Source organism: Entelurus aequoreus, linkage group LG03 (assembly GCF_033978785.1).
Source record: "Entelurus aequoreus isolate RoL-2023_Sb linkage group LG03, RoL_Eaeq_v1.1, whole genome shotgun sequence".
NCBI classification, from domain to species: Eukaryota; Metazoa; Chordata; class Actinopteri; order Syngnathiformes; family Syngnathidae; genus Entelurus; species Entelurus aequoreus.
Genome location: NC_084733.1, coordinates 37802465 through 37946643, shown reverse-complemented (window position 1 = coordinate 37946643; position 144179 = coordinate 37802465). Strand labels below are relative to the sequence as shown.

General features: G+C 38.6%; 7 protein-coding genes and 1 long non-coding RNA gene across 18 annotated transcripts in view; 3 read left to right on the top strand and 5 right to left on the bottom strand.

Moving 5' to 3' along the window:
* LOC133646430 (disheveled-associated activator of morphogenesis 2-like) overlaps positions 1–31568 on the top strand; it is a 178961-nt gene extending 147393 nt beyond the window's left edge. For 6 of the 7 annotated variants that reach the window (XM_062041765.1, XM_062041770.1, XM_062041766.1 and 3 more), the window contains 9 exons: positions 2297–2381; positions 2762–2868; positions 5286–5374; positions 6690–6858; positions 13833–13940; positions 14063–14123; positions 15857–15991; positions 27965–28135; positions 28208–31567. In XM_062041765.1, coding sequence (XP_061897749.1) covers positions 2297–2381; positions 2762–2868; positions 5286–5374; positions 6690–6858; positions 13833–13940; positions 14063–14123; positions 15857–15991; positions 27965–28135; positions 28208–28420 — 1138 coding nt within the window. In that variant the 3' untranslated portion in view covers positions 28421–31567. Of the gene's footprint in view, positions 1–2296; positions 2382–2761; positions 2869–5285; positions 5375–6689; positions 6859–13832; positions 13941–14062; positions 14124–15856; positions 15992–27964; positions 28136–28207 lie in introns of all 7 variants that reach the window. The other variant, XM_062041772.1, reaches the window with a different exon arrangement.
* A 2950-nt stretch (positions 31569–34518) lies between these two features.
* Positions 34519–38149, bottom strand: LOC133646429 (tubulin beta chain-like). 2 transcript variants are annotated; one of them, XM_062041763.1, is made up of 5 exons: positions 37793–38149; positions 35914–36022; positions 35732–35842; positions 35421–35665; positions 34519–35362 (listed from the first exon to the last, which is right to left on the bottom strand). In XM_062041763.1, the coding sequence occupies exons 1-5, from the start codon at positions 37847–37849 to the stop codon at positions 34553–34555; spliced, it is 1332 nt and encodes a 443-aa protein (XP_061897747.1). In that variant the 5' UTR covers positions 37850–38149; the 3' UTR covers positions 34519–34552. The 2 variants fall into 2 exon arrangements, with proteins under 2 accessions (XP_061897747.1, XP_061897748.1); XM_062041764.1 differs by lacking the exon at positions 37793–38149 and adding an exon at positions 36766–36882.
* Positions 38150–53215: 15066 nt separating this feature from the next.
* Positions 53216–54499, bottom strand: LOC133645913 (potassium voltage-gated channel subfamily S member 3-like). Its single transcript, XM_062040842.1, has one exon. The coding sequence runs from the start codon at positions 54497–54499 to the stop codon at positions 53216–53218; it is 1284 nt and encodes a 427-aa protein (XP_061896826.1).
* Positions 54500–61293: 6794 nt separating this feature from the next.
* On the bottom strand, positions 61294–82328 carry wdr35 (WD repeat domain 35). Its single transcript, XM_062041762.1, has 29 exons — positions 82198–82328; positions 81761–81790; positions 81574–81691; positions 78223–78291; positions 76801–76893; positions 76590–76718; positions 76297–76430; positions 75498–75663; positions 75264–75409; positions 73137–73262; positions 72830–73015; positions 72672–72707; positions 72514–72574; positions 71833–71977; positions 71434–71503; positions 71202–71255; positions 71006–71112; positions 70683–70902; positions 70411–70491; positions 70093–70229; positions 69788–69991; positions 69568–69714; positions 68979–69111; positions 68747–68857; positions 68275–68439; positions 64211–64351; positions 63962–64118; positions 62304–62544; positions 61294–62107 (listed from the first exon to the last, which is right to left on the bottom strand). The coding sequence occupies exons 2-29, from the start codon at positions 81782–81784 to the stop codon at positions 61957–61959; spliced, it is 3552 nt and encodes a 1183-aa protein (XP_061897746.1). The 5' UTR covers positions 81785–81790; positions 82198–82328; the 3' UTR covers positions 61294–61956.
* A 3269-nt stretch (positions 82329–85597) lies between these two features.
* Positions 85598–101880, top strand: LOC133646427 (uncharacterized). The gene is made up of 3 exons (XR_009825283.1): positions 85598–85836; positions 94368–94491; positions 101708–101880. It is a non-coding gene; the product is annotated as an uncharacterized LOC133646427 (long non-coding RNA).
* Positions 87367–103372, bottom strand: LOC133646426 (matrilin-3-like). 3 transcript variants are annotated; one of them, XM_062041759.1, is made up of 12 exons: positions 103053–103372; positions 97225–97800; positions 96358–96477; positions 95948–96067; positions 94130–94249; positions 93917–94042; positions 93688–93807; positions 93439–93558; positions 93185–93304; positions 92943–93062; positions 89393–89492; positions 87367–87983 (listed from the first exon to the last, which is right to left on the bottom strand). In XM_062041759.1, the coding sequence occupies exons 1-12, from the start codon at positions 103342–103344 to the stop codon at positions 87929–87931; spliced, it is 1989 nt and encodes a 662-aa protein (XP_061897743.1). In that variant the 5' UTR covers positions 103345–103372; the 3' UTR covers positions 87367–87928. The 3 variants fall into 3 exon arrangements, with proteins under 3 accessions (XP_061897743.1, XP_061897744.1, XP_061897745.1); XM_062041760.1 differs by lacking the exon at positions 93185–93304; XM_062041761.1 differs by lacking the exon at positions 93439–93558.
* A 3729-nt stretch (positions 103373–107101) lies between these two features.
* LOC133645912 (G-protein coupled receptor family C group 6 member A-like) lies at positions 107102–125122 on the top strand. Its single transcript, XM_062040841.1, has 6 exons — positions 107102–107235; positions 107302–107608; positions 116013–116816; positions 120785–120997; positions 121059–121182; positions 124183–125122. The coding sequence occupies exons 1-6, from the start codon at positions 107102–107104 to the stop codon at positions 125103–125105; spliced, it is 2505 nt and encodes an 834-aa protein (XP_061896825.1). The 3' UTR covers positions 125106–125122.
* Positions 125123–130582: 5460 nt separating this feature from the next.
* On the bottom strand, positions 130583–135004 carry odc1 (ornithine decarboxylase 1). Of its 2 annotated transcripts, none has more exons than XM_062041756.1 (11): positions 134850–135004; positions 133891–134041; positions 133662–133798; positions 133414–133587; positions 133155–133327; positions 132850–133066; positions 132112–132195; positions 131879–132044; positions 131683–131798; positions 131404–131618; positions 130583–131332 (listed from the first exon to the last, which is right to left on the bottom strand). In XM_062041756.1, the coding sequence occupies exons 3-11, from the start codon at positions 133761–133763 to the stop codon at positions 131197–131199; spliced, it is 1383 nt and encodes a 460-aa protein (XP_061897740.1). In that variant the 5' UTR covers positions 133764–133798; positions 133891–134041; positions 134850–135004; the 3' UTR covers positions 130583–131196. The 2 variants fall into 2 exon arrangements, with proteins under 2 accessions (XP_061897740.1, XP_061897741.1); XM_062041757.1 differs by having other exon boundaries at positions 131683–131795.
* Between the last annotated feature and the right edge of the window lie 9175 nt (positions 135005–144179).

Here is a 144179-nt window from a genome sequence, read left to right as displayed (position 1 = left end):
TACAGAGCTGTTATTGATCACAACCTTGGACACCTATAACTGCTCAGGGGCACTGGGATCACGTGGCAATGGTCCCAGGACTGACACAACAAGTACAGATATGCAAGTACAGAAACACTGGGGAAATCAGTTAAGAGGGTAAATGTAAGCGCAAAACCTTTGACCTTAGCTACATTAAATATCTTAAGTCAGGTGTTATTCAAAAATCAATACAACTATACAACAATGTTGTCAAACAACTGTAATACAAATTTGGATCTTGAAATAACGATCTTAATGCTCAGTGTTGATTCGCTGTGTTTCCCCTATCCTAAAAAAAATGTTAAAGTCACAGTATGTTTATTGTTGCGGTCTAGGCCAGCTTTTTGCATAAACAATCTGTGTGGGTTTTTTGGGGCACAACCCCTAGGAGGCTACATGATCGTGGCATGAATTTAATTATTTATTTTTATTTTGTCAGTCATATAGTACAATGTTGTACAAGTTCAGATAAAATCCATTTGGCTGTCAAACTTCAAATATAAGGTTGTTAGAATCAAATTAGGAATGTGTAACACTACCTACACCCCCTTGCAAAAATCTAAATGCTTTCTTCCTTTTGGTAGCAACAAATCCAGCATGGAACACTTCATAAATTCATCAAAGCTCACTCAAATGCATTCACACAAAGCACCAATATTTGGGAACCAGAATGAGGTGATAGCAAAGAGATACAAATATGATCAATCTATTTGAGGCAGCATTGCACAAAGTTATCTTTAAATTTAACTTTTGCATGATAGCATATAACTGTGGTGTGTTCAAGAAACCTTGACAAAAGTTAGAAACAGAGGCGTCATTAGCTTTTAAAGACAGGGGAGCATCCTGTTATTCATACCTAGTACAAAACCCAAAACCAGTGAAGTTGGCGCGTTGTGTAAATCATAAATAAAAACAGAATACAATGATTTGCAAATCCTTTTCAACTTATATTAAATTGAATGGACTGCAAAGACAAGATTCTTAACGTTCGAACTGAGAAAATTATTCATTTTTTTGCAAATAATCATTAACTTAGAATTTAATGGCGGCAGCACATTGCAAAAAAAAGTGGGACAGGGGCATTTTTACCACTGTGTTACATCGTCTTTCCTTTCCTAAATTCCTTGCAATAGCTCGTTGAGAAATGTTGTTCTTAAACTGTTTGACAATTTGCTCACGCATTTATTCACAAAGAGGTGCCCCTCGCCCCATCCTTGTTTGTGAATGACTGAACATTTCATGGAAGCGGCTTTTATACCCAATCATGGCACCCACCTGTTCCCAATTAGCCTGTTCATCTGTGGGATGTTCCAAATAAGTGTTTGATGAGCATTCCTCAACTTTCTCAGTTTTTCTTGCCACTTGTGCCAGCTTTTTTGAAACATGTTGCAGGCATCAAATTCCAAGTTTACCAGTTTGAATGTTAAGTATCTTGTCTTTGCAGTGTATTCAATTTAATATAGGTTGAAAAGGATTTGCAAATAAATCATTGTATTCTGTTTTCATTTACGATTTACACAACGTGCCAACTTCACTGGTTTTGGGTTTTGTATATGCACTAATTATTATGGATAAAATATTGAATTATTATTTTGATAAATATTATCCACTAATGATAGTTCTACATTAATCATTAATCTGCGTGGCGCAGTTGGGAGAGTGGCTGTGCCAGCAACCTGAGGGTTCCTGGTTCAATCCCCACCTTCTACCATCCTAGTCAGGTCTGTTGTGTCCTTGAGCAAGACACTTCACCCTTGCTCCCGATGGGTCCTGGTTAGCGCCTTGCATGGCAGCTCCCTCCATCAGTGTGTGAATGTGTGTGTGAATGGGTGAATGTGGAAATAGTGTCAAAGCGCTTTGAGTTCCTTAAAAAGGTAGAAAAGCGCTATACAAGTATAACCCATTTACCATTTACCAATCAGATAATCAGAAAAAAAACATACTAAAGTTGTTTCCATGCAAAATCTTGGATACATTACAAGCTGCATTCTGCATGTAAAAAAATTGTATTCAAGATTTTTTTTTTTTTTTTAAAAGTCTTTCAACCAAATTACAATAATTTTTCAGTATGTAAACATACTGTTTGTGTGTATGTGGGGTGATGACGTTAGGTTTAGGGTAGGGTACCTTCAGGAGTCCAATAATGATGATAATAAGGATAATGATAATAATAAGTAATATTAAATACCAAAATGAAGCCACAAACAAAATCTTGTAAAATCTGAATGTGGTGTGGTTTCATACTCAAATATATATGTTTCCTCCTCTTTTGAAGATTAAAAATGAGCAATGAAGAGATCAAGAGGGCGATCCTAGAGATGGATGAGCGAGAAGAGTTGGCCAAAGATATGCTGGAGCAGGTAAGCATTTGTACTTTAGACTGAAGAAACATAATTATTGTGATTTCATTGATAGAGTAGAAATTAGTCGTTTTAATATATACTAATATAATATATATTTGATGTATGCTGTAACGCACATTTGTATTTCTTTTTTCCATATGTAATTCATTGAACTGGTGGTGTTTTCTAAGAGCCCAATGTCATACATCAGTATTATTTTTTCCCTGTCACAAATCCACAAAGGAGTTCTTATCATAACAGTTACACACAAACAAATTAATCAGGTAGATAAGAGGTTTGGATGGGTTCTACATTAAATGTGTACATTATAACTGGTAAATATTTTCGTTGGCCCTACATAGTGCATTGAAGTCACTGTTACCTGTGTGTATTTTTAGTTGCTGAAGTTTGTCCCAGAGAAGAGCGACATTGATCTACTAGAGGAGCACAAACACGAACTGGAGCGCATGGCCAGAGCAGATCGATTCCTTTTTGAAATGAGCAGGTACACTACCACTGTTTTATCCGCCCGGTACACACGCCTTCATAAAGAATGTTTACGAGCAATAAGAGGAGATTCCAAACATAGCAAGCCCACAATTTTAAAGTTATAAGTAACATAGCAAGGGTAAATTAGACGTCAACTTCCCTTTACCACACGCTGGGGGGTTTCAAAAAGCTGACTAAAACATTGTTTCTTGTTGTGCACTGTTATCCTGTCCATTGTATTGCTTGCAGTCCATGAAATACATGTCCGGTATTTGTTTTAACATTTAATAAAATAGTACTTCAACTTATGATTCTAACTGGTTCTGTGACAGAGCTCTTAACTCAAAACACATGTATCTCAAATCAGTGCCTCCAAAACAGCCCAATTGTAACATGTAACATACCTTTAAAAAAAAAAAATCAAACTTCTCGATAATACATATTGCATGAAAAACAATACGTACGTAGGTAGCTCCAACTGGTTTGCCAAGTTAGCTAGCTACACGCTCAGTCATGTTTTTGTCATTGACATTGACTTTCTTCCTTCTCATTGTTGAAAAAACAAATGTATACATCTAGCTATAAGCTAATGCTAGCGAGTAAGACCAGATGTTTGGGCGGATTTTACAGGGTTCTAATGACGATTGATATGCCAACTAATGGCGGAGATTCTTTTAACTCAAATGTTTGCTTGCAACTTAAAGGGGTCACATTATGATTTTTTTTTCTACATTTAAAACACTTCATTGTGGTCCACCGAACATGTAATGGGTGTTCTTTGTTCAAAATTTTATGTTTTACAGATCGTTTTCGTGAGACTTTCTGACTGCCTCTTCAGCATGCATCATTTTGTGGGTGGTCTTATTTACGTGCCTCCTTTTCGATAGAGTCTTCTCCTTGCCCACTTTGTTGTAGTTTTCAGCACTTCCATAGCGAGCCTACTAACAGATATAAGTGAGAACTATATGCTACTTTGTTAGAAATGGCAAAAATAAAGGATGAATGTGCATGTGCGACAGTCTGCCCCACAACAAGAGAATAGCCAAAAAAGGAGCTTATTGACCACGGCATGGACTACAATGGCGGATGCGCGCAAAGGCACTGATTTATACCATTTACTGATAATCCCCTGACAGTTTTCTCAGTTTGTGACATCACCAATTGTGCATATTGCAAACAGCTCGTTTGGTGGAAGTAGGAAGGAAGGCAAGATTATTGTATAAATATCTCCGCAATGCCTCCACGGTTTAATTTCAAATTGTCGGGACTTAAGCAGATCCCAGATACAAAACAGTAGGTACCAATAAGTAAGAAAGGTAGGTTTTGCATGATGGGGCCCCTTTGGAGCATAACATTTAGCCGACAGACAACGCTTATCCCAAAACACTTTTAAGTTGGGGCACTCTTAAATGAGAACTGCACTTTTTTGGAATTTTACCTATCGCTTACAATTATTAAAGACATGACGACGATTGGATTTTTTTTAATGCATTCTAACTGGTAAAGATAGATAAAAGTTTGCTTACAGCTGAGGCAATGGGAAGTGCTTCATGATTTGAATATTACACAGTATTAACGATATTGTCATTATAAACGGTAACACAGACAAACTATTATAGCGGCGCCATGATCACAAGCCTGTGTGCCAATGTTGACATCGTCGAATGGTCTGCTGCTTTATCACTTCCCTCCTCCCTGGAAGTTTATTGTAGATTATAAATCATGCCTCTCACCAGGATAGAAGAAGGCTAAGAACGTATTCCGAAAAGTTAGTACAAAAAGAGACTCCAAGAAAAGACGCTTGGGTCCATCCCCCTTTTCTTTGCGACGATTATGAGTTATTCTCCATCTAAACGGGAATATATGAATGTCCCAGCAGTCAACATCCTAATTAAGGCAGACCTTGCACAGTAAGTGATGTTTTATTATGTTTTTTGTCTCACATTAAGTCTGCAGTAAATAATATTCAGTGATGCTGTTAAAAAAAAAAGCAAATGTTGTGATACATTTTTGATGATGCTTAAAATGATCAAAATACATTAAAATTAAATGTTAAATAAATGTGCCTGTTATTACATTACATACTGTATATACTTACAGCATGTATATGGAACCTTAATGGAGGTGTTTGGATGTTTTTAAGGGCTTTATAGGCAGAATAGAGTGGCTCCAATAGGCTCCATTGTAAGCAGACTTTTGATTGCATTTATTTAATATTTAGAATGCATTAAAAAAAATACGTCTTCGTCATGTCTATTATAATGATTGTGAACAATAAGGAACTGTACTTTTTTGTGCCTATTAAGTTGAGTTACACTGTTTAAAATCCCAACCCCGTCCCTATATATTCCAAGCATATTTATCAATATCTTTGGTTGATTTCAAGCCAACTTCAAGTTGATCTCAATTATTTTCTCCTCTTCTTTTCATTAGAATTGACCACTACCAACAGAGACTACAGGCTTTGTTCTTTAAGAAGAAGTTTGCAGAGCGCCTTGCTGAAACCAAGCCAAAAGTGGAAGGTAAGGAGACCACTCTATTGGACAGTATTAACTCATTATTTTATATTTATGGAATAGGCAAACTGTGATAAAAGTATGCTTTAAACAGATTACATTTATATAAGGATTAAAGATTTCACTTTGGTTGAAAGGTTTGTTCTGCAGTTTTAGCACAGATGGAGCCAAGATGTTCATTATGACAAGCTAATAATGTAATGTTGTAGGATAGTCAAATGCATAAACTGTGTCTAAAAGTGCCTTGTCAAAGCTCCAACGTGGGTTCAGGTCCCTTGTGTGCATGTGTGCAAAAGAGTGTGTGTGGGTTAGAGAGCGTGTTCTCTACAAACGGGCTTCCAGGTTACCAAGGAGGATGTTTTGGAAAATTGGCTGATGTTGAGACGGAAAAGCCTTTGCTCGTAAACACGCAGCTCAACTCAAAGACCTGAAGGGAACAAAAAGACTTTAAATTAATCCCATGGTCATGTGAGCGCGCATGTTTGTTGTTTTTTTCTGCGATAGTTTGTGTGTGTGCTGCAGCATTTTTTTTAGCCCGAGAGATCAAATACAATATATCTTGTGACTTTACTGGCCATCAGGATTGGAAAGAAAACAGAAGCCTAATCCTGCAAGGATTGGGTTGGGATCCAAGCTTCTTGAAATCTTTGTTGTTCGGTCCAAATGTTCTCAAACCACACATACTAAGTTCTCAATCATATTGCGTTGTTTTACCCAAGATGACACTGTAATTTCCTGGACCACCCAAAGTGTTTAATAGAAGAATTTTCAAAAGATGGAGCAGAGTTCAGCCAGGCTGTTCTGTGTGTCAAGCAGAACACTGTAACTGATAATGATTCTAATGCTTTATCATGGCACAGTGAGCTGGAACAATAACTGTATGGATTATAATGGTTTGAGCATTCACACTGAAGTTTCCTCTGTGGGGAGAGGGAAGCACCTGCACTTTGCCAGAGAGGCCTGTTCTCTGGGGGAAGGAAACTGACAGCACAGAGTTGGGAATATTCTTTCTTCCTACTGCTGTTATGTAAGTGGATGGAAGGACTTGATGGGCTTCCCTACTGATCTGCCCACTTACTGAAAGCTTTATTAATCAATCATTGTGAAGGACATTGGAAATAAGGAAACTGTACAGCTAAAACCTGAATGAGTGTCTTGGAAAAAAGCTCCAGATGTATTGTATTAGATCACTGTAGATTGTTGAGTAGACCTCATGAAGTGTGCCTTTGAAAAGCTGAGTGACATACTTACCAAATGTACTATCAATCACCACAACAAGGATTCTCTCCATTCACTTCTCTCACTCCATATTCTCCCACAGCCATCTTGAACGCTTCCAGGGAGATTGTCCGGAGCAAGAGGCTCGCTCAGATCCTGGAGGTTGTGCTTGCCTTTGGTAACTTCATGAACAAGGGCCAGAGAGGAAATGCGTTCGGGTTCAAGGTCTCCAGCCTCAATAAAATCGCTGATACCAAGTCAAGCATAGACAGGTAAGAAGATGCAGACTTTGACTGAGGACAGAGACATTGGCTATGTTCACATTACATGTCAATTCATTTATTTTTGCTCGTATGTTACCTGTATGCGATTTTTTTCCACATAAGTGTGAACAAGGGTTGTACGGTATGCGGTACTAATGAATTAAAAACGGTACTTTACTTCTTCTGAAAAATACCGGTACTTAATTATTTTCCGGACAGGGCGGCGTTTACATGACATTGCTGGTAAAACGAGCAGAGGTGCATGTTAGGCATCGCACACAGAAACAGCATGGAGATAGAAAAGGAAGAGTGGACGCATTTTGGCTTAAAAACTAATAATGAAGTTGAAGCTATAAAGACTGAAGCGCCGCTCTGCAAAAAGTGCTTAGCTCTTGCGCTTGTTAGCCGTTAGCTAGCTAGCTAGCGGCTAACGTTCATCCAAAGTCTGCAGTGTTTCGGCTACTTCTAAATCAGAAATCCTCGCCTCCATGGCTACAAATAAACTATGTTTATTACAAATATCATCCCTACAGGATGAGGAGTAGCAGAACATGCTTTACCACATACTGTAGGAGGATACTTTAGCTAACCGCTAAAAGCAAGTTAGCGCTCCTGAATGTAAACAAATACCATGGGTGGGTCACCATACATAGACATTGACTATAACGCTACCAAGTACAAGAGCCGTACATAGTCAATATTACAATGATTACGTCAATATTTTTTTATAACAAAATCTTTTGTCTTTTTTATTGTTAATAAACCCAGGAAATACATGCCTGGGCACAGGAGAACTTTAATTATGACCAATGTATGATACTGTAAATACTTGGTATTATATTAACACCAACATTTGTAGTATCACCCAAAACTTATGTAAAGTATCAAACAACAGAGGAATAATTGACTATTACATTTTAAAATAAGTGTAGATAGAACATGTTAAAAGAGAAAGTAAGCAGATATTAACAGTAAATGAACAAGTAGATTATTAATCCATGTTCTACCGCTTGTCCCTCATAATTTTGACAAAATAAAACAACCAGAAATGACACTATATGATACTGCATATGTCAGCAGCCAATTAAGACTCGTTGTCTCCTTACTTACTACTGAAAGAGAAGTTGTCTAATATGTTTACGATCTTATTTTCTTATTTAATGCCAAAACTTGTTGTCACCTGCGTTCGCTCTCCGAGCCACAACGTTGACGGCTGTCCACTTTACTGCTAATCTTATTTGGATAATTACAATCCGAACACTGATAGTTCCAAACCAGTTGTCGTTCTAGAGCAGGGGTCACCAACGTGGTGCCCGCGGGCACCAGGTCGCCCGTAAGGACCAGATGAGTCGCCCGCGGGCCTGTTCTAAAAATAATAAAAAATTTAAAAAAAATTAAAAAAAAAAAAAAATATATATATTTTTTTTTTTTTTTTTTTTTTTTAATTAAATCTACATAGAAAAAAACACAAGATACACTTTCAATCAGTGCATCAACCCAAACAACCTCCCCCATGCACACTCATCCACACCCACTCACACAAAAGGGGTTATTTCTTTCTGCTACCAATATTCTGGTTCCCACAACATAGACAACACATCTGCAAGGGACACATGATTGTATAGGCTGCTGGTCCACTAACATTTTCATTAATTACTATTTTTTATGTAATTATTTTTATATTGTTTTACTTTCTTTTTTATCCAAAAAAATGTTTTTTATTTATTTATTTTATTTTATTTTATTTTTTAAAAAACGGCCTTATCTTCAACAGACCAGGTTGTCAATGAAATTAGATTTGTTTAAAGGGTTTTTTAAATCAGGCCAAGTCCAGATAATGTCCAAGTCGGACTCAGCAACACACACCTTCATTCATGTACACAGAAACAAATTAGGGAACACAACAGATTGCATATAATTTATAAACAAAATTACATTGTCAAAATAAGCATTTATGTACAGTCCAGATTATGTCCAGGTCACTCAAATTAGGGAACACAACAACAGATATCATATAATCTATAAACATAATTATACTTTCAAAATAAGCCTTTGAGGACTTCTCATCTTTTTTTTAAATGTTTTTTGGCATCATTATCGTTTTCAACCATGTAACTTTCTAAAGTTAGAAAATACTGAATAAATGTTTTAAAGAAAGTAATACTAAGTGAATATCTGTTTTTGGCCTTAAAAATAAACATTTTACCGAGTACTATAATTAAATGGACTAAATCATGATTGTCAATGAACTCTCCTAAAATAACAGAAGCCACATTAAGCTTCATAAACAAACCAATCCTTAAACACATTTTTTCAACTTCCACCCAAAACAAAGACACAATATGACAATACCAAAACAAATGCAGGGTGGATTCAGGCTCCTGACAACAAAATCGGCAATCATCTGACTCTGTCATTTTCCATAATTTTAACATTTTCCCTGTGGGTAAGAAGTTATAAATAATTTTAATTTGAAAATAACGATTTTGCACATCGATAGTAGTTTTATAGATTAGTTTGAATATGGCATCCCATGGCAACGGGCAGTCAAAAAAGTCCTCCCATTTTCCATTTGTGTTGTATGAGGCAGCCTTCAAAGATTTCTTCATTAAATAAAAATTATATATTTTTCTATTTATTTTAGTTCCTTTTTGCCAACTAGAATTTCTTATTAGAGGTTTACAAACTAATAATTTAGTAGTTCCATAATTAATTATTTGTTTCCATCTTTTCCCAATTACTCCAGTTAGTTGATAAAATGAAAAGCTTGAGCAAGCATCACCATACATAGCTCTAAATTCATCATACTTCATAATTTTACCATTCTCATTGATAATATCATTGACAAAAATGATTCCTCTTTCAAACATATTTTTCCAAAAGAAAGGCTTTCCATCTATTACAATATTAGAATTCATCCATGTTAACTGCTGCAAAATATCGTCTCTTTTTTCTGGCACATAAAATTGAAAACACCACTATGGGTGGATTGTTTCCTTTATGAACCCCGCCATGTTTCCCAGCAGACTCTCTGGGAAGGGATCACTTGTAAAAAAGGATACAATTTCTTTTGATACAGTACATGTTTTTTGTCCAACAGGACATTTGTGTACCACTCAATGTTTAAATACATCTTTGGAACAATTGATGCTTTTAAAGACAGACACATAGCTTCAAGGTTGAGAAGTTTCAGGCCCCCATATTCATACTCTTTGTACAAAACGTTTCTTTTAATCTTTTCTGGTTTGCCGTTCCAGACAAAATCGAAGACCCTCCGCTCATAAATCTTAAAAAAGTTTTGTGATGGAGCTGGTAATGACAAAAACAAATAAATAAATTGAGGAATAATTAACGAGTTGGCAATAGACATTTTACCATACAAGGTTAGGGATTTCCCTTTCCATAATTGCATAATTTTGTCCAGCTTTCTTAGTCGATTATCATAATTTACTGAGCCTAGATCTTCCAGATTTTCTGGGACAACAACACCAGGTATGTTAACTGGTCCATCTGTCCACAAAACAGGCACTTTGCATTCCATTCGAAAGGACGTTCCCTTTAGATTTCCGATCCTTAACATTTTAAATTTATCATAATTAAGCTTAAGGCCAGATTGCTGTGAAAATATGTCCAAAAGATTAAGAAGGTTCCGCAAACAATGAGGAAAAATCTTATCTTTGTGAATCAGCCTTTTCTGACATGAACTTCATCAAGAACAAACACAGAACACGCCTCACTGATGCACATCTGCAAGGCTCACTCAGAGTTGCAGTGTCAAGTTACACACCAGAGTACAACACACTAGTTAACAGCATGCAATGCCAGGCTTCCCACTAACTGACAAAGAAACAGATAACAGATTTGGTGTCCAGTTCAAAGTGTGACATGATTTAAAAATTTGAGAGTTTACTTTTGTATTTTACATGAGTTATTATTTGTACAAACATGGTGCAAAGTAATTCATGATTTGTTAAAAAATGTTAGTGGCTAGCTAGTTAAAATGGGATATTGTGATTTCACAAGACTGTCTTAGAAGTGATCATTTGAAAATGTTCAATTTGAAAAATGTGCACTTAGAGAAAATATAAAAATAAAGTGTTGCATATTGATATTTATCTGTTTCTATATATATTTATTGTGAGAAATCATTAAGATGATCAGTGTTTCCACAAAGATAAATATCATTAATTATTAATAATAACAGAGTTAAAGGTAAATTGAGCAAATTGGCTACTTCTGGCAATTTATTTAAGTGTGTATCTAACTGGTAGCCCTTCGCATTAATCAGTACCCAAGAAGTAGCCCTTGGTTTCAAAAAGGTTGGTGACCCCTGTTCTAGAGCATTTATTAGTAACCAGCTAGAAGGTATGTTTTTGACTTGACGGATGTAAACAGAGGCGACAACACCGGAAGTATATCACCTGAGGGGGTGTGGCTTTAAGATAGAGTTACCAAATGGGAAAGGTTTTCAAAATTATTTGTATACATATTATATAATTTTACATTAAATTTCAATTGCATTACATTTGCTTTGACAGTTAGGATGCATTTAAACAGTTGTTTTTCTCACTACGACAGGGTGAAACCATCATTGCCCAGGCACACCCTCCTGGTTTTTGGAGTATAAATACTAGGGGTTTTGGCACCAGCTGCTGGACTCGATCTGACCAATCTAATTTTTTAGATTATTATTATGAGCACGAACTGATGAAGCCTACTCGGATGGGCGCTGACACATCTTTTCGTGGCGAAGTTGGTAGAGTGGCCGTGCCAGCAATCGGAGGGTTGCTGGTTACTGGGGTTCAATCCCCACCTTCTATCATCCTAGTCACGTCCGTTGTGTCATTGGGCAAGACACTTCACCCTTGCTCTGGATGGGTGCTGGTTAGCGCCTTGCATGGCAGCTCCCGCCATCAGTGTGTGAATGGGTGAATGTGGAAATACTGTCAAAGCGCTTTGAGTACCTTGAAGGTAGTAAAGCGCTATACAAGTATAACCCATTTATCATTTATTTTAAGACAAACCAAACAGTCCAGTTAAGATATGCTTAAAGACCTTGCAAATGCCAGCAAATGTTGTGGATTGAAAATGAATATGAAAAAAACAAAAGTTATGGCAAATTCCATGGTACCCCATGGACCTGTGACTGTTAATGGAAATGAAATTGATGAATTTAATGAATATATCTATCTGGGGCAGAGATTTAGCCTGAAAGAAAAGAGTCAAGAACAGGAGATAGGGAGGAGAATCAGATTGGGCTGGTGCCAATATGGAAAACTGAGCAACATCATGAGAGGAGAAATACCGTTAAGCCTAAAAAGAAAGGTCTTTAATCAATGCGTGTTACCAACCATGACATATGGAGCTGAAACCTGGGCATTGTCAAATAAAATGGAAAAGAAAATAGCAGCAGCACAACACAACATGGAAAGAAATATGCTCGGAATCACATATAAAGACAGAAAAACAAATGAATGGGTGAGAAAACAAACGCAAGTCCAAGACATTATGAGAACTATCAAATTCAGTAAGTGGAAGTGGGCTGGACATATCAGTAAAACAGATAATAGATGGACTTCCCTAATGACATCATGGAGACCCATGGATGGGAGCAGAAATAGAGGAAGACCAAGAGTGAGATGGCGAGATGAGATAGACAAATATTGGGGAACAGTGCAGTGGCAGGGAGCAGCTAGAGATCGTTCACTATGGCAGAAACATGCTGAGGCTTTCGTCCAGCAGTGGACTGACAATGGCTGATGATGATGATGAAACAGTCCAGTTGTGATCGATTGAATGCCCTGAGATGACAATGAACTGGATGAATGGGAACATTCATAGACATTTTCGATGATAATAATGTTAGTAAATTATCTACTAAAAAAGCTAAACATTCTGTGATATATTTCTTACATGGGACATGTAAGTGTCAAAAAGACAACCAAAAGAGGTTGGTAGATGAGAATAAATCTAAAGAAAAAATATAGTCCAGGAAATGAAGTCTTAATTTTCAAAATTTTCTTTCGGCGCTTGCGTGGCAGCACTAAAAATTGTCCTCTTCTTTTTGTCAGTTTTCCTCTTTTTTTTCTCAAAGGGTGCTAACTTGAGTGTAAAAGTTTTATCCAGTTTAGTAGCATCGCTGAGTGTGATTAGAGAGTATAGCCCTAACAGTTCACAATTCGTCTTGCTACTTATGTCAGCATTCACATCCTCAATAAACAGTGGGCACTTTTGCTTACCAGTCCATTCATCCATTTTCTACCGCTTGTCCCTTTCGAGGGCGCGGGGGGTGCTGGAGCCTATCTCAGCTGCATCCGGGCGGAAGGCGGGGTACACCCTGGACAAGTCACTACCTCATCGCAGGGCCAACACAGATAGACAGACAGCATTCACACTCATATTCAAACACCAGTCATTCATGCGAAAGCCATATCACTCCTCCACCATAGCCGATCCCCTTACTCTGATATGATAATTTAGCTTTTTTTAAATCTGTCAAAATAATCTGTTTCCAGACCACAGAAGGCTTTTTTGAAGTACTTTATGGTCAAATTGAATCAGGATAGCTTGTCTGTGTGTCCATTCATAAAGACAATTGTATTTTAAGATAAAGTTAGCATGAGCCTTGATTAACAGTTCTGTATTTAGGGGCGGCGTGGCGAAGTTGGTAGAGTGGCCGGGTCAGCAATCGGAGTGTTGCTGGTTACTGGGGTTCAATCCCCACCTTCTACCTTCCTAGTCACGTCCGTTGTGTCCTTGGGCAAGACACTTCACCCTTGCTCCTGATGGCTGCTGGTTAGCGCCTTGCATGGCAGCGCCTTGCATGGCAGCTCCCGCCATCAGTGTGTGAATGTGTGTGTGAATGGATGAATGTGGAAATACTGTCAAAGCGCTTTGAGTACCTTGAAGGTAGAAAAGCGCTATACAAGTATAACCCATTTATCATTTATTTATTTATTTATTTTTCCCTCAAATTTGACCAGGAGCATCACAATGCTGCACTACCTGATCATGATCTTTGAGAAGAACTACCCTGACACGCTACACATCCAGCTGGACCTCAGCACCGTACCAGAGGCTGCAAAAGTCAAGTAAGTACAGTACACTCTTTTAGCAGCATCTATGTAAACTAAAACATCACCAACCCCAAATGTGACCTTAACTTGCAAGAATTTAATGTTGTTATGTGTTTTTGTTTTGTTTTTGTTCCTAGTTTGGCAGAATTAGAAAAAGAGGTGTACAGTATAAAAAGTGGACTGAAGGCTCTTGAGGCGGTGAGTTTGTGTTGTTTGCTTCCACTGGTTCTTCTCATCCCTGTAATTATGATTTTGGGAAGGGTACACATTAATTACTAGGGTGAGGTTTTTAATGCAATTGGAGTTTCGGAGAAACATGGTCAGAATTTTTTATACACACCCTGACAGTCACCCAAATCTTATAATAAGCGTTGCTGAAGCTACCAGAATATCTTAATTTCACAAAGTTAGGCCCAATTAGCGTCTTGTTAGTGATCATGATTGACGCAGCTCATAGTTTCTCTTTGGCAGCATAAAATAATTTGTTTGACTGCAATAATTGGATCAACCAATACTCATTACTTGCATTTGTAGCCTTTTCTAAACGACAGCGGATTCCAAAATCAACAAACGATACAGTACAGAATGTAAGTACAAGTTAATTAGATGTGTCCCCACTTCGCCACATGCTGTCACGCTCAGATGAGAGGAAATTGGTGAGCATGTTTAGGAACAACTTAGGAACTTTCAAGGCTCACGAACTACAACGGGCTGGAACACCAGTGTGACTACCCACAGCAAACGCCAGTTTTACAGGCAATGGAGGAAACCTGCTCCGAAATCTAGTAATCTAGTAATTTGCAACTGTACACATTGAGAAACCAAATGGCATCTGGACAAAGGTATGATGCATAGACGAGACCCATAATTGAGTTATCAAACCATAATGACAAGAAGTATGTTTAGAGGAGTCATTACGGCAGGGCCGCTCCTCCCTATGCACAGATCATAAATAACAGGGCCCCTCATATGAATATTTACCGCAAACTTACTACTAGCCTCTTCCTGCTGTGTCACTGATAAGAATATTTATGGCAAATTCAACCAAATATTGTCATTGTCTTGAGTGGCACGCAGTGTTATTAATAGGCATGTTAATAGTTGTACTCGGAACAAAGTGTCAGGAACATTTACAAATGTATGTTAAATGTGTTATTTTGCCATAACAAAATATTTACCTATGTATATCCCTTGAATTTGTTACAAATACACATAAAATTGAGTTCAAGTTTGATTTAAAAAGTATAACAAATGTTTACATAAATATGCAATGTGAAAATATATTGTAATGGGTGGGATGGCTTCAAAATAAAATGCTGCTTAGGGCCCCAATTTAGCCAGGGGTGGCCCTGCATTTAAGTAGTGCTTACAAACATAGATAAGGTGATGTAAAAGCCTCCTCACCTGAAATGCAGCTAGATTGCTCAAACTTGGACATGATTAGGTGTTCCAACGAGAGAGTTATTCCAAATACACATCAAAAAGTTTTTTTAGAATGGATAAAGCAGGCTAAAGTTACACTCATTGAATGACATGCCTAAACAAAGCCCCATTAAACTCTGTAGGACATTTGTGAACTACCTGTATGCTTAAAAACTGTAAACCCAACCAATTTAATTCTGCTAAGAAGAGTGGTCAAATATCCAGCCAGAATAATAATACAGTAATATAATTCTGATTTTCTGTTAATTATTACAAATAAAAAATTGACTTAAATAGACTATAACACTTGTGCACCCAAAATAATTTAAATACTTTGTATAGCATTCCACCCAAAATAAGAGAAGTTCAAGTAAAGACCTAAATTGATAAAACATTCATTCCCTTGGTGAGTTCATGTAAACTTATGACCATAACTGTACACTACATATAGCCAATAAGCCAAAGTTCAGCTCAGAAGTGAAACATTTCTTGTCTTGTTTTTGCACCAGGAGCTGCACTACCAGCAGCACAGCAGGACGAGGGAACGCGGAGATAAGTTTGTGGCCGTAATTGGCGACTTCATCACCGTGGCTGGCTTCAGCTTCTCTGAACTGGAGGATCAGTTGAGCGAGGCCAAAGACAAGGTAACGGCTTAACAAGCCAACTGTACAGTGAAAGTGTCTTAAGAGTCAAAGTGGTGGCTTAAATGTGAATGTTTAGCCAGTTGTTCTCACGACCTACCCTTCATGCTAGACTGAAAAAAGAGAAGATAAAAGACTCAACTCTCAAGAGAAAAGTGATAATACTTTCTTTTGTCTAGTGTGATCGCTTTAACAGTGATGGGGAAACCCAGCACTGAAATATTAGATTTAACCATTGTCTTCTCTTTGGCACTCTGATTTTTGTTTTCACCGCTCCTCTTTCCGTCTTAATACAACTGGGACCCATGCATTTAAAGGGAACATTCCCTTTTTTTGGAAATTTTACTATCGTCTACAATCATTATGAAAGACATAATGACAGATGTTTTTTTAATGCATTCTAACTCGTAAAGAAAAGTCTGCTTACAACTGAGCTAATGGGACGTCCTTCATTTCTCCCATAAAACCCAATAAATAACCATCCAAAAACTGCCAACAATACTCCATTTACATTTCGTGACTTGAATATCAACCCAAGAATTAGTGATATTATTATAAACCCTAACGCAGACAAACTATTTATAGCAGCGCCATGATCACAAGCTTGTGTGCCAATATTGACATGATCGACAAGTGAGCTGCTTCCTTGCTTTTTTTCTCGTGGAAGTTTATTTTAGATCAGTGGTCACCAACCTTTTCGAGCTCAAGATTCCTGGTCTTAGCCAAAAACCAAAGTCAACTATGGTTTATTTGTGTGTATTGTGTGTGTGTGTGTGTGTGTGTGTGTGTGTGTGTGTGTGTGTGTGTGTGTGTGTGTGTGTGTGTGTGTGTGTGTGTGTGTGTGTGTGTGTGTGTGTGTGTGTGTGTGTGTGTGTGTGTGTGTGTGTGTGTGTGTGTGTGTGTGTGTGTGTGTGTGTGTGTGCGTGCGTGCGTGCGTGCGTGCGTGCGTGCGTGCGTGCGTGCGTGCGTGCGTGCGTGCGTGCGTGCGTGCGTGCGTGCGTGCGTGCGTGCGTGTATATACATACATACATACAGTACATACATACAGTACATACATACATACATATTTATGTATGTATATATATGTATGTATGTATGTACAGTGTATGTATGTATGTATGTATGTATGTATGTACGTATGTACGTTAGTACATACATACGTATATATATATATATATATATATATATATATATATATATATATATATATATATATATATATATATATATATATATATATATATATATATATATATATATATATATATATATATATATATATTAGGGCTGTGAATCTTTGGGTGTCCCACGATTCGATTCAATGTCGATTCTTGGGGTCACGATTCGATTCAAAATCGATTTTTGTTTTTAAATTCAACACGATTCTCGATTCAAAAACGATTTTTTTCCCGATTCAAAACGATTTTCTATTCATTCAATACATAGGATTTCAGCAGGATCTACCGCAGTCTGCTGACATGCAAGCAGAGTAGTAGATTTTTGTAAAAAGCTTTTATAATTGTAAAGGACAATGTTTTATCAACTGATTGCAATAATGTAAATTTGTTTTAACTATTAAATGAACCAAAAATATGACTTATTTTATCTTTGTGAAAATATTGGACACAGTGTGTTGTCAAGCTTATGAGATGCGATGCAAGTGTAAGCGACTGTGACAATATTGTTAATTTATTTATTTTTTTGTAAATGTCTAATGATAATGTCAATGAGGGATTTTTAATCACTGCTATGTTGAAATTGTAACTAATTTTGATACTGTTGTTGATAATATTCCTTTTTGTTTCACTACTTTTGGTTTGTTCTGTGTCGTGTTTGTGTCTCCTCTCAATTGCTCTGTTTATTGCAGTTCTGAGTGTTGCTGAGTCGGGTGTGGTTTTGGAATTGGATTGCATTGTTATGGTATTGCTGTGTATTGTTTTGTTGGATTGATTAATTTAAAAAAAAATAATAATAATAATAAAAATAAATAAATAAATAAAATACAAATTTTTTAAATGAGAATCTATTCTGAATCGCACAACGTGAGAATCGCTATTCGAATTCGAATCGATTTTTTCCCACACCCCTAATATATATATATATATACATATATATATATGTCATAACTCAATATTTAGTTTTGTAATCAAATCAACACAAAATCCGTATTTTGAAGCAATGTTCACAGACTCTAGTAGTTGGCTTGTTAGTTCCCGTCGCAGGCGAGCGATGATGGTCATGGACTTGTGGTTGAGGGAAGAGTTGTTTGATGTTGGATGCTAGAAAATGTCCTATGCATTGCAACAATCAGCCGTAATGCATTGTTGCAGCTCGGTGATTTTTGAGCACGTCATGAAAGGTGCGTTTGTGAGACGAGCAGGTGTCGTGCGGCTGTGCTCGGGGGATGGGGCCGCAGAGCCGAGAGCCGCGGGATGAGAGGCTGAAGAGAGAGAGGAGAGGCGAGGCGTGCAGGTATGTTCAGGTATTAAAATGCTTGCCTGATTGCAGGTCTGTTGGTCACTCCCTGGGTGAGGTTATCACGCACTGATGTCATATTAATAATTTTGTTTCGTAATATTTTCGCAATCGACCAGTAAGTTCCCAAAGATCAACTTGCTTATCGCGATCGACGAGTTGGCGACCCCTGTTCTACATCATAAATCCTGCCTCTCACCTAGAGCGTAAATAGATGAGGACATATTCCGAAGAGTTGGTCAACTTAGGCATCCAATTTATGGCGAGAACGACATAAAAAGACGCTTGGTTCCACCCCCCTTTTCTTCGCAAGTGTTATGAGTTATTCATCATCTAAATAGTGCTATAACAACATTCTATCAGTCGGGATGCTAATGGCAGCAGACATTGTACAGTAAGTTATGTTTTATTATGTTTGTTGGCTCTTATTAAGTCTGCAAAGAGTAATAATCAGTGATGTTGGAAAAGAAAAAGTGCACGTCTTGATGCGTTTTTTTAAATGAATGTGCCGCGTATGCTTAAGATGAGCAAAATATGTAAATATTAAATGTTATTATAAATATGCCTGTTACTACATTACATATATACTTACATCATGTACATAAAACCTTAATGGAGGTGTTTGGATGTTTTTTTATGGGCGTTATAGGCAGAATAGAGTGGCTACTTTCAAAGCTCCATTGTAAGGATACTTTTGATTGCATTTATTTAATATTTTGAATGCATAAAAAAGAAAAACATTTGTTCTTGTCTTACATAATAAGTGTGAATGATAGGCAAAATTCCCCCAAAAAAGTGCAGTTCCCTGTGAAAGTCTCCTGGCTGTCCTATTGATGTATCGTGGGACAAATGTGAAGATATTAGGGGAAAAAAAGAAAAGTGTAAAAAAGATTTGCAGTGTCCTATTGAACATTTTATTGCTGACACTAGTAAGCAATTCTTATCAGTTATTTTATCAGTTGTTTTACAAACTTAGATTCCCCTCCCCCACATGTTGAAATGTACGACATTTTGTATGATAGATGGGGAGGAAGAGAGGTGTAAGGCCTGTCAAGTAGTTTCCCTTCCACTTTTTTATTCGCCTAAGGAGGATTTAGTGGTAAAACGAGCCTAATGGGATTTCAGTTGGAGAGAAGTAGGGGAGCAGGACACCGACTTTAGGTGGAAAACAAAAGAATCTGTGTTCACCGGGCCAGACTTTTAACAGGCACAACTGTGTGTGGTGTGTGTGGGTGTGTGTGTGCGTCTGACGCAAAGTTTGTCAAAGCTACTCTATGCTTCGCTTCATTTCCAGTGGAAAAAAATACATCAACTCAATGTTTCGGTCTCAGAGCAAAAATAAACTTGAACAGTTTTAGGATATGGACAGCAAGTAGTGGAAATAAACTTGAACAGTTTTAGGATATGGACAGCAAGTAGTGGACATAGAGAGAGAGAGAGGGAGGGAGAGGGAGAGAGAGAGAGAGAGAGAGAGAGAGAGAGAGAGAGAGAGAGAGAGAGAGAGAGAGAGAGAGAGAGAGAGAGAGAGAGAGAGAGAGAGAGAGAGAGAGATCAGAAGGCATAAGAAAAAGTATCTGCATTTGATTGTTTACATTTGATTATTAGCAATCCGGGGAGGGTGTTAGTTTAGGGTTGTAGCTGCCTGGAGGTGAACTTTTATTGCGGTTTTGAAGGAGGATATAGATGCCCTTTCTTTTATACCTGTTGGGAGCGCATTCCACATTGATGTGGCATAGAAAGAGAATGAGTTAAGACCTTTGTTAGTTCGGAATCTGGGTTTAAATAATAAGTAATAATAATAATAATAATAAGTGATAATAATAATAATAATAATAGTAATAAGTAATAATAATAAGTAATAATAAGTAATCTATAGCCTGGAGAGCTTTTCATGTTGCGTTACTATTAGCATTGGCACTAACATTATTTTTCAGAGAATGGGTATGAATTATCAATAGGTGAACCGTCAAAACCTTTGTTTGGCCCGCCAAACATCACCCAAATAAACCATACCATTTTAGAGAAAGCTGCTCATTAATGGAGGAGACTCGGGCTGCAGGCATTGATTATTTTAGTAATTGTGTGATCTATCAATTAGTTTGTTTGATTATCGAGTGATTGGACATAACACACTTTATAGCCTCAATGCATATCTTAAATTGTTTTATTGTCAAATTTTAAGGTGGTATCCTTAAATAAATGCAGAAGTCTAGCAGACCGATAATCAACATTTCCGTTTTCTTAGCATTAAGACGGAAAAAGTTGCTGCACATCCATTGTTTAATTTCATTTAGACACGCCTCCAGGTGACTACAATCTGGCGTGTTGGTCAGCTTTAGGGGCATCTAGAGTTGGGTGTCATCAGCATAACAGTGAAAGCTAAAACTGTATTTGCGTATGATATCGCCTAGTGGCAGCATGTAGATGCTGAAGAGTGCAGGGCCAAGAACCGAACCCTGTGGAACTCCAAACGTTACTTTAACATACTCCGAGGTCACATTGTTATGGGAGACGCACTGCATCCTGTCAGTAAGATAGGAGTTACACTAAGAAAAGGCTAATTCTATTATACAGATACGGTTTTGATACGTTAGAATGTTGTGATTGACAGTATCGAAAGCATCGCTAAGATCAAGTAACAGCAACATGGATGATGCATCGGAGTTCATAGTTAGCAATAGGTCATTTGTCACTTTTGAGAGGGCTGTCTCCGTAGAGGGATTTGCCTGAAACCAGACAAAAAGGGTTCACAGAGATTGTTAGATGCTAAGTGTTCATTTAGCTGCTGTGCGACAATTATTTTGAGAATTTTAGCGATAAAGAGGAAGTGCGACACCAGCCGGTAGTTTACCAGTAGGTGAGAATCGAGGTTAGGTTCATGAGCAGAAGATGAATATCCGCTGTTTTGAATGCTAGGAGAACAGTACCAGAGGAATGAGATAGGTTAATAATATTTAACATTGATGGTCCTAAAATTACAAACAGCTCATTGATAAGTTTCCCAGGAAGTGGGTCAAGTAAACATGTTGTTTGTTTTCTCCCATTTACAAGTCGCAGGAGTTCCTCTTATTTTATTTCGTCAAAATGAGGAAGATTATTTTGGAGAGCAGTTGCTGTTGTACATACATTCGTATCTGCGTTTATAAAACCCAGATCAAAATGATCCCCCACATTGCAACGTTTCCTTTTTCATCGCACCATTAGATCGTTGATGGCAAATCGATGTCAAACGGCATGCTTCTCCCCCGACTTCCTTTAGTACGATCTGTTACTTCTGACCCGAAAGAAGCGCTTACTGATAAACATGGTTTAGCGCTTCACAGTCAAATGACTCAGTAGCTGTATCGGACAAATTTTCTTCTCTTAATACTGCGTCCCTCGGTGTGTCTTTGTGTTTCATAATGCATCAGTGCTTCAGTATTGTTTGACCCATTACTAGTAAACAATAAAAAATGACTTTAGAACTGTAGGGTGAGCCTATGAGCAAAAATGTCAAACAAATTATTACTTACAGTGGCTTTAAATAGGTTTAGGAGACTGACGGAAGAGATAAGGCAGGGATTTTTAAAGCTTCACATATGTGTGTGGGTGTGTGCGTGTTAGAGATACACACAGAGCCTCACAAACCAGCATTAGACATTACCACATACATTACAAAGGATTACACTGGTCTCGGGTCATAAGGGTTAGTGGGACGGAGGTTTCTAGAGGACAGAAGGGATTTTCCCTCTCATCAAGAGGAGATTTGTTTTGTTTAGCCTTATTCAACATGTGCACACTCCTCCCACTTACATGTTCACAGAGACATGGATGAAACTGAAACTATATTGTATGTTTGTCATCCATCCATAATAATAAAATAATAATTATGAGTATTGGTGGTAATTAGCGGCGTACAAATGTCAGGCTCACGGTGTTAGTTGTAACATCATCATTAATTCATCTGTTGAAGTGCTTGAATGCTTTTATCATTCAAACGCATCAATTAATATAAATTATACATTCCATGTTTAAGTGTGAGTTTAAGCGCCGGAATGTTCTCTTAGAAGCTTACTTGTGTTTATGACGTATCACAGAATTGCATGTTTGTGTTGTTAGTCTTGTTTTTGTTGTGTTAGCGTACTCTTGCATCTTACTTGAGTCATTAACACACATGCGACCATAGTTGTAGACAATACAACCATTACAGTGTGTGCAATCCTCTTAACATAATATTCTATGCTCATGTAATCTATATCACCTTTTGCAATCATAGTATGTACTGTTGTGTGTCATGTGATTGCTAAGAATGGTATGCGTGAATTTTTTTGAGAATTTTTACTAGATTTGATTACAGCATGTTTGAATCAGATGATTTAAGGTTATAATTTTACATATTAGGGAACTAAATTGCAGCATTTAGTTCTATAATTGATTAAATTGTGGGTTTGTGTGTGTGTGCGCACAAGTGTGCGTGGGTGAATGTCCTGATTGAAGACACACCCATGGTGACTAGAGGAAACAGATTTGACCAGAAACTTAATTAAAGGAGGCATATTGATGTTTTGGTTGCTATGGTGACCTGCCCATAATTACAGGCTAGATCTGCATTATTGGAAAATGTTGTCATATCACAACTGTATGGCCACATGGAGTTCATGAGTTGTTGTTTTTTGTAAAAAAAAAATGTTTTCATTATTTATATTTTTGCATCCTATAAATGCATACATAAAGAAAAGAAAAAAGAGAGCATAGGGCACCAACTTTTTATCCTGCCATTTTTACCTTTTACTTCGTAGCTTAATGCTTAAACATATTTTGGACTAGGGTTGTACGGTATACCGCTACTAATAAAGTACCGCAGTACTAACGAATTAAAAACGATACAATACTGCCTTTGAAAAATTCCGGTACTTTTTTTTCATCCGCATGCCGCGTGCGTCTGGGACGTGCAGAGCCTAGGCGCATGATGTTGAAGGTGACAGCATATAGGAGAAACAGTGTGGAGAGGAAGAATGGCAAAAACTGCAATTCTACTGGTTAATAATATGGAGGTATTTGGGCTTCAAAACTGTCGATAAAGGTGACGCTTTAAACACGGAAGCGCCGCGCTGCTTTAGACCATGCCTCGCCAAAGGTGGCACGATTACAGTATTACAATCTGTGCTTCAAACTTAGCTAAACAATGAAATAACAAGCAGTCAGATCGACAGGTAATGTAGTTAATCGGCTTAATGCTGTGCACTATATACTGTAGATAAGTAGATTGTTGACAATTATTAGCAAAAAATTCCTACAATTTTGTGTTTTATCTTTGACAATGTGTGTTTTACCTGCTACATGTCTTATCCGTGTACTTTTAGCCATAGTATTCTTTTTGGTATATCTAATTACTGTATTTTACCCCGCCTTCCACCCAAATGCAGCTGAGATAGGCTCCAGCACCCCCCCGCCCCCCCGCGACCCCGTAAGGGACAAGCGGTAGAACATGGATGGATGGAATAACTGTATTTGTCTTAAAGCCAGACCAGGAGTGGCAAACATAAATCATGAAGCATTTCATACATTCATCCATCCATTTTCTACCGCTCGTCTCTTTTGGGGTCGCGGGGGGTGCTGGAGCCTATCTCAGTGTCAATTAAGCTTCTTATTCTATTCTAACCTAATCCTAGATTATGGCAGGTTATATGTAATATATACAATTGTAAATGTTTCTTTTAGTGCAATAAGAAAAGCCCAGTGTGTTTGATGATTTTTAATTTTAATTTTAACCCTCTAAAATTGTTCTTTAAGTGCAATAGGAAACATATGTTTAACGTATTGTAAACATTTTTTGTTCAAATGAAGCCAACATGACTTTTTTTTGTGGTGCCCTTTTTTTGAAAAGTATCGAAATACATTTTGGTATCTGGACAACCCTATTTATACATTAATGTATTGCTTCCTTCTTTGTGCTTAGGTGTTTAGCCCAGCCACTCATTACTTAATAATTAGTTATTCCAAGATTCTGTGGGCTTTTTGCGTTCGTGTGCTATTTAGGGAAAAGTTCAATTGGCCAAAATGTGCGAGGAAGTTACGGGCATTGAACAAGGTTAAACTGTATAATGATACTATCTAATTAAATAAGTAATACAGTCATATACCAGAATGCTAATAGTTTCCATGCTGCTGTTGCCCTGAAATTTTTTTTTTTTTTTTTTTTTTTTTTATATAAAATACTGTCTGTTCTTTTAATTTTTTTTATCTTTGTTTGTTTGATATTCATTGTAAAGTTCAGCTGTTTTTTCAGTGGGGCCCTGGCTCCACTGCAAGCATGAATTAATAAAGTCAAGTCAAGGTAGCGGGGAGCGCATAATTTGTGGGGATTGGTGGAATTTGGACTAATTGCAACATCAGTTTCTTGGGGGTCCGTGACGGGGTTGATTTGGGGGCCATATTTCCGGAAAAGCTAGGGACGGGAGGGGAGGTTGTATTTATCTCGTCACTATTTTCTTATTTTGAGAACCACCTTCCTTTACAGTGGACTTTTTGTTTGGTCTTTTGTCAGAATTACTCATTTTGGGAAGAAATTAGCTCTGTTGTGCAAAACACAAATTTCCACTCCACTGCATTACAATGACTCTCAAGAGGTTTAAATGTCAATGCAATGATCTGCCATACCTTAAAGTAATATGTTTATGCTGGTCCAAGATCCTCTGTACAACAATATTATCATCAATCATGCGTAAAGACATATTAATCACACAATTTATTTTGACCGCACATGCTCCTTTATATTAACCGCGCAAATTTCTAAATTTCTGTTAGTGATTAGGTCAATGCATACGTCAGTGCAAAGATGAGTTGGGATACTCCGACTGTTGTGCTCGCTGGCAAATTTCACTTCAAAATACACCCGGATGGGACTTTGGATAAAACTGTTAGCAAGTTCTGAGCAACAAATGACGTGCATTCAAGTGAAACATTTTAAAAATGTTCCTGTATGACATTCTGACAATACAATTGAATTTGTGTCTAACTACTGGGTGTTTTGTAAGTTAATTTGAATTAGGCTAGCAAGTAATAATTGAAAATTAATCAAAACTTAAATGTGTGATTAATTTGACTGAAAAAATTCAATCGTTTGACAGCACTAATCAAAACGTGTACTGATGCATTTGCATATTATGGGCCCGTTCCACAAAGATCCAAATAACAAGTGCCAGATAGTGTGTGCAAACTATAACACAAACTATAACAACACGCCCACTAATAGTGGGTGTGTTGTTATAGTTTGTTGCAGGTGAAGACTGAGTGTATAATTGATAATAAGTACAAAAGTGGTGCACACCACCCTTTATAAATGAGGTTTTTGTGTGTACCACACATTTCCCTCTATATTCATGTTCACATGCTTCTCCTACATGTGAGGTTTTCCTATGGTTTGAAACATGCAGCAGACAACTATAATCTGTACCACTTTTTTGGGGCATTTTAAAAACTGTCCTGCAATGTGATTTACAACGGGAACCCGGTAATTAGTGCGCTGAATTAACGTGTGCCCTGGGACATGTTGGCAAGAACTGCAAGCGTGCAAAAAAAAAATTCCTGTATGAAAAAACAAACGACATTAAAAAAATATATATTTTAAATCTGCTTTTAAGTAAGTCATCAGCTCAAAGATGGAGTCGCTGGACAGATGTATCTAATATTATTATTTATCATATATTGCACTGTATATATATTGTGTACATATATATGTGTATATATATATATGTATATATATATATATGTATGTATGTATGTATGTATGTATGTATATATATATATATATATATATATATATATATATATATATATATATATATATATATATATATATATATACATATATATATATATATATATATATATATATATATATATATATATATATATATATATATATATATATATATATATATATATATATACAGTATATATATATATATATGTATATATACAGTATATATATGTATGTACAGTATATATATGTATATGTATGTATGTATATATATATATATATATATATATATATATATATATATATATATATGTATATATATATATATATATATATATGTATATATATATATATATATATATATGTATATATATATATATATATATATATATATATACAGTCGCGATCAAAAGTTTACATACACTTGTAAAGAACATAATGTCATGGCTGTCTTGAGTTTCCAATAATTTATACAACTCTTATTTTTTTGTGATAGAGTTATTGGAGCACATACTTGTTGGTCACAAAAAACATTCATGAAGTTCGGTTCTTTTATGAATTTATTATGGGTCTACTGAAAATGTGACCAAATCTGCTGAGTCAAAAGTATACAGTACATACAGCAATGTTAATATTTGGTTACATGTCCCTTGGCAAGTTTCACTGCAATAAGGCGCTTTTGGTAGCCATCCACAAGCTTCTGGTTGAATTTTTGACCACTTCTCTTGACAAAATTGGTGCAGTTCAGCTAAATTTGTTGGTTTTCTGACATGGACTTGTTTCCTCAGCATTGTCCACACGTTTAAGTCAGGACTTTGGGAAAGCCATTCTGAAACCTTAATTCTAGCCTGATTTAGCCATTCCTTTACCACTTTTGACGTGTGTTTGGGGTCATTGTCCTGTTGGAACACCCAACTGATGATTTTAGGTTGTCCTGAAGAATTTGGAGGTAATCCTCCTTTTTCATTGTCCCATTTACTCTCTGTAAAGCACCAGTTCCATTGGCAGCAAAACAGGCCCACCAGAGCATAATACTACCACCACCATGCTTGACGGTAGGAGTGGTGTTCCTGGGATTAAAGGCCTCACCTTTTCTCCTCCAAATATATTGCTGGGTATTGTGGCCAAACAGCTCAATTTTTGTTTCATCTGACCACAGAACTTTCCTCCAGAAGGTCTTATCTTTGTCCATGTGATTAAGACCGCTCACAAAATGACCCTCCTGAAGAAACGGTCAAAAAGTGGCTTGAAGATGGTCTGTAAAATAAAATCTATGCACAATTTGGACCAAAGGACCACCATTACATGTTATGTAGACCATAAGGAAGTGTTGTAAATGTAGAAAAAAATCATAAAATGACCCCTTTAACTCTAAACACTTGTATCTCAAATAAACGTCGCCCTCACACTCACTTTCTTCCTTCTCATGCTTGGAAAACCAAGTTATGTGGATGTCTAGCTATAAACTGATGCTTGCAAGTAAGACCAGATATTTTGATCGGATCTCACGAGTTCACTGTGATCTTCGCTACGTCAACTAATGGCAGAGATGCTTGCAACTCCAATGTTGCTCGTGACTTAGAGCATAACAATTATGTGAGAGACAGCTGTTATCTCAAAACACTCCTAAATTGTGGCACTATCAAGTGGCGGTACCACTGTAATCCAAAATGTCTGACAAAATCCCAGTGTTTGACTGTCCTTCCTTACATTTTGCTGGTCTTAAGACGGAGGAATGACATGCTTGCTTTTCTTTGCAGTTTACCAAATCTCTAAAGCACTTTGGGGAGGAGGAGGGGAGGATGCAACCCGACGAGTTCTTTGGGATTTTCGACACCTTCTTGGGGTCGTTCAGCGAAGCTCGTCAAGACCTAGAAAACATGCAGCGACGCAAAGACGAGGAGGAGAGGCGGGCACGCATGGAGGCCATGGTAAGACACTTTGCTCACAGTGTCCAAGGTGCCACTGTTTGTGTTACTAAACAATCGCCTTTCCGTCGCCAGCTGAAGGAGCAGCGGGAGCGGGAGCGGCAGGCTAAGAAGAGCGGGGCCACGGAGGAGGTCGGAGGGGAATTTGACGACCTGGTGTCGGCCCTGCGTTCCGGCGAGGTTTTCGACAAAGACCTGAACAAATTCAAAAGGAACCGCAAGCGTTCTGTCAACCAGCTGGTGGAGGGCGGCGGGCGCGAACGGGCCGTCACAAAGGTCAACTACTAAGGGGATGAAAGACGCCTGCTGAGCTCAGCCCCGATGGTGTGACCATACGGCATGTGCCACTTGTCACCCTTGGACGTTATGTGATCACATGATCCGGACGCAGGGCAGGTGGGATACTGAGCACAGACCCCTGTGACTTTTGACCTCTGTGCTTCACGCCATCTGTCACTTCTTCCTGACAAAACCCCTCAAGTTTGTCACAGTCAGTCCCTCTGCACCAACGAAAAGCAAGGATTGTAAGCTCCTCCACATCTGGAAAGCATCTGGAGAAAATCGACAAAAAAAAAGCAACCTAGCTGACGGTCATGTGACCTTTCGCGTTGTGCTGCCATCCAGCAGTGCCAAAACGTGTGCAAGTGTTCTGAAAGCAAACCAGCAAACTGCAAAGGTTGGAATTTTGTACACAAAATATTTCCTGTTGGTGCTCCACTCCTTCATCGCTACACATTCTGCGCTTTAAGTTTTATGTTGTTTGCACTGCAGCTCTTAATGAATGCTCATACTGTGTGTGTGCGTGTGTGTGTGCGCCTGTGTGTGTGTGTGTGTCTGTGTGTGTGTGTGTGTGCTCTCTTTCTACACGCCAACAAACATGAAGGAAACTGCTTTCCATGTTTACAACGCTCGCTGCTCAGCTGTCCAAACCTTTTATTATGGCTAACCTACAGTGATTGTTACACTTGCCCTAAATTTAGCCAGAAATCCAGTTTTTGGCGCCATAACCGAGATCCTGACTACTTTATTCGCTTCAGTATCTATTGAGGCTCCTGTTGTGTACGTCAACACACATTTTCAAGATGGCCAAATGCTGCAAAAAAGGTTGAAGACAAGCAATGACAAAGATATTTTAATACATGCATTTCTACAAAAAACTAAAAATCTTAGTAAATGTGGCAAATGCTGCAATGTGAGTAGTGGGCTCAGTGCAAAATGGTTTGCATGTTAACACTAGAGGGCAGCACAGTGCAGATTAGAGATGAACAAGAGCAGTGGTTCTCAAACTTTTTTCACCAACACTTGGCTCTCCAAGTACCACCACAGTGACCAACATTAAAATACAGTAGCATAGCAGGCCTAAGTATTCATTAACAACAATGCAGAGGTTTTATTTAACAGGTATATTTATTTATTTGCCACTGTAAGATTACACAAGAGTTTGAACAGTAACACTGTGTTTGAATATTTAGTTAAGTGTACCACAGTTTGAGAATCCCTGAACTGGTGCACACAATGCAAGATGTTGTCATCCTCTTATGGTAATACGTATTTTCTGCTCCCAGCAATATCAAGAGCTGCAGGGCGGTGTATAAAATATTTAGATTTGCACAGGTTGTAATAACGTAAAAGTACTGCAACACTGCCTGCTACACCTCCCAAAGCACTTGATTGAACAAGCACTCGGTGTAAAATCCTCATTTACTTTAGACAAGAGTATAGACGAAGACACCAGTAGTAGACTTAAAACGTTGTTGATGTGTATGTTGTAATGTTTGTCCGTCGTCGTGACCACTTACTCACCTGGAAGTGCCTCCTGAAGTAGCATTCCTCTTTCCGCGTGGTGCTGCTAATGTATGTACAGTACTGGCTGGTATTTAAAAGTTTGGAAAGTAATAAAGCCAGCAAACTTTGAATCATTTTGGTGCCCTGAAGGGGAACTTGTGAGTGTGTCCCACAGCCGTCTCATCCATAGTTTTGTTACGAAGAAATATGGCAGCACAGTGAGGATCTTGGGATTCGATTAACCTTCCTTAATGTTGAGAAATGTTCCTTTAAAAAAAAACACCACTTTAACCAGCAATGTCTGTATATTTCAGCTGGTCTTTTTTTTCCTACCCTCCTTTATCTCTCCAGTTAATCAGTTAGTATATCAAACTTTGGCAAAACCTTTAATCCAGAGCTTTAACCAATATTCTAGTACAAACTATTTACTGAGGGGTTTTGCAACATTGTCAGTATTATTATTATTATGTTTGTGTGTTCCATGTTTGGATGTTTATTATTAGGCCATTGACTGGCTGATTTTTGGAGTGTAAAGATGGAAATCAAATTAGTATCTTTTTCAATGCACTTTTAATATGGGACATTTCCATTTGCAAACAATGTTTTGAGGTATTAGACTTTTTTGAACTGAGAAGGGTGCAGCAAAATAGTGTCAAATGTAGAAAAAAAGAAGAAAAGGAGTAAGTGAGGTTTTGGAATCCGGCTGGGCCGCTGGAGAAAAAAAGATTGAATGGAAGTAAGGAGACGGTGGAGGACACTGACTTTACATGTCTGTGTTGAATGATGGAATGTGTAGTTTTCTGTCCAAACGTGCACTTGGCATCAGCCTGCATGCCCAAAGAAGCGTGCACACTGTGTGATGTTATGACTTAACCTTGCTTGTGGTATTAAAAACAAACAAACAAAAACATCACTTTGTACTGCCTGAGAAACATTACACACGTTTTTTAGGCTGGATCTGTATGAAGAGTCAGTATTTTTATGGTTGGAAAAAGAAAACGTACCCTTCACAAAAACATGTACAGTTAGAAAAACAAGTATTTTGTACACCATTCTTGATGTTTGAGATCGAATTAAAACACAATTAAAACATTGAGGAATGTTGCATTTTCCTGTGAATTGTACCTCCTATTTATTTGCCTTATTTAGTTTCATATATTTTGTGTGTACACACAGCATTATGGAAAAAATGATATATGAATAATAAAGTATGGTCTGTTGTCACGGTTGATATAGTTGTGAGACCTGTTTGAGAATGAGCTTTGTTTTTAATTTCTAAAAATGTATTTTTCTTTTGTATTTTGCTCACCCGGTGTCCTTTTTGTAGGATTACAATAAATGTGTGTCCATTCCGGAGTAAAGTAAAAAGTTAAATAAACTGCTCAAAAAATAAATAGAACACTTAAAAACCACAATGTAACTCCAAGTCAATCACACTTCTGTGAAATCAAACTCTCCACTTAAGCAACACTGATTGACAATCAATTTCACATGCTGTTGTGCAAATGGAATAGACAGCCTGTAGTATTTTTCCACTTTACTGTTGAGTGTGACTCCAAATCCAGACCTCTATGGGTTAATACATTAGATTTCCATTGATACTTTTTGTGTGATTTTTGTTGTCAGCGCAATCAACTCTGTAAAAAACAAAGTGTTTAATAAGAATATTTCATTCATTCAGATGGAGGATGTGTTATTGTAGTGTTCCCTTTATTTTTTAGCAGTTTATGTAGAATGCAAGCACTATATAGTAGTGTATTCATGATTAACAACACTTGCATATATTGTACACTTTGAAATTGCTTGTAACTGTGGTTTAAAGGCCTACTGAAATGACATTTTTTTTATTTAAACGGGGATAGCAGATCCATTCTATGTGTCATACTTGATCATTTCGCGATATTGCCATATTTTTGCTGAAAGGATTTAGTAGAGAACAACGACGATAAAGTTTGCAACTTTTGGTCGCTGATAAAAAAAAGCCTTGCCCCTACCGGAAGTAGCGTGACGTCACAAGCTGGAGTGCTGCTCACATTTCCCCATTGTTTACACCAGCAGCGAGAGAGATTCGGACGGAGAAAGCGACGATTACCCCATTAATTTGAGCGAGGATGAAAGATTTGTGGATGAGGAACGTGAGAGTGAAGGACTAGAGTGCAGTGCAGGATGTATCTTTTTTCGCTCTGACCGTAACTTAGGTAAAAGGGCTCATTGGATTCCACACTTTCTCCTTTTTCTATGGTGGATCACGGATTTGTATTTTAAACCACCTCGGATACTATATCCTCTTGAAAATGAGAGTCGAGAACGCGAAATGGACATTCACAGTGACTTTTATCTCCACGACGATACATCGGCGAAACACTTTAGCTACGGAGCTAACGTGATAGCATCGGGCTCAAATGCAGATATAAACAAAATAAATAAACCCCTGACTGGAAGGATAGACAGAAAATCAACAATACTATTAAACCCTGGACATGTAAATACACGGTTAATGCTTTCCAGCTTGGCGAAGATTAACAATGTTGTTGCTAACGACGCCATTGAAGCTAACTTAGCAACGGGACCTCACAGAGCTAGGATAAAAACATTAGTGCTCCACCTACGCCAGCCAGCCCTCATCTGCTCATCAACACCCATGCTCACCTGCGTTCCAGCGATCGACGGAAGGACGAAGGACTTCACCCGATCATCCGTGCGGTCGGCGGCTAGCGTCGGCTAGCGCGCCTGCTATCCAAGTCAAAGTCCTCTTGGTTGTGTTGCTACAGCCAGCCGCTAATACACCGATCCCACCTACAACTTTCTTCTTTTCAGTCTTCATTGTTCATTAAACAAATTGCAAAAGATTCACCAACACAGATGTCCAGAATACTGTGGAATTTTGAGATGAAAATAGAGCTTTTTTGTATTGGATTCAAAGGTGTACCAATACTTCCGTTTACCTAGTGACGTCACACGCATACGTCATCATACAAAGACGTTTTCAACCGGAAGTTTAGCGGGAAATTTAAAATTGCACTTTATAAATTAACCCGGCCATATTGGCATGTGTTGCAATGTTAAGATTTCATCATTGATATATAAACTACCGGACTGCGTGGTCGGTAGTATTGTGTTTCAGTAGGCCTTTAAATACGTAGGCAGTTGTACTGTCTTACTATGTCCACTAGATGGCTCTGTGTGACAGCAGGAGGACCTTACATGTTTATTTTACATAACAAGAATTAAACCAATCTTTGTTGACAGAAATGTTGAAATATAATATTTATTCTACACATTTTTACAACTTTGGAAAACATTAGTAAAGCTTCTCAGAGGGTACGATAACTTCTGGAAATGACTGTATTAGAATGACCTAAGGTATAGATGTGTGTGTCCAAGTTAAAGAAAACAACAGGCTGTCTTGTTATAATGGATTTATCACAATCTTTGCAAGCTGGATAGTTTGCTGTGGTCTGGAACAAGATGGCATGTATAAAAACTATCAGACATGCAGCCAATATTACATTCAGATAATGTGTCATGAAACATGGAAAAATAAAACTAAATACAGAGAGGACATAAGTAAAGGAAATTAAAATACCTACAAACGAGGCATAATGATGCAATATGTACATACAGCAAGCCTAAATAGCATGTTAGCATCGATTAGCTTGCAGTCATGCAGTGACCAAATATGCCTGATTAGCACCACAACAAGTCAATAACATCAACAAAGCTCACCTTAGTGCATTCACGCACAGTATAAAACGTTTGGTGGACAAAATGAGACAAAGTGGCATAAAACATGTCTTTCTGTGGCGGCGGCGGTAAAGTTATACATGTAAACAAACTGTTGAGTTACAGTCCACACAATGGTGAATTCATGGGCCGCTGAAACTAGTAGGACAAAACGGCACTCGTCAAATACTCTCATCAGTGAAGCATAAACACAAACCTATTCAGTGGGCTTTCTAACTATTAGGAAGGTGTGTGTCGTGTTTGTCCTCCTACAGAAACTATATTAAAACAAAAAACATATTTTTCACCCCTTTTTTTTTTTTTTAATTTCCATACATTTTCGAAAAAGCTCTATGGAGCCACCAGTGCGTCGCTAAAGATAGAGATAGATTTACATGACAAGAACTAAACATCATTTTGACGTAGATAATTACTGACACCCAGTCGCGGTATGATGTTACTACATTTAGTTATTAGGCACTTCCGTGTTTTTTCAGTAAGTCATAATTAGTACGCTTGAGAAGCAGTTAATTACTTTTATGTCTACGCAACATGGTGAGGTTAAAACACGTACCCTTGTAATGACTTACTATGTCCATTAGGTGGCGATGGGATATGTACATGACTAAAAAAAATGTGTCCATTTAATGTAGACATTTACTGACACTTTGTGGCTTTATGTGGCTGCATTTAGTTACTACACACCCGTGTTTATTTCAAGTCACAAGGTGGCTCTTTATATGAGGGAAGGAAAAAACTTGATACATGTTTTGTTTTTTTAATTTAAAGACAAAAATACTGAGGCACTTATTCATTCAAAATGTTTTCATTTATTAAATCATACTCAAAAGGTAAAGATTGAATTCCAGGAGATTCAAAAGAATCCGAATGAGACCTTGACATGGTCAAGCTTTAATCTTCTTCAGGCTCCTCCTCGCCTTCCCCTTCATCCTCCGCGGTGGCGTCCTGGTACTGCTGGTACTCGGACACCAGGTCATTCATGTTACTTTCGGCTTCGGTGAACTCCATCTCGTCCATGCCTTCGCCCGTGTACCAGTGCAGGAAGGCCTTCCGCCGCAGCATGGCCGTGAACTGCTCGGAGATACGCTTGAACATCTCCTGGATGGCCGTGGTGTTGCCGATGAAGGTGACGGACATCTTGAGGCCGCGGGGCGGAATGTCGCAGACGGCGGTCTTGACGTTGTTGGGGATCCACTCGACGAAGTAGCTGCTGTTCTTGTTCTGCACGTTGAGCATCTGCTCGTCCACCTCCTTCATGGACATGCGCCCCCGGAACATGGTGGCCACGGTCAGGTAGCGGCCTTGACGTGGGTCGCACGCCGCCATCATGTTCTTGGCGTCGAACGCTTGCTGGGTAAGTTCGGGAACGGTTAGGGCTCGGTACTGCTGGCTCCCCCTGCTGGTCAGGGGGGCAAAGCCCGGCATGAAAAAGTGCAAACGAGGGAAGGGCACCATGTTGACGGCCAGTTTACGCAGGTCGGCGTTGAGCTGACCCGGGAAGCGTAGGCAAGTGGTGACTCCGCTCATGGTGGAGGACACCAGGTGGTTCAGGTCACCGTAAGTGGGCGTGGTCAGCTTGAGCGTGCGGAAACAGATGTCGTAGAGAGCCTCGTTGTCGATGCAGTAGGTTTCATCCGTGTTCTCAACCAGCTGGTGGATGGACAGCGTGGCGTTGTACGGCTCCACCACCGTGTCGGACACCTGGTGAAGACACACAACCTCAATCATCGCACTCACGCTGTATGACAAAGACGCTCACCTTGGGGGAAGGCACCACGCTGAACGTATTCATGATCCTATCGGGGTATTCCTCACGGATCTTGCTGATGAGCAAGGTTCCCATGCCAGATCCTGTTCCACCGCCGAGAGCATGTGTGAGCTGGTAACCTTGCAGGCAGTCGCAGTTTTCCGACTCTTTGCGCACAACATCCAGGACCGAGTCCACCACCTCAGCTCCCTCTGTGTAATGACCTTTGGCCCAGTTGTTACCAGCACCGCTCTGACCTGCGCAGGGAGCATGAATACTTAGCCAATCTGAACTTAATGAATACACACATTTAATTAACCCACCAAACACAAAATTGTCAGGTCGAAATATCTGCCCGAAGGCTCCGGATCTCACAGAGTCCATGGTGCCTGGTTCCAAGTCCACAAGAACAGCGCGGGGCACATATTTACCGCCTTAATGCAAAAAAATAACAATGTAAGTCAGAAATTGAGAGGAAGCCACAAAACCTTAAGGTAACGGCAACCTGTGGCTTCATTGTAGTAAACGTTGATCCTGTCCAGCTGCAGGTCACTGTCTCCGTGATACGTCCCAGTGGGGTCAATGCCATGCTCGTCACTAATTACTTCCCAGAACTGCAAACAGAAAAGAACATTATCACAATTGAATGCAAGTAACGGGCAAACGCAGATCACGCGATGTGTGTGCGGACCCCGTTTTGCATGAAGAAGCGCATGTAAAATGGCCATTCATGAATGACACGCTTCATGAAATGTTACCACAAATGTATTGCTAGCTGCTGCCTGCTCCATCACTGATCAGAATATAATGGCATATTTCCCCGTGCAATCACAATACAATCAATGCAAGTTTGATTGAAAATAATACAAATTGTTATCATTTAAAAAGTGTGAAAAAAAATTAAAAATTAACTGGGCAGCCCTGAGTTGGTTAGGAGATTATATGGAAAATAAAAAATATATTTCTTTGTTTGTTCATCATAAACAATTAAATATATAAAGGCCAGAAATAAACTATTGTTAGGTTGTAGGTTTACATAAAATCTACATATACAAAGTGTGGTTAGTAGGATTACCAAAATGTTCCTTGTAGAACTACACAAAAACAATCATTTGTTTCAATGTACGGTATGTTTGCCAATTGGAATTACACCAAACGTACATTAATCATTGCAATTATTAGCATGTAAAGTTTACAGTACTTGCTAAAGGGCCAAACAAGTGGGTCAAATGGGGAGTATTTGGATTTAGCCTTAAAGCTATTTATTTATTTGTTTTACATACTGGTACTGAGCCAGTACCCGGATGTTAGTAATAGCAAGTTAGCTGTGCGAGTGCAACATCCGAGTACTGCGTACTGGAGTCGACACGTCCTAAATGGCGAGTGGGTAATCGTCACTTCGTCATGTTGGCCACGGAGAAGATGATACTCGAGTGGATAAAATCCATAGTAAATAAGGCGACAAGACGACTGAGCATCACTTCCGGTAAGTGCGCAACGTCACTAGCCAATATGGGACCACACGGACGTCGAAATTCGCGCCCTGACGTGACGTGTACATAACATAGGTACTAATTTACATAAGCGTACTAATTGTACATAACATAAGTGTACTAATTGTACATAACATAAGTGTACTAATTGCACGTGACATAACATAGGTGTACTAATTAAAACGTGACGTGTACATAACATAAGTATACTAATTGACATGTACATTGTACTAATTAAAACGTGACGTGTACATAACATAAGTGTACTTATTAAAATGTGACGTGACAATAGTGTACTAATTAAAACGTGACGTGTACATAACATACGTGTACTAATTGAAACGCCGCCTTTGGTTGGTATTTAGTAGAGTTGGAAAGTGGTTAAAGGAAAAATATTGTACTTTTAAAATGATAAAATCATGTTTAAGGAGAGTGACGACACGAACTAGCACCCTACCAAGTTTCCTCTAAGGTTGAGTTTACAACCCCCTGGCCCTGCTTTGTACTTGTTTTGGTTATTATAATTTATTTGCTTGTATCTAAATGTTGATTATAAATAAAGGTTTATAAAAATAAAAATAAAAATAAAAAAAGTTTCCTGTAAGGGTAGGGGGAGCAGGTAAGTTCCCATACCTAAAAGGGACCTGCGGGCAACTACTACTGCAAACATTAGTTCCGCTCTTTACATTAACGTGGATGCAATTAACGTCTGCTTCACACCTTTTATGAATAAAAAGTGATGAAATGTAATAACACATCACATGTGCATGTTAATTAGCACAATGCCGCCGCCTAGTGGTAAGTAGTGGTAGGTCTTTTTTTCTTTTTTTTTTTAAATAAAGGTGTTTACTGTTTAGTAATTGTATGCAAAATGATAAATCGATGACTTACCTTGGCACCGATCTGGTTACCACACTGGCCGGCTTGGATGTGCACGATTTCCCTCATTGTCGATGTAGAAGTTGTGAAGAAGATCAAACGTCGAAAGGTTTTCCAAGGATTCAGCTGTTCTTTTCTTTATTTTCTTCGTCTTCTTTCTCGTCTCCCTCTGTCTTTCTGGCAATAGAGTCTCCTCCACTACGGCGGGCTCCTGTACGCCAAATCGTGGCCCCCGTGCACAAACACACTCCCCTCTGTCACAGAGGTGCACGGTCACCGCACGCGGGCACATGGAAGCGTGCACGCAGGTGACGCCCGCACGTCGACTTCCGAGTTACCTTGAACGATGACTCATGGTTTGTCACTGCAAGAGTGACATACGGTGACATACTCACTCATGCATCACGTCATCACAACACGTTATGTACGCCTCATTTGCAGCGCGACGTCACACAACAGAACGCGCACCTGCGTTTCTATGGAAACACTGTGCAAAACTACTTGAAATATGTCATTTTACAAATGAGTAAACATTTTTGTGGCAATTATATTACATCTAAAAAGATAAATGATTATAAAAGCGTTGCAACGTGCAGACAACTAACAGTTATGCGACATCTCTATAAACACGTGTATTTAAAAAAAATTGTTTCAGTGATTCAATTAAAAAAGTGAAACTCATATTCTACAGAGTCACTGCACTCAGGGTGAAATATTTCAAGAATGTATTAAAAAATGTGATTGTGAATATTGTAAACTATTGCTGTAGCTTCTTGAGCACATAATTGGTCTCTCTTTCTGAATTAAAAGCTTGAACTCAAATCATTTTGGCATTTTATGCAAATTTGCCAAGATGCACCTTCTAATCAGTCTGGATAGTGCGAAAAGGAAATGAGATGAGAATACTTTTTCTATATTTTAGTGATTCCCAGAGCCAAAAAAAAGTCTGCGGGCTATAGAGCGTTTTCTATTCGGGCTCCAGTACTCTGGAATGCCCTCCCGGTAACAGTTAGAGATGCTACCTCAGTAGAAGCATTTAAGTCCCATCTTAAAACTCATTTGTATAATCTAGCCTTTAAATAGACCCCCCCTTTTTAGACCAGTTGATCTGCCGTTTCTTTTCTTCTCTCCTCTTCTCCCCTGTCCCTTGCGAGGGGGAGTTGCATAGGTCCGGTGGCCATGGATGAAGTGCTGGCTGTCCAGAGCCGGGACCCCGGGTGGACCACTAGCCTGTGCATCGGTTGGGGACATCTCTGCGCTGCTGACCCGTCTCCGCTCGGGATGGTTTCCTGTTGGCCCCGCTGTGGACTGGACTCCCGCTGATGTGTTGGATCCACTATGGACTGGACTTTCACAATGTTATGTCAGACCCACTCGACATCCGTTGCTTTCGGTCTCCCCTAGAGGGGGGGGGTTACCCACATATGCGGTCCTCTCCAAGGTTTCTCATAGTCATTCACCGACGTCCCACTGGGGTGAGTTTTTCCTTGCCCGTATGTGGGCTCTGTACCGAGGATGTCGTTGTGGCTTGTACAGCCCTTTGAGACACTTGTGATTTAGGGCTATATAAATAAACATTGATTGATTGATTGATATGAATAAAAACAGTACTTGATGAGTTACAAAAGACACAATTCCTTCATCTTTTTATTTAAACAATTATATAAGCTATATATGCAGGTCACACGTGAAGTAAAAATATTTAGTAATTAACAGAAACAGTGCCTTTAATAATTAAAAGTATATATGACCAGCTCACATTGGAATTATTTACCATTTGAATGTAAAGCTTATACATTGCATCATTTAGGTTGCAACATTTATCTTTGAACATATGTAACAGCTGAATGGCTGGTCCTAATCATATACATTAAACGCAGTTTTACTTTTTACAGTCCAACAGAAAAAAAACTTCTGCGACATTGCCAGATGTAAGCTACGATAATTATATATTTATACAAAAATGTTAACCTGTTTAATCAGTAGTCGCACAAATCCTATAATGTCGCAGCACGCACACGACATTGATACAATGTTGATTACACATAAATTTACTTTAAAACGGATTTGGAAGCAATGTTGCAAAATAGTTGAATTTGTAAATTGAGACAATGTTGATGTCTAGCACTAGATCCACGTTGTTGGTTGGGAAATGACCAAATTTCAGTGGTCAAATCAACGTCACAATCTGACATTAAATAAACGTCAAAAAGCATGTTGTTTCAACGTTGTATTTGTGTTGTAAAATATTGGTTGGGAACTTACCAAGACTTATTGGTCAAATCAATGTCAGAAGCCAACATTGATTAAATGTCGTCAAAAAGCATGTTGTTCCAACGTTAGGTTTGAGTTGCTCAACATCAGGACCTAATTCAACACGTTCTCAACATTGTTTTAATGTCTTGTGCCTGCTGGGGTATGATGAACAGGATACCGCCTATTCTGCGCTTGAAAGAATGTCATTTTTAATTCAGAGGTGGGAGAGGGGTTGTACAGGTAATTACCATACACACGAGGACATGTACACAGAATGAATTGAAATGTTTCTGTAAATGAAACTTTTGATATCCAAATCGGTTTTAGTTGACTTTTGAACCTGCAGGCAGTACTAACGGTTAACATAATGTTAACAATTTAGAGTCCTGGCCACAACCAGGTGGAGTGACAGTGGGAACGACCAATCGCGCGTTAGCAAGAAACGTCAATGTCAACGGATGAGTTTGTGGGCTTTCTTAACAGAAACATGTTTCAGTTTAACAATCAATTTCCACTTGGTCCCCTTGAAAAAGTGCAAGATTTTGTCCACACAATAATTTAATCTGGTAATGCACTTATTGATCAAAATGTTTTCTGGATTTACTGATGAAAAGGTCCCAAAGATCTATTGGCCCATTTCGATTGATAGGTTGCGGACCCTTGCTCTACATTTTCCGTAAGTGTGAATGTGATACTGTAGTGTAAGGTTGTTCGTCTAGCTTGTCCTGTGATTTGGCTGGGGACTGGTCCAGGGTATACCCCACCTTTCACCCAAAGTCACACTGTGAGTGTCCTGATCATGATCTACTGTACTGATGCCATCTCAGCATGCTCAGCAAATAACTACTGTACCTGGCAGTCCTTGAACAACATCAAGATGACCACAGGTTTTGCTGACTGTGCACTTTACACCTAAATGCAGACAATGAACAATGAAGGGCAATGGCGGAAGCAGCAAATAATAAAAGGTGCTGATGATACAGTCCTTTGATCTTCATACAGTACATTTATACATAAATATATGTATGTACCTGTATGTATATGAAGAAACTGATTTGGAGATCGTTGCTCATTCTAATACTAAAATAATTTAAACGACACAAGGATCAATAAGCCATGCGGACTGCAACAGGAATGGAAAAAGGTTGAGAAAAGGATCAAGATAAGATAATCTAAAAGGTATTCATGAAACAAGGGTAACAACATTAACATATTAAAGCATATAGTTTAGCCTTTAAATAGACTCCCTGTTTAGACCAGTTGATCTGCCGTTTCTTTTCTTTTCTTTTCTACTCTGCTCCAAACCCGGGGTGGACCGCTAGCCTGTTCATCAGATGGGGACATCTCATCGCTGCTGACCCGTCTCCACTCGGGATGGTTCCTGCTGGCCCCACTATGGACTGGACTCTCGCTGATGTGTTGGACTTTCACAATATTATGTCAGACCCACTCGACATCCATTGCTTTCGGTCTCCCCTAGAGGGGGGGGTTACCCACATATGCGGTCCTCTCCAAGGTTTCTCATAGTCATTCACATTGACGTCCCACTGGGGTGAGTTTTCCTTGCCCGTATGTGGGTTCTGTACCGAGGATGTCGTTGTGGCTTGTGCAGCCCTTTGAGACACTTGTGATTTAGGGCTATATGAATAAACATTGATTGATTGATTGATTGATTGATATTTCTTTCCTGGTGGCAATCAAGTTGTCTCAGTCAGCTGAGCACTAAACATAATATTTCCTTATTTGAGTGACTAAACTAAACTATTGTTTTCTTTTTAACTAAACTGCAGAGAGTGCTAGGCGTGCACGTGGGGTAAAGTGAGATGTAATATGACAAAGTTACAGTACATTTGAACAATATCAAATTACATGCTAAATATATAGAATATTTTTTTTACCAAAAATAAATAGCGATATATGAAATGACCCTGTATATGACAATTGAATGTATATTATTTTAGACGTTTCACAACCTGTGTTACTCAGTGAAGGGCGGATTGATGAGCATTTCAATCCAACAATGATTTTGTCTTTTCTCATCCCTAATTCTTTGTGTGAATGCTTTACAGATGCTGTATGTGCACTGTCGGTGGCGTGTTGTGGAGAAAACACACTAAGCAGCACTATGCTAGGCGAAGTACATGTAAGTTAACTCTGTCGTCACAACCTTGTATCTGCCCAGCATGATGACGCAGCCCTTCACACACTATGACTCAACTCGTAAGCAAAGACTTCAAATCGGTAAAACTAGTTATGATCATAACATTCACCATGATGTTCTATTTGTGTCATATCATTGTTGCTCATTCGCTAGCCAAAGTAAAAAGGCAATGAAACAAGACGCCACCTTCCTATTGGTAAGAATCAATCAATGAAAGGTAAGCCAACACTGCCGTCAATTGGTCAACTGACTGACACGGAGAATGGTTTGAAATTTCTACACAGGTCTGACCATTTGATAATCTTATTTTAACTTTCTTGAGGTGAACAAAAACATTTTTCGGAACACATTAAAACAGTACTTCTCGTACACCCAGATCTCGTACACCCCACTTTTGGTGTGATTAGGTTTCAGCCAAAAATGTTATACTGCAAAATACGTCAGCATAGAGCCAAACAATGTTGTAGCATTAACAAAGTTATTGAGAGTGTTAAAGTGTGTCACTGAATGCACCACTTTGCTAGCCAAACAGTCAAGGGTAACAAGGACCTTACCTGTTGTCCTTGGTAGTTTTGTAGAGAGCCTGCATTGACATATTGATGGTGGAGATGGAATTTTCTCATAAAGTCACGTTGAGAACACAGTAATTAATAACACGACAAGACTGAGTCACCAATGTGTCGGATTCTTTGGTTGGACACTGCAGTCCGCGGAAAGATAAGCGGGTAAATGAGCAGGTCTGCTAGTTGCAATATTTGGTCATAATATGACAAATATGGTGTACGCAAACCGGGGCACACCTTTGCCAAAGATTTCATCGACAACCGTGGTATTCAAACTTTGATTTATAAACTTTTCGATTTACCAACCATAGAATAAAAATATGCTTTGGTGTACAAACCTTGTGTCACTGTACGAACGTTTCATCCACCCATTGTGTGCCTCTTAGCGCAGCCATTTTGTGTCTTGCAACACATTCATTGTAGGCGGGCTGATCGATCTCTGGTGCTCGTTGTTAGCTCAGCAAAGCTGTTTTTATCTCCTGTGTTAAGTTTATTTTTATTTATTTTTTTAAGTGTTTTTTAGCCTTTTTACATAATGTTTCTAGTTTTTCTAGCTCAATAGGAGTCCAAAGAAAGCAACGGACAAGTGATGTCTGGTTTGAAACATTCAGGAAGTATCCACAGCATTGTCAACATTACCTCCCCCCCTACAACTCCCTCCCTCCCTCCATCAAAGAGTATTAACCTAAAAGAGGATTTTATTTGTATTCTTAATTGAGGGACAAGCGGTAGAAAAATGGATTGATGGATGTTGTAGCGATTTAGCTGTTAAAGTGAAGGAGTTTTGTTATATCAAACTGAGTGCGCCACAGTGCTAGTAACAATGTGTGTTACTACAGATGCAAATGAGGACAGTTCAACAAGTTGTTGTTTTGACTGTTCACCCACCCCATCATACTTAGAGCAATGCTTGTAGATCTTAAATCTTAACAGTTTGTCTTGTTTTTTTTCAAATATATTTTCTTTTTCTTTCACCGTGACTGATCATTGTTTTGTGCCTCCACAAAATGTAAACAATTTACGATCTACTTCTGTTGAACCTGAAACTCTATTAAGAACGACACTGTAGATCCTTTTTATAACTTTTATAATGATAGGATATTCAATCTTATCGAAATTGATTCTAGTAATAAATACAACACATGCATTGACCCTGACCGGAATTGTCTAAAATATTCAAATGAAACCATCACTAGTGGATACTATAATGCTGAAACATTTAATAGATTACATAAGAGTATCAACTCCAACTCACAAGTGTTCTCTACTTTTCACTTGAATCTGCATAGCCTTAATAATCCTAATAAATATGGCTATCTTGTAAAATTATCTATCTTCCCTGAATCATGAATGTTCAGTCATTGCTCTCTCTGAAACATGGCTCTCAGAATCAACAAAAACGCTTCATGATATGTCTCTATATAATGTTGTTCACTCCTGTAGATCAGAAAGAGTAGGAGGTGGTGTGACAATTTACGTCCATAACAGGTTTACATTTTATGCTAGGGATAATCTTGCTTTTGAGTGTCATTCAACTGATTTTGAATCTCTGTTTGTTGAAATTCCTTCATGTTAATTTTTTAATGGCAAGAACATTATAGTAGAATGTATTTATCGACCCCCCGATACAGATATAACACCCTTCAATGCTATTCTTGCATTAACACTAGATGGAATTAATGAAGAAAATAAGGTATGTTTCCTTCCAGGGGATTATAACATTGATCTATTTAAAAAAAGATAATTTATGAACTGCTGACTTTCTGAATACAATGTACTCCAACTGTCTCTATGCTGTGATTTACAGGCCAACAAGTGTTACAAGTTCTTCTGCAACTCTTATTGATAATATCTTTACATATTCGCTAAATAATGTAGCTCAATCAGGTATTTTGGTAACTGATATATCAGATCACTTCCATGTATTCCATCTTCCCTTGCAAAATAAGACTGAACATGTGGGAGCAACAAACAGCCTTAAATTTAGAATTTTTAACACTAGGAATACTGAACGGTTCAAGAGGTTGATTGGCAATATTTCCTGGGATGATGTTTATGAACATTCTGATGTACATAAATGCTTACCAGGAATTCAAGTATTTTCATTTTGCCTTTCATTGCTGCTTTTCTTAGGTTAAACCCAGGAAGAAAGTGGCTGAAGGCTTTTGGAAACCCTGTTTAACAACAGGTCTAAAAATAAATTGTATAAAAAATTCCTCATAAATCCCACTCCACTTAATTCTGCGATTTATAAAAAATATAAAAATAAATGTAATCATTTGCTAAGGCTAACTAAGAAAAAGTACTTTTCCAATAAATTCATAGTCTCATCAGACTCTAAATCAGTGGTTCTTAACCTGGGTTCGATCGAACCCTAGGGCAGGGGTCCTCAAGTACAAATCTTGAAGGTCCACAAATGTTATTTTGAAACAGGCTGGGTCCGTTTATTATCGGTCAAGCTTATATAGTAGCAGGAGGTAGGTAGTAGTTTAACATTTTCTTAAAATGAACAAATATAAAATAAATATCCAATAAAATAAATGAAAGATTTTCTTTGAAACAAAAAACAAATAAGAACTTAAATAAAACTTTCAGTTTTAACAAAAAATAAATACTTTTAAACACAACCCTCCTATCCCTATCTGATATTGCTTTATAGATGTCTTCTCCCCTTGTTTGTCCACTGAGGTTTGCCAGGCCCAAAACATCTTCAATAAACTCCCCCTTTTCTTCATCATAATACCTCACAAACACCAACAACTGAGCATTGTCAGTGGTGTCAGTGGACTCATCCACTGCTAGGGATATGCACTCTGCGTTTTTTATTCCATCACAAAGCTGCTTGGACAAATCACCAGCCAGTATTTCATTACGTCTGGTAGCTGTGGCATCAGAAAGTGGGATTTGATTTATTTTAGCTGTCATTTCCTCCTTTTCTTTGCCTTCAAACATGGCACCCATCACTTCAGTCAAGCATTCTTTAATTATTTCTGCATCAGAGAATGGCTTCTTGTGTTTACCCGAAACCCATGCCACTCTGAGTGAGCACTATTTGTTGTTGTGTCATAGATTTAACAAAAATCTTGCTTGATGTTTCATATGACTTTTTCAGCCTCGTGATTTCTTTTTTTCTTAGCTCTGAATCATGAGGAAATGTCTCTTCAAATTTGCGGTGCTCTTTCAGATAGTGACGTTTCAGATTTTCACTTTTCACCAGAGCAACAGTACTGTTGCATATTAGACACATTGGTCTGGTATTTGCAGTAGGTAGGATGAAAACATATTGCTCTGTCCATTCTTCCTTGAAACGTCGGTTTCCCCTGTCCACCTTTCTTCTACCAGCCTGAGCCAACTTGGAGCATGCCATTGTGATTTGATTCACATTCAGTGACTGACGAGTGAACAGTTAGCGAAGTAGCGATACGAGACAACTGTGTGCCTGCAGCGAAAGGTTCCATGCACTGTGCCTGTGGCATGAGCTCTGTATGACCCAGGTGGTAACAGCCTATCAGCGCGTCGTTGTGATAGAGATGACAACCCATACCCCGGAATCAGCCAATCAGAGTGGCGTTCTCTCGCTCCGTCTCTCTCGATTATTAGAGAGAGACGGAGTGAGTGAGACACGGAGAAGTGTAAACAAAACGTGGAGATATTTGACTAAAAACAACAAAGAACGTTGACTTGCGCTAGCGATAACTCAAAGATAAATACAATTATTATATTTTTTTATAATAATTATAATTATAATTATATATATATAATTTTATTTTTTATTTTTTTTACTATAATTCGCGCTGGGTCCGGACGGACACGTCGCTGCGTCCGGACATGGACTGCGGTCCGCCTGTTGAGGATCAATGCCCTAGGGGTTCGGTGAGTCAGCCTCAGAGGTTCGACAGAGCCTCCGCCACGGAGGTCAAGACAGACCCAACTCATCGTGTAAATAAAAACTTCTCCCTATCGGCGTATTATGGATACCCCCAAACAATGTTCCCTCTAATTTTCCATCTGATTTGCAGGTGTGTAATGTGTTGTGGTTTATGCACAGTTCATTTTGTGCAACATTGTCTGGAATTTGAAAAAACATATTTTTATTTTTTACTAAAGAAGGGTTCGGTGAATGCGTATATGAAACTGGCGGGGTTCCGTACCTCCAACAAGGTTAAGAACCACTGCTCTAAATGCACTTGGAAAGTTGTCAATGACCTTATCAACAAAAGAAAATCGAATGCACCCCTACCATCTCAGTTCAAGGATGGTGACAAGGTGTATAATGACCCTGTTCCATCCATCCATTTTCTACCGCTTGTCCCGTTTGGGGTCACGGGGGGTCGCTGGAGCCTATCTCAGCTGCATTCGGGCGGAAGGCGGGTAGACACTGGACAAGTCGCCACCTCATCACAGGATAATGACCCTGTTGTTATAGTAAATTAATTTAACAATTTCTTTACAAATGTGGGTTTGGCACTGTCAAAGGTTATGGGGAAACCAAATAGCAATCATCTAGATTACATTAAGGGAAATGTACTTACTCTCTTACAGTTTGAAAATACTAATGAAACAGAGGTATTGGAATTAATTTCTATCTTGAAGATATCAGCAGCTGGTCATGATGATATAGGTGCTTCATTAATTAAATCAGTTTCCTCCTATATTATTAAACCCCTTACACACATATTTACCCCATCCCTACAATCTGGGGAGGTTCCATCAGATTTTAAAAAAATAGCCAAAGTTACACCTGTGCATAAATCTGGAGATCCAAGACTTTTTAATGATTATCGGCCAATATCAGTGTTACCCTGTTTCTCTAAAATATTGGAAAAACTGGTTTGTAAAAGAATGATGCACCACTTGAATGAACACAATATCCTCTATGAACACCAGTATGGTTTTAGGAAAGATCACTCCACCAATATGGCTCCTGTTCAGTCAGTTGAGAATATCTATACTGCCATTAATAAAAATATTCCTTGATCTTTCTAAAGCTTTTGATACTTTCGATTATACTATTTTACTTGATAAATTACATATTTATGGTTTTGAAAATATTACTTTTACATGGTTGTCTATAGTTATCAGTGTTGGGTTAGTTACTGAAAACCAGTAACTAGTTACAGTTACTAGTTACTTTATTTCAAAAGTAACTCAGTTACTAACTCAGTTACTTACACCAAAAAGTAATGTGTTACTGTGAAAAGTAACTATTTAGTTACTTATTTTTTTCTTCTTTTTTTTTTTTTAAATCTCCCATTAATACCCTTTTAGCCTTCATTTCAGTACTGTCATTGCACTGGAGAATAATACAATCTGTTGATCAACTTGACATGTATTTGCATCACTGAACTCTGCTAAGCAATGTGGTCTACATACAACACACAAAGACAAAGATATGTTTCAAAGGGCCAATTTATTTCAGGCCAGAACAAATTGACAAAACTATTTTAAATAGCTGCAACATAACATACATAAGTAACAAACAGTGTAATAACAACATAGCTGTAAACCAAGGAAGTACTTTTACTTTAACTTTACATACACAAAGCCTAACCAGGCGTTTTTTATCTCAAGGAATTCTGAAATAAAATCATGTCTGAAGCCCAGAACACTACGCATTTCCCCAGTTTTAGTTTAGAGATAAGGAAATATTGGCCTGGCCCACTAGGATCCCTCTTTATGTTTGTGAACTTTATAGTCTATACATTTAGAGTGATGTGATAATCAAACACTCTAGAAGTCTAGAATGAAAGAGTATATAAGAGAATTGACAGAGTGTGTGTACCTTCAGTGCTGAATGATGAGCAGAGGCAGAGTTTGGAGTGTCTTCTTTAGCTTGCTTTCCATGTTTATGTACTCACTGTCCACTGTGTCCAGGAGCTTGGAAAATGTTTTCGTGCCATTTGCTGTTTGATGCCGGTATCATGCTAATTAGCTGCCTGAAAGCAGGTGACTCCACTGTATAAATAGCCTGCATGTCTTCTAGCAAATACGCTGCAATGGCTCTATTAATGTTGTCCTGGCTAGCAGTACCTCGTTAAAATCCAGCCGCTGTTGCTTAGGAGGTGAAGTGTGTCTCTTTTTACTAGCTTCGTTGAAGCATGTTGCTTTTGTACCTGTTTCAGCAGATTTGATTTGCTGTTTTGGGCAGTAGATTGGATCTTTGATCCAAGACACAACTTACATTTAACTAAAATGTTCCTTTCTTTGTGCTCGACAAAAGAAAAGTGATAATATCTAGGCTGGCCATATTCTGAAATCCCAAAAAGAGGACACATATATGCGTGCCAAGGCGGGCAGCACGGTGAAAATTTGCCAATGATACTTGAACTTTCTTTATAAATAATATATTTATTTAAATAAAGCATTTTTTCTCCTCTGTTGACAGCAGTGTTGGCGCTAGGAATTTTCAAAATAGGATCCCAGGGACCCCATCAAGTCATAAAAATGGGGTCCCACAGTAAATTTTTGGGGTCCCACTTTTTTGTAAGCGTTTTGAAAACAAATGACAAATGTATGCATTATCCTGTTATATCTCACATTCTATATTGTGTTTTGGAAAAAGGTTGTCATAAACGTTACTTAATTCATTTAAAAAAAAATTATTAAAAAAAAAAAAAAAATTGTATACATATGTAAATGTATTCAGTTGTAAACATTCATTGACATTCTTCTTTCCTTCATGGATCTAAACTTTACCGCTGCTGGTAGTTTTTTCTATATTTTATTTAATAAGTTGTAGGTGTATTTATTTCAGTATAAAAGTGTAAAAAGTGTTTTGCTTCGGTCATGAAATGATGATAATGGTGTGCCAGGGCATACATACATTTTATATTTAACGCTTAAATCTCTGGAGTCTACATCAACTTCAGATCTATCCCTCATTTCAAAATGTTTTAGTTTTTTTTATGTTGTGTTTTTGTTTGTTTGTTTTCCACCCTTTTTTTTGTCAAACAAAACTATGTTTTTAATGGCAAACAAAATCTTCCACCAAAAATATTTTTCAAAGTGGAATATTTGATGTGAAATAATGGGAACCTTGGATAGGTCAATAATTCATAATAACATTGATTTTGATTCAATATTATGTTTTGAGCAATGACAGTTTGAAAGAAAAAAAAACAGCTTTGTTTTATTAGTCAACATTGCAACTTTTTCTAAATTGCATTTCACCTTTAAGCTTTTTTATCTAACTTTTGTTATGTTTTTTTTTTATTTTAATAGTCTTTTTAGAATGTGCTGTGGGCCTTTAAAACATTAGCTGTGGGCCACAAACGGCCTCCGGGGCACACTTTTGACACCCCTGCTATAGATAATAAAAAATTAAATCTGATAAATCTATCGATAAAAAGCAGAGCCTGGCGACGCATGCGCGTTTATCATAACTCTCTCGCTCTCTCTATCTCCGCCCCTCCCTCACGAATGCTGCTGCACGCACCCCTCCCCTCCCTCCCCACACCCAGACACACACCCAGTGCCTCTTCCTTGTGACACAAGAGATTCAGAAGGACGACACCGCAGCGCTCCAATTAAACACACTCAGATCTTCTGTTTCTAGCCGATACTACATAAAAAATAACATAAAATAACGCAGTAACGCATCATGTAGTAACGGTAACTGAGTTACTGAATATAAAAAATAACGCGTTAGATTACTAGTTACCGCCGAAACTAACGGCGTTGCAGTAACGCGTTACAAAGTAACACGTTACAAAGTAACACGTTAGTCCCAACACTGATAGTTATTTGTATAACCGTAAGCAATATGTTTATGTCAATGGTTGTTTTTCCTCCAAACTTAAGATGTCATGTGGAGTTCCTCAGGGTCTATACTTGGGCCCCTACTATTTGTCATTTACATCAATGACCTGGCTACTGTATCTTCATTCTTTACGCCGATTCTGTTTGCTGATGATACAAATTTGATACTAACTCACAATAAATTTCAAAACCTCATTAGGGAAGCTAATTCTGGTAAAGCTCTGCTATCTGAATGGTTTCTTGTTAATAGGCTATCACTAAATGTAAAAAATCCAACTTTATTGTATTTGCAAGCAAAAACAAAACATACTGTAAACAGAGTGGTAAGATTTCTATTGGAGGAATCAACATTAGTCAAGTTTCATCTACCAAATTTCTAGGTATCCTAGTGGACGAAAAATGGTTATGGACGGAACACATAGGTTCAGTAACCAACAAAGTGTCAAGATCTCTTGGTATCATCAGAAGAATCAGGGCTTTGGTTCATCAGGCATGCCTCTTAACTCTTTATTACAGTTTAATGTATCCATATCTTATCTATTGCAATATTGTCTGGGCTAGTACATATCCATCAAATGTACACAAATTACTCCTTATGCAAAATAAATTTGTAAGAATACCTACCTCCTCTAACTATTTTGCTCCATCTGCGCCCCTGTTTAGGAAACTAAATGTACAATCTATTTATGATATCAACACAGTTTAGTCCTCTTCTTTTATCTATAAATGTACTTACCTCCCTAATACGCTTCCTACACCTTTCAAAGATTATTTTAAGACCAATTGGCAAGTTCATTATCATAATACTAGACAAACTGATAATCTCCGTCCTATCTTTGGCCTTATCACTCAGTTTTCCATCAAACACAGAGGTTCTTTACTCTGGAATAGTCACCTATGTATTGCAAACTCCTCATCTTCACTCAGTAAATTTAAACATAGAATAAGGGCCAGCCTGATGAATCATCATTCTCCATTTGTTCCTACCTTATACCGTAATGTAGCCTTATATTTCCTCCCATAGACACACACACATACACACACACACACACATTCAAACACACACACCCAGACTCAATCCACACAAGGTAGACTACTTGTTATCTTATTTTTTCTATATACTATGTTTAATTTAGTTTGTTAATTTACTGCTTTAGGTGAGAACCTTGCATAAGCCCTTTTTGGGTTTCTTTTCTCACCTGCACTTGTTTCTTATTACTTATTACGTATTTCTCATTACTCATTTCTTGTCTCTGTTTTTTGTTTTTTTTACAATGTTACCTTTTGTACTGTTTATATTGTGCGAATAAATAAATACCATATTTTTCGGACGATAGGGCGCACCGTAATATAAGGCGCACTGCTGATGAGCGGGTCCATTCAGGTCTATTTTCACGCAAAAGGTTATTATAAGGTGCATTAAAGGGGGCATATTATGATTTTTTTCTACATTTAAAACACTTCCTTGTGGTCTACATAGCATGTAATGCTGGTTCTTTGGTCAACAGTTTGCAAGCATTATGTTTTACAGACCATCTTAAAGTCGCATTCTGACCGTCTCTTCGGAATGTGCCGTTTTGTGTGGCTCCACTCCAATTGCATCTTCTCCCCGTCATCTTTGTTGAACCGGTAGTTTTTAGCGCTTCCATAGCGAGTCTACTAACAGATATAAGTTGGAACTGGACGCTACTTTATATTAGAAATGGCAATACTGGAGGATGAATGCCCCACAACAAGAGGATGGAGAAAAAGGAGCATTTTTGACTATAAAGGCGGACGGGCGCGCATTTTCGGGACTTATGCAGATCTTAAATACACATCAGCAGGTAACAATAGGCAAGGAACGTTGGTTTTGGGTAATATTGTGAAACAAAAGGCCAGATAATATGTCTCCAACTAGGTGCATTTTGAGGTCCTTATACAAACCATAATAACACCCGTATGCTGAAGCACAGTACGTCTGACTACGGTAACCGTAATCCTACGACAATCCATTTTACTGGAGCTTACCAAAATCGTACTAAAACATTTTGACAAATTATTGAGCGCCATGTGTAATGTTCCATATTCTCAATGAAGCATCAAAGTTTTGGTGTTGTTTGTGACGAGTACTCGCTAGGGTAATTTATTGAACAGGCGCCAACTTGCAGTCCACATGTATCTCTTATATGTGACTGCCACCTACTGGTCACACTTATCATTACTCCATGTACCAAATAAAATTGCTTCGAGGTCGGTAAGCACAACCTTGTAAGTGTGCCATATCCATCCATCCATCCATCCATTTTCTACCGCTTATTCCCTTCGGGGTCGCGGGGGGTGCTGGAGCCTATCTCAGCCATAAAGTCAGAAAATTACAGTAAATAGAAAGTTGCTCCATCACCCCCATGTCATGTTTGTTTGATGTACAGTACTGTACAGCGCTTTATATTACGTTGAAAAAACACAAACTTTTTCTTAAATATGGACTTTTGTTGAGGCTGGAACCCATTATTTATGTTTACATTGTTTATTATGTATACATTTGCTTTCATACACAAACGTTTGTATTTATGAACCATGTTCAAGAACCAATTAGGTTCGTAAATCGAGGTTCCACTGTTCTAAAATCCATCTTCATCCCTGCTCATGTTCAATAATCACCTGCTAATTGTGTGATAACTAAAATGTCCGTCCAGCAGGATAGGGAACATTCTTTCACTCACTGGATAATGTTTGTGCTTTCATCTGCTCCATTTTATTGTGTTTCTGGTAGAAGTTGGTGAACTTATTGAAGATGTTGGTGATGGGCAAAGCCACCATAAGCAGCCCAGAGAGAATACACAAAGTTCCTACCAGCTTTCCAGCGAGAGTAACGGGAAAAGTGTCCCCGTAGCCCACGGTGGTCATGCTAATGGTGGCCCACCACCAGCCAATAGGGATCGTCTGCAGCTCTGACTCCAGGGACTCCTTCTCAACAAAGTACATGAGTGCAGAGAACATGGAGATGCCCACAAACAAGAAAAGCACCAGGAGACCGACTTCCCGACTGCTGTGTCTCAGCGTGGCCCCCAGAGAGCGCAGGCCAGCCGAGTGGCGAGCCAGCTTTAAGATGCGGAAGACTCGCATCAACTTTAGGATCTGCATCACTTTGCCCACCTTCTCCAACTCTGAGTCCTCACCTTTATCCACCAGACCAACATCACAAGCCAAAGTCACGTAGAACGGCATGATTGACATCAAGTCGATGACATTGAGAGGGCTGCGTAAAAAGTTCCTGGCTGATGGAGCGACGACTAGACGAAGAATAAATTCTACAGAAAACAGGAGGACGCAGAGGCTTTCAAAGAAATTCAGCACTGGGTCTTCAAGCTGTTTGTTGTTGTGGTCCACCTGCTGGAAGTCTGGCATGCTATGGACACACATGGCCACGATGGACACCAGGACCACACTCATGGATGCAACGGCCATGGCTTTGGCTGAAGTCGAGTACGACGGATTCTCAAGGCGGATCCAAACATTCCGACGCACATTTGCACAGCAGGTGCCGTCAAACAGATCGACTTCCTGGTCCACAGCAGACAGATCTTCTGTGAGTGTGTCCTCGCCCAGGTCATCGGCTTCACCCAGGAGGTCTTGGAATGAACCACTACAGCACAAGTCTAGGTGGCACTCCTTGATACCCCAATACTCGATCTCTTGGGAGAAGGACACCACGCACAAACCATCCACCAGGTGCATTTTACCTGTCAGGTAGAAGTTCAGAATGTAACCGAAAAAAAGTGGATTACGGTCAAAATAATACTCCATTTCTGCGGGGATGAAGTCATCGCAAAGCTCCAGGACGGCTTCTCTGGAGTTGCAGCACAAAAGACGAGCCAGGCGGGTCTGAGGGAAGCGGTTGAGAACGTTGTGGTCCAGTTTTTGCTTAAAACCTCCAACGTTGACGACGATGAAGCGGTCCTCACGAGGGGGAGGGTGAAGGATCTGTCCATACATCATGATGGAATACAAGCTGGATGGAAATCTCAAGAGGGTTTTTCGCCTGGATACACACACACACACACAAGTTAGTAATGTGTGTGTGTGTCATACAATCCGATCCTGTACATGTTCTGTCAGGAAAATTAAAATTCCAGCAGCAGTGTACAGAATTGAGATCAAATTTAAAAAGTAAATAATGGGGGTATAAATGGAAATAAAATAGAAAATATTACAATAAGAATAAAAATAAAAAGCAACAATAAGAATAAAAATATAACAGTAAAAATAAGAATATAACAAGAGAAACTAGGCAACAGTGACCATGTTATGAAAATGTATTGCACTGTTTTTTGTTGCAGTTTATTTCAGTATTGTTATTGTTTTGCCGTGTATCTTGCTACAATTCTGTGGGGATAGCTTCTACTGTAGCTTAGCTACATTTAATGAAGAGTAACTTGTAGCTATACTACATTTTCCAAGTAGCTGGCCCATCACATATAGCACATGAAATAAAGTAGTTTACACTACCTACAGTGACGTTACCATAAATAAACGTACAACAATACATTGTATATGCATGCTGATTTACTACAACTAACTAGAAGCAGATATCATTGTTTACATCCAGAGCAGCCATCTTTGAAACAAACTCAGTGGAGGTGAGAATTCTCCGACTTTCTGAGTTGGAAATTTTGACTTCCCAGTACGAATGGAAAACAGCATAAGTGCTTCTTGTGTACAGTGCAGAGGAACTTGGACCTATGCAAACACTTTGGCCGATCCACGTTAACTCTCTATGGGAAACTTCAGTACCATTAAAAAACATGACAGTGTTGCAGGCCTTTTTTTTCTTCACCAAAGCACTTCCATCATAAAAAAAATCACTTTAATGCCCCAAAACATGATGCTAAAGGTGTTTAATCAACACATTAAGTGCATATGTCCTTTGTTCTCTTAGCGCAGGGGTCGGCAACCCAAAATGTTGAAAGAGCCATATTGGAGCAAAAATACAAAAACAAATCTGTCTGGAGCCGCAACAAATTAGAAGATATTACATACAGATAGTGTGTCATGAGATACACATTGAATTGAGATGACTTAAAGGAAACTAAATGAGCTCAAATATAGCTACAAATGAGGCATAATGATGCAATATGTACATATAGCTAGCCCGGGGGTCGGCAACCCGCGGCTCTAGAGCCGCATGCGGCTCTTTAGCGCCGCCCTAGTGGCTCTCTGGAGCTTTTTCAAAAATGTGTGAAAAATGGAAAAAGATGACGGGAAAAAAAATATTTTGGGTTTTAATATGGTTTCTGTAGGAGGACAAACATGACACAAACCTCCCTAATTGTTATAAAGCACACTGTTTATATTAAACATGCTTCACTGATTCCAGTATTTGGCGAGCGCCGTTTTGTCCTACTCATTTTGGCGGTCCTTGAACTCACCGTATTTTGTTTACATATATAACTGTCTCCGACTTCCTAGGACGTGTTTTATGCCACTTCTTTTTCTGTCTCATATTGTCCACCACACTTTTAATGTTGTGCGTGAATGCACAAAGGTGAGTTTTGTTGATGTTATTGACTTGTGTGGAGTGCTAATCAGGCATATTTGGTCACTGCATGACTGCAAGCTAATCGATGCTAACATGCTATTTAGGCTAGCTATATGTACATATTGCATCATTATGCCTCATTTGTACGTATATTTGAGCTCATTTAGTTTCCTTTAAGTCCTCTTAATTCAATTCATATCTCATGACACACTATCTGTATGTAATATGGCTTTTAATTTTTTGCGGCTCCAGACAGATTTGTTTTTTGTATTTTTGCTCCAATATGGCTCTTTCAACATTTTGGGTTGCCGACCCCTGAGCTAGCCTAAATAGCATGTTAGCATCGATTAGCTTGCAAGTCATGCAGTGACCAAATATGTCTGATTAGCACTCCACACAAGTCAATAACATCAACAAAACTCACCTTTGTGTATTCACGCACAACGTTAAAGGTTTGGGGGACAAAATGAGACAGAAAAAGAAGTGGCATAAAACACGTCCTAAAAAGTCGGAGAAAGTTATACACTACGGTGAGTTCAAGGACCGCCAAAATTAGTAGGACAAAACGGCGCTCGCCAAATACTCGAATCAGTGAAGCATGTTTAATATAAACAGTGTGCTTTATAACAATTAGTGTCATGTTTGTCCTCCTACAGAAACCATATTAAAACAAAAACTTTTTTTTTTTCCCCTCATCTTTTTCCATTTTTCATACATTTTTGAAAAAGCTTCAGAGAGCCACTAGGGCGGCGCTAAAGAGCCGCATGCGGCTCTAGAGCCGCGGGTTGCCGACCCCTGTCTTAGCGCATGCAATTTCAAACACGATTGATATAGATTAAAATGAATATTTAATTGTAATTAATCCCCAGCAATTTGTGATTAATCTAATTCAGAAATGTGTTCGTTTGACAGCACTAGTATATATTTTATTGTGTGTCAACAAAGTGCGGGGAACAGACAGTTCAAGATGTACACTTTCCCAACGGAAGAACATTAATCTTTACTGGGATTAAATTAGGTGCGGTAAAAGCGGTCAAATTGCAGATTTACAGTGAATGTTGGCACCAAGATCACATTTGACACACGCATGCTCCTAAAACTGGTGGATGGATGACAGTAACAGACAGAATGTGTGCAAACACAAATAAGGGGTACGTGGCTCCTATCATGACTCTTTAAATCAATGCTATGTGTACGTAATTGAGTTCAAAATTATGCAAATGAAAACCATCTTATAAGATCCTCTTGTCATGGACGTGGTAGAGAGAGGCGCATCTTACCTGAGGTGTTGCAGGTGGACTGCAGTGTCCAGCCGGCTACACTGCAGGGAGGCAACGTGCAAGACTACCTTTACGCACGACGCACAGCAGCCTGCACCAACTGTGCAATAACATGTACATGTTATTGCACATACGTAGTATGTCATGTATTTTGTTTCACGTTCAACACATGTTGTACTTTCAACATACGATTGAAGATAAATGCAAAATATATTAAGTCGTTGGTCATTTCATTAAGTACACCAACACTAATATTAATACAAGTGTTGTTCATATAGTGTGTATGTGTTTATTCAATTAAATGAGAAGCACTATATTAACAGCAACTCCATTTGATGCACTTCAGTTCAACAGGCTTTTTTCAATCTAAAATAATGCACCTTTTTCTGATAACAATAAAAGAGACACGGTGACTTTGTGATACTCTAAGGTAATATACTGGAGACCTTTACCAAATTTACATACTAGAATTTGAAATGTGCTGCATTTATAATTGAACAAATAGTTTGTTGCCAGCAGATGGCGGACAAGGAGCATCCTGGGAGGCGCTGTCACGCCAAATTTCTTCCCTCTACAAAAACCTTCCCTCCCCCATTTACTTCCGGGGCTGCGTCCAATAAAATCACAAAGTTGCCGGGGGTCCTTAACCTGCACGCGACTGTCCTGTTTCGTGCCTGTACAAAAAAAAACAATAATCGATTTCTTCAGATTCCAGCAGCTGTCAAAGACAAAGTATCCTTCCAGCGACGGGCAGTCAAAGCCGAAGTGCTATCGATCGCTGTGAGGAAACATGACCATGGAAGTAAATGGGGGAGGGAAGGTTTTTGTAGAGGGAAGAAATTTGGCATGACAGCACCTCCACATGGTGTGGCATTCATGTAAAGCAGGGGTCACCAACGCGGTGCCCGCGGGCACCAGGTCGCCCGTAAGGACCAGATGAGTCGCCCGCGGGCCTGTTCTAAAAAAAAAAAATTTTTTTAAATTTTTTTTTAATTAAATCTACATAGAAAAAACACAAGATACACTTTCAATCAGTGCATCAACCCAAACAACCTCCCCCATGCACACTCATCCACACCCACTCACACAAAAGGGGTTATTTCTTTCTGCTACCAATATTCTGGTTCCCACAACATAGACAACACATCTGCAAGGGACACAGTCCCTGAAGCACACATGATTGTATAGGCTGCTGGTCCACTAACATTTTCATTAATTACTATTTTTTATGTAATTATTTTTATATTGTTTTACTTTCTTTTTCATCCAAGAAAATGTTTTTTATTTATTTATCTTATTTTATTTTTTAAAGAAGGGCCTTATCTTCAACAGACCAGGTTGTCAATGAAATTAGATTTGTTTAAAGGGTTTTTTAAACCAGGCCCAGTCCAGATAATGTCCAAGTCGGACTCAGCAACACACACCTTCATTCATGTACACAGAAAAAAATTAGGGAACACAACAGATTGCATATAATTTATAAACAAAATTAAATTTTCAAAATAAGCATTTATGTACAGTCCAGATTATGTCCAGGTCACTCAAATTAGGGAACACAACAACAGATATCATATAATCTATAAACATAATTATACTTTCAAAATAAGCCTTTGAGGACTTCTCATCTTTTTTTTAATGTTTTTTGGCATCATTATCGTTTTCAACCATGTAACTTTCTAAAGTTAGAAAATACTGAATAAATGTTTTAAAGAAAGTAATAATAAGTGAATATCTGTTTTTGGCCTTAAAAATAAACATTTTACCGAGTACTATAATTAAATTGACTAAATCATGATTGTCAATGAACTCTCCTAAAATAACAGAAACCACATTAAGCTTCATAAACAAACCAATCCTTAAACACATTTTTTCAACTTCCACCCAAAACAAAGACACAATATGACAATACCAAAACAAATGCAGGGTGCATTCAGGCTCCTGACAACAAAATCGGCAATCATCTGACTCTGTCATATTCCATAATTTTAACATTTTCCCTGTGGGTAAGAAGTTATAAATAATTTTAATTTGAAAATAACGATTTTGCACATCGATAGTGGTTTTATAGATTAGTTTGAATATGGCATCCCATGGCAACGGGCAGTCAAAAAAGTCCTCCCATTTTCCATTTGTGTTGTATGAGGCAGCCTTCAAAGATTTCTTTATTAAATAAAAATTATATATTTTTCTATTTATTTTAGTTCCTTTTTGCCAACTAGAATTTCTTATTAGAGGTTTACAAACTAATAATTTAGTAGTTCCATAATTAATTATTTGTTTCCATCTTTTCCCAATTACTCCAGTTAGTTGATAAAATGAAAAGCTTGAGCAAGCATCACCATACATAGCTCTAAATTCATCATACTTCATAATTTTACCATTCTCATTGATAATATCATTGACAAAAATGATTCATCTTTCAAACATATTTTTCCAAAAGAAAGGCTTTCCATCTATTACAATATTAGAGTTCATCCATATTAACTGCTGCAAAATATCGTCTCTTTTTTCTGGCACATAAAATTGAAAACACCACTATGAGTGGATTGTTTCCTTTATGAACCCTGCCATGTTTCCCAGCAGACTCTCTGGGAGGGGATCACTTGTAAAAAAGGATACAATTTCTTTTGATACAGTACATGTTTTTTGTCCAACAGGACATTTGTGTACCACTCAATGTTTAAATACATCTTTGGAACAATTGATGCTTTTAAAGACAGACACATAGCTTCAAGGTTGAGAAGTTTCAGGCCCCCATATTCATACTCTTTGTACAAAACCTTTCTTTTAATCTTTTCTGGTTTGCCGTTCCAGACAAAATCGAAGACCCTCCGCTCATAAATCTTAAAAAAGTTTTGTGATGGAGCTGGTAATGACAAAAACAAATAAATAAATTGAGGAATAATTAACGAGTTGGCAATAGACATTTTACCATACAAGGTTAGGGATTTCCCTTTCCATAATTGCATAATTTTGTCCAGCTTTCTTAGTCGATTATCATAATTTACTGAGCCTACATCTTCCAGATTTTCTGGGACAACAACACCAAGTATGTTAACTGGTCCATCTGTCCACAAAACAGGCACTTTGCATTCCATTCGAAAGGACGTTCCCTTTAGATTTACGATCCTTAACATTTTACATTTATCATAATTAAGCTTAAGGCCAGATTGCTGTGAAAATATGTCCAAAAGATTAAGAAGGTTCCGCAAACAATGAGGAAAAATCTTATCTTTGTGAATCAGCCTTTTCTGACATGAACTTCATCAAGAACAAACACAGAACACGCCTCACTGATGCACATCTGCAAGACTCACTCAGAGTTGCAGTGTCAAGTTACACACCAGAGTACAACACACTAGTTAACAGCATGCAATGCCAGGCTTCCCACTAACTGACAAAGAAACAGATAACAGATTTGGTGTCCAGTTCAAAGTGTGACATGATTTAAAAATTTGAGAGTTTACTTTTGTATTTTACATGAGTTATTATTTGTACAAACATGGTGCAAAGTAATTCATGATTTGTTAAAAAAAATGTTAGTGGCTAGCTAGTTAAAATGGGATATTGTGATTTCACAAGACTGTCTTAGAAGTGATCATTTGAAAATGTTCAATTTGAAAAATGTGCACTTAGAGAAAATATAAAAATAAAGTGTTGCATATTGATATTTATCTGTTTCTATATATATTTATTGTGAGAAATCATTAAGATGATCAGTGTTTCCACAAAGATAAATATCATTAATTATTAATAATAACAGAGTTAAAGGTAAATTGAGCAAATTGGCTACTTCTGGCAATTTATTTAAGTGTGTATCTAACTGGTAGCCCTTCGCATTAATCAGTACCCAAGAAGTAGCCCTTGGTTTCAAAAAGGTTGGTGACCCCTGATGTAAAGCATCTTGGGAGCATCTAAAACCATTCAAAATAAAATTATCTGCGAAAAAAATAAATAATGACTTCAATTGCATCTAAATATGACCTTTTATTTTCTATACGAAAAACCTACAAAAAGTAATTTACAATCAAGTAATTCACACCAACATTAAATTGTCTTAACACACACTACCTATTGAAAAATAATGTACAGTTTATGTAAATATGATCAAATAAAACACAATTTAACTTGAATTACGGCAAAAATATCGCCATTACTGCAAATTGTTTCTCAAAATGAGTCATTTAATTTATCCTGTACATCAGGTCCTGAAAGGATTGATTGAATTTGACTGAAATGTACAAAAAAGTGTTGAAAGAACAGAGCAACTGTACTGTTGGGGGGAAAAGTAAATCCTTTGTTGTCCTTTTTGGAAGAAGAACTAGGTTTTCTTCTTTATTTGTAGCTACACTAGTTAAGCTCATGAATAAGGAGAAAAAACAACCTCTCTTGTAGCAAGCCGTACTGGATATGACAGTAACTTCTTACATTGAAAAACTGTCTAAAGTGTGAAAATTGGGACTGGTTATTGGAATTTTAATCTGCTTATAGATTCCCTTTTGAGCAGAAAAATTGCTCTATGCCCTTTTTTGTGAGTGCTTAATGTGAATTGGTTGTTTATGTGATATAATGCATGTTGTACAAAAATATACTGAATTATATACAGAAAAATAAACAGAATTTATAAGAAACGATATTCAGCCTACACGGCTGTGACAAAGTGGGCAGTAGTTATATTTGCTGATCTCCTGGCTTTGAGCACAGTGCTTGCACTCGCTGCACATCCAAAAGTGGTAGTCCTGGATGGGCAGACCTGTCACGATGCAGGTGGGTAACTTTTCTGCCACTCTAAAAGAGAAAAAGAAAGAAGTGAGTGACAATTTAAGATAAATCTGAGGGTCCATTTAAGAGATACAAATGTTTTAATTTAAAGTTGTGTCATGTATTTCAGACTAAATATACCTTGGTAATGTAAGTGTGTTTGCATTATCAAAGCATTTCCTCCATAGACATTTAATCTTACTAACTCTCTTTGCTTTCTCACCCCTCAGATGCAGCGTCTCGCTCCAGTTTGCGGCTGTTTTTTGGTGTGTGTTTGGTAAAGATCTCCAAGGCCAGATCTTCATAGAGCAGCCGCTGCTCCTGGTCCAGACTCTCCAGAGACTCCAGCTTGATGAAGGCCTGCGAGCACGTGCCGAACGCCCTGCTGGCTGCTGAGCAGATGGCTAGAAGAGAGTAGATCTCCACTGCGGGGATGATGTCATCATACTCGCGGAGGTGAAGGGCTTCAAACACACCAGAAAATACGATTATGTCACCGTATTTATATGGGATCAGCACCTCAGGCTAACTTCGTAAACATGCTTGTCTCATGTCTGTCAAAAATCGATTTATAAATCTCTTTGTCAAGTCTTAGTGATAGGTGATTTTCAGGGTATCAGATCAACACTACTGATTAGATTAATCATGCAAGAAAGCTTATTATTAAACATTTAATACAGTGTTTCCCCAGTATAGTATCAGGCGTTTAGGTAATTTTGTACAAAGGAATATGATGATAATACTGAATAATTTGAGTTTAGCGGTCTTATTCAAAGAAAGAAGATCATGAATTGAAAGTATTTATTAGTAAATGATCTATGCAACATGATATAGGGACGGCGTGGCGAAGTTGGTAGAGTGGCTGTGCCGGCAATCGGAGTGTTGCTGGTTACTGGGGTTCAATTCCCACCTTCTACCTTCCTAGTCACGTCCGTTGTGTCCTTGGGCAAGACACTTCACCCTTTGCCTCTGATGGCTGCTGGTTAGCGCCTTGCATGGCAGCTCCTGCCATCAGTGTGTGAATGTGTGTGTGAATGGGTAAATGTGGAAATACTGTCAAAGCGCTTTGAGTACCTTGAAGGTAGAAAAGCGCTATACAAGTATAACCCATTTATTTATTTATTTATTTATTTATATGATATTGTATTTACATGTTATTATACTTGTATATTGTTATACAAAATGGAGCTGCCCAGCTGCACTTGGGTGGAAATAATATTTAATTACGTGATTTTGGCATACCACTAGTTAGAGACCTTTTGAGAACCACTGCCTTATTACATCACTTGGGACGTGTACAAACAAATACTTTTACCTGAGAGTATAATGACTCAGAATTTGAAAAAAGCAGGTGAGACAATTAGATATGTCTAAAGCAATACATAAACAAGAAGTTGAAGGCAATTTATAAAGAAATACAAAAAAGGACAACAAAGGAAACATAACATATCTTAAAGGTTTATGTTGTTATACAAACTACATTTGATGAAATGAGGAGTGGGTTTATTATTGTGATTATAGGTGAATGAAGTTAATTATGTATGCTGTTGTATTAAAATACTAGTCAGGTGATAATGTATAGATTAAAATAGTCTGAGTCATGGGGCAGGACAATATAAACTTGTGCTTCTTCCTGCTCCTTTTTGGACAAACAACATGTCTTTTTTTAATTGTAAACGAAAATATTGTATTGAAGATGCTTTTTTTGTTCAAAATTTGTAAATGGTTTGTTGAGTTTTAAATAAATTGTTGAACTAAACTGAAGTATAATTTTTGTATTTAAGTCCACTTTTGATCAGCTGGGAGTGTTTCAGGAAAAAGAGAGCACAATTCTCCTGTGATCAGATCCAAATCTTATTCTGTCTGGTGTTTGTGGTCTACCTGTGTGCATGGCGTTCTCTGCGTAACCTTCATAAAGCTGCTTTTGAGCGAGCAGGAAGAAGTGATACGCCTCCGCTCCTCGCCACGCGTTGTCCAGAACACGATTGTCAGAGGACGTTGCGTCTTCCTCCAGCAGTCCAGCAAGTGCAAATGTTGCCTAATAACATCAAAAGTTTAAATGAAAAAAGGAACACATTTGTTTTACCATTTTATAAATAATATTTCTAAAAAATATCACAAATTGCCTACCTCGGATTTCTTCCCTTTTGTTTTACTCTGCTGTGACGTCTTCTTCTGCTCATGGTGATTTTCTACAAGTCGAGCAGCCAGCACGTAAAGCTTCTTCACCCTCTGCGGCCGAGTCCTTTTTCTGGCCTCCTCATCTGCTATCTGGAAACAGTGGCCATGAATCTCACATTCTAATCCTCACACAAACACATTTAACTGCAAACACATGACTGTGTCCTCGTGTGTCTGGGCCTACCTACTGTCCAGGCTTTTTCTTTATTCATGACCAACACGCCAGTCAATGAAACATGTTCGGAATGTATGAACATTTTCTTTGTCATAGTCGGGGAGATTTTATCACCACTTCAAAATGTTACCAAAAATAAATAAAAATGAGCGCCTTACAAATACATTTGGACCCCCACAATTGGGGCAGTGCTACCGTGGCACAGGGGTTAGTGTATGTGCCTCACAATACGAAGGTCCTGGGTTCGGTCCCTGGGCTGAGGACTTTGCATGTTCTCCCTGTGACTGCGTGGGTTCCCTCCGGGTACTCCGGCTTCCTCCCACCTCCAAAAACATGCACCTGGGAATAGGTTGATTGGCAACAAACACTAAATTGGCCCTAGTGTGTGAATGTTGTCTATCTGTGTTGGCCCTGTAATGAGGTGGCAACTTGTCCAGGGTGTAACCCGCCTTCCGCCCGAATGCAGCTGAGATAGGCTCCAGCATCCCCCGCGACCCCGAAAGGGACAAGCGGTAGAAAATGGATGGATGGATTATAGTGTCTTGTGTCATTACAACTACGCACACAAGATGGCATCGTAACTTTGCTTTTTAAAAGCACTTGAGGCCTCGTTTATAAAGATTGTTGCTGGACAAAAAATGTGTGTCAGCAGTGGTGAAATGTGCATACACTGCAAATAATTATTTGAGTAAAAGACTGCACTTAAAGGGGAATTGCACTTCTTTGGAATGTTGCCTATCCTTTACAATCATTATGAAAGACATGACGACGGAATGGATTTTTAAAAATGCATTTTAACTGGTAAATAATGCGTAGCCAAAGGGATGTCCTCTATTCCGCCCATAAAATCCGATAACCATTCAAAAAACGCGAACAATACTGACTTGAATATTAACCAAGTATTAGTTATATTGTTATTATTATAAAAGCTAACACAGACAAACTACTTGTAGCGGCGCCGTGATCACAGGATTGTGTGTCTATGTTAACATCGAGTGGTCGGTTGTTTTCTCGCTTCCTTGATCCCTGGAAGTTTATTGTAGATCATAAATCATGCATTCCACCTGGATAGAAGAAGGCTGAGGACGTACTCTGACATGCTTGTACACTTGGACAGTCAAATTAGACTCGGAAATGGCGAGAACGACACAATAAGACGCTTGGCACCACCCCCCTTTTCTTCGCAAGGATTATGAGTGATTCTTTATCCAAATGGGAATATATGAACGTCCTAGAAGTCTGCATCTTAATGACAGCAGACCTTGTAGAGAAAGTGATGTTTTATTATGTTTGTTGGCTCTCTTGAAGTCTGCAGTAATCAGTTATGTTGTTAAAAAAAAGTGTGATGAATTGAGCACAAGATCTTCATCCCAGTGTTCTTCCACTATCATCTATAGATCTTCAATGCTAAATAGCTCATAAATATGCTGTTGGACTGTCAATGAAGCAAGATGGAGACGTCTACAAAAATGAAGGCGACATTTGCAGATTATTATAGATTAGAGATTGTATTTATTAAATTGAGCACCGTAAAAAGGTTATTTTTTGGAGGAAAAACTGGAAAAACTTAGCATGAGCTTCACGCATGGCTGAAAGAGTGCGTAGTAATGTGCAGCTTTTTATGCGTAGAATCTTTCTGTAAAAACAAAGTTTGCAGTGAAATTTGCGTTCACACATTTAACCCCTGCATAACAACCTTTAGAAATGAGGGCCCAGGACCATCGTGTATTGAGCAAGCGTATGCACAAAAACCTGGCGTACGCACTTTTTCCTAGCAAAGTTGAGATATATCAAGAGTAATGATAACCTCAGAGGTTATCGGCCGTGCTTGTGGGGGCGCTTTTGTGTTAGTGTCCTGGTGGCCATGGTCTGATGACCTCCTGGTGCAGATGGCTCCTGTGATAGTGTTTACTCACATGTCTCCTCTGTACTCATTCATGCAATCATTTGTCCACATACAGTAGCTGCGTGTGTGTGTGTGTGTGTGTGTGTGTGTGTGTGTGTGTGTGTGTGTGTGTGTGTGTGTGTGTGTGTGTGTGTGTTTGTGTTTTGCTTCTGTATCCGTGCATACGTATGTGATAATGGGGGATATGGGTCACAGGGGTATTGTTTTTAACTTTGTAAAGCACTTTGCGTTGCATTTCTTTTATGTACAAAAAATGCTTTATAAATAAAGTTTGATTGATTGATTTGATTGACGAGTGAACTGAACATGGAATGTGCTGTGATGCACGCCAACTTCATGGTTGGGGTACGCACATTTCTACATGATGTGGATATTTTGGCGACACTTGGGAGTGATGCCTGGGAGACTGTTTAAATAAAGCAATGTCAAACAATTATTCCTCAGAATGATTGATGAGCACATCAGAGATATATGAATAATTAACACACGCCTGTGTGTCCAGTTACACAAACAGACATAAAAGCATAAGCAAAGTGGTGCAACAAACACATTCAATTATCGGCATTTTATCAAGGTACATCAAATACCAATACCAGGCAGCAGAACAGGCTGCCTGGTATTGGTATTAAAGCACAATTTGAAGCAACAGCCAGTTGCTCATTGCGCATATGTGCCCCCCAAATGTTATATCCCGTCCCGACTCGTAGTTAAAGTTAGTCACTGTTTTTTTTTAGTTAAACTCCATCTTAAGATCTTTCAAACCAACCCCTGATAAAGTCTGTGAGAAAAGTGTATTAATGTTAAAAACCTGTGCATAAAGTATGAAATACTAAACCACACCTTTACCCCAGCACATGCACTGTTGCACTAAATTACAACAATATTGGAATAGAGTACATTTTTACACTCCTGCAAGAAGCAGAAACGTTCCTTTTTGCTGTCTTGCTCATTATATTTGTGTTTCCGATGCGGAATGGGAAATCTCAGGTATATGGCTAATTTAAATATGATTTGTGTATTTATAAAGGGGCGTGGACAGGGAGTGGCTGCCAACATGTGCACTCAATTCCACGTTGATAGGATACACTAAAAAAATTTGTTTGGGTTAATGCGTGCACACACTTTACTACATCTGAATTAGTTTGTGCGTACGTTTTCTGTATTTGAGCTGACACCGTTTTTAGTAGGAAATCCACGCAAGTCTTAATACATGAGGCCCCTGTTCTGCCCGAGAAGAAGACGTAGCAGGATGGATCCGTGTTGCCAATTTAGTGACTATTCAGAGCGTCTTAGATTGTGTGGTCTGATTGGACACTTTTGGAGATTAAAATGAAAGCACATATTTCTTAACAACCACCTAAAAAGTTCAGTTGTTTTGCGTTTTATGCAACATGGCAAATACACAAATTGGATGACGACATCTGCGCCAACTCCTGTAAATGACAGTTATGTGGGAGACACTGAACTGTCACTACAAACAATCTCAGCACTGGGGACAATAAGGCACACAAACTAATATACTACAAAACACATACAAACGCATGCATACATTTTTGGGACAAGGATATTTGTGGGTTCTTTAAATTAAAATAATATTACCATGAGCCATTTAGTATTTAATTATACTTTTATTTCAGATCACATTGGTGTAGTGTCATAGCTGCTTACCAGAATAATTGTACTAAAATCATACAGTGAGATTTGTCTCAACATTAGACACCAGTTTAACACCAATGCGACAATTTTAATATTTATACAAAACACGGCTCCAGCACCCCCCGCAACTCCAAAAAAGGACAAGTGGTAGAAAATATAGGGATGGATGGACGTAATAACATATATGTAATAAAACATATACATGCACATTGTTTTGTAAAAACATAAAAATGGGTAGTGGTGTAAATTACCAATAATATGAGTAATTTAGTATACCTTAAATATGAGTTTGGCAGCATCAAGAAAATGGTGAGCCTTCTGATACAATTCCACCGCCTCCAAAATGTTGTTCTTCTCAAGGAGATGTGATGCATACTTGGAAAGAAGAGGTTTTATCTCCTTCATGTTGTGCGTCCTGGCAAGTTCCACGGCTTTGTTCCACTGAGGTGAAAGAAATAGACAAAATATATACAATTTAGGTAAGATAACACCATTATCTGTGGTACATGATACTGGAATGAAGATGGGGAGAACACATTTTATTTTTGTTTTTATAGTAAAAATCCAAGTTATTTAATCTGAACACACATCTTTGAGTTAGTGACACGTCTTCTTTACATTTTCATTGTGACGGCTAAGTACAAGAGCCGTACTCACACGGCCAAGCTAAATATCACTCATGTGGTGGACACAGGTGGGAGGACCGCAAGGTGCCACAGTGGCTACTGAGATATCAAAAAACTCTCACCTGGTTCAAATGGACACACGTGTCAACAGCCGCTTTGGGTTGGTTGCATTTAAGGTAGGCATTCACAGCCTGTTCGCACATGCCCACAGTAGTAAACATCTGGCCAATCTCCTATAGCACAGTGGTGGGAAACGTCAGGAGGTAGGTACTGCAATTCCTGATACTCCACTTGCTACCAGACATTTGGAGACTTGGATTAGGGTTAGAAGTTACTACTCGACATTTAGCTTACTGGCAAAAGTGTGTGGTTTTCTGGGAGTGAGTTGGTCAGCTTCTCAAGATTGTCATAGTCCTCCAACATGTAATAACATTCTGCCAGCTTCTCTTGGTGGCGGCCCTGATGGTAGTATTGCACCGCATTGACCCTGCAAACAAAAAAATGCCTTTGAACAGACTGAAAAGGTCATTATTATCTTGTTGCTGTAAAAGCTACAAAATAATACAGTCATCCCTCGTTTATCGCTGTTAATTGGTTCCGGTGGGGTCAAACATTTTGTAGAATATGCTAAATAAAAAAATATCCGATGTGGTAAATCTTACGGATTTTGAAGAAAGAACTGTATCAAAAATGTTGCCTTTACAAAAATAACAACACTCAGTTTTGATTAGGACTCAAGAAAATTTTGATGATCTTTGCTTGATTATCTCACTAGATTAAATGCGCTAAATATTAGGAAATGCAACATTTAAGCTCAGAAGCTTGACATATTAAGCCTGCAACTAATGACTATATAAGAAAACTGTATGTATTATTCAACACCCTGTAAGATTGTATATGAAGTATATGCAATCAACCATTAATCCATTAAAATTGCCAATACCACTTCTGTCTGTCAGCAAAGTAGTCTCCTATTGCATTGTAAGCCTGCTCCAGTAAAGCATCATCACAGTCCCCAGAGCCAGTTTTAAGTAGCTGGAGCACCCGGAACCAGTCTCCAAGCTTCATTCGAAGGCTAATGGCGAGGTCCCTAAAAAACATATGACCATTTCATTAAAATGACAAAAGCAAAATCTTGTTCAAAACAAGGTAGTTCAACATACCTGCGGTCCATGTCCAAGTACATCCGCTCGGCTTCTTCAAACCTGCTAAAGTAGGCTGCCACCTCTGCCTGCTTCATGGGCTCGCTCTGCAAGTTTCCCAGACGCTTGACAAACTCTATGCCCTGGTTGTCTTTGCAGCGGACAAATGCCTGCTCAGCGGTCCTTAAATCCAGTTTTTGGAGGGCTGCCTCAGCGAGCAGTCGCCTGATGGGTTGAGAATAAACGGAGGAGTAAAACTGATATTAGCAGGGCTGAATACTGTAGTATGGTGGGAACACAACATAAAACCATGTATGTGCATTTACCAAAGTCTCGGATGGGGATTGTCCTCAATGAACTGTGAAGCGTCTGGGATTCCCACTTTTTCAATGAGAGCACGGCTGTCTCTCAAGGAACGGATTTCAAAGTTGATCAGGTTGTCTTTATTAGGCCTCTCTGGGTCCTGTAAGAAAATGCCGTTCACAGAGCAGCACACATCTCAATTATCTATCATTACGTAGTCTACATCATTAGCTCTAACCACACATATTACGGTCTAGCCTAAAAGGGGAGACATGTCAACATGGATAATTTAATAATTGTAAACCTTTCTGCTTTGTGAAATTTAAGCAGCAAAACAATACCTTCATGATTTCATCAAGCAGGACAGATTTGATTTCAAGGTCTTCAAAGTTGCATATATATCCTGATGTTTGTATGGGTTCCTATTTCCAAGACGACATTGAGCAAAGGAATTATGCTTTGACATAAACTCTCAACTACTCACAGATGAACATGATTTTACTGCTGATATATATTATATTAGATTTTCTACATCTGCTTTGAGATTGCAGACTTTGGTGAAAGTAGCGGTAGTAAATTGATGCAGCTGACACAAAAGAAGTAAATCACTCACTTCGGGGTCTAGATTCCTGAAGACATACATCCTTGTTTTCTCCATCATGCAGAACAGATCAGGGTTGTCCTTTGCCCACTTCATGTCCCAAACATCCTTACGTTCAAGCTTTGATGAATCCCCTATAAAAGCCTGACTGCCCGCGGTGTCACCTGAGGATGAATGAACTTCTATGTCCAACAAAGTCAGCACACCTGAGATGTCAATAATGGCCAGACGACTGAAAGAAATATTGAATGAAACATCCAAAAATAAATTTTGACCAAATAGGTTACAGCACTGTGGCACAGTCAATACGCAAAATAGCAACGATCCGAGCTTGCCTGGAGTTACAGTTTAAAGAGAGATGGTGGGCTCTGTTCATTGTGTATCTCTGTATGAGAACAACATTTGGCAGGCTGTATCTGTGGAGGATACCCGATTCCCGGCCCTGAAAACACACACAAACCACAATGTACTTATCTTCTTTAATTGCATGACTAAAAAATCTAATTGAAGTAAAAGCAAAGATGTACATACCACAACTAATGTTTTATCTGTGGCTGTAATACAACAGATAGGATCTCTTGTTGCCTTAAAAATAAAAGATAAGCGGACAACTTAAATGCTTTTGATATGTTGTTTATGCATAAACATATGCAACTAATAAGTTAATAAAAAAACATCTATATTCAGTGTTCAAATATTGTAAAAAGGGAGCATTAGCCCAAAGAACAAGAATTGTTGGTGAACGAGGCACAATGTCACTTACTGTGAAGGCATTTGTGAAGTCTGTTCCATTCTCATTGACTCCAGTTGGACTGCAGTCAATGTGATACACCCTAAAAAGACACAAAGTGAGAGTACATTAGAACAAATCAGACGGTTGAACTGAGGTGACTTTTGGTGCAGGTGCTATTTTAGCACTGGCAGAATAGGTGCCAGTCTGGAGCCTCAGTGGCAGTAAATGCAGATGAATGAATTTCATTCAAATTTCAGACACTGACTTTTGGCCTGTGGTTATCTTGCCTGACTGTAACTTTCCATGACCAGCTTGATGTGTACTGTTAGTCTTGGCACAAGCACATTGGAGAAACCTGTTGTCATCCTGTTAAGATTCACTTCCACTATGCGCCCCCCCAAAAAAAAGAAATACAAAAATAAAACTCACCTTTCTCTTCCCTCCTTCTTTGTTTTGGTTACTTGGTTAATCTCCAATGCAGTTAATTTATTTGCCACTCTGTACTGCCACAAGTAGAACGCTTCTTTAGATGCAGTGATCACATGTGTTCTGGTCATGGTGACAAACAGAGGACCTAAACAATTACAGAAATGGAAGATTTAATTTGGTAGGTTAGATATAGTAAATGTTCCCCCTAAATAAAGCTGTATATCTGAGCACAAAATACCGTGAAAAAAATACCAAAACAACAAAAAAAGTCAAGAAAAAGGTGATTCCTTTATGACTATTGACCCAATTCTCCTGTTATTTAAAAGCTACAATACTTGGAGCCTATTTTAGATGACAGTTTTTCAAATCTGTAGACTGAACTATCTTGGCTCTGCCTCCTCAGTAAACACTTGGCTCTACCACACTGAAACGGAATGCTGAATATTTGTGATATATGAAGACACCCACAGCTCACTGTCTATAGGCTACAGAATGCTGTGAGTCAGTGGGAGTTGTTACTGCGGGCAGCAGGAGACAGAGCGCCGACCACCATTTCTCTATCCACAAGGTGTGAGTTCAAACATTGGCTTGAAGTCATTCATCAACATCTTGGTCCATTCTGTTTGTTGGATCAAAAACTAATGGATAAATAACCAATTAAAACAGTTAGTTGTAACTCACTTATGTCGATGTACTTTGAGTCCAGTGGAGTACCAATTGAGTTGCACAGAATGAGGACATACTGAAACACAGGCATGAATTGATATTCATTGAACATTCTTCATTTGAACATGTATTCATTACTGAAGTATGTGCGGTTGTATTTAGCATGCCGTTACCTTTGCATGACTCCCAGACTCTAACTCAGCATTTCCCTGCAAGGAATGCGAAAAAGCAACCAAAGTATATACCATGTATGTACTGTGCTTCTTTCAAAAAGATACAACAAAAGTACTACAAAAACAAGACTAAAATAGACTTATGAATTTGGTCATACCTGAGGCTGGGTGTCATCAGCCTTACTAGCCAAAGTACAGAAGTCCCCTGAAGTCGTAATTGACATGAGGCTCTTCACATACTTGACAAACTTTTCGTTGTTTTTAGTATCCCAGAAGATCACACAATAATCTTGGCGCTCTGGCTTAGTGAAAGCGTACACCACTGTGCTGCAACAGTATCCCCACTGGTAAGAAGCACAAAATAGTTTGAAGTTTCTGAATCATCACTGGAAGGATGTGTAACTTGCCTTAATATTTCCTGCTGGCTATTAGTCTGTTTTTAAACAGACTACCTTTGCCATTTACCTTGTAATCTGGTATGATTTTGGCAAAATAAATGTAGGAGTCGACAGCCAAGCTGATACGCAAACCTCCACCTTCCCAGGCAAGTCCTGTCATCTGCTTCCCAGGAACTTTCAAGGTTCTCAAGTGCTGTGTAAAAAGGGTCGAACAGGATTGAATTGATACTGCAATTCTCTTTTCCACTGAGGTATTAACACACATATCACAGGTAGAAAGAAGGTAAAGAGTGCTTTAGAGCTACAATAAATGTCAAGGTTCATTGAAAAAAAAATCAAGCATTGTCATCGTCCAATAATGATTAAGAAGAGGAAGCTAAGATGTCTAATGTTCTGCAATCTGTAATAATGCTTGGGTAGTAATCCATTTTTTGGATGATCAAAAATATACTGAAGCATCTTGAAGCCGGTTTGCCCCTCCCTAGGCTACTTCAGCTATTGCTACATAAAGGAAGCTTATTAGAAATTGGCAAAGAAGCCGGTCTGGCGTCTAGAATACTTACAGAACGTGTAAGTAAAAATGTGCCAAAAGGCCGTGGGTCAAACACAGTGGTTTTAAGCGTACAAGGTACCATGAGTGAGAAGTTTAGCCCTCTAATAAAAAAGGTAGTGGAGAACATCACATTTGATTGATGAAAAATGCCATCAATCAAATGTGTTGGTTAGTTGAAGTTTATTTCGAACATGTACACAGTTTCAATATGATACATCACATCTTGTAAATGTTTTAATTTTTCTTTGCAACTTGTCCGAAAAGGAGTGGGAAGAAGCAAAGTTTTTTAATCCTAACCCTTTTCTACTTCTTAGCAATTACTAACACATATGGCCACTTCCTGCTCTCCATTTGTGGACAATTTACATCAATTGATTCTAAATCCAACAGTTTGCTTCATAAATAGTTAAGTCAGTTATGATTCACTTAATGAGATGAATGATATACCGTATTTTTCGGACTATAAATCGCAGTTTTTTTCATAGTTTGGCCGCGGGTGCGACTTATACTCAGGAGCGACTTATGTGTGAAATTATTAACACATTACCATTAATATAAAATAATATTATTTAGCTCATTCACATAAGAGAGTAGACGTATAAGATTTCATGGGATTTAGCGATTAGGAGTGACAGATTGTTTGGTAAACGTATATCATGTTCTATATGTTATAGTTATTTGAATGACTCTTACCATAATATGTTACATTAACATACCAGGCACGTTCTCAGTTGGTTATTTATGCGTCATATAACGTACACTTATTCAGCCTGTTGTTCACTATTCTTTATTTATTTTAAATTGCCTTTCAAATGTCTATTCTTGGTGTTGGGTTTTATCAAATAAATTTCCCCCAAAAATGCGACTTGTACTCCAGTGCGACTTATATATGTTTTTTTCCTTCTTTATTATGCATTTTCGGCCGGTGCGACTTATACTCCGGAGCATACTTGCCAACCCTCCCGAATTTTACGGGAGACTCCCGAATTTCCGTGCCTCTCCCAAAAATCTCCTGGGACAACAATTCTCCCGAATAACTCCCGATTTCCAGCCGGACTTAAGACACGCCTCCTCCAGGTCCATGCGGACCTGAGTGAGGACAGCCTGTCGTCACCTCCGCTCTTTACTTCTTACTTCAGAACCGACTCCCACACTTGCCGTCAGGGTGCGCAATACAACGCAAACCGTTGGCCAACCAAAAAGTTACTTTTTGGTTCTGAAGTATGAAGTAAAGAGACGTAACTTCATCACCTCGCCTGGTTATTGACTCCAACCCAGAATATTACACTGCACATACCTATGCTCCTTCAAAGACTGACTGCAAAGCATTGCACTTTCAAATACAACAATGAGTAGAGAGGAGTGTTATGTGTGTATATGTGTAAATAAATGAACACTGAAATTCAAGTATTTATTTTATATATATATATATATATATATATATATATATATATATATATATATATATATATATATATATATATATGTGAATTAATTAAGTGAATCCCAGCTATAAATATACTCCTCCCCCTTAACCCCGCCCACCAAAATGACAATAGAAAAGCTAACCTGTGTTGTATTGCATTGGCATTACAGTAGTTAGTTGACCCAAACATATGCAAAAGAAAACATCACCCTCACCTCTCCAAATGGCGTGTAGAACTGCACCACATTGATTTCTACATCTGAATTTGATGGTCTGAGGGAACCAGCCACCGCTATCACACTACCACAATGGTTCCACTGAATACTGACGACATTCATTGAGGTGTCAATGCATACTGGGTCTGCGGATGAAATGCAATATAGCTCAGTGCTTTCAGTAAACATGTCGGAAGTTTGAGGGTAAACTGGGGAATAAAAATTCTGCCTTACTTTCATCGGTCTCGTAACGCATAATTTGACATCTTCCATTTTGAAAACAAATAGCAAGACACGGGCAGTCAGGTTCTATGTAACCGCCTGTTCCTGCATACCAGTGAATACCAGCAATCCTGACAGCTCCAGACAAATTAGTTAGGCAGCTGATGGTCAGTTTCATCTGTAACAGAATGCAGAATGCACATCACAAACAAATGGAGACAAAACACTTTTGGATATTGCAACTGTTTTTGAAGTGATCACCTGCACTGTTCAAGTGCCATTAAGCAAAGGCACAGAACCTGTTCAGTGGTACAACACACTTTAAACTGCGTGTGTAAACGGTTTCTTTGTATGGTGTTATGTATGCAACAGTAAGCCTTTTCTGTAAACTCAATACAGGACCATAAACTGTATTATGTTTAGAATGAGGTAGAAAGGCTAAAATGTTCTAGCATTGTGCCGGGACACAGACATTATATTGTATTATTAATATATTATGACTAGTATCAAGACTAAGTTGGGTTATATTTATTACAGTTGACTATTTTTGTAATCTTATGGTTGGAGCCTCCATCAATCAGACTGCAGTGCAATATGTTGTTTGTCTCTTCCTCTTGTGTTAACTTGTGAGCTGGAATCACAAGACCATGTGAAAAAACTGTCTCCACCACAAAGATTCCATCTACTGGATGCAGTAAAAACATTTGAGAGTCAGTCTGTTGCCATAAAGACTCTAAGACAACCGAGGTGTAAAACATGTTTTACCTTGATTAATCTTTTTTAATCAAGTTTAGAATATGCAAATACTCACTATGAAATTGCCATGATTATCAAAGATTTGCACTTCTCCATTGGCCATGCCAAAAAGCAGGATTTTGCTGTCTGGAGACCATGCCACATGAGCCAGCTGATTTCCCTTCAGCTCCTTTCCCCAAATCCGGTTACCTCGAAGAAAAAAAAAACCTTTATCCAAACTTATATCCACTCCCACAAGTGTGTGAACAAAGCAGTTCTTCTCAAGGAATAAGATTGGATTTTGTACTAAGCTAAATGGGAAAATGTTATAATCCTGACTAATTATATTTCAGTTATGAAATTAGTTACCATCGACAGATCCAACAATGACTGCACCATCTTCATACACAATGCATATCTTTTGGCCGTCAGCATTCCAACTCATGCTCCTCACAACAGACTTGTTCCTGTTGTTTATCATCTCCTCGTACCACGTACCTTCAAAAAGGAAGAACAACATTTACTGAAGCAACACTTAATACAAGATGGTAATCGGATAATAGTCAGAGGCTGCAAACACCTTTGTGGAGCATCCATACAATGATGAGTCCGTTCTGGTCGCTGCTTGTCAGTTTTTCATATTGTTCGTTCCATGTAACCACTTGTACTGCACCTGGAAGTGTGGCAATGTTTACATGGTGTCTTATTCTTGTTTGCTGGTGCCTGATTTCTCTTTAAAGGGAAATTGCATTTTTTGAGAATTTTGCCTATAATTCACAATCCTTATGAAAGACAATAGCACATTTGTCTTTTTATGTAATGCATCCTAACTCGTTAAAAAAAAGTCCCCTTACAAGGGAGCCAATGGTGGCCATGACGTCATTAATAATAATAATAATAATGGATTAGATTTATATAGCGCTTTTCTATCAACCAGATACTCAAAGTGCTCACAGAGAAGTGAGAACCTATCATTCACTCCACATTCACACTTCGGTGGTGGTAATCTGCATTTGTAGCCACAGCTGGGGTAGACTGCACTGGGGGAAAGAGTGAAGTGTCTTGCCCAAGGACACAACGGCAGTGATTTGGATTGCAAGAGGCGGGGAGCGAACCTGAAACACTCAAGTTTCTGGCACGGCTGCTCTAACCACCTCGCCACGCCATCCCACAATGGCGCCATCATTACACCTATCGCGTTTATTCCGACCATAAAACCCAATAAATAACCATCCAAAAAGTGCCAACAATCCTCCATTAACATTTTGTGACCTGAATATTAACCAGGCAACTTAATTATGCTGCTGTATTGACATAATCAGCTGATGAGCCGCTTTCTTGCCTCTGAGCTTGTGAAAGTTTATTTTAGATGATAAATTATGCCTCTCACCCTGATAGTAAAATGATGTTGACATCAACTGAGAAGTTGGTAAACGCTGATAGCCAACTTAGACCTGGAGATGGCAAGAAAGACAGTGGTTTGCACCAACCCTTTTTATTAACCCTTTGCAAGTATTACAGTTATTCATTATTTAAACAGGAATATATTAACATCCCAGTGAGAGCAGACATTGTTTAGTAAGTAATGTTTAAATATGTTTGTTTGCTCTCATGATGTCTGCATGAGTTGTACTGTGTTGTAGTAGAAGGAAAAAGTGAATGTTGTGATAAATCTATGACATTAATGCGCCGCTGTATGCTTAAAATGAGCAAAATACGTAAATATTAATTGTTATTATGAATGTCCCTGTTACTACATAACGTTGATGGAAGTGTTTGGATGTTTTTTAAGCGCTTAAGGCAGAATAGAGCGACTCCCATTTGCTCCATTGTAAGCAGACTTTTTGCTGGCATTTATTTACTAATTAGAAAGCATAAAATGAGAAAAACATATGTTTGCTTGTCTTACATAAGGATTGTGAATTAAAGGCAAAATAAAAGCAGCTCCCATTTACAGTAAGTGAACAATACATGTCACTAACTGCTGTAGTAGGTAACTCACCACTGTGTCCCCCCAGTGTCTGGTTAATTGACAAATTACTGGGCACAGCACCTTTGAGTTTGGCTTCATCTGTTGAGAAAGCACAGTAAAAGAGAGCCGACTTTCGGCGAGGTGAAATTTAAAACAAGTCTGACTGAACAGTAGCTTTGAGGTAATACAGTTTGTGAGTAGATGTAACCACAGCCTTTTTACTGTTTCTTTATTGTTCCTCCAGCTTGAAGTGGACAAGGTGGTACCAGTTCAGTTCTACTTAAAGGGTCTGATACACAGGTACCAGGAAAGCGCCAAAATCCTTTTGGGTTCGAGTTTTAAAAGATTTCTTACACACTGTGTGAACTATTGTTTTGGAAATGCTCAATCACAAGGATCTTACTTAACGGTTTCAAATAATCTTAAACACTTTTTAGAAATCTATGTATTCCACGCAAGTGAGAAGTAAACTGAACAAAGTGACTTTGCTGTCAGGCTTAAGAAAGAGGTATACAATACATTTACTTTGTAAATTACCGGTAAGTGAAATAATAATTTCATTTGAAGTACTTTTTTAGATGTTTTCTTGTACTGGTCACCATGCATATCAGGAGGGATTTTAGTCCTCTCCTCTTTACAGAAACTTTTCAATGTCCAAGTTTCAGCTCCTGCTAAAGATTTTAATGGGATTAAGGTCCAAAGATTGGACTCTTAATCTGTTTCTTCTTGAACTACTCCTTTGATGCCTTGACCACATGTTTTGAGTCATTGTCATGTTGGAATACCAACTAACCAATAACCCAGTTCAGGTCTGACGGGGGCCAGGATATTTTCATCCAAGACTCTACATGCTAACATGATGGATGTCACAGGACGCATTTGTGGTTGATATTCTGTCTTTCTCTGTTAAATAAACCTTCCAAAAAGACTGCTCATGTAATTGGAAGCGGGTAAACTAACGAATTAACTATACTTATTGAGTTACAAGAGCAAGTGATGTCACGTCCTATGACGACAGACTAAAAAAGATCTCTGTACTGCTTTGGATTCTTTTGGCACTTGTACGGGACACACATCTCAACCATAATTACAGATCTGTTTGTTGACATCACTGTCTTGAATATTATCTGGCAAGATAAGGAAAATAATAGCATTGTATAGCAATGAATGAACAATGTGATTGTGAATGGGCTCCACCTCATATGCAGGTCGTTTGCCAGGGCAGCTGACAAGAGAAAACAATTATATTGCTTCAATAAAGCAACAGACGGACAACTTTCTGCAATCAAAGTGGGGGGATGTGGAGGTCAACGACATAGAGATACAGTCTGCATTCCAATGTCTAGCAGGAATAACAACACACTGGTCATCTTCATAAAGTTGCCCTAAAAATAAAAAAAACAAGGTGGCATTGCCGGAGCAGCAAAGTAAGCTGAAAGGAACGAACGTCTACAATGAGCATCTGAAAAAAGGTAAGGCTGACATTGAAAGCATGATACTTTGGAAGTAGGGAAAATTTGAGGCACAATCCTAGAATCTACATCATGTTATATGTAGGCTCGGGGGAATGAGGAACTATAGAGAAGATGATCAATGCTAAAACAATAACAGCGATTATGCAAAATTCAACAATATTAAGCAAGATGTTTCATTCATTGAACGGGAATAATACTATATTACTTAAATTATAGCCAGCTAAACTAATGAAATGTGCAAATAAGTCAGAAAAACATTCTACATTAATACATCTATTTTATGTCACTGCATTACTTATATTTAATTAGTATCCCCACTTAATCTAACTTATATATTTCTATCTATTATTAACAATTGATTGCAATTTTTATTTTTAACATTATTTTTTTCCCCTCTAACTTAAAATACCAGTAGAGTGGACAAACAAGTTGCCTCTATATTGAAGCTATTATCATATATATCTGATTTATGGCACTGAAAGACTTACAAAGTTTGCGAGTAAATAGATTTGATAAAAATAGTATCAATCCCACGGAGATTCCCGAGCCATTTTAAGAGATAATGAGCTAGCTAGTCACGTGATCCGTGATGTAGAGGTAGGAACCATTGATCCCTTCCCACCAACAACAATGCAAATCATGCAGACTTTTTGAAAGCCAACAACGATATTTTTTTGAAAAATTATGATATTTTTGATCCTGAATATAAGGAGGATGAGGTACAAGTTTTAGAAGCTATGTTTAACAGATCCAGCTTTAGTGAAACACTAAGCATCATGTAGCAGTATTGCTTAGCTAAACAAGAAATACAAACTACAAACATAATAAAACGATCGCTTACTGTACAATGTCGGCTCTTACTTTGATGACGACTTTAAATGAAGAATTAATCATGAAAAGTCTCCCTGCAGACACTGTCTTCGGTTGTGTGTGTTTGTCTCCATCACTGGGTATAAATTGAATGTCACAGGTGAACAACTTCTAGATTTATGGCTAAATCCTCCTAATATCCAGATGAGAGGCATGATTTATAATCTAGAATAACTTTGAAAAGCCGAGACGCGATGATGCAGGAGCAGCAGGACATTGCGGCCAGATCACAGTAAAGCAAAAGATGGCTACTTAGCTGTGTGTTTTCAATCTGCCGCTGAAAAATAGTTTGTCTGTGTTAGCGCTTATAATAATAACATCGCTAATATTTGGTTAATATTCAGGTTACGATATGATATGATACAATATGATATGATACGATATGATAGAGTATTGTTGGCGGGTTTTGGATGGTTATTTAGAGCGTTTTGTGGGCGGAATAGAGGAACCTCATTGACTCCATTGTTCGCGGCCTTCTTATGTATTTATTTATTTACGACTTAGAATGCATAAAAAAAGAAAAACAGGTGTTCATGTCTTCTGTAGGGATTATAAATGATAGACAGCACATAGCTCTCAGGTTTTTTTGCATATTTCCAGTATGACTGATCTGATACTATGGTCAGAGTGCAGAACTGTTCCTCCAGTGACGTCAATCTACGTAAATTACAGAAGACATTCGGAGCTGAATATTCAAAATGGCTGACGGACTTGTGACATTTTGTGATGCTTAGACAGAAATGTCACATATTTTGCGGATTGTAAATACAATTGGATGTGGTTTAATGGATACAATTAAAACACATTTTAGCATATAAAGTCAACTTGTTTTTTCCACTCTACTGGTGCTTTAACACTGCACAAGATATACAGTACACTGCCATTTTGTTAAATCATATAAACATAACCGCATGATATTCCCTATTGTAACTTGTTAAACATGTCTAAACAAATAAACCATGCCATAACATACTATACCCAGTCAAGCAGCAAAGAGGGTCTAATTATGGTTGTTGTCTCCACATTGTGAACGTACCTGTCTGAATTTCAAGTTTTAGCACTTTTAAGAGACCATCATCCCCTCCATAGGCAATAAGGCCTTGGTCTTTGTTCCAGGAGATACATTTTAAGGGAGTACTGTTGGGGCTGGCCATCTAAAAGACAGAGGAAAATCATTTTTCCTGAAATAGTCAATGTACGATGTAATTTAGTAAAGTGCTCACCTTTTTGCTGAGGTAGATAAACATGGCGTCCTTAAGACATAAATGACATGAAATAAGAGGCAGAGTGGGGTAAATACACAATAAACAGTTCGTAACAAATTGTGAAAATGGTTAGCATTGGGAGCACTGGCGCAAAATAATTAGATATTTCGTCATTTAATAGGAAACATGATTGTGGAGGCTGCAGAACATTTAAGAGTACGTTTATAAAGAAGGTTAGTCAAAAATGACCTATTCATTTATCTCACTTCGTGCGACCCATTTACTGGTTGTAACTGTTTAGCCAATACCTAGCTAGCTTAGCTAAGCTCGCGCAAAGCAACAAGTTGCGAACAAAAACCGCGTTTTCCGTCGCAAAAACACAAATACAACCAGCTTTTCCGATTTTATTTATGACGTTATTGCTAACGTCTTAGGGGGAAAAGCTACAACTCAACTGTTTCGAAGCGTTTCGCCCGAGATGTATCATGGAGGATGTAGCTTCACTGCTGTCGCCCGTGACAACTGAACGCTGTTGGGGTGTCGTTGGGAGTTGTAGTCTGGTAGAAGTTGCTGGTACTTGTAGTTTTAACTGTATCAACCCATTAAACACACGTGTTTTAATGCAGCGGTGTCCAAATTTTTTTTTTTAAAGCAAAAGGTTATACAGTAAGAACAACGCTGTGCGGTATTGTTGGTCATTTGTATCAACATGTTTTTTTTCTATTAACATCGGACTTTTTTGCTCAATTTTCTTTCTTTCTTTTTTGTTTTAAAGGGGTCATATCTTACATTTTTTCTACATTTAAAAAACTTCCTTGTGGTGTACATAACATGAGATGGTAGTTCTTTGGTCAAAATTCTGCAGAGATTATGTTTTTCTGACCGTCTCTTTGTCATGTCTGTGTGATCATGTTTTGTTTTAGTGATGTTCGGTTTTGTTTTTGGACTCTTTGTGCACTTTTGTTTGTTTTGTCACCATAGCAACCCATTACTTTTCACCTGTCATGTCACGCACCTGTTTCCACTGATCATGTCACTGCTATTTAAAGGCCTACTGAAATGAATTGTTTTTATTTAAACGGGGATAGCAGATCCATTCTATGTGTTATACTTGATAATTTCGCGATATTTGCCATGTTTTTGCTGAAAGGATTTAGTAGAGAACAACGACGATAAAGTTCGCAACTTTTGGTCGCTGATAAAAAAAAAGCCTTGCTTATAACGGAAGTAGCGTGACGTCACAGGAGGAAGGGCTGCTCACATTTTCCCATTGTTTACAATGCAGCGAGAGAGATTCGGACCGAGAAAGCGACGATTACCCCATTAATTTGAGCGAAGATGAAAGATTTGTGGATGAGGAACGTGAGAGTGAAGGACTAGCGTGCAGTGCAGGACGTATCTTTTTTCGCTCTGACCGTAACTTAGGTACAAGGGCTCATTGGATTCCACACTTTCTCCTTTTTCTATTGTGGATCACGGATTTGTATTCTAAACCACTTCGGATACTATATCCTCTTGAAAATGAGAGTCGAGAACGCGAAATGGACATTCACAGTGACTTTTATCTCCACGACAATAAATCGGCGAAACACTTTAGCTACGGAGCTAACGTGATAGCATCGGGCTCAAATGCAGATAGAAACAAAATAAATAAACCCCTGACTGGAAGGATAGACAGAAGATCAACAATACTATTAAACCATGGACATGTAAATACACGGTTAATGCTTTCCAGCCTGTCGAAGCTTAACAATGCTGTTGCTAACGGCGCCATTGAAGCTAACTTAGCAACGGGACCTCACAGAGCTATGCTAAAAACATTAGCTCTCCACCTACGCCAGCCAGCCCTCATCTGCTCATCAACACCCGTGCTCACCTGCGTTCCAGCGATCGACGGAGCGACAAAGGACTTCACCCGATCACCGATGCGGTCGGCAGCCCGGAGACGGAGGAAGTCAAGGTGAGGTCAGCGGCTAGCGCGTCTGCTATCCTTCTCAAAGTCCTCCTGGTTGTGTTGCTGTAGTTCGCCGCTAATACACCGATCCCACCTATAGCTTTCTTCTTTGCAGTCTCCATTCACCAACACAGATGTCCAGAATACTATGGAATTTTGGGATGAAAACAGAGCTTTTTTGTATTGGATCCAATGGGGTCCGAATACTTCCGTTCTCTCCGTGACGTCACGTGCATACGTCATCATATCTAGACGTTTGCAACCGGAAGTGTCGCGGGAAATTTAAAATTGCACTTTATAAGTTAACCCGGTCGTATTGGCATGTGTTGCAATGTTAAGATTTCATCATTGATATATAAACTATCAGACTGCGTGGTCGGTAGTAGTGGGTTTCAGTAGGCCTTTAAGCCTGTCTGTTTCTGTTGTTCGGGGTGGTGACATTATCTATCCATCCTGTCTATCCATATTCCTGTCTGCCATAGTTTTCATGATGTTCCATGCCAAGTAAGTTTTTGTTTATTGTTCGTAGTTTCTGCTTTCGTGCAAGTTTTGTTTCATTAGTCAAATTTGTTCTCCGCCATTGTGCGCGCATTTTGTTTGCTTCCTTTTTTTGTAGTTTGTTAGTGTTTTAATAAATCATGTACTTACATTCACGTCTTGCCCGCGCCAACTTTCCGTTGCATTCCGGGAAAACACAACAACCCATAGTCCCAGTCCTGACACTCTTCAGGATCGATTTACGTGCCTCCACTTCAACAGCGTTCTCTACACGCCAACCTTGTTTTAGTTTTTAGCACTTCCAAATGCAGTAAACTGACAGATTTAGGTTAGAACTATACATTACATTGTTTTAGAAATGGCAACAGCGGAAGATGCATGTCCACGTGTAGAGCCAGTCTGCCCCACAACAAGAGGATAGCGAAAAAGAAGGAGTTTATTGACTCCACTGCAGACTACAATGGCAGACGCGCGCAAGGTACTCTGGGTACCTTTATGCCATATATGGATAATCCGTTGATGGTTTTCCCAATTTGTGACATTACCAATTGTGCACGTTACCAATTTTGCATGTTCCAAACGGCTCGTTTTGCGGAACTACTGTAGGAAGGAAGGCAATGTAATTTTTAAAAAATCTCCGCAACGCCTCCACTGTTTGATTATATGTTTTTTTTGCTTCTGAAAATGAATCTAGCAGTCATTTCCCTAAATATCAATTCATTTTTGAGTAATTGGTAGATAAATAATTGTACTTGGAACGCCCTTTTTCCATCACCAGTCTCGATATGCTATCATCTACCTTAGTGGTTCTCAAACTTTTTTCACCAAGTGCCACCATAATGACCAACATTAAAATACAGTACCGTAGTAGGCCTAAGTATTGGTTAAAAACAAGGCAGAGGTTTTATTTAACAGGTATATTTAATATTTTTGGCCACTGTAACATTACACACAGTTTGATCAGTAACATTGTGTTTTAATATATTAAAATGTACTACTTTAATCAAGTGATTATTTGGTGTACCACTCGATGGAGCCCGTACCACAGTTTGCGAATCACTGATGTACCGAACTGGAACCCATTTCCCCGCATAGACATTGTGGATAAAGGCATGTAAAATTATTATTTTGGTCACTTACTTACATGTTTTTGTCACCCTGGTCCATGATTACTTAAAAACTGATATGGTATGCAAAAAATACATCTGGAAATATAATGCGTTATTGAATTGTACACTATAGTTTGGACAACTGTGGCTTCTTTGCAATACAGCTCTGATTCAAATTCTAAGTCAAAGGTTTTGCATTCGGTCGGTTTCTCCTGACAAAGAAGCTGAAAAACGGCATAATTAGCCCCCTATCGTGGACTTCAATCGTACCTGAAATGAGGGGGGAGAGGGCAATTCGCATGGGGCCCCGGTCGCGCTCACAGTGCTCTTTGGGGGATTCCCCAAGGATCTTGAGGAAAACATAGAAGAGGACACAAAATAGAATAACTTATTATTTTCTCGTTTTTTGAGTGTTCCTTCAATAACTGCTGCTGCGTGTGCATGCGCATACGCACAATCACAATTTAAAAAAAAAAAAATTGCCTCAAACAAAATGCTAATCGAAACAGCTGCCTCAAATGCCTCATGTACAAGTAAGTAGTCATTTTAAAATATGTTTCTTTCATTGTATTTTCTGACCTGTAGACAATTACAGTGTGAGAACGTTCACATTGTGTATTAACGGACACTTAGACAAATATAGCATAAGGAAGTTTACATTGACAGAAACAATGGTAGCTTACATTTTCGTTTTAGTGACTGTTTTATGCTACTGGTATCATCATCGAGGAAGCAGTGAAATTTGACAGAACACCGGGTCTATTCTTCTTTCTTCGTTTTTACACATGTTCGGACTCAGTCTTTCTTCCCTCAGTGTGCTCCTAATTTTCAGGTTTGCATTTGGCTCAAGTCTTTGAAATTTTTTTCGTCCAAACTCTGACCAAAACCCTTCTTCTATGAAGTCAGAATCATTAAAATGATCGCTCTTGCTTGGCCCGTCCCTTTTTGCGTTAATCAATTTTACTTGAGAGGTCCATATTTTCCTCATATTCCCATTATATTGAAATGTAATGGATGCAGGCTGACCCTTTTTTTAGTTGTATTGCTACAACCTTCAGAAATGCATCTAGCAGACATGTTTGCCAGTTCCTTGAAATTCTGTGCGACCATATCGCGATTCGGGTAGAAGAAGCTACTAAAACACATAATATGCTATATCAAATTGCCTCCAGTCCTCTGTAGTTGCTGTTAGCAGGCTGATGCAGGCCCGCACACATTTTGGAGCTAAAAGTGGGCATTTCCAACTTGTCCAGGGTGTACCCTGCCTTGTAGCTGGGATAGGCTCCAGGCCCCCCGCAACCCCGAGAGGGACAAGCGGTAGAAAAAGGATGGATGGGAATGAGCGTTCCAAAATGTGCGGAAACCTAAACTAATATCAATATTGTGTGTATTTTGAGTGGAATTTGACCTGTAGACATAATATTTAGGTCCAGAACTATGAATTAAGTGCCAATGGGGCGGTGTAGCTTGGTTGGTAGAGAGACCGTGCCACCAACTTGTGGGTTCTAGGTCCAATTCCCGCATCTGCCATCCTCGTCACAGCTGTTGTGTCCCTGGGCAAGACACTTCACCCACCTGCTCCCAGTGCCACACACACAGTGGTTTAAATGTAACTTAGATAATGGGTTTCACTATATAAAGCGCTTTGAGTCACTAGAGAAAAGTGCTATATAAATATAATTCACTTCACAATGTTGTCAGAATTAAGGGGGCTCTTCAAATGCCCTCCATAATGCATTTTTGTTGTCCTCGTTTTAATCACTTGGATTTCATTAACACGCCAAACAATAGAGTCACATATTATTTTACCAAAATGTGGAACTTTCAATAGGCTTATTGATGGTGTTTCAGCACTTAACTAGACCAATCTAAATATGAATTACACATTCTAAAAACATACTGCATGTAATCTGGATGAACAGTGTTCTTCATTATATAAACTATTTTTGGATTATTAGCCTGACTGAAGTGTTAAATTGGGTTTATGATGCTAAACTGGCTTAAAAAGACACATCAGAGATACACGCTGCAAGAAACACAAATTGATTCATAGTTTCAGACTATTTATTCAGAAAGCACCAACAAAATGTTCAACAGAAAATATGCGGCTTGGACAAATACATAAATTTTCAAACAAAAGCACCAAAATATAAGCTTATATATGACATCAGTTTACAAAGAATCATTACGAAATTACTGACAACCAAACCATTCTTTTTTTTTGTGTGTACCATGGCTGAGTGACACAACACAAAATACTGTACATATGCTGAGCATATATTGTTATAATTCAGACACATTATTTAGTTAAATACAAGAACAGAGATGATGTAACGAATTTCATACATATTTTCACTCTACCATCTAATCAACCTTTAGATACAGACTAACCACTCTTTTCAACTATTAAAACTGTTGCAGAAAAAAGACTGTAATATTGTGTAGAACAAATGATCTAAGAATATGTCTATAAAAGAGGAATGTAAACATGTCAGAGTACAATTTTTTTTAAACTAAAGTGCTATTAGAGTCCCACACATAGGATTTTGTTTTTTAATTCCACGGTAAAGTCACAAATCTAAACTATACATATTCTGTGATGGGCTGGTGACATCAGCACTGCTCTTAGTACTGTTGCTGGTCCTCAATCTGGTTGACTCGGTCTGAAAGATCATCAAGTGGGCAAACAGTTAAAGAAATACAGTAAATAGCTGGGATTTTTCTTCCGCTTACAACCCATAGACTCAGAAAATTAAATAACCGTGTACAGTATATAATCAGCAGTGACGTGCAGACAGGGGAGGCAGGTGAGGCGGGGCCTCACGTGCCATCATGGAAAGAAAAAAAATGTAAAAAGAAAAAAAATATATTAAATTGTTATATGTATCCAGTGATTATACTATAAAGTTATTTTCCATTTAACTCCACCAGTTTTAGATTATTTTTATTCAAAATTGCTGAATTTTCACATTTGCCATTCAAATACTGAGAAGAGACTTGCGGTGAGTCACCAGCCAGTTGAGCCTCACCATGGATTGCGCAATGACTCGGCTAACTTCTGGCCTGCTGTGCAGTGAGACCGTATTGCTATATGAATTATATTATACATTTCCATAGTTTAGTTAGCTGAGGTATATAATGTACAGTGTATTTTGTCAACAACTGTTTGTGTGTAACGTATTTCTTGTGCTGAGCAATCATAAAACGGCTGCGAAGACGCACTGGGTGAGGCTCGCAGTAATCCCGCCTCCTGGTGGTAGGGAGCGCTAGTGATCCCAGGGATCATTCTTGCGACTACTCGGCTGCAGAATAAGTGACAACAAGCAGCAACAGTTATCAAGTCAAGTGCAGCGGCAGCGATCGTTGATTTTTTCCTCTCGTCTGGACTTTTAACATGGACGATTACATATCTAAAATAAAACAGTTTTCTAAACTGGACTTTCAATCGAAGCAGGAGGTAATAATTAAAGGAAGATCTCCATCGAGACAGAGAGACTTTTAAAACTGAAGAAAGATAAGGAAGATTTCTATAAACAAGTTATCGATGCTTTTGTTCAGAAGGAGCGGCGCATGGACTTCATTTATAAGTAAAGGTAAGACCATAATAACGTTTTTTTTAATTAAATGTGCTTTTTTGTGTGCTACAGTTTGTATGTGTAAAGTTAAAGTTAAGTTAAAGTACCAATGATTGTCACACACACACACTAGGTGTGGTGAAATTTGTCCTCTGCATTTGACCCATCCCCTTGATCACCCCCTGGGAGGTGAGGGGAGCAGTGAGCAGCAGCGGCGCCACGCCCGGGAATCATTTTTGGTGGTTTAACCCCCCAACTCCAACCCTTGATGCTGAGTGCCAAGCAGGGAAGAATGCTGGTATGAGCTTTTAAACATAACCCGTTAACTGCTGCCAATCAAATGGTGAATAAGATACTCTTTGGGGTTCATATGTTTGTAAATCTGACTGTGATGAAGTCAGTGCCTCACCAGCCATGAACCTCACCGCACGTCACTGCTAATCAGGCTATAAAGTATTAATTCTCGTTTTAAGTGAATTGAATTGTGGTCTCAGTATGAAACAAAAGGATATGTCTTCTGCTCAAGGCTTGAATAGTTGACTGCACGTTTTTCTGGAACAAAATCTGAGCTTCACACTTGCAGGCATCTTGAGTTATTTCACTTCTCATTTCCTCTGAAAGAATGAGGCAAAAAATATGTTATATCATATACTCAATGCAGTAGAGTGGTCCCCAAACTACAACCAGCCTGCCAACATCCACAATCCGGTGGACGGGACATTCCAATGTTTTGTTTTTAAAAAATCTGTCCTGTCCAGCTGGTCAGGCAAATCATATTGTTGATGTAGATTCCCATATCTTCTGTAAAATGTACCTTAAAAATTTGTATTTGACTTCATTGATTGTTTGGGTATATTCAATGTCAGGCGCAGCTGGACCGGAGCAGGAGGGGATATTAAGAAGAAGAAAAAAAAGAAGAAGGAGGGGGAAATTGTGGGGATAAGAGGGGTACAAGGCAACAATATATATTTATATATGTGGCCCTCGAGACAAAAAGTTTGGGGACCCCTGCAGTAGAGCATCACAGCAATGTTCATTTAAAGCCTCTGTAAAACATATGGAGTGATCTTCAATTTGTGCATGTGTTAAAAATCATATTAATGATTAATTTAGGTGAGACAATCATTTTGTTTTACATTAGATTAGAAATATGCTTGGAAATACATGTTGATCAACTTGTCTACAAAATGATTGCATAATATGATCAATATGCTTAGTGCACCAGATGTGTAAGAAATATGGTCATTGCAACAACAAAAAGAATGATTGACTCATTCCTAAATTTAACAAAGCATCCAACCAAAAGGAACGGAGTCCATTCATTTATGGATAAGTGATAAATGGTTCCATAAATGACCATGAGGTTTATTTAAGCTAGTCGTTGGACACAGCAGTCATGGCCACAAGGAAACCGCTCACATGTCCGTAACTGCAGAATGCACAAAGAAGAACATAATGAAATAACCGACCCATATGCCCACAAATCAAACAACAACCTCCTAACACTAACCTCTTTGAAAATACCAAATTATTGATATTTGTATGTAAAAATTTGTATTTCATAAAGTTTCTCTGACTTGAAATGTACAGTTCAACCTTTCAGAGAACACTGACAAAGTAAACTGCATCATACTAAACTGTTTTCTATTAATTGGTCTCTCAGCAAACTAAAGTTGTGAAATAAATATTGGAAATATTAACTATTACAAACAGTTCTACTAATATTTTTAACTACAACCACAATAATAAACATATTGTGGAACATGTACTGTAAAGTCGAGAGCAACAAAATCATTTAAATTGTAAGCTGACCAATATTTCCTGTTTTTTACATCGCACAAAAATCTAGGGGTTATTGTGCAAAATTGTACATATTCTGTGAGAATTGAAATGGTTTACCTCTACCCAGGTGTTTTACTTTTTCTTTGGCTTTGGAAAAAAATAATAATGACAGCCACAATAGAACTGCAACATAGAAAGATAGCACAAATCTCTGTACTGGCTGCTCAGTACGAGATGGCCAAGCCGGCAATACACTTAACAATTATAGAACAGCAGGAAAATTAGCTAATCTTTATGTAAAGTGACAAACGATCAGTACTCTTTGCATGTTAATCATCATGTGGCATGTGAGCAGTGTTGAGGGTGAGCAGTGTTTCCCACGGGACTTTTTGCATAATTATAAATAATTAAATAATATAATATAATATAAAATAATAATAGCAAACAAACATGTTCAGAATTACAAAGGAACTTTCTCATGTCGCTACTTGTTAGCGTTTTTAAATGGGGGATAAGCCCACAGGAGCACCTGCTGCTCGTTGAGAAGAGCAATTTGGGCCTTCATGTCAGAGTCGCCCAAAATTGTTTTCGCTAGATTTGTTACTAGTACTACTCACTTTTTTGACAAAAAAAACCCATCTAGCGATTACTCGCTAAATAGCCAGTGACATCCCTGACCAAATTCAAGATTAACCTGTTAACACATCAATGCATCTACGGCAACGCCCCCTCCTACCTCAAGGACCTAGTTTCCCCTCAACCTCCTACCCACGACCTCTGCTCCTCAAACACCAACCTCCTCAAACCCATCAGGACAAACAAACAATGGGCCGCCGGGCTTTCTGCTCGACCGCACCCGAACTCTGGAACGCTCTCCCCGACCATCTTAGAGCACCACAGTCGGTCGACCGTTTTAAGAAGGGACTAAAAACCCACCTTTTTAGCACAGCTTTTATCTAATTTCTCTGCCTTCTTGTTTTTAAATGCACAGCTTGCCTATCTGTTTTATCCAGTGCTTTCATGTTTTTATTTCTATTTTAATTTTCTATAATATATTGTAACTTTCTATTTTATTTTTTTTATTTTTTATTTTTTTTACACTTTGTAGCACTTTGAGATTTTAACAAATGTAAAGTGCGTTACAAATTCATTCAATACAAATTCATTATTATTATTATTATTATTATTATTACATAGCCGTCGTATTATTCTGTTGCAAGCCAGGTGAACATCCATCCATTTTCTACCGCTTATTCCCTTCGGGGTCGCGGGGGGCGCTGGAGCCTATCTCAGCTACAATCGGGCGGAAGGCGGGGTACACCCTGGACAAGTCGCCCCCTCATCGCAGGGCCAATGCCAGGTGAACAGGTAAGGCCAAATTTATTTGTGGTAATCCACTACAAATAAATGAATGTATGGGAAACACTGGTGAGTGTATTACATTGGTGAGTTTGTATATGCATAATATATATATATATTAGTGTCTTACTGTTCTATGGCAGTTATTAATGCATTAAGTCTTCCCGAAGGTTGCGTTCTTTTCAGGCAATATTCTCCTCTACTGATGCATTTGTCACTTAACAAGTTTTATCATTTTAAGTTCACATCATAATTTAACAGTAGTTAGTCTATTTTTGTGTAGTTATTAATGTTGAAAATGTTACGGAATACTTTGCTTGTGCAAGTATGACCCTGAACAACATTTTTTTTGTATTTATAATTTTTCCAATGGAAAAAGTGATTACGGTAAGGAAGAACGAGGTTAGTAGTCACACAGGTCAATTGTGGAAATTTACAAAACCTTAACCTTGATGAGAGCAGGAAAATTTCATTCGGGATCGGTCGTCACGTACACTCTTATATTCTTACATGTCACACAACAATGTGTTTCCTGTTCCTTACTCATTTTGTGTTAAGATGCATTAAATTATGTATTTGTCAACTTGTCAATGCATTTCAACTTCTTCTGTCTTAGTGCATTTAAAAAAAAAAAAATGTGTCTGTCTATCTGTTGGCCCTGCGATGAGGTTGCGACTTGTCCAGGGTGTACCCCGCCTCCCGCCCGAATGCAGCTGAGATAGGCTCCAGCACCCCCCGCCACCCCAATAGGGACAAGCGGTACAAAATGGATGGATATAAAAATGTTTCCCATTAAAGTAACATTGTGACAATCATCCCCATTGGATTGGTTGATGAGAAATTCACACTAAAGAAAAAAGGTGTGACAAATAACCTCCGTTCTCCCCAGTTTGCTTAACTGTTTAACAAGACACGTGGCTTACGTGAGCATGTTCTTTGGTCTGCATTCAAAATATATCCACTTCGACACTTGCAAATGTACGAATCACCGCTGTTGACGCAAGTATGCTGGCAGTTGTGTCCAAGAGCGCATGCATCCTCACCTGTAAAAAGACATCCCAACTTCTAAATAACTCAGTCAAGAAATCCTGTGAAGTGTGAAGTGTGAAAGCTTCCACACTTTGTGAGTGGACATGTTTATTTTGAAAAAGGAAGCAATACGTACGTGAGCATGTTCTTTGATCCGCATTCAAAATATATCCCGTTCGACACTTGCAAATGTACGAATCACCGCTGTTGACGCAAGTATGCTGACAGTTGTGTCCAAGAGCACATGCATCCACACCTGGAAAAAAAATTCCCAAATTCTAAATAACTCAGTCGGGGTCGGGGAATCCTGTAAGTGTGAAATGTGAAGTGTGAAAGCTTCCACACTTCGTGAGTGGACAGGTTTATTTTGAAAAAGGAAGCAGTACGTACGTGAGCAGGTTCTCCGATCCGCATTCAAAATATATCCCGTTCGACACTTGCAAATGTACGAATCACCACTGTTGACGCAAGTGTGCTGACAGTTGTGTCCAAGAGCACATGCATCCGCACCTGCAAAAAAAAATCCCAATTTCTAAATAACTCAGTCGGGGAATCCTGTGAAGTGTGAAATGTGAAGTGTGAAAACTTCCGCACTTCGTGAGTGGACAGGTTTATTTTGAAAAAGGAAGCAGTACGTACGTGAGCATGTTCTCTGATCTGCATTCAAAATATATCCAGTTCGACACTTGCAAATGTACGAATCACCGCTGTTGACGCAAGTATGCTGACAGTTGTGTCCAAGAGCACATGCATCCGCACCTGGGAAAAAAAACACTCCTACTTCTAAATGACTGAGACAAGGAATCCTGTGAAGTGTGAAAGCATTATGAGTGGAAATGTTCACTTTGAAAAAGGAAGCCGTACGTACGTGAGCATGTTTTCTGATCCACATTTAGTACGTATCCCACTTGACATCTGCAGTAATAGGAGTTTCCATTGTTGACACAGATATGCTGGCAATCGTTTCCCCTGGCACATGCATCGGCTATTAACCCTGCAAACATAAACATGCACCACTCTGAGAGTTCTACCCGGACACAAGGTACAAATCAACACTTTGTCAGGGGGATGCGGATCTTACGTGAACATGTTTTCTTATCTGGGTTCAATGTAAACCCTGGATGACATTTGCAGATGTAAGAGTCTCCGTTGTCAATACAAATGTGTTGGCACTCATGTCCACTGGCACATGCATCTGCACCTGTGATGAGACATTAGTGTAAACCGTCATGTGAACAATTTTAGGAAACCCCAGAAATAGGACACCATATTCACTTGATAAAGTCACAATGTCTCTCCATGGCCTTCTTGTCTTTTAGAAAGGAATCTTCAAGAATGAGGCAGCTGTGGATGAATGGGTAAGATTGCAGCCTGTGACCGAAGGACCCCAGGTAAGAGGTTCCCAATTACACCTGACACCCGAGCAAGGCACAAACAGTCAAGGTGAGTGAATACTGCCAATAACATACCTGAAGAATATCCGTCAGACAAGAGAGGGTCGCCCAGAAGAAAGTTGGCGGAATGGAAAGGTGTATTTTTACATATACCTTTGTTTAAAAACTTGATTGTAAAACTTGATTGCTCAATAACACTTTAAAATATCTCATGTTAATGAGGGATATCCTTCAGATCTGGTACCCTTGGTAGCTTGACTAACTTCAGTTTTGTTAACTTGTCTATGTGAACTTGTGTGTGTGTTTTGGGAATTTTTCTTTTACATTTGTTTTTGATCCTGCAGCCTTTATGTCATTACAGTATTTTTTATCTGCAGCATTTTCCCGTTGCATGTGGTTTTAGGATCATTTTTGTGTTCAAAGCGTTGGGACATTGCTGCATGTTTGTCCCTGTCGGCCACCGTGACAAATAAAAAAAATAAAAAATAAAATCACGATAATAATCTTTGAAAATTTCAAAAAGTACCGCTGTGGGCAGTGCTTTCCCTGTATATACTTGGTATTAAATTGATACCAAAATTTGCAGTATCGCAAACACTTAGCATGCAGCAACTGTGCTAATATTCCTGCTAGAGACTTGGCAAGTTCAAGGGGTGTATCTAGTCGTTTGGGGCCCTCCACATAACAAAAACTACTTGGTAATTTAGCATGTTGTTAGAAACTACCATGGGAGCTGCACATAAAAGCTTGACGAGTTGCGCAATGAGTATCACTAAACCTAACCCGTTTACTGTAACTGGAACTTTAATCAATATTTATTAAAGTGTAAGCAATTTTTTAGAGAGCCTTATTTTAGTTAGCTCAGTTGGACCGTGGATGTGGCAAGTAACACTACCATTGCGAATGTCGGAAGTGTGTGACTGGTGGGAAAAAAAGAGCTCTTGACCGTGGCCGTTTTTGAACGAGAAAAAGTGTCTATCAAGTTCCATCATACCCAGCAGACCCTCAGCTTTAATTCCCGCATATTTGAGGTGAGAAGTGTTACTCTCCACTTGTATCCTGCACTGAAAAAGGTTGACACCTTGGGTAATAATAAAAAAGCTTTCTTCTCTTCTCTACTCCACTTGGGTAACTCTGCTTCATATTTATAAAAACCTCTCATAATCACGCCAACAGGTTTTTTTATGTGATTTCGGTAGGTTTTCCGGAATAAAGCCTGCGCAGTAGCATTAAATAATTCATTGCATAAGAAGGGAAAGGGCAGCTGTTGAAAACGTTAAAGTATTTTTGCTCATTTAGTGCTGTACACAAAAACTGTAAAATGCCTTGTAAAACTATTAAAAACTTTGTTATTGCATATTTATTAAGGTTTTACAAAGCATTTATATTGTAATTACGCTATTAACCTATTCATAGGGGTCATATTCTTGTAAACACTGAACAAGCATACACAAACATGCACATTATATTCAGGCATATATTGGAAAGTAGATCTGTGTACTTACGTGAGCATGTTTTTTTATCTGCATTCAGGATATAGCCTACTCCACATTTGCATACGTAAGAGTCACCAGTGTTAACACACATATGTTGGCATTCATGTCCCTGGGCACATGCATCTCGACCTGAGGAGAAATAGCGTGTTATAAAAGAACAACAAAGTCTAACAATCTCTTTGGAAACAACCGTGATGCCAATGAAAATACAGAACTTTCATGATGGAGACCAGTTTTTCAAGCAGTTAACAAATGTCAACAAAATGAATAGACCATATACTGTATGTATGTTTATGTGTAGCTTTTAGATCAAATGAAATATAAAACATAAAACATTGTGTGTGTGTGTGTGTGTGTGTGTGTGTGTGTGTGTGTGTGTGTGTGTGTGTGAAAACATGTTCAAAGGTGAAAGTTCTTACGTGAGCATGTCCTCTTGTCGGGGTTCAAGACATAGCCAGCCCAGCACTGACAGTTGTAGGAGTTACCATTGTTAACACAAACTTGCTGGCAGTTGTGTCCTTGAGCACACCCATCCAAACCTAAAAATAAAAAGTCTCATTGGCTTAACTCTAGTTGATTCACTTAGGTTATCATTTTATTAGTAAGTTAATAAGCTGTACAAATGAGCGATGTATTACTTAATCACTGTTAGTTATGACTGTAAATACAATAGACATGCACTTCAGTTGTTTTTGTCAATTGATACACAGGCTTCCAAAAAATATTTTAAAAAATATTTCACATTAAGTGTGAAAAAAAATTGTAATAAGGTTGGAGAGCCTCCAAATAAAATTCTGCTGATTTGTATTCTTTATATCTGTAATAAAAATTGAAATGCTCCTCTGAGCACTTGGATCCAAACGTATCGCCATTGTCGTTTGTTTCTAAAAGGACTTTGTGGTAAATGGTAAACATGATGCATTTAAAGCTGGATTTACTTTAAATTACCTTTGGTATTTTATAAAAGATTTGTATTGAAGTAAAACCTTATATAAACAAAGATTTGGACTTGCAGAATTAGCCGTTAAGGCTGATTATGAACACGCAACATGCAAGGTTTAATTCCTGCACAGATTAGAGCATCAAAGTATCCGAACATGGCGTATATTTTGAGTTACCTTGTCCTTGTTAATATTATCAATAAAGTAATAGATTTGACTCTACAATGCAGGGGATTTTTCATATTGTGCTGCCCATTAGATCAAGCGCAATATACTTAACAAAGCATCATCTCCCCCCCCCCCCCCCCCCCCCCCCAATATTGTGTCTAAAATCATCAACCTTACCACATAAAGTTTCCCTAAATTTGGCAGTGAGCTTCTCAATGACCCCATATGTCTCCACATAGAAGACATGATCTTCCAAAGGCTGGCTGGCCATGAGGCGGAGGGACATCAAGTCTGCTCTGTCTACTCCCACTGCGTAGATCTCAATGCCGGATGCCCGAGCTGCTGCAGATACCTCTTCCACTTGGTCCTGGGGTCTCCCATCAGTCACTATGATGGCTACCTTGGCGATGTTCATGGAGCTGGGTCGTGCTCCGGCCTCTGCGACAAACGCTTTGTCCATAGTGGCCTTAATGGCGACGCCTGTCATGGTGCCTGAAGCTAGAGGCTGCACGCGGGCCAGGGCTTGCTTTAGGGCATACTTGTCAAAATAGGTCTTCAGGTGAAACTCGATTTTCACTGTGCTGGCATAATTGACGAGGCCCACACGGGTGGCATCTGAGCCGATCTCCAGGGTGTCCACCATGTTTATAAGGAACTCCTTGGCCTTTTCAAACTCAGCGGGCCGCACACTGCGGGAGCTGTCAATGACAAAAACCAGGTCGATTGGACGATTCCTGCAGTTTGATCCGGTGACTAAAAGGGGTAAAAATAATGAGACAAAAACAGACTTATTGTTTACAAAATATCCATCCATCCAATATCAAAACTTTTAAATCCCTGTGCTCTTCTAATCAATTTTAATACTAGAGGTGTCCTGACTCCTGACACAACTTTTTACTTCCGATACAATACCGATATGCGAGCCTTGAATATGGCCTATACCAGTGTTTCTCAAATAGTGAATCGTGAGCGGCAGGGGAGATTTTCATAATTTTTGTATACAATCTAGTATTCCTGTTATAACGATACACACACCTGCAGCTAGGTGGCAGCAATCTAATCAACAGGCTCCCTGGTCTACCCAGTAGTAATGGTAAGTACACAGGGACACGTGTACAGAGCGAACAGAGGCGAAATGATAGAGAAGTTTGTGACAGGAGTGAAAAGAAAATTGTAATGTGAGTATTTTTTTAAAATGTTGCCGATACTGGTACCAATTTTGTACTTCTGAATTGGTGCGGCGCTTAACCGGTGCCCGGGACCTGTACAAAGAAAATGTGAAACATGGAAATTCTGTTTAAAAATGTTTTTAATATTTTGTGATATAAGTTAAGTTAAGTTAAAGTACCAATGATTGTCACACACACACTAGGTGTGGTGAAATTTGTCCTCTGCATTTGACCCATCCCCTTGTTCACCCCCTGGGAGGTGAGGGGAGCAGTGTGCAGCAGTGGGCAGCAGCGGTGCCGCGCCCGGGAATCATTTTTGGTGATTTAACCCCCAATTCCAACCCTTGATGCTGAGTGCCAAGCAGGGAGGTAATGGGTCCCATTTTTATAGTCTATGGTATGACTCGGCCGGGGTTTGAACTCACAACCTACCGATCTCAGGGCGGACACTATGCAAGTTGAACTGAATTGTAAGTTAAATATCTTAATAATGTAAATATCAATCAATCAATCAATCAATGTTTATTTATATAGCCCTAAATCACAAGTGTCTCAAAGGGCTGTACAAGCCACAACGACATCCTCGGTACAGAGCCCACATACGGGCAAGGAAAACTCACCCCAGTGGGACGTCAATGTGAATGACTATGAGAAACCTTGGAGAGGACAGCATATGTGGGTAACCCCCCCCCCCCCCTCTAGGGGAGACCGAAAGCAATGGATGTCGAGTGGGTCTGACATAATATTGTGAAAGTCCAACACATCAAATACAATAGGTTAAGTAATAAATTCAACAATATTAATACAAAACACAGCATATTGTCATTTGAAAACAAAATAACATACACAGAAAATGTTCAAGAAAACATGCTTATATAAGCTATTTTATTGACGCTCTTATTTCAGAGTGCAGCGCCCTTATTGTGAAGGCTGGAAGTTTAATGTTGGTCTTTAGGGCTTGTCACGGTTACTGTGTTTTGGAGCGAGACAAGGCTGGGCCGTCCTTTCTGTCACTGGTGCCATTAAGAATACGAGTTTCAGGACCTATCCCTGGTCGTCAGCAGCATGTATGAAGAATGTATCTCACACAGTGCGTTGTACCAATAAATAAATAAATATCATCAAGGCACTTTTGGGTTTCAGGAAATGGTCTAAAGTCCCATTAGGCGACTGTTAACTCACCTGCACCAGTGCTGATTTAAGCGTTTTTTGAAAGGTTTCGAGGTAAATATATATGGGTACTGCATGGCGCGGTTGGGAGAGTGGCTCTGCCAGCAACCTGAGGGTTCCTGGTTCGATCCCCACCTTCTACCAATCTAGTTGTGTCCTTGAGCAAGACACTTCACCTTTGCTCCTGATGGGTCGTGGTTAGCGGCTTGCATGGCAGCTCCCGTCATCAGTGTGTGAATGTGTGTGTGAAAGGGTGAATGTGCAAATAGTGTCAAAGCGTTTTAAGCACCTTGAAGGTAGAAAAGCGCTATACAGGTATAACCCATTTACCATATATCAGCGATCATGAAAAAACGATTTTAAATGGGATGGAGTGGATTTATACACTCTTAAGAAAACCATTAATCATTACCAAGACGCTACTGCTCACCTCGACCTCACTTCCTTTGACACTCACAAGGATTTAAAGAAGAAAAGATTGGCCGCACATCCTGTTTACATTTGGGGGGTCTACAAATTAATCATTAATCTGTGAAAGACAAAGTTGAACTTATTTGTGCATCGTGAAGTAAGCTAATGAGAAAAAATATACGTTTGTTTGCAGTTGATTTTCTGCTACAGTTCATGTCTGCAGTTGTTTTTATGGTGTGAAGTTCATATTTTGTCTCATTATTTAGCTAAGGATGTCTCTGTTGTTCAGCAATGTTTGCTAGTGATATCAAGATTCAGTATAAGCTGTTGAGCCTACGAGAGATGTATTCATCTAGTTTATTAATATCAGTAAGGATTTGATGCTAACAAATATTACCATCCGTCATCCGTGTCGAATAAAGCACTAGTCTTGCACAACAACAACAATTAAGTTTTTAGTTTTTATTATGAAAATTGACAATAAAAATACTGTGGATTGTACCAACAATTACAAAATGTATTACTGGGACTTAGCATGACGTTAGTTTATTTGCACAACCAGATCTTCAAAGTTACATTTAGGCATAGCTAAACTTGATTGCATCACGGAAAGTTTCTCAAACAAAAAAAATGCTCAAACAAACATTTTACAAAGTGATCACTGCAGACACAATCGTGGTCCAATTGTGTTTGACAAGATGATGAAAGTGATATTTTTTTGAGAGCCATTTCTTTCGACGGACTTTGTTTTTTCCCTGGACTTTATTACTTTTATGAACCACTTATTTCGGGACTCTATGAAAGCTCTTTCCTATCTCTCTATTTGAATGACTGGAACACCCAAAAACAGAACAGCAATACAGCATTTTCAGCTCAAAATCTACACTCACTCTCACTTGTTTTATTGCTACGCTCAAGCTGGTTGACCATCATGTGAATTAAGCCACGGAGGAGAAAAACGGACGTGACGTCATGTGGGATATGACGTCACAAATTTTTGTGGAAATGAATCACTATTGCTAGGTTGCATATGACATATGCAACCTAGCAATACTGATTCATTTCCACAAAAATTAAAAGCACTGACTTATACAAATGTTGATCCGATACAATATCAGCACAACTCATACAAACGTTTTATTATTTTGTAGTGCGCAATGTTCGAAAAGGCTTGATCAAATGAAATGTGTCTAACATAAAACAATGGTAGGTACGAAAAACACTGACCTATTTATTATTAATGACCCGAAACAGCCTTATGCTCTCTTTAAGTTGAAGTGGAGTGGTAATTGAAATTTTTTGGTGACACCTAGGCGAGAACTATGGAGCAGCGGAGGTGGTGGGTAATGATTAATACACAACACTATTCTTCTCTAAGAAAACCTAATTTATTTTTGTAAAAATCCCTCTTATTTTGCCTTAGTTGCTTTTTTCCTCTCTGTAAAAAGACTGCAGCAGCAAGTCTCATGAACACCCCCTTTTACTGTGAGCCAGAGTCGTGTGCGCCTTGCAGTGTGACATTTCTCCGCGTTTTATTGTACGATTGGCAAGAACAATAATATCATACTTTTATTAAAGCTATCACACAGTCATGGTGTATTATAAAATGTTTCTGCAAATAATATATTGGCGACATGGCGTCAAACAAAATCAGCCACGCACAATCCAACCCAGTTTATGAAGGATTGGGTTAGGGGGGAAAATATCAAAATCATGGACCTACTAAAGTTCAATGAAAAATAATAATATTTCTCATGTTATCGTTATTATTATTTTATTTTTTTTCATGACTGCCTTTTGTGACCGCATTGTCACTGTTGGGGGCACATAACGGTGTGCCCCCCCTAAACACCATAAACGCAACTGTTTTCTTAATTTCTGTGTTTTTTTCTACCACTTATTCTGTTCAGGGTCACAGGTGAGCTGGAGCCAATCCTAGTTGACTCTGCTCAGGGGCACGGCGTCATCAGCTCCTCGTTTTCCACTCTATAGTAGTCACGATTTGAATAATAATATTGCAATATATGCAATATTTGTCATATTGCCAAGTGTCCAGGAAATACATCCAAGCAATTATGTTGATCTACATTGCTGTGTCTCTTATTTTGCCAGAATTCCATATTGTGTTTTTTAAGGAATTTTGAATGAGGTTTTATGTCATTCATAACATTGCCATCACAACAGACTGACATCGAAAGTATTTTCCATGTTTCCTTCTATACTGGTAGTTTTTTTTATATGTATAAAAAAACACTGCTCCAGGATATTGTGTTTTATGGCATGCCTGAGAGAATGTTGTGTGTGCGCAAAAAAGCTCATTATCAATCAAATGAAGTACCTGTTCCAGTTAGGATAAGAGCAGGAGAGTTGGAATGTTGAGCATATTGCTGAGAGTGCTTTGCTGCTTTGTGAAGCTGTGAAAGCTGCTGAAGGGAGTGCTGATTGCGATAAAACCTGGAATTAGTGCCAGCAGCTTTTGGCAAAAGACAGATGAGGGTGTGTATTAGAGCAGTGGTTCCCAACATTTTTTGTAGGGGGGGGGTGGGTAATGGTATTTTTTTTTTGTCATAAAGAAATACAATCTTGTGTGCTTACGGACGTATCCCTGCAGACTGTATCGACCTATATTGATATCTAACGTAGGAACCAGAAATATTAATAACAGAAAGAAACAACCCTTTTGTGCGAATGAGTGTGAATGAGTATAAATGGGGGAGGGAGGTTTTTTGGGTTGGTGCACTAATTGTAAGTGTATCTTGTGTTTTTTATGTTGATTGAATTAAAAAATAATAATAATATTTTTTTAATTTTTAATTTTATTTAAATTTCTTGTGCGGCCCGGTACCAATCGATCCACGGACCGGTACCGGGCCGCGGCCCGGTGGTTGGGGACCACTGTATTAGAGGAAACTTTAGCAATTAAGAAAAACAGCATGCAAAAGAACATATTTTAGCCATTTTTGTGATCAAAACACAACTCTTTGCGTCACAAAAATGAGATATAATAGTGAGAAAAAATGTTGAAGGCACGAAAAAATGTTGAAGGCACGAAAAGTATTTTTTCGTCTGCCGTCTTACAGATGGTATATGATCCTCTCTAAAGGCAGTAAAACTCATTATTATCAAAAAGAGTTATTCACCAATTTACCCAACATACTATTTGAACTGATAGTTCAAGGTAGCAAAATGCTTGACAAATAATCATGGGTGGTTCAGCATGCAATAAGCAAATATTAAAGACATAAATAACCCTACTTGCTGAAAGTAGATTCCGTCTGTCCTGTGTTAAGTAGTTGCTGGTTTCAGCCCGCTCGTCCTGCTGCGGCTTACTCAAAACTTCAGCGCTTCGTACTTCATCAGAGACTTGTTCAGTAGATCTGAGGTCTTCAAAGCTGCCATTGACTCTTGGAGACACCTGTGGCGAAACCTTGGGAAGAAGAGGACTGCCTGGGAGGGTCTGTCTGTGGCGTGACCTTAATTGTGACCCCTGGATTCCCTGGGCCAGGAGGCCAAAGAGACAGACTAATCCCCACATTAATGATCTCATGTCGCCTGTTGGTTTACTCCTGCTTGCCCTTCAGTCTGTTGGTACAAGTGAGCGTGGCCTTTTTATATGATCCACTGCCCACAAGGCGTGGGCGAACTTAGACCCAGTCCAGGATGATGAGGAGGAGGAGGAAGGGAAGGCACCCATGGTAGAGGTGCAAAAGTCAGAAAACCTCTTATTATACTCTCTGTACGTGCAGCTACCGAATATATGTATATAAATAATTACTTTTAATGTGAAAGCAACATTCTTTTATCCAATTTTTAAAGGTTTGAATGCATAAACAATAAACTGTGATATTTGGTCTACTCAATTTTTACCTTTTTTATTGTGTTATATGCATGGATTCTACTTAGACAGCAAACGCTGTTCATTTGGATGTTTTTCATTCTTGAGAAATTCTGACCTCTTCTGGAATTTTTTTGAATAACGTATTTGAAAAATGGCGTCAATGTATTGAATATGGGGGGTCAAATTGGACGAAGTTAAATAAATACATATTTAGATAATAACTTAATTGTGTCATTCATTCATTATAAATGGACATGAATACATGAATGGGTTACAAAATGTATTTATTTAATGTAGAAGTACATTTATTTATTTATTTATTTATTTATTCATGTGATTAATAATACAAATATTTAACTCATTATTATATAATAGAGAATAATTATTATTACATAATTATAATCATAATAATATTAAATCAAAACTCAAAATTTCAATTTTTCTGTTAAACCCTCCACCAGAGAAGCAGGGGCGTACTGGTCGGTATTTGGTTTGAAATTGCGTAAATAACTTCGGCAACTTCAATAAATTCCTCTACTTGAACTGCTACATGCTTCCTTCCACATACTCTGCTAAATCTAAAATATATACCACCAACTCCCGAAAAGAACTTCGTATATTAGCATTATTTAAAAAAGTTTTTAAAAAGTTACTTATGACTGAGAAAGTGGTCACACTTCACTTACTTTTCCAACTTTGTTCATTACACCCTCAGCCAATTGGTCTGTTCGTCGCCGAAACTTGGGACATCTGCATGATATTCCATGTTTATTCAAATGAGAGAAGTAGCAGGTCAAACCACTGCTAAATTAACCTGGAAAAATTTGGTTGCACTTAATTTCTCAGGTACATCTTATTGCACATTATGTTTAGTATTAACATTGTATTATTTTCATGTTGAAAAACATAGCAAACATAGCAGGTAAATCCACTGTTAAAATGTTGGTTACTGTATTTTTATTGAAAATGTCTTGAATGTTTAAAATGTGAGCAGAAAAGTTTCTTCTTGTTAATTCAACCTAAAGTGTTGATTGCACTTTATTCAAATAAGATGTGAATGCATTGGCCATTCATTTTGTTTGTATCCATAATTTATGTATAACTACTTTCCTTAGAAGAAATAACAGGAATATAAGAAACTTCACCTGCAGTGTCCAGTATATAGTACTGCTTGATTATTTATTTTTTGCTAAAAAGGTTAGCGAATCAATTTCAACTCACTAGATCGTTTAGGATTGTATCATTCTAAATACAAACCCCGTTTCCATAAGAGTTGGGAAATTGTGTTAGATGTAAATATAAACGGAATACAATGATTTGCAAATCATTTTCAACCCATATTCAGTTGAATATGCTACAAAGACAACATATTTGATGTTCAAACTGATAAAAAAATTTTTTTTTGCAAATAATCATTAACTTTAGAATTTGATGCCAGCAACACGTGACAAAGAAGTTGGGAAAGGTGGCAATAAATACTGATAAAGTTGAGGAATGCTCATCAAACACTTATTTGGAACATCCCACAGGTGAACAGGCAAATTGGGAACAGGTGGGTGCCATGATTGGGTATAAAAGTAGATTCCATGAAATTCACAAACAAAGATGGGGCTAGGGTCACCACTTTGTCAACAAATGCGTGAGCAAATTGTTGAACAGTTTAAGAAAAACCTTTCTCAACCAGCTATTGCAAGGAATTTAGGGATTTCACCACCTACGGTCCGTAATATCACCAAAGGGTTCAGAGAATCTGGAGAAATCACTGCACGTAAGCAGCTAAGCCCGTGACCTTCGATCCCTCAGGCTGTACTGCATCAACAAGCGACATCAGTGTGTAAAGGATATCACCACATGGGCTCAGGAACACTTCAGAAACCCACTGTCAGTAACTACAGTTGGTCGCTACATCTGTAAGTGCAAGTTAAAACTCTCCTATGCAAGGCGAAAACCGTTTATCAACAACACCCAGAAACGCAGTCGGCTTCGCTGGGCCTGAGCTCATCTAAGATGGACTGATACAAAGTGGAAAAGTGTTCTGATGTCTGACGAGTCCACATTTCAAATTATTTTTGGAAACTGTGGACGTCGTGTCCTCCGGACCAAAGAGGAAAATAACCATCCGGATTGTTATAGGCGCAAATTTTGAAAAGCCAACATCTGTGATGGTATGGGGGTGTATTAGTGCCCAAGACATGGGTAACTTACACATCTGTGAAGGCGCCATTAATGCTGACAGGTACATACAGGTTTTGGAGCAACATATGTTGCCATCCAAGCAACGTTACCATGGACGCCCCTGCTTATTTCAGCAAGACAATGCCAAGCCACGTGTTACATCAACGTGGCTTCATAGTCCAGTAGTCCAGACCTTTCTCCCATTGAAAATGTGTGGCGCATTTTGAAGCCTAAAATACCACAACGGAAACCCCCAGACTGTTGAACAACTTAAGCTGTACATCAAGCAAGAATGGGAAACAATTTCACCTGAGAAGCTTAAAAAATGTGTCTCCTTAGTTCCCAAACGTTTACTGAGTGTTGTTAAAAGGAAAGGCCATGTAACACAGTGGTGAACATGCCCTTTCCAAACTACTTTGGCACGTGTTGCAGCCATGAAATTCTAAGTTAATTATTATTTGCAAAAAAAAAATTAGTTTATGAGCTTGAACATCAAATATCTTGTCTTTGTAGTGCATTCAATTGAATATGGGTTGAAAAGGATTTGCAAATCATTGTATTCCGTTTATATTTACATCTAACACAATTTCCCAACTCATATGGAAACGGGGTTTATATATATATATATATATATATATATATATATATATATATATATATATATATATATATATACATATATATATTGTCCCTGAATCGTATTGGCATCCACAAATTCTGAATCGAATCGAAGTGAAAAATAATCGTTACACCCCTAATTAAAATCATCCATCCATCCATTTTAGAAATAATTGATAACATTAAATATTTAAATCAATAATGAGATAAATCATGATACCAATTATTAATTAAATTAAAAATTCAATAAATAAATCATGAAATAATTAAATGTACTTTTGTATTAAATAATTAATGACACATAAAAAAGGGACAAGCGGTAGAAAATGGATGGATGGATAAAAACGATAGGAATGTGAGATAGTACTAAAAAGCTATAATCAATAAGTCATGTGATAAATTTCAGTGACCAATCCAAACGAAGCTGTGTTGGATTTGTAGAGACATGATTTTATTGAAACCTTTCAAACGCCTGTCAGTGAACTTCTGCATTCCATTACAAAGTCTGTCAGACAATAGAACATGTCCTAAATACAGGGAAGTTGATGTACTCTATAAGGCTGTTTGTTCCGGAATCTTGTCATCCTTCATAGAGAGGGACACTGTGCATATATGTACAGTAGACATACCCTCTATGTCCACAATGTTCTACTTAAGTTTAGTTGTGAGTGTGATGGCTGTGCTCGGTTTAGGAGATGGAAGTTTGCTGAATGCCTTTTATCCAGGAGACATCGTCATTGGAGGACTTTTCCCTCTTCACCTACAAACCAACAGAAGCACAATACCAGGACCTGTCTCCTGCAGCCAGTAAGTCCAACCTCTCACCTTTTTTAATTCCTCTCTAATTACGAATTTATGTTTTTTCCCTGACAGCTATAACTTCCAAATATTTTTACAATCGCAAATGATGATATATGCAATCAGAGAAATTAACCATCGTACGCCAAGGCTTCTCCCTAACATCACGTTGGGATACCACATCTACGACACATGCGGGGATGTCACCTTTGCCATCAGGGCCACCCTTCAGCTCGTCAAGGACCGGTTGGATAGTCGGAAGTGTTTTTTTCCGGAAAATACTCAGTTTGCTCCACCCAATTTGATGGCAGTGATTGGTGAGAGGTTCTCCGAGGTCTCAATCGCCGTTTCACGGGTCATTGCTCTATCTTCAGTGGCTCAGGTTGGTCTTCACTGTTTTTGACATTATCAAATCTTAACCATTATTTGTGAACTTTCAGTGTTTTGTTTTTAACTAGCACGGGACCTATTTAAGTTTACATTTGTATCAATTATGTAAGTAACCAAAAGTTAAAAAAATAACTGGAAAATGATCATACCCCAAGTATTTGAGCACATTCCTTTAAACAACAACAACAATGCAGTCTTTCAGTGCTTTATAGAGCATTCATTTAAATACACATATACTAAAAATGAAGTTATATTTTCTAATGACATTATACAAGCATTTGTATGCCTTAATATATGATATCATTTGTTTAGTTGTTCATTTTCTCCTGCTTATCTTGCATTTTAGGCTAATTGGTGACTTGAAATTGTCTAGCGGTGTGAATGTGAGTGTGAATGGTTAACTAAAGGCTATACTGTATGTGCCCTGTAGTTGGCTGGTGACCAGTTCTAGGTGTACTCAGAGTGTCAGCTGGGATAGGCTCCAGCTTACTCGTAACCCTAATGAGGACAAGCGGTAGAGAAAGTGGATAAATGGATGCATGTACAGTACCCTGACCTGGACTGATTACCAGTCAAACGCAGGGCAGACAAACAATTACAGTATAACTATTAATCCCTCCTATTGACAATACTTAATATATTATTATCATAAACATTAATTATGACTTGAAATCATGAAAGCACTTACAGTAAGTATGGATCCATCTTAACTTAACTTGAATGAACCAAATTTGGTTATTTCCCCATAAAAGTGGGTCAGTGTATGTTTTAGTCTTTACATGTTCTTTTCATGAGTGGGAATTGAAAAACTAATAAATTATTGGTTTAGTTTAATTTCATTATGAAACAAAAATATAAACATTGAAAAACAAAGTGTTCTTCTTTTTCAGTGTCGAAGAGCAACAACTAGACCCAAAACCAATCTTCATTGTATTTTACAAATAGTAAAATCCATATCCATATCCTGACACCAGAACCGGACGTTGCATTTTAAAGACAAGACAGCGGACGAGCCTGTAGGAATAAAACAGTGCGGTGCAATTACCTGCATTTATACATAAAAAACATATTAATTCGGGATACAACACCACAGTTTTTTGTCTTCGGACAGGCCAGTCTGGGTCCCGTCTCTCAGTAGCAACTTCATAAACATATATTTTTGGTCAGTTTTTTTGTTTCTGCTGACTAGTTTTTTTCCAAATATAATGAGAGGCGTAGCACCAAATTTTGGGCCCCTTTATAGACAAGACTCAAAAGGGCCCCCAATGCCATCCTAAACCCACGCGTCGCCGCCCTACACACACACACTTGGTATGTTTACATGCACTAAAAAATACTACATGGATTTGGTTGAAACCAACTATTTAAAAGACATGTAAAAGCATAATAAGGTTTTTGACTATAGAAAATGGGATTGACATATCTAGAACAAATCTAGATAACACCTCCCCTCTTGAATCTGATTCTAAAAAATATATATATTTTTTTTTTTACAAAAAAGTTGTTACGTTCAGTTGGTCTGGAACATCAAGATGCTAAGATGACAGGCATAGTGCAAGTAAAAATGTATTTAATTACAAAAAATAAAGATGTACAGCTGGGACAAGGCGCAAACAATGTAAAGCACAAAGCAAATGATCCAGCCCATAACAAGTATTCTGATTGGCAACCAGGGAAACACCTGTCCCTGGTTGCCAATCGGGAAATGGTGAAGGAACCAGCGCTCAAGGGAAGTGGTGGAGGAAAACAGGAAATGGAAAAAAATAAAAGGACTGGACAGGAAATAAACACAGAAAAAAAGGAAACTAATAATAAAGCCACAACTGTCATGCGGGATAATGTCAAATTATATACAAAGTGGCCAGAATAGGAATTCAGATAATCATATAAACTGTCATTCTTCACTTAAATATGAGTACCAATCTGTCAAGTTTACTCTTTTGCCTCATCCTTGTTCTGAAATGTTGGTGCGGTGTGTGAATCCTTAAAGGTGAGCTTTGACAACGTTACGTCGTCTGTGTTGAGTGACGTGTTCGATGTTAGGTTTGTGGCTATCCAGGTGTAATTAACCATTTTCCAGTGATGAGCAGTAATAAGCTACATGTAGCTAAACTATGTAGTTTAACTACATTTTCCAGTAGCTTGGTGGTAGCTTAGCTACTTTTTTTAACAAATAGCTTTTCTTGTTGCTTTGCTACTTTTAGACTCATATAGCTTTAGCTTACATCAAAGCTACAAGCTACAAAGAGAGAAAATGGACTGTGAATCCAGGCCCAAAAATTTGAAGAAAATACAATGACCTGGATGGATGAGAATATCCATACATACGGAGAAAATCGTTGATGATTGATTGTTGTTCATATGATGAGTCACAATGGGCTAAGGTTAGGGCAAAACATTACAGACTGGTCAATCAGAGGCAAGATAAGGCGGGACATCAAATCGAGTAAGCAAACTCATGACGGCCACGCACTCATGTCACATGATGACGAGGGAGTCGGAGACAGTGTGACGCTTCAAGCTGACGACTAAAAAAAAAAAAAAACACCTGAAAATGTCAGAGGAATTCTCTCACGCAGATTAGATTTTTTCTTTACTAATGAAGATGACGTGCAGGAAACCCACAATAATGTGAGTCCTTGGCCATATTTAGACAAATGTATCATCATCATCATCATCATCATCATCATCATTTTTATTTATCTCCTTCATTGATGTGCATCTTTGATAGACAATTATACCACAATTATTCAGTTACACCGTTACACACCAATGCCTGAGAAGGAGCAGGATGAAGAAAAATCTTATATTTTCCTGCCCCCTTCACATAATACATAGTCTTACTTAATGATATGTGAACCAACAATTACATCCAAATATAACGAAAACAAAACAAAACAAAACAAAACAAAAAAACACAAGTGCAAAACTTCATGAAGTACAAACCGAACAATAATACAAAAGAAGTAATATACAGGTACACCTCACAGGATGATACAAAACAGATACAAAACCAGGCAAAAAACAAGTAAATTAATAAATATAAAGCAAAATGTAAACTCTTATGGCTGTCCATATGATTTTATTGTTCTGTCTTTATATTTTTTTTTCAATTTGAATATATTTTTACAATCTTTTATCTCATTATAAAGAGAATTCCATAGTTTAACCCCCACCACTGATATACACATTTGTTTTAAAGTTGTCCTTGAATACTGATGTTGGAAATGACCTTTTCTTCTATGCTCTTCATTCTCAGAAGTGATGACAAACATTTTTTGTAAATTTGCTGGTAATGTTTTGCTTTTAGCCTTAAACATGACACATAATGTCTGTAACTTTACTAGCTCCTGTAATTTCAATAAACCTGAATTAATGAATAATATGTTAGTGTGTTCTAAGTAATCTACTTTATGAATAATCCTTATAGCTCTTTTCTGTAGTTGATACAATGCCTTTATGTTACTCTTATATGTGTTCCCCCACACTTCCACACAGTAGTTGATATATGGCAATATAAGTGCACAATACAATATACGCATTGCCCTATAATCTAACACATATTTTACCTTATTTAATATAAAAATACTCTTAGACATCTTTTTCCGCAGATGTGCAATATGAGATTTCCATGTCAGACCGTCATCCAGTATCACTCCTAAAAATCTAAGTTCAGAAACCCTTTCAATATCTATTCCATTTATTGACAATTTGATCGTTTCCTCCCTTTTCCTCTTACAAAAAATCATGAACTTTGTTTTTTCTACATTTAATGATAATTTATTGGCATCAAACCATCTCTTAAGTTTAATCATTTCCTGTTCAATAATTTTTGATAATGCTTTTAAGTCGTGTCCCGAACTATAAAAGTTGGTGTCGTCCGCAAATAATACAAATTTCAATAACTTTGATACCTCACATATATCATTAATATATAAAATAAACAATTTTGGTCCCAAAACCGAACCTTGTGGAATTCCACATTCAATCCTCATTTGTTCAGATGTATTACCCATAAAATCCACAAACTCTTGTCTATTATCTAAATAACTTCTTAGCCAGTCTAAAACTACTCCTCTCACACCAAATGAATACAACTTGGACAATAATATAGAATGATCTATAGTATCAAATGCTTTTTTAAGATCGATAAATACCCCTATAGTGTATTTCTTATTATCAGTTGCTGTTGCTATATCCTCAATTATATTCATTACAGCTGAAGCAGTGGATCTATTGGTCCGGAATCCATACTGGCTCTCACTCAACAGCATGTTCTTTTCAATAAAACTATCTAATTTTTTTACAAATATTTTTTCAATTATTTTAGAAAATTGTGACAGTAGTGACACTGGTCTGTAATTAGTGAATCTATGTTTATCTCCCGTTTTAAAGAGTGGAATTACCTTTGCTACCTTCATTTTATTTGGAAAGGTCCCTGTTTGAAAAGAGAGATTAAAAATATAACAAAGAGGTTTGATGATACAGTCAATAGTCTTTTTTACAATTATCATGTCTATACCATCACTGTCTGTTGATGTCTTATTTTTCAGTTTTGTTACCACCGATACAATTTCATTTTCACTAACATCTCCTAGAAGCATGGACTGTAGCACTTTGCTTCCCCCTCTCCATCCACTCTGTATATCTTTATGTTCTCCAATACTCTCTGCCAATTTGGGTCCAACATTCACAAAAAAAGAATTGAATCCGTTTGCCACTTCATTCATATTTGTTATCATCTTATTATCCTCATTGATAAAATGGCTTGGTGGGTTTGTAGGCCCAGATGTTTTTCCTATTACCTTGTTCAGAATATTCCAAGTTCCTTTGATATTGTTTTTATTTTTTTCTAGTAAATTATTATAATATTCTCTTTTTGCTTGTCTCATTATTGTTATCAATTTGTTTTTGTAAACCTTATATTTTGTTTCAGCATCCTTTGTTTTTACTTTTATGAAATCTCTATAAAGTTTGTTTTTCTTTTTACAAGCATTCTGTAGTCCCTTTATAATCCAAGGCTTTTTATTGTAGCTGTCTCTTTGTTTCCATACATTCGGACAATGCTTTTCATACAATGATAAATATATATTAAGAAAAGCCTCATATGCAGCATTTGCTTCTCCCCCATACACCTCATTCCAGTCTGTTTCAAATAAGTCCTTCCTAAACCTATTTATTGCCTCTTCAGTTCTTTTCCTTACATATCTATGAGTTTTTTCCTCCCTCTTTTTATCAATTGGACAGTCATAAGTAAGAAACACAGGTAAGTGGTCACTTATATCATTAATTACTAGTCCACTTTTTATATTATTTTTTATGTCATTTATAAAGATGTGATCAATTAACGTTGCACAATTTGTCGTTATTCTACTGGGTTTGGTGATCAATGGATAAAGCCCTCTACTATATACCACATCCAAGAAGTCTCTTGTTGATTTATTTCTGGGTGAGCTTAGCAGGTCTATGTTATAGTCGCCACACATGACAAATGTTTTATTTTCCTTCACCTTACACAATAATTCTTCCAAACTATCATTAAATGCTTCTACTTTAGACCCAGGTGTCCTATACATACACGTAACAATAACATTTCTCTTCTTTTCTATTTCTACCTCTACAGTTACACATTCAAATAAATCATCAATTACCACTGTCATACATTCCACAGGTCTACATTTCAATTCACAGTCAACAAACAGGGCCACACCTCCTCCCTTCTTGTTTCTTCTACTACAGTGATACAACTCATACCCGTCAATGGAGAAATCGATACCTCTGTCTTTATCGATCCATGTTTCAGAAAGTGCTATTATTTTGAATTTGCCATTTAGAGTCTTCAGGTATTCGTCAATCTTTGAGAAATTTGCATATAAGCTTCTACAGTTGAAATGTATTAAAGAAAATGTATTATCTAAACTAACATTGTCATTGAATTGTTCCTCTGTGTAGTAGTCACATGTAGCATTGATTGAGTTGAACAGATGGTTTTCTGGGTCAACATCATTTTCAAAGTCATACAGTTTATAGTCCATGTATTCAGCTCTTAGAAACTTTTGATTCTCAGTTGTCTCACCTTCTCGCTGCGTAGCCTTCCCCGTCTCCAGCCAAGGATGAGCCGTGTCAGTCATAAGTCTAGCAGGTCTCATCTATATTGATCCAAGTCGCGGAGCTCTCGGATCATGACAACTTTGGCTTCTTCATATGGTCCATTTAGCCGAATCATGATTTTGCAGTTCCGTGTCCATGTTGCTTGTATCTTGTTTTCTTTTCTGAGGATGCGTGCTTGTCTTGCAATGTCAGCGTTCTTCTTGGTAAGATGTTCATTGATGTAAACCCCAGTTCCCTTCAGCTTCCTTCCCTGCCGTAGTAACTCCGTCTTGTGTTTCCGATTTACAAACCGGATCACAATGGCTGGGTTGGTTCTGCTGTCCTTCCTGGGGATAGTATGGCACGCTGAAATGCTGCCACTTTGAAGAGTCATGTTCTTACTGGAAAAAAAGTTAATTACTTGCCGTTCAAGTGTCACAAGTTCGTCTGCCGGGGCTTCGGCGTCCTTGTCAGCGTCCCTGCTGCGAGTCCCGGCCACTCTTGCATATGTGCGATGTTTGGTTTCTAGTCCACTTATAATTAAATCGTCCATTCTGGTGTACTGTTCAATTTCGTCAATTCTTGCTTCTAGGTCAACAATTTTCTTGTCTTTTTCCTTGATGATGTTTTTCAGCATTTTGATTTCGGTCAACAACTCCATGAGTGTGTCTTGCTGTTTGGCCACTGTCCTTACATCCTCCGACAGGGAGTTAAGCGATTTTCTGATCTCCTCCAAGTCTTCCTCGAATTTCTTGTGTTTCGCACTCATTTTCTTAATTCACTTGGTTTTCTTCTTAATTTCAGTTCGGTTTCTTTACTGGCTAAAACTCACAACCCAAATTGCCGAGACGCGTCACTGCACTTTCGCCTTCCCACCGATGGGGTCCCGTCCGGCCTGGCAAGCCTCGCTCCAGCCTCTCTCCTCTCCCGGGCCTCGCCGCAGTCACCTGCCGGTCTCGTCTCCACGAGATGGTCCCGCTGCTGCCAGCCGCTAGCCGTTAGCCGCCAGCCTGGCCTCTCCCTCGCCGCCCTGCTGCCGTCACTTGCCGCCGCGAAAAAGCTGCTGGTCCCGCCGCAGTGAGGTGGTGGTGCCGCCGCTGCTGGCCGGTAGCCGGGCCTCTCCCTGCTTGGTTGGTGCGGGCCTCACTGCTGTGTAGCCGGGCGACGGCGGCATGAGCCTCTTCCTTTCCAGATGTTTCGCGTTCGTTTGTGGCGTGCTGCTGCTCGGCCCCGCTGTGGTCTGCTGTGGCGTGCTGCTGCTCGGCCTCGCCGTGGTCTGCTGTGGCGTGCTGCTGCTCGGCCCCGCCGTGGTCTGCTGTGGCGTGCTGCTGCTCGGCCTCGCCGTGGTCTGCTGTGGCGTGCTGCTGCCAATGTGTTTGTGTATGTGTTTAGAGAAAATGCCCCAAACCTTAATTTGTAGTTGTTTACTCTGTCAACCAAAATCATAACTGCACCCTTATCAAAAATGTGGAACACAAATTTAGGAACACACATTAAGGTGAGTTGAGTTCTTGAAAAGTTTTACTGCACATAACTATTACCAACTGTTCCCAAACAACACACAGGTCATTGCTATTTTGTCAAGATATAGATACAAACTGTAGATGCTGTTTTTTACTGTAGGTAGAGAAAATGAATAACATTATAGGGGTGGGACAAAGAAAAATGAAACTAAATACAGTGGGGGGCGGGGACCCCTAGAGGTAGTTAAAGTTAAAGTTAAAGTACCAATGATTGTCACACACACACACTAGTTGTAGGGTATCCCCAGCTAAATGACAGATAGTTAATAGTAATGGAACCTTATTGGGTCCATTTGTACACTCTCTGTTACATTAACATTGATAATATACATGTGGGCCCATAGATAGAAATGCTGTTAAATGTAGCTTTGATGTAGCAAGCTACTTTTGCCGTGTAGCCTGTAGTGTAGCTTGCAACAATTACATTTAATCGAGAGTAACTTGTAGCTTAGCTTACTACATTTTCCAAGTAGCTTGCCCAAGCAAACTTATTATGGTTATTATGGTTACCTTATTATTATTACAAAAGTCCAGGCAGAGGCACCCCTGTGCTTGTACAACCCTTGCCCCTAGATATAGTTATTGCTTTTTGAAACAAAAAAAGAAGAACGCTTTGTTTTACAATTTTTTTGGGGTATTTCAAAATAATACTCATATTCACCAAACATATTTTGTTTTTTAATTCCCATTTAGGAAAGTACAATTCAATGACCAAAGGCTACCATAACCAATTGTTGTTTAGAGAGAAATGCTAATGAGGTTTGTCCTTCTTGTGTGACGCAGATTAGCTACGCATCAACGAGTGAGCTACTCAGCAGGAAGTTGAAGTTCCCCACTTTTCTGCGAACAATATCTAGTGATGAATATCAGACAAAGGCCATTACCGAGCTGGTGAGGGAGTTCAACTGGAAATCTGTGGCCATCATAGGAAGTGACGACGAGTACGGAAAGTATGGCAGTGATCGACTCGCACAACTCTTCAGAGAGATGAAGGACGTCTGCATTGAATTCATCGACATCCTGCCTGGTTACTTTTCCCAGAATAATTCCCAAACCCATAAGAAGATGTCAGTCCTTGTGGACAACATCAATAAATCCACTGCTGAGGCAGTAATCGTTTTTACCAAGGAGTCCAATGTTGATATCGTCATAGAATCTGCAATTAAACACAAGCTGAACAGAACGTGGATAGCAAGTGACTCTTGGTCCAGCTCCACAAAGCTGGCTACTTTGCCAGGCATTGACATGGCAGGACTGGTGTTTGGATTCAACTCTAAGAGGAATTCAGTTGCCGGGTTTAAAGATTATGTTATGTCCATGTTCAACGGAACGACGAATGCCCTCCTGGATTATCACTTGACTCATTACCCACTTTGTTCCAACGGGTCACACCTGGACGCCAACTGCACACACAGCAAACAGGAGTCAGGACAATGTGTGGACATAGGATGCTTGACCAATCACATCGACCAGGGAGAAAAATACAACATCTACTTAGCTGTGCAAGTCATTGCAGAGGGGCTACGACGCCTGCTTAAATGTGACAGCCAGCGATGTGAACGCGGCGATGACTTCACTCCCTTGGAGGTAATATGAGTATGAATAAGACCTTTAGTCAAGCAGGCATACAGTTGTGGTCAGAAGTTTACATACGTAATCTAATTGGGTCAATATTATACATGCAGGTTCAAATAGACTTCAGTAACTCACCTGGTCCAGCCCCTGCTTTCATTCTGCCCAGGACTCAAACCTGGGTCCTCCTAAATGACAAGCGTGCTTGGGACCAAGCTAAGCCCTAGCTTTCAACTCGGTGTACAGTGGAAGATCTTCAAGGGGAACGGCAGTTTTTAGGGGAAATTTGCCTATCAGTCCCAATCCTTATACAAGACAAGAGCACATATGTTTTTATGTTTTAATGCATTCTAACTAGTAAATAAATGCGATCAAAAGTCTGCTTACAATGTAGCCTACGGGAGTTGCTCTATTCTGCCTATAAAGCACTTAAAAAAAACATCCAAACACTTCCATCAGCGTTTTATTTAACCACTGTAATGTAGTAATAGGCACATTCATGATAATATTTAATAATTACGTATTGTTCTCATTTTAAGCATACGCGGCGCAATAATTTCAAAAACGCATCACAACATTTGCTTTTTCCTTCCACAACATCGCTGATTACTACTCACTGCAGACTTCATGAGAGCCAAACATAAAAAAAACATTACTTACAAGGTCTGCTGTCATTAGGATCCCGACTTTTAGGATGTTGATATATTCCCGTTTAGATGAAGAATGACTCATAATATTTGCGAATAAAAGCATCTTTTTGTGTCTTTCTCGCCATCTCCGGGTCTAAATTGGCTGTCAAAGTGTACCAACTTGTCGGATTATGTCCTCATCCTTCTACCATCAAGGTGAGATGCATTTTATAATCTAGAACAGTGGTCACCAACCCGTTGATCACAATTGACCAGTCAATCTTTGAGACCTTATTGGTTGATCGTGAAAATATTAGGGGAATTTTTTTTTAAATTAATATCACATCAGTGACACCCCCACCCAGAGAGTGAACAACAGACCCACCAACAGACATACATTTTAACCCCTGAACTAGGGCTGGGCGATATGGCCTTTTTTTAATATCTCAATATTTTTAGGCCATGTCACGATACACGATATATATCTCGATATTTTGCCTTAGCCTTGAATGAACACTTGATGCATAGAATCACACCAGTATGATGATTCTATGTGTCTACATTAAAACATTCTTGTTCATACTGCATTAATATATGCTCATTTTAAACTTTCATGCACAGAGGGAAATCACAACTAAGTCCATTGACCAAAACTGTATTTATTAAACAGTTATTAAGCAGTGGCACAAACATTCATGTCATTTCAAAACAGAAAGTGCAAGATTGTCAGAGACATTTAAAACAAGCTATTAGTGCACTTTTGTGCATGATGTCACTAAGATAACATATCAAAACAACACTAAATTAAAATGCACTTTTCGTAAAGAACGCCACTACAATAGTTTAAAACAAATAAAGTGCACTTTTGTGCATGATATCACACAAGATATTTCATTAACTGTCAAATAAAAATGAGCTGCATAATAGGAAATCAAATAGTGTATGTCTTTCGCTATGTGGTAGGTTCCTGCGGACGTTATCTCCTTCTGTTGTTGACTATTTTTTTCATACGGTGTTGATGTGGAAATGGTTGCCTCTGCATTTTGTTGGTGTGGCACCGAACGGAGATGTTGACATGCAGAGTTTCAAACACTCTTCATTCTCTAGCGGGTGACTTTTCAAATGATGCTACATATTAGCAGTAATGCTACTTTTTGTAGCAACGCTTTTGCCCCACACTTGACAAATTACAGTTGTCTGTTCGACATATTCCCGCTTGAAGCCAAACCACCGTCAGACGATGGACCCCCTGCTGTTTTTCTTGGGAATTAATTCTTGCTTCATTTGTTACCAGATGTGCACTTTCTTTCTCTCGTATTACCACTTGCACCACAGCTAACGTTACCCATGCCGCTACCTCTCTGCTCCATGAGGGCGTATACGTATGTGACGTATGTAAGAAGGTGCGCTTGTTTTATCTCTCTGTGAGAAGGAGAGACAAGAAAGAGTGAGAAACGCCTGTAGTGTAATGCCAGCTGCTAAAAGCAACTGCGTGAGAACGTATACTCGAATATCACGATATAGTCATTTTCTATATCGCACAGAGCAAACCCGCGATATATCGAGTATATTCGATATATCGCCCAGCCCCAGTTTTAGAATATATTGGAAACTCAAGACAGCCATGACATTATGTTCTTTACAACTGTATGCAAACTTTTAACCACAACTGTATATATAAACACACACACAAATATATATAAAACATAGTTGATGCAGGGGTAGATCTTGATTTGATTTTGGGCTGAGACCAGGGATTTTGGGCTTGAAAATGTTGGTGACCACTAATCTAGAATAAACTTTCACGAGCTCCGAGGTGAGGAAGCAGCTCACCAGCTGATGATGTCAATATAGCAGTATAAGCTATAGTTAGCGCTCTGTGATCATGGCGCCACTAAATATAGTTGGCTTGCGTTAGCACTTGCAATAACAATATAACGAATACTTGGTTAATATTCAGGTCATAAAATGTAAATGGAGTATGTGGCGGTTTTTGGATGGTTATTTAGAGGGCTTTACAGGCGGAATAGACTTGACTCCATTGTAAGATTACTTTTATTTATGAGTTAGAATGCATTAAAAAAAGAAAAACATGTGTTTTTGTCCCTCATAATGATTGTGAATTACAGTATAGGCAAAATTCCTAAAAAAAAAAGTGTAGTTCGCCTCTAAGGTGCCAGGGAGTTACCTTTTTAACAGCAGAACAGAGTACTTTGCATTTGTTGCATCATTAATCCTTTCCTTGGCAAAGATCTCTCCTGTATGGTGCCTGTGAAGGGTCACAACAAACCCAAACACCACAACAAATGCAAACACCACAATATAACAGGATAAAGTCACAACACAACAATTTTGAGCACAACACAACAACTTTAATCCAGAACACAATTGCAAAAGCCACTACAAATGCAAAACCCACAACACAACATTAGGCCACGACAAAAAAACCTAAAGCCCCGACACAACAATTTTGCGTCACAGCATAACATAAATTCACAACACAACACTTTTCAGCCACAACGTCATTGCAAATAGCAACCACAAATGCAAAGGCCGCAACACAACAACCTAAAGCCACAACACAATTGCAAAAGCCACTACAACTGCGAACACCACAACATAACATAAAGCCATGACACAACAAATTTATGCCACAACCCAAAAACTTTCAGCCTCAACACGATTGCAAAAGCCACAACAAATGCAAACGCCACAGCACAACAACATAAAGCCACGACACAACAACTTTCAGCCACAACACGATTGCATGAGCCATTACAACTGCAAGCACCAAAACACAACCACTTCACGCCACAACTCAAGCACACAAGGCCAAAACACAACATTAAGCGACAACGGAAGTGTCAGCAGTTTTGCCGATGGCCCAAATAGCGGAAAGGTGAAGAAGTTTTCATGAACAAAGTTGGAAAACTATGTGAAAGGAAGTTATTGTGATTAATGTCACTTTCTTGTGACCTCTGTTGTGTCTGTCAAAACCGCTCAATGTTTTTAAATTGTGTCATAAAGTTGTTGTGTTGTGGCATTTGCAATTATTGTGACATTTCTGAGCCACCGTACTCACTGGTATGCACGCGTGTATGAGAAAGCCATGAAAGCTAATCTAACATTTGCTTCAATCTGTGAGGATAGCATTCACATCAATAAACAAAGACTGAGTCACCAATGTGTGGGATGCTTAGTTTGGGCACCAGTGGAATGATGTTTTGGCGACAACCGAATCATATGAAAAGTGGGCTGTACAAAAACCAAGGTTTGACTGTATATGATTTGAACTTAAGAAAACTTGCTTTGTCTAGATATAAAGTGCAGTTTTGTTCATGTTTGACTCCCCAGCTTCTCATGGAAATCAAGAAGGTCAACTTTACTGTGGACACCACCCATATATTTTTTGATGCCAATGGGGATCCCAGTTTAGGATACGACATTTTATACTGGGACATGTCAGCCAAGACACGGTTAAAAGTCATTCAAATAATTGGCGAGTACTGGCCAAACGGAACTATCCGAGTCCCGCGTGACTTGGTACTAAAGATGCACAATGTGAAGGTGAGCTTAATTTCCTTATTTGAACGGAAGTCCTGTTTGCTGACTCACTCTCGTCATACAGGTAACTGCTTACAACTGCTCCAAAACCTGCGCACCTGGACAAGAGTTGAAGAAGCAGAATGTAAAGTTGAAATGCTGCCATGATTGTGTTCCGTGTGCAGAGGGAGAATTTTCCACTGGACAAGGTAAGGTTTTATGAGTATAGGGCCCTACTCTCCCGTTTGTGTTTTTTTATGCGCTTGAAGTTAGGCAAGTTTCTGTATTCTCCCATCCAGCCTGAGTGAGGACACACCACTCAGCGTAAATTAGGCACAAGACTGGACGCCTTTTTTTGTGTAAATTATGGAACATGAAGTCTTTCAGTGCTTTATAGAGCATTCATTTAAATACACATATAATCAAAATGAAGTTATATTTTCTAATGACATTATACTAGCATTTGTATGCCTTAATATATGATATAATTTGTTTAGTTGTTCATTTTCTCCTGCTTATCTTGCATTTTAGGCTAATTGGTGATTTGAAATTGTCTAGCGGTGTGAATGTGAGTGTGAATGGTTAACTAAAGGCTATACTGTATGTGCCCTGTAGTTGGCTGGTGACCAGTTCTAGGTGTACTCAGGGTGTCAGCTGGGATAGGCTCCAGCTTACTCGTAACCCTAATGAGGACAAGCGGTAGAGAAAGTGGATAAATGGATGCATGTACAGTACCCTGACCTGGACTAATTACCAGTCAAACGCAGGGCAGACAAACAATTACAGTATAACTATTAATCCCTCCTATTGACAATACTTAATATATTGTTATGATAAACATTAATTATGACTTGAAATCATGAAAGCACTTAAATATGGATCCATCTCAACTTAACTTGAATAAACCAAATTTAGTTATTTCCCCATAAAAGTGGGTCAGTGTATGTTTTAGTCATTACATGTTCTTTTCATGAGTGAGAATTGAAAAACTAATAAATTATTGGTTTAGTTTAATTTCATTATGAAACAAAAAAATAAACATTGAAAAACAAAGTGTTCTTCTTTTTCAGTGTCGAAGAGCAACAACTAGACCCAAAACCAATCTTCATTGTATTTTACAAATAATAAAATCCATATCCATATTCAGACACCAGAACCGGACGTTGCATTTTAAAGACAAGACAGCGGACGAGCCTGTAGGAATAAAACAGTGCGGTGTAATTACCTGCATTTATACATAAAAAACATATTAATTCGGGATACAACACCACAGTTTTTTGTCTTCGGACAGGCCAGTCTGGGTCCCGTCTCTCAGTAGCAACTTCATAAACATATATTTTTGGTCAGTTTTTTTGTTTCTGCTGACTAGTTTTTTTCCAAATATAATGAGAGGCGTAGCACCAAATTTTGGGCCCCTTTATAGACAAGACTCAAAAGGGCCCCCAATGCCATCCTAAACCCACGCGTCGCCGCCCTACACACACACACTTGGTATGTTTACATGCACTAAAAAATACTACATGGATTTGGTTGAAACCAACTATTTAAAAGACATGTAAAAGCATAATAAGGTTTTTGACTATAGAAAATGGGATTAACATATCTAGAACAAATCTAGATAACACCTCCCCTCTTGAATCTGATTCTAAAAAATATATATATATATATATATTTTTTTTTTTACAAAAAAGTTGTTACGTTCAGTTGGTCTGGAACATCAAGATGCTAAGATGACAGGCATAGTGCAAGTAAAAATGTATTTAATTACAAAAAATAAAGATGTACAGCTGGGACAAGGCGCAAACAATGTAAAGCACAAAGCAAATGATCCAGCCCGTAGCAAGCATTCTGATTGGCAACCAGGGAAACACCTGTCCCTGGTTGCCAATCGGGAAATGGTGAAGGAGCCAGCGCTGAAGGGAAGTGGTGGAGGCAAACAGGAAATGGAAAAAAATAAAAGGACTGGACAGGAAATAAACACAGAAAAAAAGGAAACTAATAATAAAGCCACAACTGTCATGCGGGATAATGTCAAATTATATACAAAGTGGCCAGAATAGGAATTTAGATAATCATATAAACTGTCATTCTTCACTTAAATATGAGTACTAATCTGTCAAGTTTACTCTTTTGCCTCATCTTTGTTCTGAAATGTTGGTGCGGTAAATTATGGAACATGAAGTTTGACTAACGCTTGTGAATGTCATTGAAATCCATGAAAGGGATAACACTTGAAATTTTAAAAGTCTGTGTCAATCCAGGGTGTTCTTATACGTTTGTATGTGTCGCAATGGTGATGTAGTGTGTGTATGCACGCTACAACAGCTTCTTCTTCCTGGCTGGATGTGAAGAATAATCCGTAGATTAAACTTTGTTTCACTCCTCATGATGTTATTTGTGATGTTGAAAGTTCTGTTTAGTACAAATGTTTTTGAAGCCGTGACAAGTCAAATGGGCTTAGTAGACACTTTTTGTGTGTGTGCACTTGGAGGAGCGTGACAGTTTGATATCAACAGTCAAAAAAACAATCAAATCAACTGACAGATGCTACATTATACATGTATTATCTGTTGAATATACACATAGTTTAATAATCATAATCATGTCCAGATTAATGGAACCTCAGTTATTACCAGGATGTCCAAACAGGGCAGATATATGTGGGGTGCCCTCATGACTCAAGAAACATTTATATCACAAATAATTCAGAGTGACGTTATATGGTGCTTTTATTCTCATCTCAATATTTCCAGGTTTCTCCAATTGAAGTGATCAGAATGGGTTTGATAGTTTTCTGGAAGTTTCTTTTAACATTTTATTAAGTGTTTGTGTACACTGCATTCAAACTTCAAGTGCAATTTGATGTTTCACCTTCCCGGGGTGACTGCCGTTGGACTTATTCCACCCACAGAGGTGTGTAGGAACAGAAGTACACAAGTAGATGGGAGAATACACCTAAGGCCAGAATTGACAGTGAAACCCCACATTTTAGGGTTGCTCCACCAAAAAGAGTGCATCTTGGATGAAGGCGCACGGCAACAGATTTTAGTCGAGGTAGAGAAAGCTGCAGCAATTGTGCACTTTTTTTCCACACAGCATATGTGAGAATAGAACCAAAAGATATTACTATGAGTCACTTTAAGTACTTAAAACTTGCATACATTTCTTGAAACTCTGTTTTGATCCCAATTCTGCCTTTCCTTCCACAGGTGGGGAGTGTAAACGCTGCATGACAAATGAGTATTCGTCTCCTAAAAAGGACGAATGTTTAAAAAAAACAATTGAGTTCCTGGACTGGTCGAATGTGTTCATAATCATTTTAAGTACGTTGGGCGGCTTAGGGATTATTTTAACGATTATGTTTGCAGTTTTGTTTGCCATCCATCATAACACGCCCATCGTGAAGGCAGTGGGAGGGTATTTGTGTTTTTTGGAGCTTTTTTCTCTGCTGACATGCTTTTGCCTCACATTTAGTTTTCCAGGGAAGCCCACTGTGGCCTCCTGCATGATCGGAATGCCTCTCTTTGGAATAGCCTTTTCTCTCTGCATCTCTTGTATTCTGGCAAACCTGCTGCAAATCTTAGTGGGTTTTATGTTTGACTTGAAGACAAAGTCGTGGTTGAACAAGCTCAACCACCCGGTGGCTGTCGTCGCAGTGGTAACTGGAATACAGTTGGCTTTGTGTGTGCCATGGCTGTGCCTTTACCCTCCATTACCAAGGCAGACCAGTTTAGCTAAGAGTATCCTGCTGCAATGCCATAAAGGCTCCACCAATTTTTTCATCTCCATGTTGAGCTACAACGCTCTTTTGGCCCTTATTTGTTTCCTGTTTGCATTCAAAGGGAAGCGGTTGCCAGATTTGTACAAGAATGCAAGTTTAGTCGCCATTAGTATGCTGCTGTATTTAATCATCTGGGTCCTTTTCATCCCCATATACATCTACTTGTTCGGCGTGTACAAACAAGCCATTGAGAGCGCTGCCATTCTCGTTTCTAGCTACAGCATTCTTTGCTGTCACCTGGCTCCCAAGTGTTACATTATGGTGTTAAGGAAGGAAATCAATGACAAGAAAGCCATCACTGAGTATATTCGGAAGCATTATGAGGAGAAAGGGATCCCTGTGGTTAAATAACATTGAGATACTTTTAACTTCATATGTAATTTCTGCTGCGTTTATCCTGGTCAACCACATTGCTGTTATCCTTTTATCAGTGGCGGGCCGTGCGTTTCCCACCTAGGCCTTCAGTGATACCCCACTTCAATGATGAACTCTCAAAATACCATCATTTATGTCACCACATGACCATTGCTGGAGAAATGCTATACAGAAACACATTTACGCACTACTGGGCATTGAACAAAACGGGTTATTTTCTGGCACATTTAAAAATAAATTTAAAAAAACGCATCAGCAATTAAAACATATCTTATGTGGTACTGTCAAGACTAAAATTGCAAAAAACATTTTAAATGTGAAAAAAATAAAGAAATAAAATATCTGAACTCACATTTCATCGACAGCTGAGCTAGCTTCCAGGGTTGGTTGACATTGTCTCACAAGATGTAGTTTCTCTTTAAATATCCATCCATCCATCCATCAATTTTCTACCACTTGTCCATTTATCGTTCTTGAAAATGGCTTTGAAAATATATGTCTTGTCTTGTCTAATCATAAAAGATGCAGACGAGGTGTGTTGGCTGAGTTTCTTAAAGTTTACTCCACAAGGTGCTCGTCAATAACATCCAGCTGCCGGCAACAACCTAAACGGGGCTACTGCACATGCTCTACGCCAGTCTTTTTCAACCACTGTGCCGCGGCACACCAGTGTGCCGTGAGATACAGCCTTGTGTGCCGTGGGAGATTCAGATACAGTTTCACCTATTTGGGTTAAAAGTATATTTTGCAAACCAGTAATTATAATCTGCAAATATTGTGCCGTTGTTGAGTGTCGGCGCTGTCTAGAGCTCGGCAGAGTAACCGTGTAATACTCTTCCTTATCAGTAGGTGGCAGCAGGTAGCTAATTGCTTTGTAGATGTCGGAAACAGCGGGAGGCAGCGTGCAGGTAAAAAGGTGTTTAATGCTTAAACCAAAAATAAACAAAAGGTGAGTGCCTCTAAGAAAAGGCATTGAAGCTTAGGGAAGGCTATGCAGAACGAAACTAAAACTGAACTGGCTTCAAAGTAAACAAAAACAGATTGCTGGATGACAGCAAAGACTTCCTGTGGAGCAAAGACGGCGTCCACAATGTACATCCGTACATGACATGACAATCAACAATGTCCCCACAAAGAAGGATAAAAACAACTGAAATATTCTTGATTGCTAAAACAAAGCAGATGCGGGAAATATCGCTCAAAGGAAGACATGAAACTGCTACAGGGAAATACCGAAAAAAGAGGAAAAAGCCACCAAAATAGGAGCGCAAGACAAGAACTAAAACACTACACATGGTAAAACAGCAAAAAACTCCAAATAAGTCAGGGCGTGATGTGACAGGTGGTGACAGTACACCTACTTTGAGACAAGAGCTACATTGATGGATGGTTGGTTATGCTTTAAAGTCATTTCCAACAATTGCAACAACGATTTTTTACTGTCAACTTAGTTTCGTTTTTTTAAGGATTTCTGCTGCTGGTGTGCCTCCGCATTTTTTCAATGAAAAAAATGCGCCTTGGCCCAAAAAAGGTTGAAAAACACTGCTCTACGCTACGGTGGCATGCTAGGTAATGGAGTTATTTTGTTACCTGGCTCATAACATCACTATATATCTGCCTTAGGCCATCTAGAAAGCCTTACTGACAACAACTCGTGATCTGATTGGCTATTGCAACTGTCTGTCACTGTATGTGCTCCTTCACATACAGTGCACGGACACCCGCATTGCTGAATCTGAAGGCTCAGGCAGATTTGGTACAGCATGGCAACATAAGCGAGCTGAATTCTGATTGGATAAAAACTCTATAACCTAAAAACATATGTGGACATCAGGGGCAGTACCTCTGGATTGCCAGACCGGGGTGGTGGTTCCTCTCTTTAAGAAGGGGAACCGGAGGGTGTGTTCCAACTATCGTGGGATCACACTCCTCAGCCTCTATTCAGGTGTACTGGAGAGGAGGCTATGCCGGATAGTCGAACCTCGGATTCAGGAGGAACAGTGTGGTTTTCGTCCTGGTCGTGGAACTGTGGACCAGCTCTATACTCTCGGCAGGGTCCTTGAGGGTGCATGGGAGTTTGCCCAACCAGTCTACATGTGCTTTGTGGACTTGGCGAAGGCATTCGACCGTGTCCCTCGAGAAGTCCTGTGGGGAGTGCTCAGAGAGTATGGGGTATCGGACTGTCTGATTGTGGCGGTCCGCTCCCTGTACGATCAGTGTCAGAGCTTGGTCCGCATTGCCGGCAGTAAGTCGGACACGTTTCCAGTGAGGGTTGGACTACGCCAAGGCTGCCCTTTGTCACCGATTCTGTTCATAACTTTTATGGACAGAATTTCTAGGCACAGTCAGGGCGTTGAGGGGATCTGGTTTGGTGGCTGCAGGATTAGGTCTCTGCTTTTTGCAGATGATGTGGTCCTGATGGCTTCATCTGGCCAGGATCTTCAGCTCTCACTGGATCAGTTCACAGCCGAGTGTGAAGCGACTGGGATGAGAATCAGCACCTCCAAGTCCGAGTCCATGGTTCTCGCCCGGAAAAGGGTGGAATGCCATCTCCGGGTTGGGAGGTCACCCTTCCCCAAGTGGAGGAGTTCAAGTACCTAGGAGTCTGGTTCACGAGTGAGGGAAGAGTGGATCGTGAGATCGACAGGCGGATCTGTGCGGCGTCTTCAGTAATGCGGACGCTGAATCGATCCGTTGTGGTGAAGAAGGAGCTGAGCCGGAAGGCAAAGCTCTCAATTTACCGGTCGATCTACGTTCCTATCCTCACCTATGGTCATGAGCTTTGGGTTATGACCGAAAGGACACGATCACGGGTACAAGCGGCCGAAATTAGTTTCCTCCGCCGGGTGGCGGGGCTCTCCCTTAGAGATAGGGTGAGAAGCTCTGCCATCCGGGGGGAGCTCAAAGTAAAGCCGCTGCTCCTCCACATCGAGAGGAGCCAGATGAGGTGGTTCGGGCATCTGGTTAGGATGCCACCCGAACGCTTCCCTAGGGAGGTGTTTAGGGCACGTCCAACCGGTAGGAGGCCACGGGGAAGACCCAACTACGTTGGGAAGACTATGTCTCCCGGCTGGCCTGGGAACGCCTCGGGATCCCCCGGGAGGAGCTGGACGAAGTGGCTGGGGAGAGGAAAGTCTGGGCTTCCCTGCTTAGGCTGCTGCCCCCGTGACCCGACCTCAGATAAGCGGAAGAAGATGGATGGATGGATGGAACCTAAAAACAACAGCGCTGGAAGGAGCATAATATGACATGAAGAGAATTTGAATACTTTTAGATATTTAGGAAAATTAAATTAAAAAGTACATTTATCTTTAATTATGATCATGATTTCTGGTCATGTTAGGCCAGCAAAGAAGGCCTTGCTGGCCCTGACGGCCCACCACTGCCTTTTATGAATGTGTTTCTGTGATATTGAGTAATCATCTTAATGAGAAAATATCAAAGCAGTGCAGCCGGATGTGACACGTATAGCGCTAGCCTATTATTATGAAGGCCGGAAGGTGTGTGACCGGTTTGAGAAAAGGGCTATTGATAGTAGCCGTGTTTTGTGTGACGAGAAATTAGTCTGTTGGAAATAAACAAGCACCTTTCCAGTTCCAGCCTGCCAACCACATATTACTAGATCCTTGGTGACACATATTTCAAACGGCAATTTGCTGTTAATAAGGTTATCTGGTTCAATTTTAGCTTTTGCTTAGCAGGCTGCAATATTATTGTCTTCCCTCGTCACGTTTTTCAAAATATTAAAAGATAAAAACCACATCACGGTTCCTTGCTGTTTTGCATTTGAACACAGCCTATTAGTAGTCTGTAATATGCATATTTAAGAAGATGTATCCAAAATGAAACATTTAAGCATAAAAATGGTTAAATGAACATAAAACAACAAATTTAAGGTACTGTACTTACGCACACCAGATCATCATCCTTCAACAGTATTTTCATAGGTTAGTGCTTGTTTTTGTGTAAGTCTATATTGCAGCACATAATGTCTTATTAATATTACTATACAGTATAGGCCTATGTCTTATTTTTTATGATTATGTTTACTATATTTCAGGGGTTCTGACCTCGGGACCCAACTTTTCCATGTCAGAAGGGCCGGGGGCCCTGCACTCAAATATTAACATGGAATTAATAATCTTACTCTTGATTTTAAACATATTCAATAATTATATCTAACTTACTCAGTTTAACAGGATAATCACAAAGATTTTTTATTCAACATAAATCGTATGCTTAGGACAGGCTGATTAGAAAAAATAAATACTTAAATATATTGCAATTATTTACTGCTAAAATAAATTAACTGAATGAATAATAAATATGTTGAACTGTCTAATGTAAGTGCAAACTAAAATACAGCTTCACTACTCTAGTCATATTTTTTGCGCTTAAACGTCTGCCTTTAGCTCCAGACTTGTATGTTTGATAGTCATTGGATCCACTGTGGACTGGTCAGACCCACTCGACATCCATTGCTTTCGGTCTCCCCTAGAGGGGGCGGGTTACCCACATATGCGATCCTCTCCAAGGTTTCTCATAGTCATTCACATCGACGTCCCACTGGGGTGTTTTTCCTTGCCCGTATGTGGGCTCTGTACCGAGGATGTCGTTGTGGCTTGTGCAGCCCTTTGAGACACTTGTGATTTAGGGCTATATAAATAAACATTGATTGATTGCATTACTGCCACAAGAGTATTACAACTGAGTACGCAGCGACCCATACTGACCACTGCTGAGAAACAAAGATATTTGGCGCTCACTGGGGGAATGATTATCAAATCAATTAGTGAACGTCAATAATCGATAATTTATTTATTGTAAATAAAATGCAGAGTTCAAAAATATGGCTGACTGGAGCGAGCCACCTCACCAAGAGATCCGACCAGCTCCTTTATTATAGAGCACTTATGTTCCAGTTTTGCACACAATTCAATGAATTTTTAAAAAATTGGTGGGAATTCCTTATGAAAATGCTGGTTTTAAAAGTTGCAAGTGATTAACGATTATTTAGTGAAACAAAAACACATGTAAAACTACATCAATATACATATAAAGATGCATCGATAATTGATTTTTAATCGAATCGTGAGGTGGCCAAAGATTTCCACGTCTATTGTAAACAGTGTTTTTGAGCTTTATTAAAATATTTGATTCATAATCAATAATTCCTTCTTTGCAGACATTCAATTATCGCAGTCGTTCTGGAATCAGTGATAAACGAGGGACTACTACTCTGTACATTGTAAAAACTGTCAAAATATTACGTTGCAATTACTTTCCTGTGTAAATGCAAGCACTTACAATGTTTAACTGTAAGGGACAGGCAGCCCATTTGGCACAGTAGAATTCATACAGTACTTTCTACACACACTAGATGAAGCTACTAAAGTGTATGTACTCAGCCCTTGACACCACATTGTAGTCAAAAAATCTCACAAAAAAAAAAAAACAGCTCTGCACCACTTTATTAAAAAAATACAAAACTTCAGAAAGTTTCCATAGGAAAACTCATGATATTGCAATCCCATCTTTTTCAATGTAGTTTAAACACAGCTTTCTGCAAATAAACCTTTTGCCTTCTGTAGGCTACGATGACGGGGAAAGGGGGCGGGGCAGTGTTTTGAGTCCCAGTGGATTAGTGGTAACCTTAAAGTTTTGTTTTAAACAGGGTGCCGTACTTCTGGAGTACACAAAGTGAAGTCACATGAATTGCATGGGAAACATGGAGAAGGAGTTTAACACTAAGAAACATTAGTATTATATTTGTAATGTTGAATGAATTGAAGTGTCAATTACTCCATTTACAAATTAGAAAAATAGTACTTCAGTCAGAATACAGGGTTAAAATACGTATGGTTCTGTTGCGAAGTGAAGATGATGAAACATTAAAAAAAAAATAATACTGTGTAGCAGCCATTCTTCTATGAAATCATACCTAAACACCAAATTAAATGTGTGCAACAATACACCCCTCTCTTTCTCCAGGTTACTGGCCAAGATGTGTCACAAAACAAACAAGCTCTTGTCACTGACAAAGAATGCTTGATCAATTGTGATATTTTTAAATAACAGGGGTCTGAGGGGGCTTAGCTGGCATCTCAAGGTTGCTCGCTCTTCCACAGCAAGCTGGAACCTCAAGCAAGCAGGGCTCCATAGAGGCCGGTAGGCCCAGGGAGCAGATCTGCTGCACATGTTGCCTAGAAACGGACCACACAAAGTTAGCACCTACAGGTGGAATCAAGCCGTGCTTTAACACTCAGCTACTCACCAGGCTGAGCGTGAAATGACGTAATAAATGTCAGGCTTTTCGAAACCATTGAAGGTGGAGGAGGCAGCCACAGTGTAGGCGCCCATGTTTTCAAAGACTAGCCAATCGCCCACATGCATGTCTGGCAGGTTGCACTGCTCAACAATGCGATCGAGACCATCACATGTTGGGCCCCATATACTGCAAGGATACATGGCTTCGTCCGGTTTGGGTTTCTATTGGAAGATGACATGGAGGTTAGACTTTTCCTCGTCAACAAGGTAAGATATTTTTGCTTACTTTGTGCAGTGTTGGCAGACAATGCGCATGGTCGTAGAGAATACAGTTGAAGGATCCATACACTCCATCGTTGACATAGTACATCAGGCTCCTGTCACAGATCCCTTCATCTTCTTCTGTTTTGAAAGCATTAAAATACTGTGGAATCACAACTACAGTTTTTTCTTTTCTAAAATGTGAACAAACTGGTTCTGACCATCAGAGGCTGTGTCATCATCATCCATGAGCACCTTCTTGGCAATTATGTTGACAACCAAGGTGTACGCAGAGGCCACATAAAAGCGACCTGGCTCAGCAATGATCCTCACACCGCTGTCAGCAGGAAAATATTTTTCCAGTGCTAAGTTGATTACTGCTGTAATCTATATAAAAAGGCAGAGTGATCAGTAAACAAACATTCCCAAACCAGCAGATAAACGAAAAAGCTACCTCTTCAAATTTGAGTTCAGTGTCTTCTGAACCAGGGAAACCTCCTCCGATGTCTAAAAGTTTCATGTCGAAGCCCAGATCCACCTAATGAGAGGTAGTTTGTTTTAACTACAACAATTCAGATACGTTAACATATATTAAATCAGACAACCTAATGCGTATGATACAGATATTGGAGCCTTGAGTGTTGACCGATACTGCGATAAATCCAATATGATACGAGTAGAAATCATAGTACATACTTTTAATATTTTGTAGTGTGTAGAATGTTAGAACATGTTTGATCAAGTGAAATTAATCAAAAAGAACAATGGAAAGTATGGAAAAACACTAACCTTAAGGCATGAAAGCATTTATTTGTATGATTTTTCAGTGTGCAATAGTAGAAAAAGTTTGATCAAGTGAAATTTCTGAAAACAGTATGAAAGTATGAAAACAAAACCCTTTTGACAGATGAACGCTTTCAAAGTAGTGATGTGTTTTGGCGGCAGCATTCATTCATTAATTCCTAAAATTACAGGCATGACAGTAAATTGGATGATCCAGAGGACTTTGTTACTTGATACTTTCTACAAAAATATAAATAAATAAAAATGTTGCTTTTACAAAAGATAATGCTTGAGGCTGGCAATTTACAAGGGACGAAATATAATATTTGACATCCCTCACTATAGTTTACAACACTCAAGATTATATACCAAATGTGGTAAGTGTCTTTATTCCTTATAGTTTACTCACCCCCATATCAAAGACACAGTGGGCATCTGCAATGGCCTGCGTGAAGGCCGCAGAGTCCGTGCATCCGCTGCCAACATGGAAGCTAACACCGATCACTTCAAGCCCCAGTTCCTTAGCCCGCTCCAGTAGGCCACGACAAGATTTAAGTTGGGCCCCAAACTTAATACTCAGGCGACACACTGCCTTCGAGTCATCTGTAGCTATACGCAGCACCAGCCTGGACAAAAAGAAGAGCATATAGCTTTAAGAGGACAATACAAATGAAGCACAAACTGCTATAATGTGACTGTTAGGAGACACCGTACTTGGCGTTGTCGTGACAGCGAGCCACTTTCATCAGCTCCACCTCACTGTCAAAGGTCATCATCTGAACTCCGTGGGCGGACGCATACTTGATCTGAGAAAGCTGCTTGCATGGGTTGGCATAGATGATTCTGCTGGGATCCACTCCGAGGGACTGAACCAGCTGAATCTCAGTCTAGAGGGGACCAATACAAGTGTGTTTCAGATGCTGCTATTCTCAGAGCAAACAGTCCATTGGGATTTCTCCCGCTCAACAATTACCTTGCTTGCACAGTCAAAACCAGTTCCCAGAGAGGCCAGTGTCATCAAAACAGCCCTGCTGTCATTGCATTTCACAGCGTAGAAAGGAGACACTCGAGGAAGCGCCCGTGCCCAGCGCAGGTGCTTCTTTAAGACGTCTCCCAGGTCACACACATAGAAGGCATCCCGGTCATCCTTCAAGAGGTAGCACCAGTTTAACACAAACAATCATAAAAAACTTAATAAACAAAGGCAGCCCTAAAGCTTACCGTCATTGATGACTCATTGATCTTCTGCTCTACAATATCCCTTGCAGAAAATCCTTCCTCCAAGAAAGATAAATTACACTCGACAGAAGTTGGTGTATTCATGGTCACAAGAAGTCCTTTGATTGGTCACTTCGAAACTGAAAAAGTGTTGCACCCGAGACATGTTCAGCATCGTGTATGTGAATGAAGTTAGATTATAGTCGAAGGAAAGACGCAAAGTGCCACTCACTGGGATACAAAAGAGATGGAATGTTTTATGTCACAGTTCTTCAGGTGCAGGATATCCAAGGTGGCTCACCAGTGAAGTTAAACCCTTTTAGATAAGCCTCAAGGCCAGGGCCTGTTGAGCAGACAGCGCGTGTTCTCCTGGAGTGTTGATTCTGATAGACAAGTCAAATTATTACAGTGTAGCAGCATTGTATGAATATTGAAAACTAAAAATCCCTTTATTCTAAAATAAACATTTGGTCTAAAGACCAAAGTGTTTTTTTTTTTTTTTTGCTTGATCAAATGTTGAGTATGAAATATAAACATTTAACCTCCACCCCCCCCCCCCCCAAAAAAATATGCTACTTTTTACGAGTTAAATAATTTACGTCACGTTTGCCTTTAAGTTCTTTCATCTATTGTGTAATATAAATAACGTTAGCAAAGCTCACGTGTCAGGAAAACTTGACACCATATGCGCCCATATGCGCAAAACCCTTAAAAAGGAGTGCCCGCCCACGACGCATTTCCTCCAATCACTGGGTAGACACGCCTTCCTTTTAAGAGAGTGGCATCAAAATGAACCAATCAAATTACGCAAAAGTCATTTTGCCGGTTCCGTTTTCGCATTTCTTCTGCCATGAGGTGACCTAACGGTAGCGATGATTCACACATTTACACAGCCTGCTCTAGAAAAACTTAGAACATTAACAACAAAAAATCAATATCGAGACGCTATTTTCAACTTAAAGCGAAGAGGCTAATTTAGCCATGTTTGTTCGTACACAATGCGACTATCTAGCAACTAACCGCCTGCTACTAGAAACGCATTCACTTCAATTTGAACCATTAATAAAACTTTAAAATGTAAATTAACTACCAAAAACACCGACGTGTTTCTGGCAATCCATTCCCTCGGGTTATGGCTCGCTAATACCGTGTGCCTACAGCACAAAACCCGGTAAAAAGTCAAAATCTTACCTTAAAAAGCATTTACAAAGTGTGTGTCCATTAGACTCAAACGCTGGGGTGAAAAAAATGCAATTTGTTGAGAAAATGGAGCCAAAGTTGGCTATGCTACAACTCTGCTGGGTTGAAGGACTGTAGTGGAGGCGGCGAGCGTCCCGGGCTCCATTTATAGAGAGCGAGTTGTCATGGCAACGTAGCCAGCTGAAACCGGCCTCGCATCCACGTAAGAACCGGTTTGGGCTTGTCCCCCATCCTGCATTGACAAGAAGTTTCAAAAGTAACGCTATGATTATTATTATTATTATTATGTTTTTCTTAATTTGTGCTTTGCGTGGAAAACTACAACATAAAATGTAGGACATTTTACGTCACACAGCCTTTTAATTTCATATAATTAATGTACGAAATAAGTAGTTCTTTAAGAAATTGCACTGGTCTACCCCTTAAAATTCAAATTTTCTTGTCCCACACTTTTGATGACCACATTAAATGTCAAATAAAACGATTTAAATGTCCTTTCTTTTGTATTATTTTATCCGCAGATGTCTCAGATAATTGTTGAAACATGAGTTCAAATCAGCATACAGTTGAACATTTTTAGCATTATAGAAGAAAACATGACTCTTTTATTTTTCATATTTCTATAACTTTTTGTTAGTGCTTCAACGTGTGGCACTACAGCACATGTGTCAAACTCAAGGCCCAGGGGTCAGATCTGGCCCGCCACATGGTTTTACGTGGCCTACGAAAGCCTGGAAATTAATGTGCATCTATCAAGGACTTCATCTTTTTTACCCATTACGTTTATTTGTTCAATTTTGACAGACAAATTACATGTACTGCAAACAATTGCATGTCTTCTAAACTTGAGAAAGATCTGACCATGCAAAAAACATTATATTGACACAGGGGTGTCCAAAGCGCAGCCCGCAGCATATTGTCGGATAAAAACAAAAAAGTACATTTATTTAAAAAAAATAATTTAAAAAATTGTGATGCAATGGATCATTTTGGTTAGATAGAGATATATATAAACAGATACTATACATCCAGTATTTAAAGACAAAACATAGAGTCAGCTTTGTGTTAAAAGTGTTATGATAATCCTATATATACTACATACGTATATAAGTATCAACATTTCAACTATTTCTCATTACATTCTTATTGGGTTTGTTTTTTTTAAACTTTTTTTTTTTTTTTTTACCCATGTAATAATTAATAATACTACATTTTGTCACCTATAACACAATTGATACTAAGTTTTGTCTTTAAATATATATAATGTCTGTTTGTTTTTTTAAAAATTAATATTAGAAGATATCAAAATGTGACTTTTTAGTATGTTGTTGAAGAAAGTTGCGACACCCCTGTATCATTATTATATATTTCAAACATGTTTTTGTTAGAATAAACGTCGTCCCCCTTGACTATGATTTTAAAAACAAGTACGTTATACATCAATTTGCATGTAAACAAATAAAACAATCAAATCCATTGCGGAATTGAGTAATAACATAATGAGGCGATTATGCATCATGATTCATATACAGTCACTGTAACAAGCGGCCCTCTGAGAGCAGCCATATCTGCAAGGTGGCCTCAATGAAAACGAGTTTGACACAAATTTTCTACAGTAAGCAAACATTTTTCACAAATTATTATTATAAAACAAACTTTTTTTTTGTTTAAGTAATAAAGTATTAGCTAGATAAATTGCTGGTGGCTATTCCTGTGAAAAAGGCATAAACATTCATGCACATTTTGCCTTTGATGCCTGAGCTAAACCATTCAAGTTTTGCATTGTTTATAATTACATATTATTGATGAATTTACAACAAAGTTGGGAAAACAAACAGTTACAGTTTCAAAGCAAGTTAATCAGCATCAAACTGAGATGTGTTTTTTTTAATATTTAGACCAAAATAAAAAACAAACTGAAAGGATGCATATATGTTTATTATTAACTTTTAATAAATGACCTCTTAACAGTTTCAACTCAAATTGAGCAGTATTTACATTTTACACATACTGTACATTGAGTAGTTATACCAGGTTGTCAGTCCCATCGAGTTACACATAGTAATTGTTGGTAATATTAGAAAGAAAAGCATGGAAATAAAGAATCCTCACTTATTTAACCACTAAACCGTGACTAATTGCAGAATACGATGTTGTTAACATTCAGGTCAATCTGGTTGACGAATGCTGGCAGATTACAACCTTCTATTGGCTCCGCGTGACAGCTGTCACTGTCCATGATCTGCTTTGGCTTGCAACACTCATTCTCACTTAGAGGTTCTTGACCAGCTGATGAGATCACACAATGACTCAGATAGCAAGCTGTCAACACAGGTGATCATGTCAAACAGGTGATCCTTACCTGTAAGTGCATGTATTATTTGTATTGGACTCTGCAATATTAATAGATAAGCATAGTAAACAGGCATTGTACAATACATTGAGTCCGACCACGGGTGTTTATTAATGACAATATGTTGACGGAAGTAGCAAAAAGAATTGTGACGTGTATGGGAATGTATCTCTGCTCACATTCCGCCAAATAAGATAGCGATGGGACGTACTGTGAAAACAACTCAATACTTTTTGAAGGTAAATAATCTGAAGCTGATAGTGCATGGTTTTCATACACTGAATACAAAAGATAAGGTAGCAAGACAAGTGAATTATTGGCGTCTATGAATTACTAGTGCAAATGCTTCTATTTTCTACTATGCAGGAAATTGATTAATGCTTACGGATGGGTACTTTTATATGTCCAGGTCGAAGTCTGTCAGTACTACCAGGTACCAATTTATGTCAAATCAATAAGTGCCATATTTCGATACATTTTTTGCATGTAACATCCTGTCCAGTTACAGCTTCAGCATCTGCTCATGCACTTGGCCAGGAAACAAGCAGTCGAGCACCCAGAGCGGACTCAGCCGGACTGCCTCTCAATAGCTTAGTTGCATGGCTGAATGCAGGACTGTGCCCTAAAGTTTGGTTCTTTTCTTTAACAAGTTCAATACATTGCATGGACGTGCAAAATCATTAACTGCTACAACTGTTGTCATGATCACTTCACAAAATACATTTCCACCGCAGGAGCAAAGCTAATAAAGAGACGATGAATAGCCTGGATAGCAGCCTTTAGACGATCAAACATTACTTTTAACGCCATCACCTGGTACATGTTGGTGTCCATCCATTTTCTACCGCTTATTCCCTTCGGGGTCGCGGGGTGTTCACAGCATTTTCACACTGGTAAGTTTGAATCAAAGCATATTTTATTCTGTTTCACAGGTAGCATTACGCAGCATGTTAGCATTAGCTAAGCTGAGCTAGCTGCAGGTTATGAACAATGTACAGTATTTGGGGAAAAAAGCAAGACCCCTATTCATAGATCAATAACTGAGAAGACTTTAAATATTTTCCACATTAATGCACAGTGTATTTCAGAATTGAAATATATTTAGTTTAAATCAAATTTCTCCAGGAGACATCACACGGTGACAAGTCATGTTGACTTACCTCTGAAAGGATGACAATCTTCTCTTTCTGATGTAAAATTTCGAGGTCTTGCACACGCTCAAAGTTGGTTTACATTCCAAAATGTTTCGTCTGAAAAAAACTGACCCCGTTGACAACCGAGATACAGGACACGTTCGGCAGCTTGCTCAAATGTTGTCTATTGGATGAGCTTATACAGATCAGTTCCAATAATTTTACCTAACTTTTAAAGTGGTGAGCCTTTGGAACAGGGCCCAGTTTGCTTCGGTACAGTCCCAAGATTTTTTTCTTTGGTACGACCCATTTTAATCTTGGTTGTTGCTCTCTCTCACAATACTGCTGGTTGAGTACAGTTACATAAGCAAAAACTTTGTCCAGCAACAATGGCTACCCAGCCCCCACAAAGCATTGCAAAGTCACGTGACCTTTCGAACCCTATTGGTCATGTTTACAATTATGTCCTGTCCAGTCATTCAGGCAAATCATTATGTTGATGTAGATGCCCAAATCTGCTGTACATATTTATTTAGAAAAGTGTTGGATACTTCTCTTGCATTATATTACAAAAAATCAGTTCTCTTTTAAGTAATATATAAATGTATCACAGCTATTTATGTATTTTATGGAGGAACGTAGTTAATCATAGAACTGGCACACAATGTTATTGAAAAATGTTGATTTTGAATCGAGAATCCTTTTGAATCGAGAATCGATTGTGGACCAAATAGTTACCCCCAAGAATCAAATCGAATCGCGTGGTGCCCAAAGAATCTCTCGTATATATTACAGTACAGTACATGCAAATGAGACACAGAAGTGTAAGGCAAAGGATAACAACTTAGACAGCCCTGCTCAGTGTTTAATGTTGAATAAAAAAGTTGAGATTTTTTTTAAAATAATTAATATTTATTAACACATTGGACTGGACTCTCACATCATTAACTGTATCCACTCTGCATCTATTGCACCGGTCACCCAGGGAGGGATCCTCACATCTGCGGTCCCTTCCAAGGTTTCTCATATTGCCCATTGGGTTGAGTTTTTTCTTGCCATGGTCTGGGATCTGAGCCAAGGATGTCGTTGTGGCTTGTGCAGCCTTTCAGACATTTGTGATTAAGGGATATGTAAGTAAACTTTGATTGATTATTTGATTTGAACACTAACAAATGTACCAAAAACTGATACCGTTGAGTATAATCGGTAACGCATCGATTAAAATGTTAAAATGTCATATTTTGTGCAAACTCTTAAAGCTGACAATATACACTTTAATCTGATGCTGATAGTTGAATTATGAATAATTTAATTATTATTGGTACTGTTGAAAAAAGCCACAATTGGTGTGTGTGACTCAACCTATGCACAGGGTCATCAACAAAGACATCACATGTGCTTTCGAGCGTCGGCCACCATCAAGATAAATGTCTGTTTTTTGCACTAGAATCAATCAATCAATCAATCAAAGTTTACATATATAGCCCTTAATCACAAACGTCTCAAAGGGTTGCACAAGTCACGACATCCTCGGCTCAGATCCTACATTAGGGCAAGAAAAACTCAACCCAATGGGAACAACGAGAAACCTTGGAAGGGACTGCAGATGTGGGGATCCCCCCTCTGGGTGACCGGTGCAATGGATGCCGAGTGGATACAGTTAATAATGTGAGAGTCCAGTTCATAAAGGGGCCAGCAGGGGATCCTCTTGCATGTTGTCAAGTCGGGGCGCAGAAACGTCACCGACTCATGCATATTGAGTGGTCAACCTGGGTCACGACTTCATGTGAAAGTCCAGTCCATTGGGAGACCAGCAGGGGATCATCTTGAATGGAGACAAATCAGCAACGCAGAGACGTCACCAACTGGTGCAAAGAGGAGTGGTCCATACTTAGTCCCGACTTTGAACAGCTAACGCCTCATCTGTGGAGGTTGATCCGTGGTCCCCTGATAACCTCTCCAGGCAGGAGAGGGGCCACAGAAAAGAGAGACAGCAGATCAATTGGTCTAAAAAAGGGTATATTTAAAGGCTAGAGAATACAAATGAGTTTTAAGATGGGACTTAAATGCTTTTACTGAGGTAGCATCTCTAACTGTTACCGGTAGGGCATTCCAGAGTACTGGAGCCCGAATAGAAAACGCTCTAAAGCTGGAGACTTTTTTGGGGCTCTGGGTATCACACGCAGATTTCTGGCTGAGACATATGGTACTATACAAGAAGAATTTCCTATGCAAAAACATATTTTGAATTAAAGTAATGTGAAACTATAAATCACAGGTTTAAAAGTGAATACAATACATGCTCTCTAGATATATATGCACATTGATGATGTCCTTGTAGTCTTGCGCTCACTGTGAATTGTGCAGCTCTACGCCTGCCAGACAGGAAATTAGCTAACATTTAATTAATTTGCAGCGCATTTTTTGGTATGCTTGGTCCAAATCACAAGACAATAGTTAATTATATAAATGATTCAACTCAGAACGTTCTTAGTCCTTCTTTTTTAGGATTCTCCATTTGTAATGTCTAAAACTTTCCCTGTGTGGTCTTCCTGTTATTGCTGCTGTGGAACACTGTGACTTGACCTTGCTTTTGCAAGGACTCACAAAAGACAAGGATGATGATTGTAATTACACACCCACACAAAAACACATCAGTGGGCACTACCATGAATACCAAGGATATATTGCTGAATCAGTGCATTTGTGTTCACAGATTTTAGTCTGCTTATACTTTATTTATACAGCTCCTTTCAAACAGTAATGGCAGTTTTTTCTTGCAGGATTAAATTAACAATACAAGAAAAATAATAGAAACAAAAGGTAAAAGTTAGACTGCATTGAATACCACGTAATACTATACTTCAACAATAAAAAAAGGGTTTGAATGGAGACCGTCTCGTGCATTATTTCAGGCATGTTGTAACCAGACTTGAATCAAAAACCAACTGACCAGTGCTGATACTGTCAATTGATCGTGCATCAGATGTGTGCACTGTTGACAAATGATGACAAACCTAAGCCAGTTTATACTTGCCTTGGATTTAATGCAATATGTAAATTTAGATTTGGCAACTACAGGACGAAAGGGAATCATATGCCCAAGTGCAGCTGGAACCTATCCAGCTGCACTTGGGCGGAAGGCAGGGTACACCTTGGACAAGTCGCCGCCTCATAAACTGTCACCCAGAAAATATATTTGAAGCTTAGCTTTTCAGAGAAACCACATTTTCCGAACAGATATAAATATGTCCACTGTGGAGGACACTGCTTCTCAGAAAGTTGAAAGACACTAAGCTGAACAACATTTTTTTACACTTGATGTTTACATTGTCGCTTTGCCTGAAACAGTTGTTCCTGCACAATTGTTTGCACTTTAAAGTACATCTTTTTTGTAATAAATATGATTTGAACATTTGAGCATTATGTTTGTGTTCAATCACAGTAAAAGTGTTGATCCTAAACATTTCTGCCACTTCATTTTACACACTATGGCATCTTTTTTTTGGGGACATATACCACAATAATATCATACCGTGGCTTTAATACTGTGATAATATCATACAGTGAGATTTTGATACAGTTACATCCCTAGATGTTAGTCACTATCAGTGCCAGATTCTTGGCTTTTTGTGGCCCGTATTTCGGCTTGTAATGCTATTAGTAGAGTTAAATTTTATAAGTTACTCCATATGTCACTAGTCATTGAAAATATAAATAATGTGCATATACATGGACTTGAATGTGCTCAGCATCCGGAACAACAGCATAGGGGGTTTATGCCAGGAGCCGGCCTTGTGCCCTGCAATTAACAGGCGGCGTGCCTTTTGTCAGCTGGGATAGACTTTAGCTCCCAGCAACCCCTGAACAGGATAAGAGGTAGATAGATTGCATGCATGGATTCATTTGGCAATTTAAATTTCCTAAGCTTAATACGTAGATATGCCACAAATCAAGGTGCTTTTAAAAAGTACAGTGGTGCTTTGGCTACAAGATGAATTGGTTCTGTGACGGAGCTCATTACCCAAAATACTCTAATCTGAAATCTATATTCCCTGTTGAAATAGATTGACATTGAATTTTCCCATTCAGAGCCACCCTAAAAGCACCACAATTTTAACGTGTAACATGCTTTTTAATAAGAAAAACAAACTTCTTGATAACGACTATTGTATCTATAGAACAACAGTAGTTTTATGAAGTAATGTAATAATAATCTACACCCTTTACCTTGGAGAGCGGACTTCTATTGTACAGTATCTCCAGCAAGTTGCTTTGTCCGTCAAACACACCATCAGCAGCTTCTCCATATTTTCATGGGTAAGTATTTTAACATCCTTGGCTGGCGTTATTGACTCATTATTCTGATAGTCCTGCCTTGCCAAGTCGGCTGTACACGCACACTTTTGTCATATTTTCCCATATTTATTTAATTCAGTGAATATTCTCTGGTTCTTCTCAGCACTGTCCTTCACACCCAAACAAACAAAGTTTGTCTTTCTAACTTTGCTAACCTCTAACTAGCCATCTAATTGCTAGCTATTAGCTAACAAGCTATCGAGCGAGACACCAGATGTTTTGGTCAAATCTTACAGGGCTCACTGTAACAATCGCTATTTCAATTAGTCATAACCCACATTTTTGCTCCCAATCTAAACCATTACAATTAACAGAGAGACAGATTGTATCCCTCCAAAACAAAAATGTGAGTTGGGGCAATCATAAGTCGTGGCACAACTGTACAGTATCTAATAATCACATTTTAAAGAGTCACAATATCACACTCTCCGACGTCTTTGTTCATTTATCCTGCTAAGTCTGTGTGGGGGTCAGAGGTTAAAGATGGCAGTCTCCACAAGTGTTTAGCAAGTATAATCCAGGAAGTCTTGACCTCAAAGTACTTAAGAGTTTCTGGTTGGTCCAGACTGCCACTGACAAGACTGCAGAGCCGAGGTGTTGATCTGCTTCAGACCCAAATTAGCAGATGGTACTCAAAGTATTTATTGACCACTCTAACTGAGGTCTACTTGACATGGTGAATTCAGGAGAATGGCCTTGTTGTAGCATGCCTTCAGCAGCCTGTTGACAAACTGATAATCAACTTAAAAAAGCAGACTTAAGCTCAGACAGACAATCTTTCAAAACCACCACGACTCTTGATTCGGTTTAGTGCATGGAGAAGTATTTCTACAGTTGTTGACACATTTTCTGAAAGCTGTTGCCCATATTATACAGGATATATAGCCTTTTCACGAATACAATGTACATCTGCCATGTTTGTGTTGTGTGGACAGCAGGACTTATCTTTTGCTGGTAGCTTGCACATTATCACAGACTGTGGAAGTTAAAATTTAATATTGCACTTTTGCAATATTGTGACAAATTGTGAGGCTAACAGAGGCCTTGAGCTTGTTGGCTCTTGGATATGGCATTCAGAAAGTCTGAAATGTTTTTAAAGAAGGTTTATGTAAAAAGTACTACTAGCAATTATTGGTTTAACCATTATTTTGTTGGCAGATCCATTAATTATTGTATTTTTTTAACTTTCACTAAGTACAGTGAACAAGTTATGTGCCACGCTTATTGATAATATTTTTACCAATGATTTTGATAATAACACTACAAGTGGTCTACTTATAAGCGACGTTAGTGATCATCTGCCAGTTTTAACAATATATGATGGAAACTACAAGAAGAACATGGAAGACAAAAGGACATTTCGAAGACTATGCACAGAGAAGAGGATGACTGCCTTCAAAATTGAGCTACAAAAGCAAGATTGGGACAATGTGTATAATGAAAAAGAGGTTGATGAAGCATATGAACATTTCTTAA

Bases quoted from the DNA above. Each gene is read 5' to 3' on its own strand.
- LOC133645913 (XM_062040842.1), bottom strand. From the start codon at position 54,499: ATGATGTATGGACAGATCCTTCACCCTCCCCCTCGTGAGGACCGCTTC.
- wdr35 (XM_062041762.1), bottom strand. From the start codon at position 81,784: ATGTTTATCTACCTCAGCAAAAAG. The intron at 81,692-81,760 runs GTGAGCACTTTA...TCTGTCTTTTAG, and splicing joins TTATCTACCTCAGCAAAAAG to ATGGCCAGCCCCAACAGTAC. The intron at 72,708-72,829 runs GTATGACCAAAT...CATTCCTTGCAG, and splicing joins CTGATGACACCCAGCCTCAG to GGAAATGCTGAGTTAGAGTC.
- odc1 (XM_062041756.1), bottom strand. From the start codon at position 133,763: ATGAATACACCAACTTCTGTCGAGTGTAATTTATCTTTCTTGGAGGAA. The intron at 132,196-132,849 runs GTGAGTAAACTA...ACCTCTCATTAG, and splicing joins ACTGTGTCTTTGATATGGGG to GTGGATCTGGGCTTCGACAT. The intron at 132,045-132,111 runs GTAGCTTTTTCG...CTTTTTATATAG, and splicing joins CTGAACTCAAATTTGAAGAG to ATTACAGCAGTAATCAACTT.
- LOC133646429 (XM_062041763.1), bottom strand. From the start codon at position 37,849: ATGAGGGAAATCGTGCACATCCAAGCCGGCCAGTGTGGTAACCAGATC. The intron at 36,023-37,792 runs GTAAGTCATCGA...TTCTGTTTGCAG, and splicing joins GTAACCAGATCGGTGCCAAG to TTCTGGGAAGTAATTAGTGA. The intron at 35,666-35,731 runs GTGGGTTAATTA...CTCCCTGCGCAG, and splicing joins ACCTGACAATTTTGTGTTTG to GTCAGAGCGGTGCTGGTAAC.
- LOC133645912 (XM_062040841.1), top strand. From the start codon at position 107,102: ATGGCTGTGCTCGGTTTAGGAGATGGAAGTTTGCTGAATGCCTTTTAT. The intron at 107,609-116,012 runs GTTGGTCTTCAC...TGTGTGACGCAG, and splicing joins CTCTATCTTCAGTGGCTCAG to ATTAGCTACGCATCAACGAG. The intron at 120,998-121,058 runs GTGAGCTTAATT...CTCGTCATACAG, and splicing joins TAAAGATGCACAATGTGAAG to GTAACTGCTTACAACTGCTC.
- LOC133646426 (XM_062041759.1), bottom strand. From the start codon at position 103,344: ATGAGATCATTAATGTGGGGATTAGTCTGTCTCTTTGGCCTCCTGGCC. The intron at 97,801-103,052 runs GTAGGGTTATTT...TACCCCTTTTAG, and splicing joins ACGGAATCTACTTTCAGCAA to TCACCGGATCAAACTGCAGG. The intron at 93,063-93,184 runs GTACGTATTGCT...GTCTTTTTACAG, and splicing joins GGATCAAAGAACATGCTCAC to GTGAGGATGCATGCGCTCTT.